The sequence below is a fragment of the Mobula birostris genome, chromosome 11 (assembly GCF_030028105.1).
Source record: "Mobula birostris isolate sMobBir1 chromosome 11, sMobBir1.hap1, whole genome shotgun sequence".
In the NCBI taxonomy this organism is placed as follows: Eukaryota; Metazoa; Chordata; class Chondrichthyes; order Myliobatiformes; family Myliobatidae; genus Mobula; species Mobula birostris.
The window spans coordinates 10,597,135-10,741,313 of NC_092380.1; the positions used below are offsets into that span (position 1 = coordinate 10,597,135).

Consider the following 144,179-nt stretch of genomic DNA (forward strand, 5'->3'; position numbering starts at 1 on the left):
TATCATATTATGCCTCTCCAAATGTTCATAAATCCTGCCCCTCAGGATCTTTTCCATCAACTTACCAACCACTGAAGTAAGACTCACTGGTCTATAATTTCCTGGGCTATCTCTACTCCCTTTCTTGAATAAAGGAACAACACCTGCAACCCTCCAATCCTCTGGAACCTCTCCTGTCCCCATTGATGATGCAAAGATCATCACCAGAGGCTCAGCAATCTCCTCCCTCGACTCCCACAGTAGCCTGGGGTACATTTCGTCCGTTCCCCAGACTTACCCAACTTGATGCTTTCCAAAAGCTCCAGCACATCCTCTTTCTTAATATCTATAATGTTCAAGCTTTTCAGTCCGCTGTAAGTCATCCCTACAATCACCAAGCTCCTTTTCTGTAGTGAATACTGAAGCAAAGTATTCATTAAGTACCTCTGCTATCTCCTCCAGTTCCATACACACTTTTCCACTGTCACACTTGATTGGTCCTGTTCTCTCACACCTTATCCTCTTGCTCTTCACATACTTGTAGAACGCCTTGGGGTTTTCCTTAATCCTGTCCACCAAGGCCTTCTTATGGCCCCTTCTGGCTCTCCTAATTTCATTCTTAAGCTCCTTCCTGCTAGCCTTATAATCTTCTAAATCTCTATCATTACCTAGTTTTTTGAACCTTTCATAAGCTTTTTTCTTCTTGGCTAGATTTATAATAGCCTTTGTACACCATGGTTCCTGTACCCTACCATCCTTTCCTTGTCTCATTGGAATGTACTTATGCAGAACTCCATGCAAATATCCCCTGAACATTTGCCACCTTTCTTCTGTACATTTCCCTGAGAACATCTGTTTCCAATTTATGCTTCCAAGTTCCTGCCTTATAGCCTCATATTTCCCCTTACTCCAATTAAGCGCTTTCCTGACTTGTCTGTTCCTATCCCTCTCAATGCTATGGTAAAGGAGATAGAATTATGATCACTATCTCCAAAATGCTCTTGCACTGAGAGATCTGACACCTGACCAGGTTCACTTCCCAATACCAGATCAAATACAGCCTCTCCTCTTGTAGGCTTAATCTTCTTGAACACACCTAACAAATTCCACCCTATCTAAACCCTTGCTCTAGGGAGATGTCAATGAATATTTGGGAAATTAAAATCTCCCAGCACAACAACCCTGTTATTATTACACCATTCCAGAATCTGTTTTCCTATCTGCTCCTTGATGTCCCTGCTACTATTGGGTGGTCTATAAAAACACCCAGTAAGGTTATTGACCCCTTCTTGTTCCTAACTTCCACCCATAGAGACTCCATAGACAATTCCTCCATGACTTCCTCCTTTTCTGCAGCCGTGACTCTTCTTTGATCAACAGTGCTACGCCCCCACCTCTTTTGCCTCCTTCCCTGTCCTTTCTGAAACATCTAAAGCCTGGCACTTTAAGTAACCATTCCTGCCCCTAAGCCATCCAAGTCTCTGTAATGGCCACAACATCCTAGCTCCAAGTACTGATCCATACTTTAAGCTCATCCGCTTTGTTCATAATACTCCTTGCATTAAAATAGACACATCTCAAACCATGGGTCTGAGCACGTCCCTTCATCAGCTGCCTATCCTCCCTCTCGCACTGTCTCCAAACATTCTCGATTTGTGAGCCAACTTCCTCCTTCTCTTCAGTTTGGTTCCCATCCCCCCAGCAATTCTAGTTTAAACTCTCCCCAGTAGCCTTAGCAAACCTCCCCGCCAGGAAATTGGTCCCTCTGGGATTCGTGCAACCCGTCCTTTTTGTACAGGTCACACCTGCACCAAAAGAGGATCCAGGAATCTGAATCCCTGCCCCCTGCTCCAATCCCTCAACTAGACATTTATCCTCCACTTCACTCTATTCCTATACTCACTGTCACGTGGCACAGGCAGTAATCCCGAGAAGCTTCTCAACTTCCTTCCTAACTCCCTGTAGACTGCTTTCAGGACCTCCTCCCTTTTCCTACCTATGTCGTTGGTACCAATATGTACCACAACCTCTGGCTATTCTCCTTCCCACTTCAGGATATCGTGGACGTGATCAGAAACATCCAGGACCCTGGCACCTGGGAGGTAAACTACCATCCATGCTTCTTTCCTGCATCCACAGAATTGCCCGTCTGACCTCCTAACTATAGAGACCCCTATCACTGCTGCCATCCTCTTCCTTTCCTTACCCTTCTGAGCCTGTGTGGCTTTAATTTCTATTCCATCACCAAGACCATCTGAGTTCATCTCCGTACCTGTCCAGTTCTTTCCCTCAGCTTATCTGTTGCTGAAATCCTCACCTGTGCTTTTATATGACAAAGGGTCTCAGCCCAAAAGGTTGACAGTTTACTCCTCTCCACAGATGCTACCTGATCTGCTGAATTCCTCCAGCAATTTTGTGTGCGTTACTTAGGATTTCCAGCATCCGGATCTGTGTTTGTGTCTGTTTTTCTCTTGTTCCCTGGATTCCATTGTTCTGCTTTTAAAAAAATTGAGGTAATTAGAAGCGTCTTAATTAAGAACCACAGCCAGAAACTTCGACTGTTTGTTTTCCTCCACAGATGCTTCCTGGCGTGATGAGTTCCTCTAGCATTTTTTGGGTTGCCTGCTTCCTAATATGTTGTGTCTTTTTCTCCCATCGGCCTTCCGTTTGCTGCCCTGAATTGGCTACTGGTTAAGAGATACTCAGTTTTAAAAATCTCCCTCTTTTTACATCTTACAAAGTTTTACAACTTGCACACGCTCCTCCAACCCTACAATACAGTCCTCGTAAAGTTTTCCTGTGAAATGCCTTGGGATGCTTTGGTATTTAAAGTTGCTATATTAGAAGAAAGTCGTTGTCAGTGAAACACGTACTTCGGCCCAACACCAGTATTGTTATAAGGATAAGCCCCTGGCAGCTGTTTAAATAACAGCTAAAATGTTTATTACTTCTCGGCTGTGTTTTGCATACATTAGTTGGCCGAAACTTTTATCAAATAGACAGAGCGATACCAAACAGAACCAGATGGGGGCGGGACTCCGGGTGTCGGCGTGATGACGTCGACACGATTGGTGCCGCGATGTTTCCCCCTACCGGGTGACGTCACTGCGACCGTGTGTGGGGCTGACGTAGTGCGCAGGCGGCGGCGGCGGCGCGGCGCCTGGTGTCTTGGGCTGTCGGTGTGTGTGTTGCGCTCGGTGGATTGCGGGGGCTCAGTCCTTCTTCCCTTCTGCGGCGGAAGACTGGTGCGTGGGTCCGACCGACTGACGGCCTGGGGTCGGCCGTGCGACGGAGGCTGGAGTCCCTGCTGCCGTAAGACTGGACGGCGCACAGGAGGATCCCAGGGCGCAGAGCGACTCCGGGAACACACTGGTGGAGTCTAACAGCGGGGCAAAGCAGGGATCCTATTGTGCCTCCCAAGGTTAAGGACTGAGGGTTCCCAGCGTGGCCGTGCACGGAACAAAGCAGGATCCTATAGTGATTCCAAGGACAGGAGGGTGGGGGGTTGTCCCAAGAGTGAAACCTGAGTCCATCGGAGAGTGGGGTGCCTCCCCCCCCCAGTGAACCCAGGGGAGAGTGGTTGATTCCCAGGGGAGTGTAGTGGGTACTATATGGTGAGAGTGGGGTCCACGGAGTGATCCCCAATCGATAGTGAGATCCCTAGGGAGGAGAAGGGCCGATAGCAGTTCCCGAGGGGTCCCCAGCGTGACCACCAGGGGAGGGGGGGAGAGTCCCGAGACTGATTCCCAGGGGGGAGGGGTGGTGCGCTGATGTGGAAGGAGATCCCAAGAGCAATTGCCAGCGTAGTGGGCAGTTCCAGAACATTCTCTGTAGTTAGTGATCCTAGTTTGGGTCCCAGAGCAGAGGGGGAACGTAGTGTTTTTACAGTGGAGGAGGTGGAGTCCCAGGGTGAGCTGAGGCTATCAGGAAGACCCTGTTGAAGTCCCAGGGCATGTCAACCACAGGAACAAGCACAGAAGCTACCAAGGTCGATCAATGGGATGGTCTAAACATCTGAGAAGAATGCAACAAGAAAGACAGATCCCTCTGCAACTAAGAATATTCTCGCAACAAAAGCCTTATTGAGAGATTATAGATACAGCATTGGAATGGCTAACCTGCTGGGAACAGAACACTGACTTCCGTCTTAAGCTTTCTCTTTGTTGGAGGAAAGTGTCCTTAAAAGATTCTTCTAATTTATGACCTTTCTTCATTGGAGTCAAGCAGTATATTTTTTAAGAACGAGAAAGTCACCATGACGAGGTTTTGAATGTCTCAGCTTTTGTCTGAATGCTGTGGAATTGTGAAGATAATCAGTGTTACTGCTCAGAAGTCTTAACATGACTATAAGGGTCCTGGAATGTGAACTGTGGTTGGGGTGTACCTTTCCTTGAAGCTTGGCCACCCTTCAGACAGTTCGCTTTACTGAACTGAAAAATGAGCTGCGTCCCCTGGAAAGGAGACAAGTTAAAACTGGACTCTGAAGTGCAGCCGCCCACTTTGATTTACCACGAGAAGCAGAGGAGGGAGCTGTGTGCGCTTCACGCTCTCAACAATGTCTTCCAGGATGGGAGGGCATTCACCCGTGAGACGCTGCAGGAGATTTTTCAGAGGTACTTGAAACAGAAGGGAGGGGACGTGTCTGAATCCTGTTTGTATGTAGGTTAAATTGTGGAGTTGCTGTGTAATGATTATGCTCAGATTGACCATTACCCAGTGAGGAGCTGAAAAGCAGAAGATAGTGGGTTCAAATTACATTCCGGTGATGTGCTTTGTACTCTCTTAGTGTAATTTGAAAGGATTTCACTGAAAAGTGCTGCCTTTTTTGGGGGAAAAAATATAAACCCAGATTCCATCATCTTTCTAGGGTAGATGTTAAAGAGCTCCTAATCATGAAGTTCTTGTATGGATTGAACTTCAATAGTCCTCACTGAGTTAAAGTTGTTTTGGTTTGTCTTAAAGGTGTTTTTTAAAAAATTCAAGTCCTTTCTCCCCCCCCCATGGTACATCTCAGCTACACTCTGTCCGCCAAAAGTGGAACTTCCCGGTGGCCAAGCACTTCAATTCTGATTCCCATTTCCATTGCGACATGTCGGTCCACGACCCCACCGTTTGTGCCAAGATGAGGTCACCCTGGGGGTGGAGGAGCAGCACCTTGTATTCCGTCCCGATAGCCCCAAACCCGATGGCATGAAAGTTGATTTCTCCTGCCAGTTTAAAAAAAAATCCTTCCCCCTCCCCTTGTCTTATTCCCCACTCTGGCTTTTAGCTCTCCTCACCTGCCTTTCACTTCCCCGTGGTTCCCCTCCCCTTTCTCCTACGGTCCACTCTCCTCTTCTGTCAGATTCCTTCCTCTCCAGACCTTTACCTTTCCCACCCGCCCTGCCTTCACCTATCACCTTCCAGCTAGCCTCTTTCCCCTCACCCCCACCTTTTTATTCTGGCGTCTCCCCCCTTCTCAGTCCTGAAGAAGCATCTTGGCTGAACTGTCGGACTGTTTATTCATTTCCGTAGATGCTGCCTGGCCTGCTGAGCTCCTCCAGCAGTTTGTGTGTGTGTGTGTGTGTATGTTGCTTTGTCATTTCAGTGATGTTTCAAAAGCAACTTATAGCGCACGAGGAAGTGAAAGCAAAATACTGCTGATGCAAAGAATTAGAATTAAAAGCCAAGAGCGTTGGGTGTGCGTACACGTTTATTTACCTTTTGTGGGGATACAGCACGATAACAGGTCCCTCCAGCCCATGAGCTGGCACTGCCCAATCACACCCACGTGACCAACTAACCTACCAACCCGTGCGTCTGTGGAATATTGGGAGGAAACCGGAGCACCTGGAGGAAACCCATGGGGAAAACGTACAGGCTGCTCGCAGACGTCGGTAGGAATTGAACCAAGGTCGCTGACACTGTTATAGTTATTTACTGCCCGCCACGCCGCTGGCGTTTCGGACAGCAATGGAGGTCCTCCATCTCCGTCTGTATCGAAGGTTCCTTCATTGATGTTTCTGTCACAACTACTTTTAATTTTGACCAGTCAGAGCTGAACCCCTGACCCTGGAGGACCGGTGGACCACTCTTAGTCTGGCCTCTACCCTTTGACCTGTTTGGCATGGGTGACCTTACCCAGAGCCAAAGGACAAAGGCCTTGATTCCAGCCAACATTGCCCTCCAGGTCACTGAGGCGCGCAAGCCTCCGAACCCAACGACAAGGTCCTCTTGGAAGGGGCACTGTAATACACTCATCCCAATGCTGCCACGCTTCCCCTGTACATATGGTGAGAGGGTTAGCATTCATTTATTTTAATCTTTAATCTGAATTTGAAATCAAAAGAAAACATGTTACTTTGCAGAGAAGAATGGGGCGAATGAAAGAGATGATATTGATTGTGTGATCAGGAGACAGTGAATGATGTAAGTAGTAATAGTCCAGCTGGAACAGGGGGTCCCAATCTTTTTTATGCCATGGACCCCTATCATTAACCAGTGGGTTTGTGGACCCCAGGTTGGGTACCCCTGATCTAGAAGATGGCGAATAACTGGAATAACAAAGGTGCTGAATGTGAGCAGTGAAATCTGAAATTGCCAGCAGAGAGGATAAGAAAAAGCACTGAGCCCTGGAAATGAGCCACCAGCCTGGAAAGAGTGATTACTTGGAGTAGTTGAATTCATTGTTGGGTCCAGAAGGCCGAAATGTGTCTAATCAAATATAATATCTGATATAAAATCAGAAAATCTTGGAAATATTCAGGTTGATTCCATCTGTAGAGGGAGAAATAACTTTCCAGGCTGATGACTTTTCATCGGGAAATTTCATGAAATGCCGATTCTGCTTGCTCATCACTGATACCGTTTGACCTGATGAGCGTTTCCAGCTTTTTCAGATTACCATTATCTGACCTCTTTGCTGCTCTTCCAATGCTCCCTTATTTCTGCTTGTGACTGTGTTTTGCCAGCACCTTTTTAGCAAATCAGAATCTACAATGCACACTGTGTCTGTAACAGACAGCAGTGACCCAAGGCACCTCAGGGTATTGCTTAGAGAAAGAATTATTCAACTTCCTGTTTTCCTCCATCCCTTGTTTTTTTGTGTTCTCCACACTCTGTGCTCAGTGTCCATTCATATTCCTGTGCTCTCTTTCCCTCCCTTCTCCTCTTCCCTCGATATCTATTTAAAGATACTGTGTGGAACAAGCCCTTCCGGCCCAGTGAGACACACTGCTTAACAACCCACCTATTTAACCCTAGCCTAATCACAGGACAACTTACAATGACCAATTAAGCTACTAACTGGTATGTCTGTGGAACGTGGGAGAAAACCAGAGCACCCAGAGGAAACCCGTGCTTTCATGGGAAGGATGTACAGATTTCTTGTAGCCGGCATCAGAATTGAACTCTGAACTCTGATAGCATCACGCCAACTGCCACGTTACTGTGGCACCACAAAGGAGGTATGAATGAGAAGCGAAATCGCGGGGTAAACTTTGATCTTAAATCATAGAAAAAGACAGTGCGGAAGAAAACTATTTGGCCCCGTGTGTTCGTTCGGCCCAATTTAATTAATCAAACTACCCAACTCTCACCTCATTGCTTTACAGATTATGGTCTTGAGTATTCAGCGCCTCCTTTTTATATGTGGCAAGGGTTTCTGCCCCATAATCTTGTTAGGTTGTGAGTTGAGACCTGCACTGGAAAAGTTTTTCTTCAGTTCCACATCAGTCCCATCCCCACCATCTAATCAATCAGCAGGCCAAAGATTTCCCCTCTGCCAAAAGGCCTTCGTTTTACACGTTCTAGCAGAGAAGGGGATCATTCAACCCATTGGGTCTATGCCAGCACAGCAGTGCCATTCCCCTGGTGCTATTCTCTTTCATGCGCTGATCAACTCCCCTTTGTTTTTCCTGCCCCAGGTGTAATTTGCAACTACCTTATCACCATGTTTTTTCAACGTGGGGAAAACACGAGCAGCCAGGAAAAACCCAGGAGGCCACAGGAAGCCTCTGCAAACTCCACATAGACAGCACCTGTAAGATCAAAGATTAGCTATTCCTGCATACCCAGGATATTGGTCTGAGAACATACATTGACTTGATAGGCCAAATGGCCTCCTATTTTACAGGAAATTTAAAATAAATATGCACATCTCTAGCTGTGGATGGGGGGGGGGAGAGTAGGCTTCTATTGGCTGCCTTTGATTACTCAAGAGGAGATGATAACGCATTGCCTTCTTAGATCCTGCAGATCTGTGTTAGTGAAGGCGCTCTATTGAAGAATGAGCTCCAGAAATTAGACCCAGCAACAGCAAAGGAATATCACCACCCAGCTATCCTCCTTCCCTCCCCCCCACCCATCTGGCATCATCCCCCTTCCTTTCCAGTCCTGAAGTAGGGCCTTGGTCCGAAACATCGACTGTTCATTCATTTCCAGAGACGCTGCCCGACCTGCTGAGTTCCTCCAGCGTTTTGCGTGTGTTGCTTTGGGTTTCCAGCATCTGCGCTTTCTCCTGTTTATAGTTAAATATCTCTAAGTCAGGGTGGTATTTGTGACATGAGGCCATAAGATGTAGGAGCAGAACCATGCCATTTGGCCCATCGAGTCTGCTCCACCATTTCATCATGGCTGATCCATTTTCTCTCTCTCAACCCCATTCTCTTGCCTTCTCCCCATATCCCGTCATGCCCTGACTAATCAGGGACCTATTAACCTCCACCTTGGTGCCACAGTAGCATCGCGGCCAGCACGCTGCTACCACAGCTCAGGGCGTTTGGAGTACAATTCCGGCGCCTCTCTAAAATAAGCCTGTACACTCTCCCTGTGGAATACGTGGGTCTTCCCCGGGTGCCTCAGCCTCCTCACACAGTCTAAAGAGGCACTGGCCCGTAGGTTAAATGGTCACTAGATAGGAGGGATTTGTTGGTAAGGTCATTCCTGTGCCCCTCATCCTCCTAAGTTTAGTACTATGAGGAAATAGCCTTAAGACTATAAGACACAGGAGCAGAATTGGGCCTTTCAGCTCATCAAGTCTGCTCAGCCATTCCATCATGGCTGATTTATTATCCTCAACCCATTCTCCTGCATTTATCCCGTAGCCTTTTGATGCCCTTACTAATCAAGAACCTATTAACCTCCGCTTTAAATATACTCAATGTCTTTACCTCCACAGATTTACAACCCCCTGGCTAAAAAAATTCTTCCTCATCTTTGTTCTAAAGGGGAGGTCCTCGTATTCTGAAGCTGTACCTTCCTGTCCTGGACTCCCCCCACTATAAGAAACGTCCTCTCCACAGTTTGTCTGGGCCAGCAAGGCCTAGCATTTATTTTGCACATGAGTTGTCTTCCTAATTGTGCATCAGGAAGTCTGCCACTTTTCATCAGCGCGTCATTCCATGTCCAGCCTCAACCCATCTGTTATTGAAGCTCACATTCCACTGACTCTTGATGCAATCTTGAATGGCTTCCCAACCAACAGCTTTCATAGACAAACTCAGCCAAACCAGTTCTGTCCTGGACACCCGTCCACCCCATATTCTTTGAACAGCACTGCTTCCCAGTATCCAAACCCTGAGAGTTATTCTCTTTCAGGCTTTGTCATGCCCCATATGTAACTTCCGATACCCTCTATTGAACCTTCTGTGAATTCCTCTCAATTCAGATCACCGCATATACATCACGTCTTTCGAACATGTGTTTTTTCTTTATAAAGACAAACATGGTGTGGGTTTACCTTAGAGCATTTTATTACTGAACTGCTGCTTAACTCTTGCCCGCGCAACCAGGTCACCATTGTAGCTTCCAATTCCAGGTGAACTCCTCGCATTGTCCACTGGGAACTGAAGTTCTTTATTATGCACACATCTTCCTTCTCCCTTGATGGAAAAACAAGCAGCAATAATCCTTTCCAGCAAAGATATCCCACATAGGCAGTTTGCCTTAGTTTGGCAAAACCCTAAACTCTAGAATTTGCTTATAGTTCTACCTGAGGCCTGTAAGCCCAACTGCTTATCTGAACATCTATTAACTCCTGAGACCTCTTTTTTTTTTGGCCGGTCAGTTTATTTTGATTAATGTTCTTGTGGTGGAGGTGCATCGCTGCCAACAAAGGTGTAAGTCGCTCCTTCCCTCCGCTTGTCTGCAGGTCACCCTTGGGCAAGTTGTAGCACCTGCTTAGCCCCCCCGATCAGGGTCACATGAAGCCGTAGGAGCAGGTGGTGGATGGTCATATGAGCATATCACAAGTCTTGGTTATGCTACCACTGACGCCAGGCAGGCATTCTCTGAAGGGTATTGATAATGGCTGGGGTCACCCGTCTTGTAAAGACACTGCCCAGAAGGCAGTGATGGCAAACTACTTCTGCAGAAAAATTTGTCAAGAACAATCATAGTCATGGGAATGACATAGCACATAATGAACAAATGTTCTTTGAAAGCCTTGTTATTCTGTCCTCAGGGCTACCTTGTCTTACTATGTACACACAGTTCATAGGATCCATAGAGCACCACAGCATAGTACAGGCTCTTTGGCCAATGATGCTGTGCCGACCTTTTAACCAACTCTAAGATCAATCTAATCCTCCGTCCTACATAGCCCTCCATTTTTCTATCTTCCATGTGTCTAAGTTTCTTAAGTGCCCCCAGTTATCTGCTTCTACCAACACCTCTTCACCCTCTGTACAAAGAACTTACCTCTGATATTCTCCTGTGCTTTCCACCAATCACCTTAAAATTATGCCCTATGGTATTAGCCTTTTCCACCCCTGGGAAAAAAAAGTCTTTGACTACCCACTTGATCTGTGCCCCTTAGTATCTTGTACACCTCCATCAGTTCTCGTGTATGTTTTATTCTCTTTTTTAACCATTTTGTCTCTGGAAAACAATCCAAATATTGATACAATTTCTGCCTGCACTACTGCTATCAACATTTTCAAACTCATTTACCTTTGCCTCCTGCTCTAAATCTTGCATATACTCCTAGAGTATTGTTGGTTGAGACTCAGCATCTTTCATTCTCTCCTCCACCACCCCCCCCATCCCCCTGCCAAATCCGAGCTTCGACAGAAGCTCTTAGATTCAAGTTCTGCTACAGAGACCAGCTTTGGCTGTTGGAGCTGCTACATTTTAAGTTAGGTATTAAGCCATAGCCCTGTTCTCAACACTGTTGGATGTAAAAGGGAAAAAATCTCCCAGCAAAACTTTGAAAAGTATTTTTGAAATAATGTAGGGGGATGATGTCCCAATCAGGGTCATAGCCAAAAAGAGAAAAAAAAACATTTGTAGAAGTTTGCTGCGAGGCTTAAACCATAAGACCATGAGAAATTGAAGCAGAATTAGGTCATACAGACTCCTCCGCTGTTCGATCATGACTGACGTTATTCCTCTCAACTCCATTCACCTGCCTTCTACCCTTTGACACCTTTACTGACAAAGTACCTATTGTCCACCTCTTTAACAGGACATCCGCAAGAACAGAACCCATTCATTTACACGATGAGTGATCTATACCTTATGAGTTCTGTGCAGCAAAAATTTCCTTGGTTAAAGGGCATTGTTTAACGTTGTCGTTGAGGCACCAGCTGGATGCTTCTCCATTTCACAACAAGCTACAAAAATAATCAGTAGGGATCAAGCCAACTCATTGAAGAATGCTAGGTTAATTTACAGGAATTATTCCAGGAATCACAGGGTTAATGTATGAAGCGTGTTTGATGACTCTGGGCCTGTACTCACTGGAGTTTAGAAGAATGAGGGAGGAATCTCGTTGAAACCAATCGTGTGTTGAAAGGCTTAGGTAGAGTGGACATAGAGAGGGTGTTTCCTGTAGTGGGGGAGTCCAGAACCAGATGGCACAGCCTCAGAATAGAAGGATGTCCTTTTAGAACAGAGGTGCAGAGGAGGAATCTCTTTGGCCAGAAGGTGTTGAATCTAGAACTCATCGCCACAGACCACTGTGGTGGCCAAGTCATTAGGTATATTTAAAGCAGAAGTTATTGGTTTTTGATTAGTCAGGGCATCAGAGGTTACGGGGAGAAGGCAGGAGAATGGGGTTGAGAGGGATAATAAATCAGCCATAATGACATGGCAGGGCAGACACAAGGCCTAAATCTGCTTCTGTTTCTTGTGGTTTTTGATCTGTGCTTCATATCAGAGTGTGCTTGAGAATATGCAAACCACCACGGCAGAATTACCAGACAAAGAATGTCCACATCCATGCCATCTCCATAGGTAGAAAAATATTAAGATCCAGCATGTAATTTTTGAGGATTAAGAAAGAAATGGGACTTCAAAGGTAGTTAAATGTTGGGATTACTCCCTGTTTTTAAAAAAAAAAGCCAGAGGCTAACACGGTTAACTGCAGTGGGAGAGTTCGTCCATGAGTGAGTGATTTTTATTTCTGGAACACTGGCACCAGGTCTCAGTCTGCTTCAAAGAGTCCAAGTATATTTATTACTAAATTACGTATGCAGTATACAACCCTGAGATTTGTTTTCCCCACAGGCAGTCATGAAAAAAAGAAAGTCATGGAACCCACTCAAAGAAAAACATCAAACCCCCTCCCCGGCACAAAAAACAACCCCAACAAATCACGCAGGCAGCAACAAAAAAGGGTGGAGACTGATGGAACCTACATTAACCAGACTGATTAGTCCAGCTCTTTGGAGATGCAATGTCCTCACAGGATGGGCATTCGGAGATGCTTAAGCTAATTTTGCAGGGGCACACACGTAGGAAAATAGGATCAGAAGAGGACAACAAGAAATCAGAAGTTTTTTGATATTGCAAAGATTTGGGGATCTGTTGACAGTGAGGGCACGTAATAGTGAGAGCTGTATTAAACAAGATTGGGAAGTTGCAGAGACAATTTACCATATGAGGTTACAACACTGGCAATAACAAAGAACTGGCTAAAAAGAAAATTATGGTTTCTAAATATTTTTGTATACACGTTGTTCAGCAAACGGTGGGGAAGGAAGAAGAGGGCGTAGTGGTATTACTTGAGAACACTGTAGAGCTGGAGAGAGGATGTCCTGGAGTAATCAAGGATTCAATCTGTGTGTTTAGAATGGAGAAACAATAGAGGAGCAATTATACTGAGACGTTTCTGTTCTATATTTGTAATGACACAAATCTTGGAGGCAGAGTGAATAGTGATGGGAATAATAATAGACTGAAAGGAAACAGGCTGGTGAAATTCCTAACTGCTGGGAATGAAATAGATAATCGAGCTAGCAGGAGGCACGGTAGCTTCACAGTCAGTGCGATCGCTTTACAGCAACAGCGGTCATCAATCAGGGTTCGACTCCCGCCACTGTCCGTAAGGGGTCCGCACGGATTGTCTTCTGGGTCCTCTAGTTTCCTCCCACACTCCAAAGCGTTAGGGTTAGTGAATTGTGGGCATGCTGAGCTGGCGCTGGGCACTTGCAGGCTGCCCCCAGCACAGTTCTCACACTAGGTTGATCGTTACGTCAAAACAATGCATTTCACTGTGTTTCGATTCTTCAATTTACAAATAAAGCTAATCTTCAATCTTTAGAAAACTGCAGAGATGTGCAAAAGTCAGAGTACTAATGAACTTCAGCTATCCATTACAGACATAATGAGGGGCAAAATGGAGTAGAATTTCTGGAGTGTTCTACAGAATTTCCTTGTTGGATTTTTGGACCAAAACGGAATCCCAAATAAGAATCGGGTTTAAAGTCACTGGCATATGTGGTGAAATTTGTTGTCTTTGCGGCAGCAATACAATGCAATAACATAATAAGAAAAAACTATTAATTACAGCAGTGGTCCCAACCTCCAGGCAGCAGACCGATACATTGCCGCGAAGAATGCAGTGATGCAGCAGTAGTCAGAACGCACCCAGCGCATCTTTAAGAAAAAAGCCAAAATAAACAAGCTAATTAATTAGGTGCCACCCAGCACGTAAATGTCGGCCCAGATCAGAGGACATTTACGTGCTGGGCGGCAGCTAATTAATTAGCTTGTTTATTTCGGCTTTTTTCTGAAAGATGTGCTGAGTGCATTCCAACTACCGCTGCACCACTGCATTCTCTGCAGCAGTGTATCGGTCCGCGTCGCGGAGGTTGGAGACCACTGAATTACAGTAAATATAGATTTAATAGTTAATTAAGTAGTATAAAATAAAAGTATTGAGGTAGTGTTCATGATTTCAATGTCCATTCAAAATTGGTTTGCAGAGGGAAAGAAGCTGTTCCTGAATTGTTGGGTGTGTGCCTTCAGGCTCCTGTACCTCCTTCCTGATGTAGTGATGAGAACAAGACATGCCCTGGGTGATTGGGGGGGGGGGGGGGGTCCTTAATGATGGATGCCCCCCCCCCCCCCTGTTGAGGCATCACTCCTTGAAGATGTTCTGGATACTACGGAGGCTATTACCCATGGTGGAGCTGACTAAATGTACAACTCTGCAGCTTATTTTGATCCTGTGCAGTAGCTCCCTATCCCCTGTACCAGGCGGTAATGCAGCCAGTTAGAATGCTCTTCACAGTGCATCTGTCGAAATATTTGAGTTTTTTTTTTTGATGACATACCAAATCTCCCTCAAACTCCCAATAAAATATAGGTTTCGGGTTGTCATGCCTTTTGTAGTTTCATTGATATGTTGTGCCAGATGTTTGACTCCCAGGAACTTGAAATTGCTCAGTCTTTCCACATCTGACCCTTTCGAGGACTGGTGTCTGTTCCCTTGTCTTGCCCTTTCTGAAGTCTACAATCAGTTCTTTGGTCCTACTGACAAACATTTCTAGGAGATGAACCAAGAAATGAAGTGGGGAACATATAGGAAACAGCGATCGTGATCAATGGGCTTCAGAATAACTATGGGAAAAGGTGTGGGTCACTCAAAGGTAAATGTAGTCATTTGGAAGGAGTTATATTTAGGCCCAGATAAATTTGAATCAACCCTCAATTAAAGGGACACTCTTAATTGAACGGTTGACACCTTTATGTGGTGGAGATGTTTTAGCTACAGTCAAAAAGATAGAGTAAATTGCAACTGGTAAAAGAAGAAATGACAGATACCATGGTGTCAAAACTTGTGTGAACCAAGCTCATTACAGAACACTCAGAGTGGATGTAAAAAGAGGAAATGAGAGGCAGAGAGTATTTTTAAACAAGATCCCAAAAATATTCTATAGTCATAGGAAGTGAAATGTTGAAAGAGAAGAGGTGGGACTGTTCAAAGACTAGAAAATGCACTCAGTGACCACTGTGTTTGTTCACGGTCTTCTGCTCTTCATCCGCTTCAAGGTTCAACATGTGTGTTCAGAAATATTTTTTGGCACGTCACTGTTGCAACACATGGTTATTTGAGTTACTGTCACCTTCCTGTCAGCTTGAATCAGTCTGGCCATTATCCTCTGACCCTGCCCCCTCATTAACGAAGCATTTTCGCCCACAGAGCTGACATTGACTGGTTATGGGTTTTTGCTTTTCTTCCACACCATTCTCTGTAAACTCTAGAGATAGTTGTGAGTAAAACCCCCAGATGATCAACAGTTCCTGAGTTACTCAAACCACCCTGTCTGGCACCAACAATCATTCCAGTCAAAGTCACTTAGATCATATTTCTTGTGGTCTGAACAACAACTGAACCTCTTGACCATGTCTGCATGCTTTTGTGTATTGAGTTGCTGCCACATGATCGGCTGATTAGATATTTGCATTAACGGGCTGGTGTACCTAATAAAGTGGCCACTGAGTGTAAATCTACCCATAAAGGGAGATGGCTGAGGTACTAAATGAACAACTTACTTCAGTCTTCAATAAGGAAGATGACGGAGTTTCAACAAAGGAAATTATACTTGAGATTTTCAAGTGGCTGGAAATTAATAAAAGGGATAACTGTCCTAAAAGCAGATAAATCACTTGGTCCAGGTGGGAAACATCTTGGGTTTCTAAGGGAAGTAAGTGAGGAAATTCTAGAGGGACTGTCCTTAAATTTCCAAACATATATGGGTGCAAAAGTGTTTTGTGAGTTGTGGAGCCTTCAAAGTGTACATTTTTGTTCAAAATGAAATTCTGGGTAAAACCATTACAGAGCAGTCAGTTTCCCAGAATCAGAATAGGGTTTCTAATTTTCTAACAAAATTAGAAATTTGTTAACTTTGTAGTAGCGGTACAGTGCAATACATAATAATAGACTGCAAAAATAAAGGAACTAACAAAAGTAGAGGTGATGTTCATGGGTTCAGTGTCCATTCAGAAATCAGATGGCAGAGGGGAAGAAGCTGTTCCTGAATCATTGAGTGTGTGCCTTCAGGCTCCGGTACCTCCTCCCTGATGGTAGCAATGAGAAGAGGGCATGTCCTGAGTGATGGGGGTCCTTAATAATGGGTGCTGTCTTTCAGAGGCATCGCTCTTTGACGACGTCCTTGTTACTACGGAGGCTAGTGCCCATGATGGAGATGGCTGTTTTTACAACACTGCAGCGTCCTTAAATCCTGTGCATTGACTCCCCCACCCAACATACCAGACAGTGATGCAGCCCATTAGAATGCTCTCCACGGTACATCTGTAGAAATTTGGGAGATTTAGCCTTTGTAGAAATTTAACCTTGATGTTAGGGTGGGGCAAGCTGTAAACAATAGGGAGTTTAGTAGCATTGTGAATCAAAAACAAGCTGGGTGACAGGGAAGTATGAGTGGTGAAAGAGTTCACTTGAAGTATAGAATGAGTTGAGTTTCCTGGGGTTGGTATTAGAGCAATTACTGACTGGGTGTGCAGATTTTAGAATTTCAAAGATCAAAGTACATGTATGTCACCATGTACTAAATCATGATTCATTTTAATATTTACTAAGAGCAGGAGTGCCCAACCTGTGGTCCACGGACACCTTGCTTTAATGGTATTGGTCCTTGGCATAAAAAGGTTGGGAACCACTGGTTTAGAGATGCAGCTCAGAGAAGACCCTTTTGGCCCTTTGAGCAGCAACCCCCTCCCCCTATTACAGGCATTTACATAAAAAGAGTTAAAACATACACTTGGACTAAGATGTTAACTGTCTTGTGCTATCACCAGTGGGATCATCAGTTGATCTGCCACCTGTCTTCAGGAGTTTCGGCCCGCTTATGATCAAGACTCCCTCGAGGTGGTGGGCCAGCAGTGCTAAAGCATCACCTCCCACTGGTGAGCTTAAAAACTTGGCATCTGCCTCTATCGGAGTTGTTGGTCACTTCCATCCAACAGGTAGTCTGCTCTTCAGGTGTCTATGCAACTACTGAAGGGTTTGCAAGATATGTGTACACTGTCTCACTATCTGCCCCTCTGGACATACTTGGTCCACACCCATTCTGACCCTTTCTCTGCTGCCTCAGCTACAGCCCTGCTGGTTGACTTGATCTCTCTTCTAGTGAAGCCAAGGTCACGCAGCCACTTCTGGAAAGTGAACACAATAAACCCACGGCAGCCTACTTCGAATGGATGGCATGAGACCTTCCACCCTCTGTCTCTGCACTCTGATCTTAATTCTGCATACTTGGTTAACTTGTGCTCATGGGCTTCACCGATGTTGTCTTCCCAGGGGACTGTGAGTTCACCAATAACCACTCCTCTACTGGTGTCAGACCATACGATTATATCTGGACGCAATGTGGTGAAAGCTATTTGCTCCGGGAAACTGCCTTTCCCGTCCAGGTCAGCTTTGACACACCAATCATTGGCTGAAGAAAGTATGCTTGATCGTGAGCCTGCTCTGTACACCTTTGACTTGGAGCCTTCTTTCACAAATGATATGCGATGTTCTGTGCAGCATGGGGCATGAGATAAGTTGTGCTGCAGTACTCTCTGCTCAACCGTTTCTGTTACAACCTTGAGAACGTTGTTATGTCTCTAAGTGTACATGCCGCTGGAAAGATTGACTCTGCATGCACTCAAGATATGTTGAAGTGTTCCCTTCTCGCCACAAGCAGCACACCTGTCTGTCTTATCTTCATACCGGGTGCTGAGGTTGGCAGGTGTTGGGAGCAGATTGTACGCTGCTCTGCATGGAAAAGAAATGCGAGCGGTTCCATCTGCCTCAGAACATTCCAAGATAGATGTCGTCGTTCAACACTTTCCCACCAGGTCCAAGCCCCTTGTTTGGCCAGGCAAAATAAAGTAGTACCATTGATTTTTATGGAAAAGCTACACACAAGCAAAGACTGACAACCAATGTTCAAAAGAAGACAAATTGTGCACCTGATTTTAAGAAAAGGTAAATAAATAATACTGAGAGCTTGAGTTGTAGAGTCCTTGAAAGTGAGATGGTAGGTTGCATGGTGACACAGAACCAGGCGCTTTCGAGAATTGTGACGCTGTAAGGAAACACCTGAGTTGTGGAATGAGTAGATTCAATTTAGTTATGTGAAATACAGTGTGTTCAATTTTGATAGGAATGTTTATAAAATGGATGCAGGAACCAAGAGTTCTGGGGCTATTCATGCGTATTTTATTGAAAGTGGCAGAGCAGTTTGAGAAACTGGCACATGGTTTCCTGAGGGTTATATATACTGTACCAGGGTTTAGAGGACAAAGCTTGGAAGTGACAATGAAGCTTCTTCAGCTGCTCATTCGGACCAGAGTGGTTTATTGTGTTCGTTTGTGGGGCCATTCTTGGATGTAAGAGCTTTGGGAAACCTGCAGAAAAGATTTACTCGAGTGATTTCCTGGGAATTTGGATGGGAATGGACTGGAGAAGTTGGGATTATTCTTTCTACAGTTGAGTTTGCAAAAGGATCTGTTAAATACACTTAAAATCACCAAGTTTTTAGTCCCTGGATAAAAGCCATTCACATTGGTGGTTTTGAGAATGAAGGTGACTAAAGAATGTTTTAATACACTGAATGGCTGTGGTCTAAAATGCTCTGTCTGGATGGTAGTGGATTTAATTCATTTTTGGCATCAAAAAGAAAGCAGGGAAGGCACTTGAAAGGGGAGAATTTTCAGGTCTATTGGTAGATGGGATGATGTGTAAGCCAGATGTAGTGTTTCCTATAAGCGCTGCAAACTTTGTGATTTACTCTTGTTTATTCCACCACCCTATCTCTGGCTCCTCCTACTTTGAACCTTGGAATTATTTACTTTGCTTTTATTAACTGCCTGTATTTATATTTGAATTTGTGGTCTGAGCAGGAACCATCACAGAATACAGGACTGTGCTGCCAATTCCTTTGATTCCTCTCTTCTAATCTTATTTTTTTTGTGCATTTTTCTTGGAGGCTGTTGTAACCTGTGTGATTCCTCTTTGAAGTCCATGTCTGAACATCCACTGTGTGTCTCCCATCGTAACTTCTGAAAGGATCTATTAGTGTCATCAAACATAATGTTCTGAAATCCAGATTGTCTGTTTCTAGTTATGTTTTGCATTGATCCTCTGTATTTTTTTTTAGTATTGCTGAGTTTTTCCTACAAGACATTAAACTTGTGAACTTTCTCCTTTCTCACAGCCAGAATGAATATAATTTCTCAGATTATGTTTAGCTCATTTGTCTTGGGAACTGGAGAGGGATGAGGCATTGTGTCTCTCTTCCTTAATCTAGTTGGTGGAACTCACTTGATATGGTCACAAAATGTGTCATCTCTGAGAGGGGTTTTGTCTCGCTGTTCCTTGATCTGGTGGGGAGGTTATTTGATGCAGTTATAAAGCATCTCATCTCCAAGAGAAGGTTTTGTCCACTCTTCCTTGATCTGGTTGGGAGCTTACCTGATGCGGTCACAAAGCATCTTTACTTCCTGAGAAAACTAAAGAAATTTGGCCTGTCCCCTAAAACCCTCACTAATTTTTATAGATGCACCGTAGAAAGCATTCTTCTAGGGTGCATCACAACCTGGTATGGAAGTTGTCCTGTCCAAGACCGAAAGAAGCTGCAGAAGATCATGAACACGGCCCAGCACATCACACAAACCAATCTTCTGTCCTTGGACTCACTTTACACCGCACGCTGTCGGAGCAGTGCTGCCAGGATAATCAAGGACACGACCCACCCAGCCAACAGACTTTTTGTCCCTCTTCCCTCCAGGAGAAGGCTCAGGAGCTTGAAGACTCGTACGGCCAGATTTGGGAACAGCTTCTTTCCAACTGTGATAAGACTGCTGAATGGATCCTGACCCGGATCTGGGCCGTACCCTCCAAATATCCGGACCTGCCTCTCGGTTTTTTTGCACTACCTTACTTTCCATTTTTCTATTTTCTATTTATGATTTATAATTTAAATTTTTAATATTTACTATTTTTGATATTTAATATTTGTAATCCAGGGAGTGGGAAGCGCAGAATCAAATATCGCTGTGATGATTGTACGTTCTAGTACCAATTGTTTGGCGACTATAAAGTATAAGCATCTCAACTCTCTTAAGAGAGAGGTTTTGTCTCACTCTTCCTTGATCTGGTTGGGGTGGGGGGCTTACTTGACATGGTCACAAAGTGTTTGATCTCTAAGAATCCTTGTCAGGTTGAACACAGTCGTGCAGTGCACCGGGAAAACTGAAACAAACAATTGTACTAAAGGCAGTTGAGCTGTTGCTATGGCGACCACAGTGAGCCGCAGAGTGAAGCAGAAGGTGCTTATCAGTGTTTGTATAATTCAATTCCATATTCTGAGAATGATCCCGTGGTGGTTATCAAAGCAATCTCTCAGACCAGCCGTGCCTTTGATTGCAATGTGCTATCTGAATTTATGACGTTACACAGCACGGTGCAGTCGTTTGCAACGAGAAGAGATTGACGTGGCTTGTGTCAATTTACTCAGAAAGGGTATAAACTGTATTGCTTGATTATATTATAGCAAAGAGGGTTTTGAGTGAGGCTTCATCTATTATTTGTATATCTGGTTAACATAGACCTTTAAAAGCACATCAAGTTCATGTCAGATCCATGATTACGTGCTCTCTTGTGTCTGGAGCTTGGATCCTGAAGCAGTGGTTGGCGCAGGAACTTAAAAAGGCACTCAGAATGGCCACGAGCTGAAAGATGGGATAAGACTAGAGTTGCCATGGATGCAGAGGCTTTCTTCCACATCATCAGCATCTGTGGTTGTTTCCCTTAGAAATATATAAGCTGAACAGATTTGTGAGGTTATGGAACCTAGTTACACATCTCAGAAATTATTAAGTTTCCTTGTAATGATTTGCTGTGGCATGACCTAGCTGCGTTGCTAGAGAATTTGGTTGCCCTGAGCACATCTGGAGGGGTGGGGGAACCTTGGGTTTGCTTCACTTTGTGGAGTTTGCATGTCCTCTCTGCCACCATTTACATTTTCCCTAGGTGTGCCAGTTTCTTCCCATATTCCAAAAATGTGCTAATAAGTTAATTTGCTACAATAAATTACAGGGAGAGGGGGAGAGGGAGAGAGGGAGACTCTGACAGCACACATTATTATATGGGTGGCAGGACCATTTCTGTAGTTACAGTGCCCTCATTATGCTTCTTTACATGTCATTTTCAAATGCCTGGGTCTTCCCACCAGCACACCCAAAATAAGTATTAATTACTGTGGTCTTGGAGTTGTATTCATGCGGTGGGGTGTTGATTGCTTTCATGCGCATGCAGACATCTCAAGTCAATTGGATGTTTCCTGGTCCAAGCTGCATTTTAAATTTAATCTACAATCCATATTCAGATCTGAAGGTTGGTTGCCGAAGTCAATGTTGGCTATACTTTCTAATCCCAAAATGTGGACGAGAGTCCAAGTCACAGGACTACAGGGAAACGAGAATAGGAATTGGACATGATGGGGGTTGCTGTGCTTGTAGCTAGCACAAATCTGTTGGCCAAATGACAGCTGCTTGCCCTGCAACAAGTATTTGCTGTTATATCCTTAATGCCGCAAGCTGTAGGGAGGCAAAAGGGGAGATATTCTATTTTTGGTGCTACCTGGCCAGAATATTGGTGGCACGGAACCCTTTGGTGTCCATTTGAAATTACCAGAGCAGCAAATGGTGCTTCTGCACCATCTGCCACAAGTGGAACTTCCTGGTGACCAAACATTTTAGTTCTGATTCCCATTCCCATTCTAGGAAGAGGTACAGTCGACGTTTCAGGCCGAGACCCTTCATCAGGACTAACTGAAGGAAGAGTTAGTAAGAGGCTCTCTTACTTCAGTTAGTCCTGACGAAGGGTCTCGGCCTGAAACGTCAACTGTACCTCTTCCTAGAGATGCTGCCTTTGATGTGTGTTGCTTGAATTTCCAGCATCTGCAGAATTCCTGTTGTTCCCATTCCCATTCTAATGTGTTGGTCCACGGCTGCCTCTTGTGCCAAGATGAAGCCACCCTCAGAGTGGAGGAGCAACACTTTGTATTCCGTCTGGATACCTTCCAACCTGATGGTATGAATATTGGTTTCTCCTGACGGTAAACAAATTTCACCCCCCCCCCCCCATTCCCCACTCTGACCTTTTACTACTTCTATTATTTCCCCCTGGATCCCCTCCTCCGCCTCCTTCTCCCATGGTCCACTCTCCTCTACTATCAGATTCCTTCTTCTCCAGCCCTTGACCTTCTTCACTCACCTGACTTCACCCATCACCTTCCAGCTAGCCTCTTTCCCCTCCCCCCACCTTCTAATACTGGCATCTTCCCCCTTCCTTCTCAGTCCTGAAGAAGGGTCTCAGCCTGAAACACTGACTATCTATCCATTTCCATAAACGCAGCCTGACCTGCTGAGATCCTCCAGCATTCTGTATGTGCTGCTTTGGATTTCCAGCATCTGTAGACTTTCTCATGTTCCTCATTTCTTAATCTGTCTGAAAACAGCCAGCATCGGCCTGTCCTGCTATTTACGTGAGCTGGCCAATTCCTGTGTATGACTTGGACCACAGCCTTCTGATTCAACCCACTCAAAACAATCTTCAGAAAGTGGAGATTGAGTCATTTAGCGCCAACCTCTACAATGTTTTTATGCGAGGAGGGTTTGGGCACCAGTTACTCATCCAGAGGAAATCATTGTGCCTGATTTTCGTTGGCTCGAGATGAGTGGGTAAAGAAACTTCAATAGAGATGAGAAAATGTGAAAAAAGACAGTGTGGTTAGGAAGGCTGATGAGATACTGGCTTTCATTAGTCAGAGCACTGAATACAGAAGTATGAGGTTATTCTCCAACTTGGTCAGATCTTAGCATGCAGTTCTGCTCACCAAAAGTATATGAAGGATGTGATAATGGTGATGAGGGTGCAGAGAAGATTCACCAATCAACCTTCCCCCCTCACCTAGTTTCCCCTATCACATCCTAGTTGGTACTCCTTTCCCACCCCGACCCACCACCTTATCCTGGCTTTTCCTCCCTTCCTTTCCAATCCTAATGAAGGGTCTCGGCCCGAAACATCGACCTTCATTTCCCTCTATAGATGCTGCCTGACCTGCTGAGTTTCTCCAGCATTTTGTTTGTGTGTGTGCGTGTTGCGTGTTGCTCTAGATATCAGAATCAGGTTTATTATCACCGGCATGTGACGTGAAATTTGTTAACTTAGCAGCAGCAGTTCAATGCAATCCATATATAGAAGAAAAAAAAACTATAAAAATAGTAATAATAAATAAATCAATTACAGTGTATGTATATTGAATAGATTTTACAAAGTGCAAAAAAAAAGAAATACTGTATATTTTAATACGTGAGATAGTGTCCAAGGGTTCAATGTCCATTTAGGAATCGGATGCCAGAGGGGAAGAAACTGCTCCTGAATCACTGAGTGTGTGCCTTCAGGCTTCTGTACCTCCTACCTGATGGTAACAGTGAGAAAAGGGCATGCCCTGGGTGCTGGAGGTCCTTAATAATGGATGCTGCCTTTCTGAGACACCGCTCCCTGGGTACTTAGTCATAGTCATACTTTATTGATCCCGGGGGAAATTGGTTTTCGTTACAGTTGCACCATAAATACTAAATAGTAATAGAACTATAAATAGTTAAATAGTGATATGTAAATTATGGCAGTAAATTATGAAATAAGTCCAGGACCAGCCTATTGGCTCAGGGTGTCTGACCCTCCAAGGGAGGAGTTGTAAAGTTTGATGGCCACAGGCAGGAATGACTTCCTATGACGCTCTGTGCTGCATCTCGGTGGAATGAGTCTCTGGCTGAATGTACTCCTGTGCCCACCCAGTACATTATGTAGTGGATGGGAGACATTGACCAAGATGGCATGCAACTTGGACAGCATCCTCTTTTCAGACACCACCGTGAGAGAGTCCAGTTCCATCCCTACAACATCACTGGCCTTACGAATGAGTTTGTTGATTCTGTTGGTGTCTGCTACCCTCAGCCTGCTGCCCCAGCACACAACAGCAAACATGATAGCACTGGCCACCACAGACTCGTAGAACATCCTCAGCATCGTCCGGCAGATGTTACTTGTAGGCTAGTACCCAAGATGGAGCTGCCTAGATTTACAACCCTCTGCAGCTTCTTTTGGTCCTGTGCAGTAGCCCCTCCATACCAGACAGTGATGCAGCCTGTCAGAATGCTCTCCATGGTACAACTGTAGAAGTTTTTGAGTGTATTTATTGACATGCCAAATCTCTTCAAACTCCTAATGAAGTATAGCCGCTGTCTTGCCTTCTTTATAATGCATCGATATGTTGGGACCAGGTTAGATCCTCAGAGATCTTGACACCCAGGAGCTTGAAACTGCTCACTCTCCCCACTACTGATCCCTCTGTGAGGATTGGTATGTGTTCCTTTGTCTTACCCTTCCTGAAGTCCAAAATCAGCTCTTTTGTCTTCCTGACGTTGAGTGCCAGGTTGTTGCTGCGGCACCACTCCACTAGTTGGCATATCTCCCTCATGTACGCCCTCTCATCACCACCTGAGATTCTACCAACAATGGTTGTATCGTCAGCAAATTTATAGATGGTATTTGAGCTATGCCTAGCCACACAGTCATGTGTATATAGAGAGTAGGGCAGTGCGTTAAGCACACACCCCTGAGGTACACCCCTGAGATTTCCAACATCTGCAGAAGGTTCACCGAGATGTCTGCTGGGATGGAGCATTTCAGTTATGAGGAGAGGGTAGAGGAACTGGATCTTTTCTCCCTGGAGTGGAGGATGTTGAGAAGGAATATGACTGAACTGTATAAAATAATGAGGGGTATAGATGGAGTAGACTGCAGGAAATATTTCCCATGTCAAAGGTAGGTAAAGATAGAGGACATCTGTTTAGGATCAAGAGGAAGAGACTGAGAGGGGATTTGAGGGGACCTGCTGTACCCTGAGTGGTGAGTACATGGAACGCAAGACCTGAGAAAGTGTTTATGTCTGGGGCATTTCGGAATTGTGCAAATGGACATTTGGATCACGTAGACGCAGGGGGCTATGAGCCAAGTGCTGGATGATGGGATTGATACAAGAAGGTTCTCAGTGATCAGTGTAGATCAGGGGTTCCCAACCTGGGATCCACGGACCCCTTGTTTAATGGTATTGGTCCATGGCATAAAAAAGGGTTGGGAACCCCTGGTGGAGATGACTTGGATCAAACAGCCTGTTAGCTTGCTCAATGGTTCTTTGAGGAGGTGAGATGCTCCTATGGCTAAAATATTGACAGCCACAAAACTCAGGAAGGCTTCATTCTGGTATGAACAGTGTTGTTAACCCACTGTGTGTGTCAAGAAAAAAAATACCATTTTACTTTTGTTTTATCATGCTTCTGGCAATTTTTTGAGTTCCTCCCGTGCCTTGTGATGCTTTGGGTGGCAAACTTTCCATTACTTTAGCATCTGATTTTTTACGAGGCCGAGTTGTCAGCACAGATGGAGAGCGTACAAACCATTCAAAGAGAGACATAACACCCACACCCAAGTCAGTCATAATAAGGTTCTGCATGTCACTCGGGGGTGGCTTGTTTGAGAGGTATTTACATTTAATGCCATGTCATTGAGACATATGCACTTAGGAGAAAGAAAAGCACCCAAACCCCTGGGCTGTCAGAATTAATTTTAAACTACTTCTGATGGACCTGTCACAAGTTGCACTTTTACCAACTCTGCCAGCCGGGGTGGAGGTACGTCATGAGTGAGTTATGATGAAGGGTCTCAGACTGAAACATTGGCTGTTTATTCATTTCCATAAATGCTGAGTTCAGCTAGCATTCTGTGTGTGTGTGTTGCTGTGGTGCGTGAAATCTTGACATTGATGGCCAAGGCAGCATTGATAAATGGGAGGACAGTTCAATAGTTCCACTTAACCTCAGAGAAATGTATACACTATACCAGGGGTCCCCAACCTTCTTTGCACTGCGGACCGGTTTAATATTGACAATATTCTTGCTGACCGCGGTGTTCAAGTGGGGTTAAACTGACCTCAATATGTCTTTTACAGTTAGGGTTGCCAACTTCCTCACTCCCAAATAAGGGACAAAAGTAGCAGTCAAATCCTGACGAAACGTCGACTGTACCTCTTCCTATAGATGCTGCCTGGCCTGCTGCGTTCACCAGCACTTTTTGTGTGTTTTGACGGGACACTTGTGTTTACCCCGAGAAAGACTACCATGACCATGAAGCCTTGCGCGGGCACCTGTGTGTGCATGCACGTACGTGTCAATTTTTTTTTCCCACAAATCGGTTTTAGCTTAATCTTCCCGACTACACTGTACATACATTATTTCTACTTTATATAGGCTGTGTATTTATCCTATCATTCCTGCTTTTACCATATGTTAGAGTTATTTTAGGTTTTATGTGTTATTTGGTAGGTTATTTTTTGGGTCTGGGAACGCTCAAAAATTTTTCCTATATAAGTTAATGGTACTTCTTCGCTTTACGCCATTTCGTCACAAAAGGTTTCATAGGAATACTCTACCTTAGCGGGGGAATAGGGGACAAGGGCGGTCCCGTATGGGACAAACCAATTTAGCCCAATATACGGGATGTCCCGGCAAATACGGGATAGTTGGCAACCCTGTGTTCAAGTTCAACAGTGCGTGACAGGGAATGAGGAAAGATGCAGCTGACTCATATCGTTTCATCACGGACCGGTAGCATGTGCTTCGCAGCCCGGTGGTTGGGGACCGCTGCACTATACATCCTGAAATTCTTTTTCTTCACAGACATCCACAAAAATAGAAGAGTGTCCCAAAGAGTGAGTGGCAGTTAAAATGTTAAAAATGTCAGAACCCCACAGCCCCCTTCCCACTCCCCCTCTACTTCTCACAAGACGTCATTGAAATTTCAGGTGGTTTTGTAGATGAATGATCTGGTCATGGATTGGTCCCAGTCTCTCGAAGGGGTGGCTCAGTCGTGCAATCTATATACTACTAAAACTCTCATGCTCTGTCTGTTTGTGACCTCCAATTAGTGCAAATGGTTCATTACAGCGGCACTTTTTTTGGCTAAATCGAATTAAAGTGCCCTAACTTGCAGAATGCAGGCAAAGTTCAGGGTTATATATTCGTATAAAATTGCTCATTCGCCAAAGTCAACAGGCTCGCATTCACCTGAGAGCCGATCCGCCGTCATGGAAATCAGGATGCGACAGCCCAACACATGCGCACGTCCAGCCTCAGCAGCGACACCTACTGGAGCAAAAGGGCAGGGCACCTCTATTTTGAGGTGTCACATTCTGCTAATCACCATCAGCATGTGCAGGAGTGGGACAGATCTAACTGAGACCCATCAATAAGAGATAATTAAATCTTATTGTAATGGCGTACTTCGAGACACCCATAAAACCCTTTGCTGCAGTCAAAGGACAGTGGTGACTATGTCAAGTCTATTTAGGAGAGTGCCAATCACATCATCGAATAATCAGCATTCTTTGGTGTTACTGAATCGTATCTTCTATCCAGCATTAGGGTTTAAAAAAAAGGTCAGCCTAATTATGCCAGGTGGAAAGGGAAAGGGGACATTATGGTAAAGAGATGACGCCAAACGTCGTCGGGAAGCGGCAAAGAGAGAGAGAGGACAAGAATCGGAAGAGACCAGGGCTGCACGACTCCAGGGTCAAAGAGTCAGGACAGAAAAAGGTGAAAGAAGAAGAGACAGAGGAGGAGAGGCATACACGTCTCCAGGATCAGAGACAAACCACAAACAGCAGAAAAGATGAAGAGATGGGGGATGAAAAGGCTGCACATCTCCAGAATGACAAAAACAGGCACAGAAGGAGGAGAGAGGAAGAGACAAAGGAGCTGAGAAATGCACGTCTCCAGGATCAGAGACAGAACAAACAGCAGAAAAGATGAAGAGACGGGATGAAAGGACTGCACTTCTCTAGAATGACGATGAGAGACACAAGGGTGGCAGATAAACCAGAAATGATGCCATCAAAAGTGTCATTCTTCTTTAATAAGCTGAGGTTTTCTACTTCAGTTTCCAAAGCAAAGTGATACCAATAGCATTCAGGAAAATTTAATGTTCATTCTGGTCACATCAGACTGCACTACCCTTCTCTCAAAGGGTGCCCCAACGGGTCACCGCGTTGTCTAGTTTGTAATTTTAAGTTTAGATGGTCAGCATAGTAACAGGCCTTTCTGGCCCAACAAGCCCACACTGCCCAATTACACACGTCACTGACTTGGGTGGTGGAATGGAGGTGTAGGGCAGAAAGGCACTCCTTCCCTCCGCTAGCCTGCAGGTCACCCTTGGGCAAGGTGTAGCACCTGCTTAGCACACCCATCCTTCCACCCCACCGATCAGGGTCATGTGAAGCCATGGGAGCCGGCGGTGGATGGTCGTATGAGCAGCCTGTGCACATCATAAGTCCCGGTTATGCAACCACTGACACCAGGCAGACAGTCTCTGAAGAGTATTGATAATGGCTGTGATCATGTGTCTTGTAAAGACACTGCCCAGAAGAAGGCAATAGAAAACCACTCTGTAGAAAATTGGCCAAGAACAATCATGGTCTTGAGACCATGATTGTGTATGTCATAAGAAATGACACATAATGACGATGATGATGAATGGCCAGAGTGTCTCAGTTTCCAGTCACTTGCACATATATGGTGATCATTTAATAAAGATGGGGATTGGTGGTTGTGTCCAGTAGAGCTGTAGCAGGGGTTTCCGGCCTACGTTCTGATGTTCTTTTTGCAATTTATCTACACACACGGTTTAAAAAAAGCACTCAGAATTTGGAAACCACTTTCAAAATCTGTTTTATCTTTTTATGCCTCATCTCAGAGCTATATTCGGATTGCACTTATGATTGCATCCAGATGCTGTATCCCACTGCAATTAAAATCACAGAAGCATATGAAAAGCAGGCTATTCGGCCCATTTTGCCTATACCATCTCTTTTGAAGAACACCTCATGGTTCCTCAAACCCTGTACTAGTCCCCCTTGGAATTCATATGATTGTCTTTTAAAATTTATTAGTGAATGAAGTCATTGAAAGCTAGTTCACAACAATTTGGTGGTTTTTTTGGAAAAAACATTCTCTCCCCTTTAGTTCTTCTGCCAATTATTTCAAATTGAATCTTCTGATTATAGATTCTCCTTTTCTGGAAACAGTTTATTCAAATCCAAACTGCTAAAGTTCCTGCTATGTGTTTCTAAGGCAGTATGTATCTCTGAAACTAATTTTCACTAAGTACTGGCTATAATTTTTCGTGGGATGGAATGATCTTTAGATGAGCATCATAATTCTTCACCAGAATATCCTTTAATCTCTTTTGAGATTTGGTATGTCACCGAAGGCACTCTCGAATTTCTTCAGAAGTACCATGGAGAGCATTCTAGCTGGCAGCATCAGCGCCTGGTGTGGGGGAAGGTTGAAATAAGGATTGAAGTAAGCTGAAAGTTGTAAACCCAATCAACTCTTATCATGGGCACTAGCCTCCCCAGTAACCAGGACATCTTCAAGGAGCGATGCCTCAAAAAAGCGATATCCGTCATTAAGGACCCCCAGTCACCCAGGACATGCCCCTTTCTCAATGTAACCATCGGGGAGGAGGTACAGGAGCCTGAAGGCACGCACTCAATGATTCAGGAGCAGCTTCCCCTCTGCCATCCGATTGCTGAATGGACGTTGAACACATGAACACTACCTACTGCCATTAACAACAAATTTCACGACATATTAAACTTGATTCTGATCATTTGTGCTTAAAACCTGAAAGTGCACTCACTTTCAAGGATGCTACAGCTAATGTTCTCAGATTTATTTATTTATTATTTTTTGTATTTGCAGTTCATCTTTTGCATACTGTTTATCAGTCTGTGTGTAGATTTCTACTGTGTAGTGATTCTATTGCATTTGTTCTACTGTGAATGCAAGAAGATGAATCTCAGGGTAGTATATGGTGACATATGCGTACTTTGATAATCAATTGACTTTGAGCTTCTGGGAAAGAAAGACCATGTATTTATATGATGCCTAACATTACCTCAGCAGTTCCCTAGTAACATTAGGTGTGAGTGAAGGACAAGAAATGTGAAATCTTTTACACGGAGCCAGGCGTATGATGCACTTACCAATCCGCCTCTATAAACAGACCATATCCATGATCCTGGATTGACACAGGCCCTGCTTTAGAAAAACAAGGAAGTTCTCTCAAGTGTTTTGGTCAATATTCTTCCTTAATCATCAACACTGAAATACATATAGGGTTATTGTCACATTGTTGTCTGCAAATACCCTAGCTTTTCATTCATTCCAATTTTGACTACATTAGGATGGGTACTTCACTTGCTCTCCATGGCTTTGGAATGCTCGGAAGTTGCTTGTATTTCTATGGTAATATTGCAATTTCATACTATTTGAGCACCCCTTATCCAAAAAATCTGAAACCTCCGAAATCCAATTTTTCTTTCTGAGCACTGACATGACGTCACAAATAAGACCTTGGGAAGGTTCCCAGGCAATGCACAGGTCTCTGAGAAGTGATGTCACAAAGATAGTGAACAGAAGTTAAGTGAAAAATAGGAAAACGCTGCATAAGTATCTTGATCATGTTTTGAAAGATGTATCCATCAGTGTCGGACCGAACATACGCTGCTTCACTGCATGTTGATCATGAAACAAAGATCTATCACAATGAACTGAAAAATTGAAAGTAATTGTGAATATTCACCGGGCTGGTTGCAGACATTTTAGAAAAGGTGCAGCATTGAATTTTTGAAGGTTTAAAAAACTTTAAAGATAAAGCGTCTGCTGATCATGAAGCAGCAGAGAAGTTCATAGAGTTTGCCAAGATCATTGCTGACGAAAATCTAACAAGTCTACAATGCTGATAGTTTTTATACCTTAGATAAAACCTTTTTAAAAAAAAGTAAAAACAAATATAGTGTGACCTTGTAATCAAAACACAGCATCGTAGGTGGAGACTGAAGGCCTGCAGTTGTTTGTTGTTGTTCGGCAGCTGATTCAGGTATTCTCCCAATGCTGCTTTTCTTACCCTGCACCCAGTATATTTTCATTACTTATTTATCCATTGAGATACAATAGGCCCTTCGAGCCGCACCACTTGGGTGCGGGTGGGGGGATCTGGGAGGGGAACTTTGGGGCTCTCAAGTTTATCTGTCGTTCATTCTTTGGGGCACTTCTCTGTTTTTGTGGATGTTTGTAAAGAAAAAACATTTCAGGATGTATATTGTATACATTTCTCTGACAAATTCGACCTTTGAAACGCCCAACAATCCCTGCTTTAACCTTAGCCGAATCACGGGACAATTTACAATGACCAATTAACTTACCAACTGGTATGTCTTTGGGCTGTGGGAGGACCCCCCCCCCCGCCCCTGTCGCTGGTACTGTAAAGCTTTGTGCTAATCACTACGCTACCGTTGCCGCCCCATATTAATGGTATTTAATCATTTTTACTGTAACGTACATATGTGTGATGAAGTAGTCTAAGACATAGACTGCTTACCAGTAGCACGTTAATTCAGTCGGAAATGATGGCGATCCCAAGCCAACTCAGAATCTGAAATCCAAAACACTTCTGGCCCCAAGCAATTTGGATGAGGGGGTACTTGGCCTGTGCTTATTTGCTTCATTGAATTTTAGCATTGGTTCCCCATGGAACTGGTTTTCATTTCAACTGATCTGGGACTTCTGAAGTTTTTTTTCACCTCCGGGTTAATTTGTTTTCCTTTAATGCTGAGATACATGCTAGGCCACGTCACCAGTGATGTAACTTGGGGTCATCAGGTGTTTCAACATCAGACGCTCTCAGCCAGGGTCGATCAGGCCTTGGCTTATGTCCTAGCACCACTGGTCCATGAGTCACATCTCTTGGTCCATAGCCAGCACTCAATACAAGTAAAATGAGAAAATGCCGAGGAACTGGGATAAGACACTTAAAACTGAGATAAAGAGAAGTTTCAGGTGGAGGAAGGTGGAAGTCCAATTGCTGGAAGTATCTATGGTGGTAGATGCAAAAGGTAATCATTGGGTATGCTTTCTGGATTATTTGTCCTATTAAATAAACCACAGTGCTTCATATAATTGTGAAACATGCACATAGCTGATGCAATGTTGTCACTTGATAAAGTACAAGTATAGACTAGTTAAATTGTAATATTATTGCCACTTGGATTGCCAACAGAAAAATATAAAGTAAAAACAAAATGCTGTTTTTACGCATCCGTGCAGTCAGCATCTAATGGAGTAATGTTAATGTTCTGGAAGGAGCCTTCGACCCATGAATGCTATTATTCGTTAAAGTGTCTTCTTCCACATTGATCTGCATCTACAGGGCACATTTTAATTCATTAAAGGCTTTGCTGAAATATTTTATTTGTCTCTTAACCTTAATTATACTCTGGTTTAATATCACTGGCAGATGTTGTGAAATTTGTGTTTTTGCGACAGCAGTACAATGCAATACATAAAATTGTATGTGTTTGTGTTATTAGGTCTGTGTTTATGTACGTGTGTGTTAAAAATGTAGTGAGGTAGTATTCATGGGTTCAATGTCCATTCAGAAATCTGATGGCGGGGGGAAGAAGCTGTTCCTGGATCATTGAGTGTGTGTCTTCAGGTTTCTGTACCTCCTCCCCGATGGAAAGAGAAGAGGGCATGTCCTTGGGTGATGAACGTCATTAATGATGGATGCCACCTTTTTGAGACATTGCTCCTTGAAGATGCCCTGAGTGCTACAGATGCTAGTGCCCATGATGAAGCTGAGTGTGTTCACAACTTTCTGCAGCTCTGGGTAGGAAGTTTCAAAGACACTCAACACCCTACATGTAGAAAGATTTCCCCAGCGGAATCTTAAATGGTTAACTTCATAGCCTCATGCTGTGCCCTCAGTTTTAGATTCCCCAGTCAACCTCTCAGTTCTACTCCAACAGGCCTTCTAAAGTATTTGTTTCACTGTCAATTAATTTGTGATTTCAATGTTCTGAACTCCAGAGCCTGTAATATTGGTCCTCACCATTAACTATGGGGATATTTTGCTACCTTTTTCAGTTCCAGAGATATGCGCATGAAATTCTAGCTGAAAATTTCAAAGCAGTACAGAGGGGGTGCTGCACTGTTAGCCATGCTGCCCTCCAGATGAGACATTGGTCCAAATCCCTATGCATGCATTAAGAAATGATACAATGTTCCTCCGGTATGATATCACAGAAAGACAAGACAAACCAAGACTAAAACTGACAAAAACCACATAATTATAACATATAGTTACAACAGTGCAAAGCAATACTGTAATTTGATAAAGAACAGACCATGGGCACGGTTAAAAAAAAGTATCAAAGTCCCAATAGCCCCATCATCTCACGCAGACAGTAGAAGGAAGAAAAACTCTCCCTGCTGTGAACCTCCAGCGCTGCAAACTTGCCGATGCAGCACCCTGGAAGCACCCGACCCCAGCCGACTCTGAGTCCGTCCGAAAACTTCGAGCCTCCGACACCGAGTACCATCTCTGCTGAGCGCTTTGACTCCGGCTGCCAAGCAACAAGCAAAGTCGAGGATTTGGGGCCTTCCCCTCGGAGATTCTGGATCGCACAGTAGCAGCAGCAGCGAAACAAGCATTCCAGAAGTTTCACTGGATGTTCCTCCGTGTTTCTCACATCCGTCTCCATCAAATCAGGATTGGGCACGGCATCCAAATCGTATTAGAATTCAAGATTGTTTAATGTCATTTCCAGTACACGTGAGACCAAAATAATTGTTCGACGGTGGAAAGTATGGTTTCACACTGCTCTCTTGGGGTCAATATTTAATTTCCTTTCAACATGACTGAAAACACATTGTTCAATTACCAGAATCAGGTTTAATATCACCAGCAATGTGAAGAGGGCATGTGCTGGGTGTTAAAACGCTCTCCACAGTACATCTGTAGAAACTTGCAAGTGTTTTTGATGACATACCAAATCTCAAATCTCTAATGTAATATAACCGCTGTCTTGCCTTCTTCATAGCTGCATTGATATGTTGGGTCCATGTTAGGTCCTCAGATATTTACACCCAGGAACTTGAAATTGCCACTTCTGACCCCTCTGTGAGGACTGGTGTGTCTTCTCTATCTTGCCCTTTCTGAAGTCCACAATCAGTTCTTTGGCCTTACTGACATTGAGTGCAAGGCTATTGCTGTGACACCACTCAACTAGCTGGTATATTTCACTCCTGTGCGCCCTTTCGTCACCTTCTGAGATTCTACCAACAATTATCACATTGCCATTTGTAAAAGCTTGCTGTGCGTAAATTGGCTGGGTTGTCTTGTATGATACAGTGGTGATTACACTTAAAGTTCATAGTTGTCTGTAAAACCTTTTGTGTGCCTTTGGGTGGGATATTGAAGACACTATAGAAATGTAAGTCTTCCTCTTCATGTCTTTTCAAGGTTAACTTTACTTTTGTGTGGCAGGTTGTCTCCAAATACCATGGTAACGCCGCACAAGAAAAGCATGCTGGGAACAGGAAACTACGATGTCAATGTGATCATGGCTGCTCTTCAAACGAAAGGTTACGAAGCAGTTTGGTGGGACAAACGAAGGTAGGGTCGATGGGAAGATCTTGTGTCCTGCCTTCACTCCAGGGTTTGAGCACGTAATTCGAGTTCGCACCTCAGGGCAGTCCTCAACCAGCGGGTGTAGTCTCTTAGATAAACCAACCCTAGTTCAGTTAAGGAAAATTTTCTTTGTTAAAGGCTGCAAATTGTAGGAAAACTATGCCGGAAATTTTATTCAAAATGTAATCTACTGTGAGTTTGATAATTTACTTGCGCACCAAGGGTATTGAGGGTGTCAGACAACGAATGGAGTTAAAACAGAAGGTTAGTAATAATCTTCTTGATTATATCTGTACAACCCCTACTCCCACTCCTATTCTTATAACCAACAAGCTAGTCGTTGGTCAGTTGTTTTGACATGTTTAGTTCCCACTGATGTCATGAAGATTACTTATCTACTGTTTATGTCCTTACCTATTGTGGGACTGTGCTGTGTGTAGTAATGGATTTTTTTTAAAACTAATTTTCTGTTTGTTAAAGTGCTTTAAGACATCCCAAAGATGTGAAAAATATCATTCATACGTATTTCATTCTTTCTCAAAATTAGAACCAATTTTAATCTCCAAGTCATCAGTGTGGCATCACTCCTCACTACTGAAATACTTGTTGTATTACAGTATATAGGAAAAGGTTGGTAGGATTCGTCAGCTGTGGTTGGCATCTCACCTAGGAGAAGGAAAACTCTGATCTCAAACCCCTGCTGCCTTGCGGCTATACCCTCTCACTGGGAAGCAATTGGGAGTAAACCCTGAGGGGGGAAAGTCCGGGGCTGGAATCCCTTAGGCAGACCCTCTGTTGAGTTCAACTCTGACTGGCAACTCCTGCGACGCCGCTGGTGCCAAACTGTATCGGTCTCTGCCGTTCCTGTGGGTTCATCAGCTGTGTGGAGAGAGGGAGCCTGCCACATGGGCAACAGCTTGCTCCCCGTATTTTACTGCCCTGGCTTGCGTACTAGCTTGCACATATAGTACGTAGGTAGCTGAGATGCAACATCCATGGTTGACCCTGACCAGTGGAGGCCTCACAGGAATAGGGTGTACTCTTTTTCAAGATTCATTTTTTAACAGAGCTAAATATTGCCTCCATTGTGTCATCTGGTAAGTTGGAGTCAGCAAAGGACTGAGAGTTAAAAGTGTGTGTGTGTGTGTGTGTGTGTGTGTGTGTGTGTATATGTATGTGTATACATGTGCGTATATATGTATTATGTAGCCCCCCTCAGCAGGCCTCAGTGTCGCTCAACTCACTGTCGTCTAGGGAAACAGCTCTCGGCCCCGCCAAACTGGGTAATTAAGTTTGTGTGGATGCTGTGTGATGTACCCCACCCCACCCAAATAACAGACAATACACCATGCACGATTAAATGAATTACAGTTTATAGATATTACTGGAACTATATAATTAATAGAGATAAAATATAAAAGGAAAATAGAAGGCGCCACACTTATCAAAGTTCAATCTCTTCATGCACAAACAGTTGGAGCTCTAGTAACGATCCTCTCTTCACCATTCGATCCCCTCTGACCACCTCGACCTGCCACCTGGGACCAACCACGGTGGTCGACCAGACGCTCCACACAAGTCTGTCTTCGTCTCCTCTCCTCGCCGAAGACCCTGGACCTTGGACTCCTGCTCGGCGTCCGACCCCGTTAACCGGCTCACAGCACCTTGTCCACCCTCTCTCTCTCCGTCGCGCCTCCTGCCCAAAAACCCGTGCATCACAATAACTAACAGACACACTAGAAAGAATAACATCTATCCCAATTGATTTGTTTACTCTCTTATCAATAACCTAACGCAAACAAGCTGCTAGCAGGAGAACTTTCTCAGCAGTTAACATAACAAAGAAGCCATTTTAACATAAAAGAAGAAACCCCTTGTGTGTACTGTACGTTGAAACATACAATGAGATTCACCGTTAGCATCAACTCAGTGGGGATAGTGCTGGGCAGCCTGCGAGTGTTGCCGTGCTGCCAGCACTAACATAGCATGCTCACAATCACAAACCTGAACCTGTACTGTGCGTCTTTGGATCGTGTGCAAAAACTTGAGCACCAGGAAACCCACGCAGTCACTGGGAGAACGTACAATCTGCTGTCAGGCAGCAGCGGGAATGAACCCGGGTTGTTGGTGCTGTAAAGCGTTGTGCTAACCACTGTGCTGCCGTGCCCCCCCCCAACCCCACCACAGTCCAATAAGGAAATGGCAGATAACCCCGCGCTCAATTCTGTCACTGTGCGTTAGGAGTTTGTGCATTTTCCCCTGACTGCATGGGTTTCTTCTCACATTCCAAAGACGTAAGGCTTAGTGGTTTAATTGGTCACATGAGTGTAATTGGGCAGTGCAGGCTCACTGGATTGGAAAAGCCCGTTACCGTGCTGTACCTCAAAATAAGAATATTCATAAAAATAGGATTTCACGTTAATCTTTACTACGAAATACAATTAGAATCCCGGGAATTGGAAAGGAGAAAGGAGCTCAGGACAATTACGATCACCTGGAATGTAGTACTGAGCAAATTGTTGTAGCTGCAGGCTAATGTGCCCCAGCTCCTGAAGTGGCTAATACCTTATACTTTATTGTCGCCAAACAATTGGTACCAGAACGTACAATCATCACAGCGATATTTGATTCTGCGCTTCCCGCTCCCTGGATTACAAATCAATAGTAAATATTAAAAATTTAAATTTTAAATCATAAATAGAAAATAGAAAAACAGAAAGTAAGGTAGTGCAAAAAAACCGAGAGGCAGGTCCGGATATTTGGAGGGTACGGCCCAGATCCGGGTCAGGATCTGTTCAGCAGTCTTATCACAGTTGGAAAGAAGCTGTTCCCAAATCTAGCTGTAATGAAATAGAAGATAAAACAGAACAGTACAGAAACAGGCCCTTTGGCCTACTGTGCCAAATTAAACTAAACCTATCTGCCTGCACTTGATCAATTTCCCTCTATCCCTGCATATTCATGTGCCTCTCCATGTGCCACACCTGTTAGGGGCATAGATGGGGTGAACTCACTCAGTCTTTTTCCCAGAGTTGGGTATCAAGAGTGTATAGGTTTAAAAAGCGAGAAGGCAAGAGATTGAGAGGAAAATAAATGAGCCACGTACAAAGATAAAGAAAGCAAATGTTCACAGCCTAAGGAGGCTTCAAAGATATTCATATATTTTAAGGGAATGTTTGAAGATCTAGCAAATGTTAGAGTATGTGAGCATTTGCGGGAAGTAAGAATATTATCTAAAATGTTAAGAGATTGCAGAGCTCTGAGATGCAGAGAGTTTTGCAAGTCTAGGAATATGATTTACAAAAGACGAGTATGCAAGTACAGTCAGTAATCAGAAATGTTAATGAAATGAAATGCAATCATTTATTGTGAAAGGGTTGAATACAAAGCCAGGAGGTTAAGATATAAAGAGCGTTTGGGAGAACACACGGAGTATGGCATTGATCTATCTGTGAATGCATGGGAAGCAGTTCCGGGAAGGCCCACTGGACTAATATCTGGAATAGGAAGGTTATCTTATCTCAAAGGGAGCAAACAATAGACTTGCATCTACTGTAGTTCAAAAGAGTGAGGGAAGACTTGTCTGAAGCAGACAAGATCCTGAGAGGCCTTAGTAAAGTGGATGTGAGGAGGATGTTTCCTCTTGTGAGAGAATCCAAAACCAGGGGCTACTATGTAAAATTAGGGGGTTGCCTCCTTCCTCTTCCTCAGAGTTGTGAGTTTGGAATACTCTTCCTCATAGTGCGGAGGAAGCTGTGCCTCTGAATAATTTGAAAACGGAGGTAGATGGTTTCTTGATAAGCAAAGTGTGAATGGTTATGGAGATGGACAGGAATGAATAACTCAGATTGCCATCAGATTGACCATAATGTAATTAAATGTCTGGGCATCTAGAGAAACTGATTGGTCTACTGCTCCTAATTGTAATATTCATGTACAAGAAATTTTACTAAATTTCAAAGTAAATGTTATTGTGAAAGTACATATATGTCACCATTTACAACCCTGAGATTCATTTTCCTGTGGGCATACTCAGCAAATCTATACAATAACTATAACAGGATCAATGAAAGATCAACCAGAGTGCAGAAGACAAGAAACTGTGCAAATGCAAAAACAAATAAGTAGCAATAAATAACAAGAGTATGAGATAAAGAGTCCTTAAAGTGAGATCATTGGTTGTGGGAGCATCTCAATGATGGGGCAAGTGAGTGTAATTATCCCCTTCTATTCAAGAGCCTGATGGTTGAGGGCTTGTAACTGTTCTTGAACCTGGTGGTGTGGGTCCTGAGGCACTTGTATCTTCTATCTGATGGCAGAGGCAAGAAATGAGCCTGGCCTGGGTAGTGGGGATTCCTGATAATGGATGCTGCTTTCCTACGACAGCATTTCATGTAGATGTGTTCAGTAATTGGGAGGGCTTTACCAATGATGTACTGGATCCACTACCTTTTGTAGGATTTTCCGTTCAAACCCATTACGATGCAGTGGTTATGTTCTTAAGAACCTAATATTGCAGCAAGTCTTGTTGTTAGCAAAACAGAAGTTTAAATAGGTTTTCCCACTCTTGCTATAATCAGTGCAGAACACATAACACATTTAGTGTTTCCTAATCCATCAATCATATTTAAACTGATATGCATTACAGCAGAGCTACCTGATTGTTCAAAATTTCTCCAACATTATCAGAGTATTTCTCTAAGTTGCAGTGTGGTACAGGATTGTGAAGGATAAAATATCAGAATCAGGTTTAATATCACCGGCATATGTTGTGAAATTTGTTAATTTCAAATTTCAAATGGCGGGAGGAGAGAGAGCAGCGCGCTGCGCGTGCGCAGCCCTCCAGTGAAAAATGATATCATATCCGTTAAATAGGGGCCATGGACAATTCTGATTTGATGGAGACGGACGTGAAAGCACAGAGGAACATCTGGAGGAATTTCTGAAACGCTTGTTCGCTGCTGTCATTACTGCATGGTCGGGAGTCTTTCGGAGGGTAGGCCTCAAAATCCCCGGCTTTGCCTGCTGTTGGCGACCGAGATTGAGGTCGAATCATTCGGACAGAGATGGCGCTCAGTACTCTGTGTCGGAGAGCTGATCAGAGCTCGAAGTTTTCGGATGACTCAGAGTCAGACTGTGGTCAGCATGGCAGGGAGAGTTTTTCTTCCTTCTCCCATCTGCGTGAGATGTGGGACATTTGAGAGACTTTGAACTTTTACTGTGCTCATGGGCTTCATCAAGTTATGGTATTGTTGCACCGTTGTAACTATACGTTATAATTATGTGGTTTTGTCAGTTTTTTCAGTCTTGGTCTGTCCTGTGTTTTGTGATACCACACCGGAGGAAATATTGTATCATTTCTTAATGCATGCATTACTAAATGACAATAAAAGAGGACTGCGTGACTTCATAATCTAATGATAAATATAGAAAAAGACTGAAATACATTCAGTATATATATGTATATTAAGTAGTTATTAAAATAAGTAGTGCAAAAACACAGAAATAAAAGAAGTAGAGAGTAGTGCTCATGGGTTCAATGTCCACTTAGAAATCGGAACATAACGGCAAGACCAGATGTTTACATCAGTGATTGACGAGGAATTCCGGGGCAATTTCTGTTCTGGCTTGGACAAGCTGGTAATTTAAGTACCTGTGATTTATCTGATCCTGGTAGTGCAGTGTATGAATAGAACAGATGCATGAAACAAATGGGATTCGATACAAGAAGCAAATATCATCGCTCATCATGGGTCTAATTGCTTTCAGTAGTCTCACAGGGAAATACGACAGGTCACCATTTGACGACACATGCTTCTTTTTAAACTGACGATAATGACGCAACGGATTGCTACTGAACTTGTCCAGATCACCTGAAGTAATTTCTTTAATTTTGCTGTGGTATTGAGAAAGTGATATCAGTTGTGGTTCTCAGCTGTAGCAGGCTAAAACGGGAAAATTTAATCGTGTCCATCGAGCTGCGCCACTTTGAGTTCACCCTTGAAGGTGCCCCAGAAGTAGATTTTTCTTTCTGTTTTTGCACCACTATTTTTAATGTAACTATTTAATCTACATATATATTACTATTATTTTTTTCCTACGTTTACCATTGTACTGCTGCTGCTAAGGTAGCAAGTTTCACAACATATGCTGGTGATATTAAACCTGATTCTGGTATCACAGTTCAAGACCAATATTCAAGAATGTTTATTGTAATTCCTCAGTACATGAGTTTAATGGAGAACAAAATGTTTGTAATCCCCAGATTCGACGCAGTATTAACAAAAACACTAAGCATAAAGAACACGATAAAATCAAACGAAAGTAAATACAAAAGCAATCGAATAAAACACAACGTATGAGTAACCCTTTTATGCATAGACTGTATGTACATAAAGTGACACTAGGTGATGTGTATGTAGTGGTGGTGGAGTTGATTATGGATGGAGGTGTTGATCAGCCTACCGACTTGGGGGATGTCACTGATTTTTAAGTCTAGTGGTCCTGACGTGGATGCTGCATACATAGCCTCTTCCCTGGTGGGAGTGGAATGTAAAATCTCCCTATACACACAAACACAAAAAAACACAACTGGATTTGTTTGCAAAAACAGTGAGTCACTGTGTTAAACTGCACAGTGAAAGTGCTGCAATATTGAGTGTTTGTATGGTGTTTATGAAAGCAGGGATGAACCCTCTGCCTTTTTCTCTGCAGAACGGCTTTACGCCTGACAAAATATCCGCCTTTATAAATTCCAGCTCTGGTGCGGACTAGTAGCTGATGTGAATCGTTTTACCGAAGGCTCCTTGTGCCCTTGTTAAGATAAAAGTCATCAGCAGCATCACTGTCACTGTGGGGCTCATCTGGAAATGATGCAAGCGCATGTAATGCGCTCAGCATGTTAACTCTGCGTCAGAGTTCTGAGAACCTACATTTGAGCTTTGAAAGTTGGTTTGCGTTAATTTATTGATGATTTCATCAGGGCAGATAGCCTCCAGCTTCTAAGCGGCCTTTGTAATTTATTGGAGGCTGGGTAGTGAACCTGTTTCCTTATCTATAACCCTGAAGCCACTGATTCACTGCTGATGTCTTCCCAGTTGCTGCACACTAGACTATATGAGCATATGAAAAGCATTAAGTCATACTTCCCAGAAACTTGCTCTTCCAGTTCTGTAGCTCAAGCCTATTTCCTCATCCATTCTGTGCACCGAGCTGTATCAATCTCAGCTTTAAATATAATGAATGACTCCCCCCAAGCTAGACAACTCTTTAAAAATAAATAAATAAATAAATAAATCGGCATGAAGAGATTTCTTCTCGTCTTGCTCCTATGTGGCCAATCCATTATCTCGAGGTGACAGTGAGAGTAATTCTAGTGGGATGTTAGCTAGTCTGACGCAATCCCTGTACTGAAATGTAAAATTAAAACTGAACTTTGTCGAAACTGAAGCTGGTCTGAGCCTGAGGACTGGTAACTGAAAAGCAAAGATGGTGAAGATCTGAAATTTAAAAAAAAGCCGGAGATACTGTTAAGTTTCTACTTAACAGAAATGGAACAGTGAGGGGAAAAAAAAAAGTCTTTAAGTTGCAGAGGGGATGTCTGTGAAGGGATGGAGATCTTGGTCATGGCTGGAGTCACCCGTCTTGTAAAGGCACTGCCCAGAAGAAGGCAATGACAAACCACTTTCTGCTGAAAAGTTTGCCAAGAACAATCATGGTCATGGAAAGACTGTGATCGGCCGCGTCGTATGACACAGCACGTAATAATAATGACAGTGACTCCAGAGGAAAGGATTGCTGCTGCAGTCCAGAGTTATGCCAATTCTGCAGCTGTCAGTAGGGTTTATTATGCCGTGATTCTCAGGGTCTCCGCCTTTCTGGCTCAGGACTGACCCTCTGCCTGTATCCCATTGTGTTCCTTCCTGGCTTCATAGGTGCATGGAGTCTCCAGTTCACATCAGCACACAGCAATGAAGTCATATGTTATTAGTTTTACTTACTCACAAAGCTCAAAGACTTGCAACTTTCATCAGAGCAAACATGATGCATCATTAATCTCTGTTCTGGGAACCCACATGATGATCACTTTTCAGACAAAGCTATGACATATGGAAATAACCTGTTTCCTCTCCTAAAAGTTGACAGTTAAGTTCTGACTATCCTACTAGTTAAAATCTGTAAACTCTAATGTTGAGGCTTTATAAGGCACTGGTGAGGCCTCTTCTGAGTATTGTGAACAGGATGTGCTGACACCAGAGAGGGTTCAAAGACGGTTCACAAAAAATGATTTTAGGATTGGAATGGTTTGTCATATGAAGAGCATTTGATAGCCCTGGACCTGTATTCACTAGAATTCATAAAAATGAGGGGTGACTTAATTGAAACCTATAGAGTGGACGTGGAGAGAATGTTTCCTATGGTGGGAGAGTCCAGAGGATATAACCTCAAAATAGAACAGATGAGGGAGAATTTCTTTAGCCAGAGAGTGGTTGAATATGTGGAATTTGTTGCCACAGGCGACTGTGGAGGCCAAGTCATTGGGTATATTTAAGGTAGAGATTGATAGATTCTTGATTGGTCAAGGTATGAATGGATACAGGAGGAGCCAGGAGATTGGGGCAGAGAGGAAAAATGGATCAGACTCGGTGGGCCAAATGACCTACTTCTGATCCTATATCTTATGACCTTATGAGTGGGAAATGAACCTTCTGATCGCGGTAGTTTTCAAGCACAACAGATTGTAATTTTGCACATTAACCTATCAGTGTTCCTTATAAATGTACGTTGCTGAAGATGACTACAGCTCTCTGTTAGTGAATGTTTCTGTAACCAAAAGGTCCTTTCAAAACTCTGCAATGTCTCTCTTTTGACACTACTTTCCTGTTGCTTTTTTTTTGCTAGTTCTTAACCCCAAGTTACAGGAAACCACCTACTCTTTGAAAATGTCACAGGCAAAATATTAGTAAAAGAAACCATCTTAAGACCTGGTCAAGCATCCCAAAGCGCTTGGAGTTTCTAGAGCTGCTCTTAATTGTGTCCCTTTGCCTTCTGAAATATTTCCTTTCTTTTTTTGTTCCTCAGAGATGTTAATACAATCGCCCTGTCAAATGTGATGGGCTTTATCATGAACATCCCCTCCAGTTTGTGTTGGGGTCCCGTGAAACTTCCCCTCAAGCGGCAGCACTGGATTGGCGTACGCGAAGTCGCAGGAATCTACTACAACCTTGACTCGAAGCTGAAGTTGCCAGACCAGATTGGCAACGAGGACGAGCTCAGGTGAGTGGTCACGGGCAGTGCAGTGAATGACGGCTTTTGCCAGCGAATGAAGATATGTTAAACATACAGTAATCTCTGTGTCACTTGGGTCTGGCCTAGTCTTAAAGGTGACGTCATTGAGCGGCCACTTTAATAGGTGCAATCAGCCAATCATGTGGCAACAACTCAATGCATAAAAGCATGCAGACATGGTTAACAGGTTCAGCTATTGTTCAGACCAGACATCAGAACGGAGGAGAAATGTGATTAAGTGACTTTGATCGTGGAATGACTGTTGGTGCCAGATGAGATGGTTTAAGCAACTCAGAAACAGCTGATCTGTTGGGATTTTCACACATAACAGTCTCCAGAATTTACTGAGAAGGGTGCAAAAAAAAAAGCCATCCAGTGAGCAACAGTTCTGTGGGCGAAAACACTTTGTCAATGAGAGAGGTCAGAGGAGAATGGGTAGACTGTTTCAAGCTGACAGGAAGGCAACGGCAACTCAAATAACCACACGTTACAACGTGGTGTGCAAGAGGCATCTCTGAACGCACAACATGTCGAACCTTGAAGAGGGTGAGCTGCAGCGGCAGAAGAGCACTCCGGTTTCCACTCCTGTACCTGATAAAGTGGCCACTGGGTGTATATTCAGTTCAAGTTTAGGGGTCAAGGTACAAAACACAGAACCAGCAGTCATACACAGCACAAGGCACACAAAACACGTGTAAGATAGAAAGGTGCAGCCACTCAATAAAGAAGTCCAGACTCAAGCCATCCAACACCGCCCAAATTTGCAGACAACAACAGAGCTTGTCTTCTGCGGAGCAAACACTGGGGGGGCGGGGGGGAGGCAGCATCAACTCCAGCCTAGACACTGCGCCACACTGCCTCTGGTGGAGCTCACTGGCTCTGACACCTTTCTCCCGGCACTGTAAACAGGCGACACCATGGCTTGAGGCCTAGCTCTCACACATACAAGATAGTAACAGACATCCCACCTCTCCCGAAAGTTCCGGGAGTCTCCCGCATATTAATAGTGGCTCCCTGATGCCCGCAAGTTATATACAATATCATGGAAATCAATTTTTTTGAGAGCGAGCGAGAGAAAGCAAGAGAGAGCGCAAGAACGAGAGAGAGAGCACGCGAGAGAGAGAGCGAGCGAGAGCGCGCCATGGCAGAGAGTTCCAGAAAAAGAAAATATAAAACGTACGTCACCCCAGACTACACTAAAGTGTACCCCTGCCTAATAGGGGTCAAAAATAATGACAGTGTTGCTCGCTGCACTGTTTGCAACAGTGACTCTTCTATTGCCCATGGTGGGTTAAGACTGTAAAAGACATGTTGAGGTGAGTTTAACAGGTGTCACTCGTTCATTAGCATAGCTAACGTTATTTAAACTAGCTGGCTAGCTGCTAAGGAGCTACCCTATTGCAGACATCCCACCTCTCCCAGAAGTCTCCCGCAAATTGATGGTGCTACCTCCCTGAAATGAGTTTTTGCAGGTTGGGATGTCTGTAGTAAGCACAGGTAGGATATCAGTAAAACAGTCATGGAAAACATATATGTATATAGTCCAGACCCTGTGATTACTGTTTTGCTGAGGGAACGTGGCGGGGGTGTTTACATTTAGAGGGATTTAGCCAACTGAGCATTGCCGCCATCTCCTTGACACAATGGCACAAATAGTAAGCTTGCTGCTTCGCAGCACCGGAGACCCGGGTGTGGAACAAGATGCGTTAATTGGGAAAATTCCCTGCAAGCAAAGCAGACAAAATAGATGTAACATCCCCCACCGGGAGTAGGAGGCGGTGTGGGGCGGCACTCTGGTTGCAAGATACTGAGGCATCAGCACTGGTTCAAATTATTTTTGTTCACTGGATTGTATTTAACAAGTTCGTACACTCCAGAATCAGAATCAGGTTTAATATCATGAAATTTGTTAGCTTGCAGCAGCAGTACAATGCTTAATAACTGAGGGGAATTTTTTTTTTTTTTAAGAAGTAGTGAATTAATGTTCATGGGTTCAGTGTCCATTCAGAAATCAGATGGCAGAGGGGAAGGAGCTGTTCCTGAATCATTGAGTGTGTGCCTTCAGGCTCCTGTACCTCCTCCCTGATGATAGTAATGAGAACAAGCATGGCCCGGGTGGTGGGGGTCCTTAACGATGGACGCTGTCTTCCTGAGGCATCGCTCCTTGAAGATGTCCTGGATGCTACGGAAGCTGGTGCCCATGATGGAGCTGACTGAGTTTACAACTCTCTGCAGCTTACTTTGATCCTGTGCAGTGCCCCCCATAGCAGACAGTGATAACTGGTATATCACAACTATTTACATACGTAAGTCAGGAATTTTGGCCTCCTCTTGCCCTTCATTCTGGCATTAAGAAAATGTTGAAGGAGGAAGGTGAGTCTGCCCTGACCTCGATCAGGAGTGCTGATGAGTTTCCGTGTCTCACCTCTGGGCCCTGGGTGGTACAGTAATGTAGTGGTACATGCAACACTTCCCAGCACCAGATGTAATTATGAAACCCCATCCCCACTGCTGTCTGTAAGGAGTTTGTACGTTCTCCCTGTGACCGCGTGGGTTCCTCCCACTTTCCAAAGACGTGCAGTTAGGGTCAGTGAGTTGTGGGCATGGTGTGTTGGCACTGGAAGCGGGGCTGCCCAGCGCAATCCTTGCAGGTTTAATTTGCACAAACAACGCAGTTTACTGTGTGTTTCGATGTACGTGTGACAACTAAAAGCTAATCCTTATCCTTAAACCATTCTCCATGGCAACCTCTGCGATGGCCACGAGCTTGCAGTCCTGCGTCACCACTCCGTGACCAGAAGCAATGGCAGAGCCAGTGAGATAGATGCACTGATCGCAAATGGTAGAATGGTAACTGACCAGCCATCCCAGTCTCCTCCCCTAATATACCACTGTGTAGCTTTTAACTGTGCTTTGTGTAATGAGTTACTTTACAAGCACAACTGGCTATCTTGAATGGCCATTTATCAATAGAGGAGTTTTAAAAATTTAGCGATACAGCACGGTAACAGCCCTTTCCAGTACAACAAGCCTGTGCAGCTCAGTTACACCCATGTCATAGAGTCGTAGCAAAGTACAGCACAGAAACTGGCCCTTTGGCCCATCTAGCCCATGCTAAACCATTTAAACTGCCTACTCCCATCTACCTGCACCAGGACCATAGCCCTCCATACCGCCACCATCCACGCACCTATCCAAACTTCTCTTAAAGATTGAAACTGAGCTCACAAGCACCACCTGTGCCGGCAGCTCGTTCTACACACTCAACCCTTTTGAGTGAAGAAGTTTCCCCTCATGTTCCCCTTAAATTTTTCACCTTTCACCCTTAACCCATGACCTTTGGTTGTCGTCCCACCCAACCTTAGTGGAAAAAGCCTGCTATCTATTTACTCTATCTATACCCCTCATAATTTTGTATACCTCTATGAAATTGTCTCTCAATAGTCATGTGACCAATTAACCTACAAACGCGTGCATCTTTGGAACATGGGAGGAATGCAGAGCACCTGGAGGAAACCTACTGGGAGAGAGCGTACAAACTGCTCATCGACAGCAGCAGAATTAGACCAGAATTCACTGGAGCTGTAACAGCAGTACACTAAGTGCTACGCTTCCAGGCCCACCCAATGACGCCGTCCCTCAGCTCTGTTCTCCTCTACAGATATCTGACTGGTTCCAAGGCTCAAAGTGTGATGGCCACCTCAGTGTGCTGTCCAGCACTCTTGTGACCATTAGAGTTCAATCATCATAGGGTGGTTGTCATCAGCTGTGAGCCGACAGATGATTGGGTTGTGAGATAAGATAAGGAGCAGAATTCATGCTCCATCATGGAAACGAGGGGTCTGAGGTGTGGAGAGCACACTTTCAGCCACAGCTGTAAACTCCAGATTCAGATACAGATTTATTTATTGCATGTGCGTCGAAACCTGCAGTGATGTGCATCGTTTGCATCAACGACCTCCAACACAACCTAGCGCTGTGCTGGGGGCAGCCCACAAGTGTCACCGTGCATTCCGACGCCACGTTCGGCAGAATAACGCAAGTGACAGCAACAAAAACTAAACAACCGTGAGCAAGCCCCTTTCCCACTCTCACACACGGAGTGGCCCCCAACCCGCGGACAGGACTCTTCCAAGCCTCTGACCTCTAATTCTTGACCCCAGACTCTCAGGCATTAGGCCTCCAACCTCCAGATATAAGGACTTCAACCTTCGGACTTTGACCTCCAGCCTCAACTTGGACTCCTGTGGATCTCTGACCCCAGGATGATAGAAAAATGGGCTAGGAAGGAAGGAAGGATTAGATTAATCTAAGTGTAGGTTAAAAGGTCGGCACAACATTGTGGGCTGATGAGCCTGTATAACCAACTCGGCTACAATGGTTCATGCATTAAGTCTGGCCCCAGTGATTCACTGACCAACTCTGCTCAGGCGATTCTCTAACCAACTTGACTCCAGCAGTTCATGCGCCAAGTCCGACCCTGAAGACCCTCTAACCGGCTCAGCTTGCGCAATTCATTCACCAACTCGGCTGTACTGTGCTACAGTGTTCTATGACCCGCCAAGATTGCAGTTTGTTGAGAGAGTTCATTGTATTAGTTGTGGTGCTGTGTTGTGTGCTTCGCTGCGATGTTAATCTGCTCTCCCAATTCCTGGGCTCAAGCCCTCTTCATGGACTAGTGCAGCAAGATCCATTTGGCCCATCAGTCTGTGAAGACCAGAGATGTAAAACATTGGAGAGAGGGGGAAATATGAGCTTCCTCTTTGGGGGAATTGTACTATAAAGTGCAAAAATGAGATTTGCAGCAGATGTAATAACTATGTGATAGTCTCTTTCCAGTTTCAGCTATAACCTTGAGAATCCTTTTTCCACAAATGCCCAATTCTGTATTTTCAATCTTTCCACAGGAAGTTCCTGAAACACCAGCTAAGGGGGAAGAACTGTGAACTTCTCTTAGTCGTAAGCGAGGAGGTGGAAGTTCACCAGAGCTGGAGGATAGATGGTTGACGCGAGGAATCTCAATCAAACCTGTCTTTGTAGCCACTACAGCTCTGCGTTCAATGGACAGATCCGAACTTTCAGCCACAATGCATAAAGAAAATTTTATCAGAGGAAAAAAGTACATTTTATTTCAGGTCTGCATATCTTAAAATGATTCGGTGGCCTAAAGTATCCTACACAAGAGCTGGTGCTTTTTTTAAACAAAAAATTATATATATAAACTACTCTGTGTGGGAAAACTTGATGAGGGACAGTAAGTGTTTTGTTTTTGTCTTGTTGCTTTAGTAAAGAAAAAGTGTATTATGTATAAATATCGAAAGTTAGTACAAGATTAAGGCAGGCCAGGTAACACTTGACCTCTGGGGCCAAGGCTAAATTAAAGCAAAAATTCAATTGAGCAGCATGCTCCCCTTCCCATTAATGTCTCACTAGGCTCCTTCTAGAGCAGGAGTTCCCAACCTTTTTTTATGCCAATGGCCAATCCCATTAAGCAAGGGGTCCATTGACCCCAGGTTGGGAACCCCTGTTGTGGAGGATCTTCTCAGAAACACAGAAGATGCTGCAAGCTCTCAGCTTTTTGGGCAGCATCTCCGGAAAGAGAATGAGAGAGAAAAACAACTAATGTGATAAACCTTCAGAGCTGATGCATGATTTTGTATTTCTGCCCCTGCACAGCTTGCTAATGTTCTCTAGTTGAGAATTAAAAAGGATTAGATTTCTAAACACTTGCTGTAACATTAGGAAACCAAAAAGAGATTATTGCCAATGGTGTTACTAATATATAGATGACTGGGAGGATGCTTATGTTGGCCAAAATTGTCCCTTTTTTGTCCATTTGGCCTTTGCACTCAGACTTAGTGACAAATCAAGTTCTAAATTGTTTTGGCTCTTTGTTTCTTAAAATGGACACTAAACTTCGGTGGTCACATTGACAATCTGGTCAAGAGTAGAGGGCACAGTTGGGATCCTGTTGATAAAGGGTTCCTAATTGCTTTGTAGCTTGTTTAAAAATGTGTAGTGCGTTACTGCCTATGAGTTTTTCTGTGCAATTCAAATGCCCCATTACTTGAAGTACTTCACACTAGGTGACGTCCATCTCCAAGGATGGGTAGGTCCCCTACGTACCCCCACGAGATTTAAGTCCCTGCCACACAGAGTATAAAGTCAACCGATCTTGGCTTGGAGGGCTGGGTTAGAGCTTATCATTCACCCCCCCCCCCACCCCCAAGCCCAAAACCATATCAGAGGACAGTCAACAACAAAAATCAGAGCTTATAACTTGGTCTACCACCTACCAAAATAATGTGGGAAGATGCGATAATATGTCGCGTAGAACAATTAGGCACACTTTTGGCACCTTAAAAAATGTTTTGACAATCCATTGATAGAGTTTCTAAAGTCACAGAAGCTGAAGGTTTTATCTAATTTAAGTAAATATTAGAGCTGAATCACTGCAGCTGCAGGTAGTCATCAAGAGCTGCAGGCTGAATGGAATAGTTCTAGAGGTTAAGGGTGTATACTTGCACTAGTAGGGTTTGCCAGTAGGTCAGACACCTGATCTGTCCCTACGTTTCCCTCCTCCATATTCTGTATGGTGTCAAGTCCGGCTACATCCAGGGCAAGAAGAATCATCCCTTCGTCTTGCTTTGCCTTGTCCTATGGATAGTGTGACTCGGTGAATTTGGATTCCCTAGGTCACGTTGAGTTTCTTTTTAAGATTCTGGTTAAATGATGCAATTTTGGAAAGATGCCTCTCCAGTAGCAACTGGGGCAAATTTCCTTGGATGTCAATTGTCTATAGCTGAGGAAAGTAGTGGAAGCTAATCTCTTCAGAAGATCGAGGAACATGAGTAACGCTTATCAGTCAAGGCACATTTGGCTACAGACATTGTTTTGTTCTTAATGAGGCTTGCCCCTCTGACTGGGTACATGGGCACTCTGGGATAGGCTTCCCTGGAATTGGCACTGTTGATGTCTTCTCCTTCAGTCAGTAACTTGTAGATAGTGTCCTTCCAAAATGACTGCAAACTAAAATCCTCTCCATACTATCCAAGTAGACAGCAAAATTATGTGTTGCAAGAGTGATCAGAGGACAATGAAAAGCATGATCCCTCTGTCCTTCAATATTCTGATCTTCCAGATGGACTTGACCCCACACGTTAATGGACAGAAGATGACAGAGGAGAGAAATGCATCAAGATGCACACGAAGACTGCATTGTGTGGTTCAAAAATGACTGCTTATTTAGCTAAATTAAAGCCCTCCCATTAACATCCAAATAGAGGGCACAGAAGATGTATATTTCTATAGTAGCTTTCCCAACCTTGGGTTGCCCTGAAATGTTTCACAGTCTTGTGAAGTGTAGAAGGGATGACATTAAAGAACCCAGTGATTCCTTCACTTCACACTTTATAAATTTGCCTCTGTTTACTGAGAGCTAAAGATAGAATGAGATACCCAGAGGATTTGGTTAGATAATGAATATGTATTTTGAAGAAAACCCACGGAGAAGGGAGTTCCCTTGGTTCACTTCTCTGACCCAGCTTCTGATGAGCAAACTCAGCAATGGTGAGAGATGTTTGCATGCCCTTGAGCTAACGCCCTAGAAAGCAATAATTTTGTCCGCTCACCCCGCTTCACCTCGCGGTTTATTATCAGAGCAACAGTGTGTCGAGTCAGTCCCTGAGTAAGGCTGCTGCTTAGACTCAGCTGGTCGAGCTAAACAGTGTTTTCCAAGTGTCTGTGTAGGCCTCGAGTCATTCAGGATTCAGTGCAATGAACCCAGGTCATTAGTTTGTTTCTCATGAAGTTTTCAAAGATTTGGGCTTATTGTCACTTGAGGTTAAGGAACGATCAAGCAACCAGATGCAAAAAAGATTTCATTGAAACTTGTTTGGAGCAGCAGAGAGAGAGAAAAGCAGAACAAGTGGGTTAACTGTACTATTGACATTTCAATAAGAAGCCAACATCTAGACCGTAGCAATAAATCCAAATCTGAAAATCTCTCGGGACTATTGAGCCCAAGAGGAAGTGGATGCTCATCTGCTGCTGGTACAATCTAGTTTTAGTTGAAGCAAACATATTGGCCGGGAATCATCATTATTATGTCAACGCTTTCTCTCTTCAACAACAGGATTTATATTAACAAATCGAACCTCTTACCTCCTTAAAAAACTAAAACCTTCTGAACACCCGGTCTTGTTACCGTTGGGGAAGATTGTTTATTTGTTCCATATACCAGCCATTGTTCTAACTCTGTTCCTGAAGGGGTTTTTTTTCCTAACTTAGCTGAAAATGAAGAGAGAATTGCAGCTGAATACCTTCTCAATCCCTTTTTTCCCCTCATGTTACTGTCACTTAAAATGGGAAGACTCCTCATGCTTGATCATATTAGCACTGTCAGCTTCTGGAAGAATAGCGGGTGAATCTACTTTTGCACATGTAAGAGTGTGTGTGTGTGTGTGTGTGTGTGTGTAGTTTATTTTAATTCGAGCAATGGGGGCTTTGCAGGTTGAGCCAGCGTTTGATTGCCCTGGCAAAGGTGATGGTATCCCGCCCTCCTGAACTGCTGCAGTCCTTGAGGTGTGGTAATGACTATGCTGTGAGGAGAGAGTTCAAGAATATGATCCAGTGACGGTGAAGGAACAGTGAGATATTATCAGGCCGGTGTCTGTGGCTTGGAGGACAACCTTTACTTGGTGTTTCTACTGCTTGTCCTTTTAGCTAGGAGAGCTGGAAAGTTTAGACGGTCCTGTCTTGTTTCTTGTCGATCTGGAGGTGATGTTGATTAGGTTAAAAAGGGCAGCCTTTGGAGACAGAATGTGAAGGTTGTGTGCTCTGAGCACAGCGTGGAAGCTCTTTTGCACGTGATCTCTGTACATTGAATGGATTATAGAGATGGTATCAGTAGATTGCGTTCAGGAGATGATATCTGCAGATTGGAAATGGTGATCTGTATGGGATGAGTCAGTATTGTAGATAATGTTGGGGTGGGAGGTAGGAACGGTTTATGTAAGGTTTGGAGGAATTTGTTGCAAGAAGATTATGTGTGAAGAAAAGATCTGTTAAGTAATGGAGTTTTTTCTCACATGCCTGACGAGTAGTGCCTATAAATCTGAATCTTTTGTTGCAGAAACCCAGCATTTCTGGATGTGACCAAAGTGTCAACGCCTTTATCTTTTATATTGGCACAGACCATAACACTGAACTGGAAGGAAATGCGCTTAGCATTCAGTCTCTCGATTTAGATGCTGGGGTTACCTTTGATCCCCTCATTTTAGGAGGGGGCAGTCATTAGGGTTAATATGTTCAGAAAGGTGACTCGGCAGTTCCCAGATCATCTTTGTTTCTCTTTCCCCATTAACTGGAGTCAACAGGGAAATAGGGTCCCTGAGCAATCAGCAGATGTCCAACAGGGGCTCCAAACGTGCATATCTCTACTGCCTCTGCACTTTAGAAATCAAAATAAATTTAAAGATAGCTAACACAGAACCTGGCATGATTGCAGGCACGAATTAAATCAGTACGTATTTCTGTGATATTACCATCCTGTCACTGTTTCTTACCCCTTGTATTTGCGAGGGAGAAAAATTGCTAAGCTGTATAATAAACACTATGTTTTGGGTAATTGTAAGGATTCTTTTGTTTCAAAATTCTCAGGCCACAGAAAAATAAAATTATACATTTCTACTTGACAGATACCATCATCATCTACTTTGTGTTGTGGTACTTAAAAGAAAATAATACACATTGATTTGGAGCAGGTTCCAGGATACATCTGGCCTGCTCCTGCTCTAACTCCTATGTTTCAGTAAAAGTTTCCATCAATTTGTTTAAATATGAAATTGCTATTGGTTTTTGTGGCCTTCATATGTAAGATTAAAAAAAAATGTTTGAGAAAAGTTGGCTATTAAACTTTTCTTGGCAATCAACTTCTGTTTGAATAACGTTATTCCAACTGTTGTAATATGTACGGAGAATCTGCCCTCGTTTCAGTACTACGATCACTCGAGCCGAGCGTGATGCTCTCCGAAGGTGTTGTCTGTTGTGTTTTCAAGTGGCTCTCGAGACCCATCCAGGGTCCACATAAACTGGATGTTCGGGTGAATTCCCTTAAAGGAGAAAGCCTGTGTATTGTTTCGTTTAAAGTGCAGAGCTGGGTGCATGGACAGCCACCACACAGTCAGGGTCTGTGGTCAGAGTCTAAATGGCATGAAGTGCAAGATATCTTCACCGCTGTAGCCTTTCTCCATCTTTATCGCTATTGTATAGAACATAGAACACTACAGCACAGGAATGGGCCGAACCAGCTGAAAAGCAAATCTAAAACACCCAAAACATCAATCTCTCCTATCTACACAACGTCCATATCCATCCACCTGCCTTACATCTATGTGCCTATCCAAACGTCTCTTAAAAGCTTCTAATGTATTTGGCTCCACCGCCATACCAGGGAACACATTCCAGGAATCCAACACTTCCTGAGTAAAAAAAAACAACTTAATCCCTCACATCCCCTTTGAACCTACCCCCTCTCGCCTTCAATGCATGCCCTCTGCTGTTAGGCATTTTAACCCTGGGAAATAGATATTCCCTGTCCAGTCTATCTATGCCTCTCATAATCTTGTAAACCTCTATCAGATTTCCCCTCAGCCTCCACCACTCCAGAGAAAGCAAACCAAGGTTTATCCAGCACATGCCCTCTAAGCCAGGCAGTATCCTGGTAAAATGGTTCTGTGCTTTCGCCAAAGCTTCAACATCTTTTCAATGGTGAGGCGACCAGAACTGTATGCAATACTCCAGATGCATCAACATCCACCAGCTCCACTGTTGAGGTCTTGGTTGCATCGCTCTTCGTCTGGAACCTTCCCCTTGATCTTACCAGCAATGGGTGACCCCACCAGGAGCTAATTGCTTAGAAGGCTAAACTCCAGACAGTGTCGCTTTCAGTGTGTCAGGACCTCACAAGCCTCTCCACCATAGCAAGATGGCAATCCTCTGAGACGTTACTTCAAAAGATATACTGGGTACAGTTAAGCAGTTGATTGAAGGATCAATTATGAACACTGAGATCAGATGGGCAGGAACTTACTTATGTAACTTTTGGGATAATAAAACTGACTTGAATAAGTCAGCATTTGGATGCCCAGCCATCCAACATTAATCTCACCAGGTTTTTGTAAACCTGCAAGGGTCTCAACTGATTGCATATCATGGAATACTGTTTAAATGCCTGCTGGTGCTTATGCCTCTGTTGAGAAGGATCAGGAATCAACTTTATTCATCATCTACATGCAGAGGCCACTCCATTAGGTACCTATACCTAATAAAGTGGCCACTGAGAATATGTTTGTGGTCATCTGCTGCTGGAGCCCATCCATTTTATGGTTCGATATTCTGTGCAATCCAGTATGCTCTTCTGTACACCACTGTTGCAACGTGTGGTTATATGAGTTGCTGTTGCCGTCTTGAACCAGTCTGACAATTCTCACTGACTTCTCACATTAACGAGGCGTTTTCATCCACAGAACCGCCATTCACAGGATTTTTTTTGTTTCTTGCACCATTCTCTGTAAACACGAGAGACTCCCGAGAGATCTGCAGTGTCTGAGAAACGCAAACCACCATGTCTGGCACCAAAAATCGTCCTAGTCAAAGTCACTCAGAACACGTCTTCCCCATTCTGTTGTTTGGTCTGAACCTCTTGACCATGTTGGCATGCTCTTACCTGTGGTGTCGCTGCCACATGATTGGCTGATTGCCATAATGACCCAGGATACCTAATAAAGTGGCCACCGTATACTTACGTGTTAGAAATTTGCAGTTGTATGTTTGTGTGACATGCAACAATAAAAACAACATTCAGTTATAAAGAATTATCTTAAAAATAAATGTAAAAGCTAAACTACTGAAACGGAATAAAATATGCATAAATACATAACTACCAGCATGTATTATAAAAAGTGGTTTGAAGTGTTTACAATGCAGTGCCAGGTAATAATTAGACGGAGTGGTGTGGGTCAACTAGAACGGTTGATCAGATTATCTGCCTGGGGGAAGAAACTATTAAAATTGCATTAAGTTTTTGTTTTAATAGCGCTATAGCACTTTCCTGAAGGGATCCTTTTAAGAACATGCAAAGTACAAGGGAGAATAGACTATGCCTACTCTTGAGTTGCTCATTTCTAAACTGATTTATTGCCTCTTAACCCCTGGCTTTCCTTTAGTCATAATGTTAGGGGTGCATTTCCTCATTTGGCTGTCAGCTGAGAATCTATTTTTAAAAAAAGCTGTTGTTTGTTTTTTTTCAGAACATCTTTCAGATCTACCTTACAGCTAACGAAGCATTTGTTTTTGTAGTGTCACAATGTGTCCAGCGAGGTAGAGATCAAAGATTTAAAAGTTTAGCTTTATTTGTCAATTGTACATCAATACATAGAGTTGAAATGCGTTGTTTGCATCAATGACCAACAAGCGTGAGGATGTGCTGGGGACAACCCGCAAGTGTCGCCATGCTTCCGATGCCAACCCTTTGGAATATCTTTGGAACATAGGAGGAAACCCGCAAGGTCACAGGGAGAATGTGCAAACTCATAACTCCTTATAGACAGCGGTATGGTCCCATGAAATGTTAACCCAGCTAGTGTCCTTTTGTTGAGAGATAAAATTGGTCCCCAGCTCACTTGGGAAGGAACTTGTTTCTCTTATTATAACTCTGGGAGCTTCCACATACACTAGGTGGGATGGGGGAGGTAGATGAGGATTCGGTTTAACGATATGTTAAAGATTGTGTTTTGACAATACCGTTCCTTTAAAAATGTAGTCTCTGCTGAACACAGTGTCTGTGACAATATAGGCCTCCTTTAGTACCGTCCCTCTGACAGTGCAGTGTTCTCTCCCTCTGCACTGGCCTGCTGACCACTTCAGTGTTTAATACTGAGACTCTGATAATGCAGTGTTCTCTTTACTTCCTCTCAGTGTATCGTGCTCCCTCTGCACTGGCCTGCTGACCATCATTGTCATTATGTGCCATGTCGTATGACATAGGCGATCACGGTCTTCCACCATGATTATTCTTGCCAAATTGTTCTACAGTAGTTGTTCGCTATTTCCTCCGCCTAAGCAGTGTGTTTACAAGATGGGTGACCCCAGACTTTATACTTTATTGTCACCAAACAATTGGTACTAGAATGTACAATCATCACAGCGATATTTGATTCTGCACTTCCCGCTCCCTGGATTACAAATATTAAATATTAAAAATAGTAAAAATTTGTAAATATTAAAAATTTATATTATAAATCATAAATAGAAAATAAAACAATTGATAAGTAATGTAGTGCAAAAAAAAACGAGAGGCAGGTCCAGATATTTGGAGGGTACGGCCCAGATCCGGGTCAGGATCCGTTCAGCAGTCTTATCACAGTCGGAAAGAAGCTGTTCCCAAATCTGGCCGTACGAGTCTTCAAGCTCCTGAGCCTTCTCCTGGAGGGAAGAGGGACGAAAAATGTGTTGGCTGGGTGGGTCATGTCCTTGATTATCCTGGCAGCACTGCTCCGACAGCGTGCGGTGTAAAGTGAGTCCACGGACGGATTATCAATGCTCTTCAGAGACTGTCTGCGTGGCATCAGTGGTCACATAACCAGGACTTGTGATATGCACCAACTGCTCGTGTGGGTTCATGTCACCCTGATCAGGGGGGCAAAGCAGATGCTGCACCTTGCCCAAGGATGACTTACAGAGGGAAGGAGCGCCTTGCACCTCTTTTGGTGGAGAAGTGTTGCCACCCCGTCACCCATTTCTCTATGTTTAATCCTGTGACTAGCAGAGGTTGGTGCCACTCAGAGTATGCAGTGCTCCCACTGCACTGGCCCTCTGACCATGTGGGTGTTTAATACTGCAACTCTGACAGGGCAGTATTCCATCAGCACTGTTCAAAAATGTACGTTACTGCTGATACTCCCTCTGTCGCTCTAGTGTTTTCATCATACCGTCCCCTCTTCCAACAACACAGTAAACTGGATCTTCAGGCATGTACACACAACTCTGAGTTGTCTCCAGACTGGCACACCCTTTCTTCTGGACTTAATCCTCTCCGTCACGAAAATGGTTCCGGGATTGAAAGGCTTGTCACACGGAGAGCGTTTAAGGGCTCTGGGCCTCTACTCGCTGCAATTCAGAAGAATGAGGGGCGACTCATTGAAGCCCAGTGAAGGCTGGAGTGGATGTGGAGAGGATGTTTCCTATGGTGGGGGAGTTAAGACCAGAGGGCACAGCCTCAGTATAGAGGATTGTCCTTTTAGAATGGAGAAAAGGAGGAATTTCTTTAGCCAGAGAGTGGTGAATTTGTTGCCACAGGTGGCTGCAGAGGACAAGTCGTTGGGTATATGTAAAGCAGAGTTTGATATAATCTTGATTAGTCAGGGGAGGAGATATGTGGAGAAGACAGGAGGTTGGGACTGAGAGGGGAAATGGATCAGCCATGATGAAATGGTGGAGTGGACTCGATGGGCCAAATGGCCTAATTCTGCTCCTGTATCTTATGGTCCTAACCTGCTAGAGAGGGATTCGCAATCTGGAATACACAGACCCCTTGGTTCCTCAGTTAATGGTAGGGGGGTCCATGGCATTAAAAAAAAAAGGGCTGGGGACCTCTGTGCGAGAGGGAAGATGCCCATTCAGCTGAAAAGATTGTAGCAGAGACATCAAGACTGGTGCAATTTGTCTCAATGAAACAGCAGCTCCAATAAGCCGAGAATTCATGGAAATAGTTAAAAAGATACGAAAAAAATAGACGAACTGAGTAACAAATTATGTTTAAATGAAATACATAATGAATTAGGACACTACCAATAGCACTACAGTACTATAAAGCTGTGTATTAGTTCCTAATAGTCGTCAACAGAGGAATTCATCCAGCGTGCGCAATGAACAAAATCAATGCAGACACCTAGTATAGCTATTGGACTGCCTTCGTAGAATACTATCGATGATTGCATCCTCCAAATCTTCATTTTCACTGTCACGTTCAAGATGATTGTCGATACCTTCAAATTATTCGTAGTTCCTAACTTGTTGAAGTAGTTGCTTCATTTTCTCTCCCGGCCGTTTCTGGCATCTCCAAGCCTGGATGCTTGAAGCTGCAGTGAGCAAAACAGTTCTGAATTGTCTTACTGCTTATTTCTAACAAACAGTGACAATAATCGCTGCTTTTGCACACAAACGCACGCAATTGATGTGATCTAAAAACCATTCACTCTAAGCACAGTGTAGTGTCTAACAGCCACACAAGTGCATGCAACTGATGCTAGTTAAAACCCATTCAGCAACAGTCTCCTGTCCAATTAATTAATTGATTAATTGTTCATTTATACAGCGTGGAATCGGCCCTTTAAGCCACGCCGCACAGTAAGCCCCGATTTAACTCTACACTAATCATGGGGCAATTTGCAATGACCAAGTAACCTACCAACTGGTTTGTCTTTGGATGGTGGGAGGAAACCCACGCAGTCACGGAGAGAGCGTACAAACTCTTAACAGACAGCGGGGCAGGATAAAGCGGGATCCTGTCCCAGATAAACGAAGGGAATCCCGGCTGTTTTCTCAATGAGTCTTCATTCTTTAAGAGTTGTCCCAAATAAGCAGCTGCCCCATTAAACCGATGGCCTAATTAACCAGAATCCACTGTGTTTTGACACAGAGTTTGATTGCGGGGGTGGGGGGAGGTGGGCAGAAATGACGCGATAGTGAGCCTGGCTCCGACTGTGCTACACTTCGCTTGTGCTGAGTCACTATTTCATGTTTTCCAGAGACAGTCGCCACACAGGCAGTGACATGGCATTCCATGGTAACTCCATGGAGATATGCAAATTGCAAAGGGAGAGGCACTTTGAGAGCAGGAGCGCACAATGCAGCTTTGTGAAGCGAGGTTCGTGTGACGTCGCAGTAAATCACAAGTCCCGCACTCAAGCTGTTTACGAACTTCAGATGAACCCAGAGTGATGTAATATCAGACTGTTGTGGGCTTCTGCAGCCATACAGAGCAGGCAGAGGTCATTCGACTCAGGCCTGTGCTAGCTCTTTGAACCTGCTTAATCATATTCCCATTGCTTTCCCTGCCTCCCCCCACCCCACTGCCACACGCACGGTTTCCTTTCATTCCCCCTATTACTAAAATAGCAGGAAAAAACTGTTTCCAAGGGGACAGAGAGATCAGTTTGAGTGGGGAAAGAAGGTGAGGAGGGAGCGGATTTAACTAATTCTCTAACTCAGGTTAGGCCCCATCTGGAGTATTCTGGTCGCCTCACTACAGGGAGGATGTTGAGGCTTTGGAGAGGGTGCAGAAGAGGTTCACCAGAATGCTCGCACTTATCCTTGTAAGCAGAACAAGTGCTACACATGCCCTTACACTTCCTCCCTTACCACCATTCAGGGCCCCAGACAGTCCTTCCAGGTGAGGTGACACTTCACCTGTGAGTCGGCTGGGGTGATATACTGCGTCCCATGCTCCCGATGTGGCCTTCTATATATTAGCAAGACCCGACGCATACTGGGAGATCATTTTGCTGAACACCTACACTCTGTCCGCCAGAGAAACAGGATCTCCCAGTGGCCACGCATTTTAATTCCACATCCCATTCCCATTCTGACATGTCTATCCACGGCCTCCTCTACTGTAAAGATGAAGCCACACTCAGGTTGGACGAACAACACCTTATATTCCGTCTGGGTAGCCTCCAACCTGATGGCATGAACATCGACTTCTCTAACTTCCGCTAATGCCCCAACTCCCCCTCATACACCGCCCCCATCCGTTATTTATTTATATAAACACGTTCTTTCTCTCTCTCTCCTTTTTCTCCCTCTGTCCCTCTGACTATACCCCTTGCCCATCCTCTGGGCTTTCCCCCTCCCCCTTTTCTTTCTCCCTGCTCCTCCTGTCCCATGATCCTCTCATATCCCTTTTGCCGATCACCTGTCCAGCTCTTGGCTCCATCCCTCCCCCTTCTGTCTTCTCCTATCATTTCGGATCTCCCCCTCCCCCTCCCACTTTCAAATCTCTTACTAGCTCTTCCTTCAGTTAGTCCTGACGAAGGGTCTCGGCCTGAAACGTCGACTGTACCCCTTCCTAGAGATGCTGCCTGGCCTGCTGCGTTCACCAGCCACTTTGATGTGTGTTGCCAGAATGCTGCTTGGTTTAGAGGGCATGAGCTATCACGAGAGGCTGGATAAACTTGGGTTGTTTTCTCTGGAGCGTCGGAGGCTGAGGGGAGATCTGATAGAGGTTTACAAGATTATGAGAGGCATCGATAGAGTGGACAGGGAGTATCCATTACCCAGGGTGGAGATGTCTTATACCAGAGGGCATGCACTGAAGGTGAGGGGGGATAGGTTCAAGGGGAATGTGAGGGATAAGTTTTTTTTACTCAGAGAGTGGTGGATGCCTGAAATGTGCTGCGTGGTACGGTGGTAGAGGCAAATACATTAGAGGCTTTTATTTTAAGAGTTGTTTAGATAGGCACATGGGTGTAAGGAAGATGGAGGGATATGGATATGGTGTAGGTACGAGGGATTAGTAAACACAAAACGCTGCAGATGCTGGGGTCAAAGCAACACTCAAAACACGCTGGAGGAACTCAGCAGGTCGGGCAGCATCCGTGGAAATGATCAGGAGGGATTAGTGTTTGGGTGTTTTTGATTTGTTTTTTTAGCCGGTTCAGCACAAGATTGTGGGCCGAATGGCCTGTTCCTGTGCTGTACTGTTCTGTGATTTTGTGAAAGTTCCTACCATAGACCACTACAGCACAGAAGCAGGCTCTTCTACCCATCTAGTCCATGCTGAACCGTAATTCTGACTGGTTCCATCGAATCGAAACCCAGACCATAGTCTTCCATACCCCTCCAAGCCAAGTACTTACCCAAACTTCTCTTAAATGTTGTAATCCAACACACGTTCACCATTTCTGCTGTCGTACCTGCCTCCTGGCAGTATGCTCCACATTACAACTCTACGCTGCATTTAAATCCGCACCCTTCTCACGTTCTTTCCCCACTCTCACTGATCTCTCTGTCCCCTTGGAAGCAGTTCTACCCCCCCCCCCCATTTTAATAAACGCCACAAACTTATGAACACCCAGGTTAAATTTCCCCAACTGCAAAAAACTCCAGCTTCGCAGTCCTGGCGACCTATACGTGTTGCCTCCGCCCCTCACCTCCCAGTCGCCGTTGCTCTTTCCCCTCCTCTCTCCTCCAAATGCCTATCTGGAGCGGCACGGGAGCGTAGTGGTTAGCGCAACGCTTTACGGTACCGGCGACCCGGGTTCAATTCCCGCCGCTGCCTGTTAGGAGTTTGTACGTTCTCCCCATGACCGCTCCTGTTTTCTCCCCCACTTCAAAGACGCACCAAATGGCAGGTTAATTGGGTCATTGCAAATTGTCCCTTGATTTGGCTAGGACTGGATTAGGGGAATGCTAAATGGTGTGGTTGGAAGGAGCTGGAAGGCATACCCCATGGTGTATGTCAGTAAATAAATGAACAAACAAACAAATAAACAAACAAAAAGCTGACCTCCTCACCTGGATCCACCTTGCTACTTGCCAGCCCTCTCTCCACTCCTTTCCCTCCCCTCACCTCCTTAATCTGGCTGCCTCCCCTCAACCTCTCAGTCCATGTGGAGGGTCTCATCCGAAACGTCAACCCTCCATTTCTCCCACCCAGCAATTTCCTCCAGCAGCTTGTTTTAAGTTATTAGACCTTTTGGTGAACCCGCTGTTACTGGTGAATGGCTATCGGCCTTAATGAGGCCGGGTTCCAAATCTCTGACTATTCCCCACCCCTGCCTCTGCAGAACATGAGAGCATCCTTTCCTCATGCTTCCCCCTCCGTCCAGCCATCCCCCTCCATCCCCAGGACCATTCATTTATTCTCCAGCTCATTTTCACCCTGGTTGTCCAATCTCTCAATCCCTCTTTGGACCTTCCTGCCTTGAATTAGAGGCTTGAGGTCCCCCTTCGCCACTGGGCCGAACTCAGTCTCACATTGCAACCATTGTGAACAGGTTTGGGCCTCTTACCCAAGAAAGGATGTGGCGGTGTTGGAGAGAGACCAGATGAGCTGAAGTTATGGCCGCCAGGGATGGTGCAATTGAACTCGGGGATGAGGAAGAAACTAGAACTGATGAGCACAAATGTTCTTGGAGTGGTTGAAGGAGGCTGTAAGAAAGTTGGAAAAAGAAGAGATTTTTACATATTTATTCCAAAGCAGAAGACAAATATCCAAGTCCATGTGCCATGCTGAGGCTTTATTAGGCATTGGACAGACCACACAGAGTATTTTGAGCAGTTTTGGGCCCCTTCTCTGAGAAAAGATATGCTGGCATTGGAGAGGGTCAAGAAGAAGTTCACAAGAGTAATCCTGGGAATGAAATGGTTAACGTATGAGGAGCATTTGATGGCCCTGGGCCCGTACTCGCTGGAGTTTAGAAGAATTGGGGGGGGAGGGATCACAATGAAACTTATCAAATATTGAGAGGCCCAACAGAGTGGGTGTGAGGAGAATGTTTCCAATAGTGGCAGATTCAAGGACCAGAGGACGCAGCCCCAGAACACGGGGACGCCCCTTTAGAACAGAGATGGGAAGGAATTTCTTTAGCTGGAGGTGAATCTGTGGAACTATTGCCACATACGACTGGGGAGGCCAAGTCATTGGGTATATTTAAGGTGGAGGTTGATAGGCTCTTGATTAGTCGGCATCAAGGGTTACGGGGAGAAGGCAGGAGAATGGGGTTGAGAGGGATCAAATGGCAGAACAGTCTTGATGGGATGAATGGCCTAATTCTGCTCCTCTGTCTTCTGCTTGTATCCACCTCCCCTTGAGAAATCCCTCTCAGTGTTTCACTACAGGAGCTCAGTATGTGTCTGGTTAATTATTGTACTTCGCGGATCATCCAGTTCAGAACAGTCGGTGTGCTTTGCAAACACAGATAGAAAGGAGCAATTGCACTGGTCACGAGTGCTTTCATAGTAATTAAGTCTGCCAACATTATATCTCGGATATACTGACTGTTTTCTTAACAACTCCTCTGCAGACCTGGTCCCTGATTATTCCACGTCAATTAGAAACTATTGATCCTAATGATTTCCTAACAGTGCGCTGTGGTACACAGCCACTAATTATATTGTTTCCAAATATTATTTCTGCAATTAGTCAGTACGTTATACACGACCTGCATTACTGTCTAATTTTAGAGACGGGTCTGTACCCTGGGAAACCAATAGAGTTTGAAGCCATTCTTTTCCCATGATAATATTTTCACTTCAATTCAATTCAGCGCAGGTTCAATTGTCATAAGGTGGAAGTTCCAGGTGTCAGGGGTCATGAAGTGTGTGAAGTTACCGTTACTAGAGAGAAGGTTCTTGGGAAACTGAAAGGTCTGAAGGTAGATGAGCCACCTGGACCAGATGGTGAACACCCCACGGTCCTGAAAGGGGTGGCTGAAGAGATTGTGGAGACATTAGTAATGATCTTTTAAGAATCACTGGATTCTGGAATGGTTCTGGAAGAATGGAAACTTGCAAATGTCACTCCACTCTTCAAGAAGGGAAAGGGGCAGAAGAAAGGAAACTATGGGCCAGTTAGTCTGACCTCAATGGCTGGGAAGATGTTGGAGTCAACGATGAAGGACGAGGTCTTGGGGTACTTGGTGGCACATGATAAAATAGGCCATAGTCAGCATGGTTTCCTCAAAGGAAAGTCTTGCCTGACAAATCTGTTAGAATTCTTTGAAGGAACAACAAGCAGGATAGACAAAGGAGATTTGGTTGATGTTGTGTACTTGGATTTTCAGAAGGCCTTTGACAAGTTGCCACACATGAGGCTGCTTAACAAGCTACGAGCCCATGGTATTGCAGGAAAGATTCTAGCATTGATAAAGCAGTGATTGATTTGGCAGGAGGCAAAGTGTGTGAATAAAGGGAGCCTTTTCTGATTGGCTGCTGATGACTAGTGGGGTTCCACAGGGGTCTGCAGAAGATATATTGTTTGCAGATGATATGAAGATAGATGGAGGGGCAGGTAGTTTTGAGGAAGTAGAAAGGCTACCGAAGGACTTAAGCGGATTATGACAGAGAATGGGCAAAGAAATGGCAGATGGAACACAGTGTTGGAAAGTGTATGGTCATGCACTTTGGTAGAAGAAATGAAAGGGTTGACTATTTCTAAATGAAGAGAAAATGCAAAAAAACTGAGGCACAAAGGGATTTGGGAATCCTTGTGCAGGATTCCCTAAAGGTTAATTTTCAGGTTGAGTCTGTGGTGAGGAAGGCAAATGTGATGTTAGCATTCATTTCAAGAGGACTAGAATAAAAAAACAAGGACGTAATGTTGAGACTTTATAAAGCACTGATGCGGTGTCACTTGGAGTATTGTGAGCAGTTTTGGGCCCCTTACCTTCAAAAAGATGTGCTGATATTGGACAGGGCTCTAAGCAGGTTCACAAAAATGATTCCGGATTGAACCGCTTGTCATATGGAGAGTGTTTGATGGTTCACTAGAATTCAGAAGAATGAGGGGTGACCTCATTGAAATCTATCAAATGGTGAAAGGCCTCGATAGGGTGGATGTGGAGAGGGTGGTGGGAGAGTCTAAGACCAGGAGACACAGCCTCAGAATAGAGGAGCATCCTTTTAGAATGGAGCTGAGTAATTTATTTAGCCAGAGAGTGGTGAATCTGTGGAATTCTTTGCCACAGGCAGTTGTAGAGGTCAGGTCTTTATGTATATTTAAGGCAGAGGTTGATAAATTCTTGATTGGTCAGGGCGTGAAGAGATACAGGGGGAAGACAGCAGATTAGGGCTGAGAGGAAAATTGGATCAGCCATGATGAAATGACAGAGCAGACTCAATGGACTAAATGGCCTAATTCTACTCCATGGTCTTATGGTCATTCAAGCTTACATGAATAGTCATCAATACAGCCGAACGAGACAGTCTTACTCCAGGGTGAAAGTGCAAAGCGCAGTACCAACAGTCACACACGGCACAAATCAGACATAACACGTATAAGATAGAAAGATACAGCCACACGATAGAAGAGTCCAAAGTCAAGCCTTCCAACACCGCCAAGATTTGCAGACGATAACGACAGAGCTTGTCTTCTGCTGAGCGAACACCGGGGCGGGGATGAGGGAATGGGGTGGGGGGTTTGTTGGGAAGCACTGACTCCGGTCTGGACGACACAGATGTCAACAACGTTTGTTGAAAATTGTGCAAAACCGTGGGGGGGGTGGGGCTTCAGGCCTTCAATGTTTCTATCATTCATTCTATGGTTGTCTGTGAAGAGTAAGAATTTCAGGTTGTATACGGTACACATTCTCCGATGTTAAAATAAACACTTCAACCTTTTGTTCTATGTAAATGCATGATGCCTCTTACAATAAAATACTACTGGCAACCCATGCCTGCACCTGGTCTATATCCCTTCCTGTTCAAGTGCCTCTTATATCTTCCACCATTTCCCCTGGCAGAGTGTCCTAGGCATGTACCACTCTGTCTTCTCTGAGAATCATCACCTCGAGAGGCTTGTGAGTTCCTCCGATCCCAAGGGTGATCCTGTCTGGAGCTCAGATCCTGGTAGAGTCACCCATAGCGGTAAGCTCAAGAAGGAGGTCCCAGACAAAGATCGATTCAACCAAGACCTCAGCGGCGGAGCTGGCGGAAGATGACGACACATCACAACGGCGGTGAAGGGTCCCCAGTCACCTTGCACTCTGTGCTACTGGACCCTGACCACGATCTGTCAAGGATGGCGTGGTGGCCCCCCGTGCATCAGCTTCCACATGCTCAACAAAGTCACGCACAAGCATTCTCCGTTAACCACTTAGGACAGGGATTCACAGACCCCATGCTTAATGGTATTGGTCCATGGCATAAGAAAGCTCGAGAACGCCTGACTTTGGAGAACATTTTACTCCAGCCAAGTGAGTGTACTACCACCCTCTGTATAAAAACTTGCTTCGGAAATCTCCTTTACACTTTCCCCTACTCAACTTATGCCCCTAGTATTTGACATTTCCACCCTGGGGAAAAGGACTCCGACTATCAACCCTAAAACCGCTCCTCATAAGTATGTGTTTTGTATCAGCCATTCCTCAGCCCCCGAGACTCCAGGAGAAACAGTCCAACAGAGACACAGGAGGATCTGCCGATGAGGGAAACACACACAAAGTTCTGGAAGGACTCAACAGCTCAGGCAGCATCTGTGGAGGAGAATGAATGGTTGGTGTTTCAGACCGAGACCCTTTGTCAGGACAGGACAGAAAGAGGGCTGGAATGAAAGGTAGGGAGAGGGGAGGAGCACAAGTTAGCAGGGAATGTGAGAGTCCAGGTGTGAATGAAGGGGAATGATGACTCCTTATAGCTGATACTCTTGAATCTAGGTAACATCCTGGTGATTCTCTTCTACAACATAATGTATAATATAATATATCTTATGCGGTGATCGGAAATACACAAAATATTCCAAATGTGTAACCAAAGTTTTATGCAACTGCTACATGACTTCTCAACTTTTTCTGGTAAGAAGGCAGAGCATTTGAACGCAGTGACTTCTCAGGGGCCAACCAAAGGTGTTTTTTCTCTTTGTTAAATGTTTTTTTTAATGATCACAAGACTATACTAGACTCCGAGAACTTAAGGAGCAGTAGCTCTACCGTATCAGTGAACTACTTGTTGATCAGAGGTGTCGAAGGAGCCGACCGGTATATCAGAGAAGGAGAAGGCAGCTGGCATGTTGGAGAAGGAGAAGGTGGCTGGCAGGTTGGAGGAGCTGACCTGGGTCAGACCGTGTTGCTGCCCGCTACTGGAAGGCATTGGAGTTGGTCTGCGAAGGTGGCATGCAGTGTAACTGTGGGTGACTGCCTTGGACGTTTCTCTTGCAATCGCAAGACCCTGTTGGACATTGGTAATGTAAGATGCCGCAGGCCTGTTTCCCTTGCTTGGTCGCAAGACAGGAGGCATGGGAGATGCGCAGTCTCAGTTGTAGCGAGGATTAGGCCTCGAGCCGCGGGCTTGCCTGCATCTGCAGTGCAGGGAGGAGATGCAGGAGGCAGTGTAGCGTGGCGTCTGCACTCGGTTGGGGGCTGGCCTCTTCCTTCAGTGCTGTCCTCTTGTGTTCATTCGGTGGAATGACAGGCTGGAAATGTACCATCAATTTGCAGGACATGTTACTCAGGGTCTTGGACTATATATGAGTGTTTTTTTTAGCATGACTATGTTTTTTTTTGCTCGCTATTTTAAACGTGCTGTGCATGCTTTGCACCTTGACCCCAGAGGAAAGCTGTTTTGTTTGGCTGTGTCCACGTATGGTTGAATGATAATTAAATTTGATTTGATTACATTCAGCACCCTGAACAATGAACTCAGAACATCGAGCAGTACAGCACAGTGCAGATCATTCAGCCCACAATGTTGTGCTGACCTGTTACCGTAATCTAAGATCAATCTTAGGATAGCAGGGTGGAGATACTTCTCTACCAAAGGCGGTGTAAGGCTCTCCTTCCCCCTGCTGGCCTGAGGTCACCCTTGGGCAAGGTGTAGCACCTTCTTAGCACCCACTACCCGATCAGGATCATGTGAAGCCATGGGAGCAGGTCGTAAGAGCAGCCGGTGCAGATCACAAATCCTGGTTTTGTGACCACTGATGCCAGGCAGACAATCTCTGAAGAGTATTGATAATGGCTGGGGTCACTCATCTTGTAAAGACACTGCCCAGAAGAAGGCGATGGCAAACCACTCCTTTGAAAAAATTTCCAAGAACAATTATGATCATGGATAGAAAAAAAGAGTAAGAACCCTACAGGTAACCCCCCCACCACCAATTTAACCCTGGCTTAATCACAGGACAAGTTACAGTGACCAATTAACTCACCAACAAGTACATCTTTGGACTGTAGGAGGAAACTGGGGCACCCGGAGGAAACCCACGCGGGCACGTGGAGAACATACAAACTCCTTACAGGCAGCGGCGGGAATTGAACCCGGGTCGTGCTAACCACTGTGCCACCGTGCCACCCCAAATAAAGAGAGGTGGAAGACCATGATCGCCTACATCATATGACATGGCAGATGAAGATCAGTCTAACACTTTCCTCCTACATAGCCTTCCAATTTTCTTTCATCTATGTGCCTATCTAAGAGTATCTTAACTGTCCCTAATGTATCTGCCTCTACCTCCACCCCTGGGAGTATGTTCCATGCACCCACCACTCTCTGTGTAAAAGAAAAATCTATCTCTGCCGTCCCTCCTACACTTCCCTCCAATCACCTTGAAATTATGCTGTCTGGTATCAGCAGTTTCCTCCCTGGGAAAAAGGTGCTGTCTGACCTCTTTATCCATGCCTCTTCTCATCTTATATATCTCTATCAGGTCATCACTCATCCTGATGGATACAACCATGTGTTTACCGTCATTACCGCTTTTGTTGGGGTCATCTATTGCATCCGGTGATCCCGGTGCAGCCTCCTCTACATCGGTGAAACCCGACACAGACTGGGGGACCGCTTCGTCGAGCACCTCCACTCCGTCTGCCACAACAGACAGGATCTCCCAGTAGCCACCCACTTCAACTCTGCTTCCCATTCCCATTCAGATATGTCCATACATGCCCTCCTCTACTGCCATGATGAGGCTAAACTCAGGTTGGAGGAGCAACACCTCATATACCGTCTAGGTAGTCTCCAGCCCCTTGGTATGAACATTGAATTCTCCAACTTCTGGTAATTCCCCTCCCCTCCCTTCCCCTATCCCTATGTCACTCTGCCCCCTCCCCCAGCTGCCTATCACCTCCCTCATGGTTCTGCCTCCTTCTACTACCCATTGTGTTTTCCCCTATTCCTTCTTCACCTTTCCTGCCTATTAGCTCCCTGCTTCCTCTCCCCCACCCCTTTATCTTTCCCCTTACTGGTTTTTCACCAGATACCTACCAGTCTTCTCCTTCCCACCCTCCCCCCACCTTCTTTATAGGGCCTCTGCCCCTTCCCTCTACAGTCCTGACAAAGGGTCTCGGCCCGAAACGTTGACCGTTCGTTTCCACTGATGCTGCCTGACATGCTGAGTTCCTCCAGCGTGTTGTGCGTGTTGCTTTGACCCCAGCATCTGCCGAGTATTTTGTGTTACTGCTTTGCCGCTTTCAGGGAGCTGGGGGCATGGACCCCAAGGTTGTTCTGTAGATAGTCCTGCTGCCTACTGCGTACTCCCATCTTCTGCTTGACCTACCTGAACCGTATCAGATCAATTGCAGCTGATCGATCGCACGGCGAATCTCTTGGGCCTCCGACGTGCGGAGGGCTCTGCATTTTTTGCGAAGGCTTTCGAGTGTGCATGTCTTTTGTCTCGGCTGGCACAGTTTGTAGCTCTTGCTCTGTACCTTGTCCAGCATGTTTCGTTACTGATGTGATAGTGGTTGGCATCCGTCTGTCTTGAAGGGCAATGGGTGTGATCATCATCACAAGCCTGGGCGGAGATACGGAGATCCTGAGATGCCCAGTCGTCAAGATCCCCCTCTCGGCCTCACCACGTAGTCCAAAGGAAAGCTTTTGGAACAATACGTTTGACACCAGCTTGGCTGCAGGAGCTGCCGGAAGGATATTCAATGATGTCCAGCCGCAATAGGGGCTCCACCCTGGGTTTACTCCCGTAGCCTTCGTCTCTCCCGAGGCTGCCCACAGGCAGTGGGGCTATTTACCCCTAGCTGGGGATATGGTTCATGAGCACCAGGGCGTGTCCACACACTGGTGGGCCTCCGTGCTACCCGTGTGCAGGGTCTAGACCTCCTCCCCATCCTCTGTAACTCAGCCTGAGTCCGAAAGGAGTTCAGTTTCTATGTGTCGCCAACAATGAGGCGCTACATGAGGCTTGCTGTCGGGCAGGCTATCTACTGGCAGGGAGAGACTTGCATGTTCAGCTCTCCTTTTTGCAAGACTGCTGGCCAGTGGTGGGAGCTGAAAGTGAGAGCGACAAGCACTACCCACTACACTACCACACTAGACGCGTCACATCCACCATTTTGACACCTAGCATGATAGTAATGCCCTACCACAGGAAGGATGTTGAGGCTTTGGAGAGGGTGCAGAAGAGGTTTACCAGAATGCTGCCTGGTTTAGAGGACATGTGCTGTCATGAGTCTACCTGCTGAACCGTGTCTACGCCCACCTGGACAAGCCAGCGAGCACTGTGAGGGTCATGTTTTTTGACTTCTCCAGTGCGTTCAACACTATCCGCCCTGCTCTGCTGGGGGAGAAGCTGACAGCGATGCAGGTGGATGTATTCCGGGTATCATGGATTCTTGATTACCTGACTGGCAGACCACAGTACGTGTGCTTGCAACACTGTGTGTCCGACAGAGTGATCAGCAGCACTGGGGCTCCACAGGGGACTGTCTTGTCTCCCGTTCTCTTCACCAGTTACACCTCGGACTTCAACTACTGCACAGAGTCTTGTCATCTTCAGAAGTTTTCGGATGACTCTGCCATAGTTGGATGCATCAGCAAGGGAGATGAGGTTGAGTACAGGGCTACGGTAGGAAACTTTGTCACATGGTGTGAACAGAATTATCTGCAGCTTAATGTGAAAAAGACTAAGGAGCTGGTGGTAGACCTGAGGAGAGCTAAGATACCGGTGACACCTGTTTCCATCCAGAGGGTCAGTGTGGACGTGGTGGAGGATTACAAATACCTGGGGATACAAATTGACAATAAACTGGACTGGTCAAAGAACACTGAGGCTGTCTACAAGAAGGGTCAGGGCTGTCTCTATTTCCTGAGGAGACTGAGGTCCTTTAACATCTGCTGGACGATGCTGAGGATGTTCTACGAGTCTGTGGTGGCCAGTGCTATCATGTTTGCTGTTGTGTGCTGGGGCAGCGGGCTGAGGGTGGCAGACACCAACAGAATCAACAAACTCATTCGTAAGGCCAGTGATGTTGTGGGGATGGAACTGGACTCTCTCACGGTGGTGTCTGAAAAGAGGATGCTGTCCAAGTTGCATGCCATCTTGGACAATGTCTCCCATCCACTACATAATGTACTGGGTGGGCACAGGAGTGCATTCAGCCAGAGACTCATTCCACCGAGATGCAGCACAGAGCGTCATAGGAAGTCATTCCTGCCTGTGGCCATCAAACTTTACAACTCCTCCCTCGGAGGGTCAGACACCCTGAGCCAATAGGCTGGTCCTGGACTTATTTCATAATTTACATATTACTATTTAACTATTTATGGTTCTATTACTATTTATTATTTATGGTGCAACTGTAACGAAAGCCAATTTCCCCCAAGATCAATAAAGTATGACTATGACTATGAGAGACTTGACATACTTGGGTTGATTTCCCTGCAGGCCGGAGACTGAGAGGAGAGGTTTAAAAGATTATGAGAGGCACAGACAGAGTAGACAGGGGGTATCTTTTATCTAGGATAGAAATGACTAATACCACAGGGCATACATTGAAGGTGAGAGTTAAAAGTTAAAGTCTGTCTTGAGCCTTGTGGCCCATCAGGCTGGTGCTTATGCCGGTTTCTGTGGCGTGAAGCGACTGAGAGTACGAGACTCCCCTGCGGGATAGGACGCCAGTCTATCGTGAGGTTAACCCCCGGCATTTGCCGGTACCCATTTTCAGCTGGGTGGACTGGAGCATTGTGTGGTTAAGTGCCTTGCTCAAAGACACCACACGCTGCCTTGGCCGAGACTCGAACCCACGGCCTTCAGATCATGAGCCCAACACCCTAACCACTTGGCCATGCGCCACAAAGGTGAGAGTGGGTTGGTTCTATTTTGCTGCTGGAAGCACGGTAACACTTGCAGGCTGCCCCCAGCACATACTCGGTCTGTGTTGGTTGTTGATACGAAACATCACATTTCACCGTAGGCTTCAATGTAATGTGACAATTAAAGCTAAATCTTTCAATCTTTTTTCTCCTTATAAGAGTTCACCCATCTCTTGCCTGTTATCGGTCTTGATTCTGGCTCTGTGCTTCCTTTCCATCCGTGTAGCTAGACGTGTCTCACTGTCCTATGAGCCAATATTAGCACGACTGTTGCAGATAACAATGATAAGTGGGGTCATTATGGAGGAGATGATTATCACGATTTACAGAAGATCTTCATTATGTTTTATTCCTCCAAAATATTAGATTAGATTAGATTATGAGGACACTCAGTCCTCGTTTATTGTCGTTTAGAAATGCATGCATTAAAAAATAATACAATGTTCCTCCAGAAAGATATCACAGAAACACAAGACAAACCAAGACTAAAACTGACAAAACCACATAATTATAACATATAGTTACAACAGTGCAAAGCAATACCGTAATTTGATAAAGAGCAGACCATGGGCACGGTAAAAAAAAGTCTCAAAGTCCCGATAGCCCCATCATCTCACGCAGACGGTGAAGGGAGAAACTCTCCCTGCCATGAACTCCAAACGCCGCAAACTTGCCGATGCAGCACGATTGGAAGCACCCGACCACAGTTGGACTCTGAGTCCATCCGAAAACTTTGAGCCTCCGACCAGCCCTCCGACACCGAGCACCGAGCACCATCTCTGCTGAGCGCTTTGACCCCACCCCGGCCGCCGAGCAACAAGCAAAGCCGAGGACTCGGGGCCTTCCCCTCCGGAGATTCTGGATCACACAGTAGCAGCGGCAGCGAAGCAGGCATTTCAGAAGTCTTGCAGATGTTCCTCCGATCTCTCAAGTCCGTCTCCATCAAATCAGGATTGTGCACGGCACCCTACTTGACAAATAACAGACATCACCACCGGAGTGGCCGCTGTGAGCTATATTGCGCCACTATCTTCTCCTCCTCTGTAAAACATGAAACTAAGTGAAAGGAATATAAGGAAGCTGGGAATGCAAATCTATCTCCATCTTTACTTCAGACAAGGCGTGCGCATAACATGAGACATGACGTATTAGCAATTTAGGGATTTTTACATATAGCCTGTGGTGGGGTGGAGGTACGTCTCTACCAAAGGAGGTGTAAGGTGCTCCATCCCTCCGCTAGCCTGCAGGTCACCCTTGGGCAAGGTGTAGCACCTTCTTAGCCGCCCGATCAGGGTCATGTGAAGCCATGTTAATAGGTGGTAGATGGCCGTGTGAGCAGCCAGTGCAGATCACAAGTCCTGGTTGTGCGACCACTGATGCCAGGTAGAGAATCTCTGAAGAGTGTTGATAATGGCTGGGGTCATCTGTCTTGTAAAGACATTGCCCAGCGAAGGCAATGACAAACTACTTTGGTGGAAAAATTTGCCAAGAGCAATCATGGCCACAGATAGAGAAAGGAGTCAGAACACCAGCGTGAACGGGATCTTCCCCACAGGCAACGATCAAGACAGACAGAAAACTGTGATTGCCCCCACGTCATACAACACGGCAGTGTTGGTGCGTGGCCAGGTGGTTAAGGCGTCGGTCTAGTGATCTAAAGGTCGCTAGTTCGAGCCTCAGCTGAGGCAGCGTGTTGTGTCCTTGAGCAAGGCACTTAACCACACATTGCTCTGCGACGACACCGGTGCCAAGCTGTATCGGCTCTAGTGCCCTTCCCTTGGACAACATCGGTGGCGTGGAGAGGGGAGACTTGCAGCATGGGCAGCTGCCGGTCTTCCATACAACCTTGCCCAGGCCTGCGCCCTGGAAACCTTCCAAGGCGCAAATCCATGGTCTCACGAGACTAACAGATGCCTGTGTGTATGTGTACAACACGGCACACAATGATGATGAACCCGTAATTAACGATTTAAACAAATAAAGAATGCTTACTCAAACAATATATTTACAATCTTACTCAAATATTACTGAAATATTAACTACACAACTATCCTGTGTAAGTGGGCCAGAGAATGACAAATGGAGTTTAATTCGATGACTGCCAGATGTTGAATTTTGGGAAGGCAAATCAGAGTAGGACTTTCACAATGGACGGTAGGACCCCGGGGAGTGTAGCAGAACAGAGGGACCGAGGGGTAGAAGTAGATGGTGCCCTCCCCATCATCCCCCCCCCCCCCAGGGCTGTGTACTGCTGTACACTCTGCACACGCATGACTGCACGGCCAAACACCTGAGCAATCCCACTGTAAAGTTCACCGCTGATATACAACATCACCGACAACAATGAGACAGCCTGTAGAAAGGAGGTGGAAGAGCTCAAGGCCTGGTGCCAGGCAAATAACCTCTTTCCTAAAGCCAACAAGACAAAGGAGCTGGTCGTCGGCTTCGGGAGAACTCGCACCCCTCGCACCCTCCTCTACATCGGCGGCACAGCAGGGGAAACTGCAAACAGTTCCAATCTCCTGGGAGTGCACATCTCACGCAAGCTCTCATGGTCCTAGAGTACACCCTACACGCTCAAGAAAGCTCACCAATGACTCTGCTTTCTGAGGAGCATGAAGAGAGCTGGACTTTACACGTCCATATTCACATCACTTTACAAATGCACAGTAGAAAGCATCCCGAGAAGCTGGGTATGGAAACTACACAAGTGGCAGAGAGGAACACTCTAATGCATCACTGGCGCCAGCCTACACACCATCAAGGGCATATATACAGAAAGGTGCCGGAAAAGGGCCAGCGACATCGTGAAGGATCCCACTCATCCTGCTCGTGGACTGCTTGTCCCACTCCCATCAGGGAGGAAGCTATGTACCATCCACGAGGAAATCTGCAGATGCTGGAAATTCAAGCAACACACATCAAAGTTGTTGGTGAACGCAGCAGGCCAGGCAGCATCTCTAGGAAGAGGTACAGTCGACGTTTCGGGCCGAGACCCTTCGTCAGGACTAACTGAAAGAAGAGCTAGTAAGAGATTTGAGATTTTTCCTATGCTCTGTCCGCCAGAGAAAGCAGGATCTCCCAGTGGCCACATATTTTAATTCCACGTCCCATTCCCATTCTGATATGTCTGTCCACGGCCTCCTCTACTGTAAAGATGAAGCCACACTCAGATTGGAGGAACAACACCTTATATTCCGTCTGGGTAGCCTCCAACCAGATGGCATGAACATTGACTTCTCAAACTTCCGCTAATGCCCCAACACCCCCTCGTACCCCATCCGTTATTTATTTATATACACACATTGTTTTTCTCCCTCTGTCCCTCTGACTATACCCCTTGCCCATCCTCTGGGCTTTTTCCCCCCCTCCCCCTTTTCCTTCTCCCTAGGCCTCCTGTCCTATGATCCTCTCATATCCCTTTTGCCAATCACCTGTCCAGCTCTTGGCTCCATCCCTCCCCCTCCTGTCTTCTCCTATTATTTTGGATCTCCCCCTCCCCCTCCAACTTTCAAATCCCTTACTCACTCTTCCTTCAGTTAGTCCTGACGAAGGGTCTCGGCCCGAAACGTCGACTGTACCTCTTCCTAGAGATGCTGCCTGGCCTGCTGCGTTCACCAGCAACTCTGATGTGTGTTGCTTGTAAAATCCATGCCAGGACCTCCATACTCAGAAACAGTTACTTTCCCCAAGTAGTGAGGCTGATCAACACCCCCACCCACTAACTCCACCACTACTTTATGATTTCCTGCCAGTCACCATATACACAGCCTAGCGTCACTTTCTGGACATACAATCAATCTACATGCATGGGCTATCTATATATATAGTTTAAAAGCAACTTTGATGTGTGTTGCTATATATATAGTAATTGTGTTTTTCTTATTATTATTGTGTTCTTTATCTTCTATGTTTTTATCTTGTGCTGCATTAGTTCCAAAGTAACAATTATTTGGTTCTCCTTTACACTTGTGCACGGGAAATGACATTAAGCAATCTTGAACCTTGAAAGTGGCGTCATAGGTAGACGAGGTGACGAAGGTGGCTTTCAGTATGTTGGCATGAGGTATAAAAGTTGGGATGTTATGTTGCAGTTACAGAAGATGTTGGTGAGGCTGCATTTGGAATATTGTATTCCATTTCGGTCACCCTCCTATAGGAAAGATGCCATTAAGCTGGAAACAGTGCCAAGAAAATTTACAAGGATGTTGCCTTGACTTGTGGGACTGAGTTATGGAGAGAGATTGAGAAGGCTGGGACTTCCTTTTCAATAGAGAGTAGGAGATTGAGAGGTGATCTAATAGAGGTGTATCAATTGAAGAGGAGAATGGATGGAATGAATGCACAGTCTTCTTCTCAGCACTAGAGGGCACAGGTTCAAAGTGAGAGGGGAGAGATTTAATAGGAACCCGAGGCGAAACTTTCTCATTCAGAGCATTGTGTGCACATGGGACGAGCTGCCAGAGGAAGTGGTTGAGGCAGGTACATTATTAATATTTAAAAGGTACTTGGACAGGTACAGGGACAGAAAAGGTTCCAAGGGATATGGGACAAATGGGAGCATCTGGAATGACTTTAGATGGGAATCTTGGTTGGCATAGATGAGTTGGGCCTTAGGGTCTCTTTCTGTGCTGGATGACTCTGACTTCATGATACATTTGGTCTCTCCCTACTGGAGATATTCCCCTTGTCCCATCCATTCTTCCCCCATAGTCTCTGTAACTGAAACTAACTTGTTTTTTTAGGATTATGAGGACACTCAGTCCTCGTTTATTGTCATTTAGAAATGCATGCATTAAAAAATGATACAATGTTCCTCCAGAAAGATATCACAAGAAAACACAGGACAAACCAAGACTAAAACTGCCAAAAACCACGTAATTATAACATATAGTTACAACAGTGCAAAGCAATACTGTAATTTGATAAAGAGCAGACCATGGGCACGGTGAAAAAAAAGTCTCAAGTCCCGATAACCCCATCATCTCACGCAAATGGCAGAAGGGAGAAACTCTCCCAGCCATGAACTCCAAGCACTGCAAACTTGCCGATGCATTGGAAGCACCCGACCTTAACCGACTCTGAGTCCGTCCGAAAACTTTGAGCCTCCAACCAGCGCTCCGACACCGAGCACCGATCACCATCCTCTGCCGAGCGCTTTGAGCCCGTCCTGGCCACCGAGCAACAGGCAAAGCCGAGGACTCGGGGCCTTCCCCTCCGGAGATTCTGGATCACACAGTAGCAGTGGCAGCGAAGCAGGCATTTCAGAACTTAGTTTCACCAGATGTTCCTCTGTGCTCTCACGTCTGTCTCCACCAAATCAGGATTGTGCACGGCACCCTACTTGACAGATAACAGACATCACCACCAGAGTGGCTGCTGCGAGCGGTTCTCTCTCTTTCCCAGTTCTGATGGCAACTCTTGGACCTGAAGTGGTAACTGGAGTTCCCTCTCCACAGGTGCTTCCCAATCTGCCGAGCACTGCCAGCAAGTTCCTGTTTTTACCTCAGATTTCCAGCATCTGCAGCTTAATTCTTTGGGTTTTTTTTAAAATTTCAAAATATACTTTATTCAAAAATAAAATTATATACAATAAACCATTCAATAACTTTCCATCCTTTACATACGTTCCCATTATACTCAGTAAATATCCGTATTTATAGCCACCCACGTGGCACTCCAGTAGTTCAGCTTAGCATACCATTGTTGAGGGGTATACTCCCCGCCACCAAGCCCCTCCCACTCCCACGGGTGGAGAAACCTATACTGTGGTCCTTCCCAACCGGGCCCTTGCGGTGGCTGCACCGAGTTTCAGTGCGTCCCTCAGCACGTACTCCTGCAGCCGAGAATGTGCCAGTCGGCAGCATTCTCCCACGGACATCTCCATGTGCTGGCAGATCATCAAGTTTCGGGCTGACCAAAGAGCATCTTTCACCGAGTTGATGATCTGCCAGCAGCACCGGATGTTGGTCTCCGTGTGCGTCCCCGGGAACAGCCCGTAGATCAGAGAGTCCTCTGTTACGCAGCTGCTGGGGATGAAACGTGACACTAGCCCGTCCATCCTCCTCCACACCCTCTTTGTGAACTGGCAGTGTGCAAAGAGGTGGGTCACAGACTCCTCCTCACTGCAGTCCTCCCGTTGGCAGTTGGGTGCGGAGACGACGTTCCGTGCGTATGGGAGGGCTCTGACTGGGAGGGCCCCTCTCACCGCCAGCCAGGCGAGGTCTTGGTGCCTGTTGGTGAGATCTGGCGATGAGGCATTTTGCCAGATCACCTGGACGGTCTGCTCAGGGAACCACCCCACTGTGTCCATCACGTCCTTCTCCTGCAGTGTCTGCAGGACACTACGTGCCGACCACTGCCTGATGGCCCTGTGGTCAAAGGCGTTCTCCCGGAACAACTTTTCTACGTAGGACAGGTATGCAGCCAGTGAGCACTTCTCCTTCAAATTAGAGGCTGAAGGAACTTTGATGTTCATCTGGGAAATCAGGTGAGGCCACAGTCACTTCAAGTTTATTGTCATTTAGCTGTATACATGTATACATCAAATGAGACAGCATTTCTCCGAACCAGGGTGTAAAGTACAGTAATACACATCCCATACATTTAACGCACAATAACTTAGGAAAGTAAGAATTCAATCTACAAATGAATTACGCATAAATAAACACAGAAAAGTGCATAAATTAGATATTGTCAGGTACAGAATAAATTAACCAGTGACACTTCGAATGTGTTGTGGCAGGGAGTTCAGAACCCTAACGGTCTGAGGGAAGAAACTATTTTCCATCCTGACCGTTCTTGTTTTTATGCATCGAAGTCTCCTGCCTGATGGTGGAAAGTCAAAGAGGGTGGGTGGGATTCTTGATATTACTAAGGGCCCTGTGTATGCAGGGCTCCTGATAAATGTCCTCAATGGATGGTGTGGAGACCCCAATGATCCTTTCGGCTGTCCTCACGGTCCTATGTGGGGACTTCCGATCTGATGCTCTGCTGCTCCCATACCAGATGGAGAAGCAACTTGTCAGGAGCACCATTTTTGTATGGGGGGGTGGGGGGTAATCGCATTTGCTTCAATCTTCTCAGGAAGTGGAGGCACTGCTGTGCCTTGGTGATATTGAGGGCCCAGGTGTGAGGTGATTAAAGGCTGATTTATACTTGTGCGTACGGGCTATGCCATAGCCAACGCCGTAGGCCTGATTTATACTTTTGCGTAGCCCTACGCCGTAGCGGGCATGCGTAGTTGTGTCTGCGTCGCTCTGCAATTCACCGCCAAAACACTAGTTGGCGGTGGGTTTTCTATGCCACTGTGTTGAGTTTCTTCGCGAGAGACGTGCAGTTTTGGTCCCCTAATCTGAGGAAAGACATCCTTGCCATAGAGGGAGTACAAAGAAGGTTCACCAGATTGATTCCTGGGATGGCAGGACTTTCATATGATGAAAGACTGGATCGACTAGGCTTATACTCGCGGGAATTTAGAAGATTGAGGGGGGATCTTATTGAAACGTATAAAATTCTAAAGGGATTGGACAGGCTAGATGCAGGAAGATTGTTCCGGATGTTGGGGAAGTCCAGAACGAGGGGTCACAGTTTGAGGATAAAGGGGAAGCCTTTTAGGACTGAGATGAGGAAAAACTTCTTCACACAGAGAGTGGTGAATCTGTGGAATTCTCTGCCACAGGAAACAGTTGAGGCCAGTTCATTGGCTATATTTAAGAGGGAGTTAGAGGGAGTTTAGCCTTGTGGCTAAAGGGATCAGGGGGTATGGAGGGAAGGCAGGTACAGGGTTCGGAGTTGGATGATCAGTCATGATCATACTGAATGGCGGTGCAGGCTCGAAGGGCCGAATGACCTACTCCTGCACCTATTTTCTATGTTTCTATGACGATGAAATGCATTTCAAATATTTTCGGATGTCGGCAGGTAGATTTGACGATTTGGTTCATCGTCTCCAACCATTTATTTCGCATCAGTGTACAGACATGGCGGAGAAAAGCCACCGGAGATGTGTAGGAGGAAATGCGATGCTACCAAGCGGACCAATCACAGTTGTTGCAGTCTGCGTCGCTGCGACGTGTGAGTTACATTTTTTGGGAGGTGCACATCACCCTATGGCGTAGGGTATGCGGTACCTATGGCGTACATTTGACGCACAAGTATAAATCAGCCTTATCTTCATTCAGCAGCACAGTTTATTGTGTTGCCCCCTTCCAGCTCTAGTGACCTAGGTTCGATCCCGACCTCGGGTGTAATCCACGTGGAGCTGGCACGTTCTCCCTGCGCTGCGTACGCTTCCACCGGGTGATCCAGTTTCCTTCTGCGTTTCGAGGATGCGTGGTTGGGTAGGTTCATTGGCCGCAACGGACTTGTCCTAAGTGGCACACACGAAAGGCTGGAGGAACTCAGCAGGTCAGGCAGCATCTATGGAGAGGAATAAAGAGTCAATGTTTTGGGCTGAGACCCTGCTCCGGGTTTGGTGGCGATTTGCCCCGCTGTGTGATGAACTGAGGCTATGAGCCTGCTCCCACTGCTTTGTGTCCGGGGACTTCATTTCATTCTGAATGATGTTGCTTGCTTTTATTGTTTGCACGATTAGTGTTTTCTCTCTCTCTCTCTCTCTCCCTCCCTCTGCGCATTGGGTGTTGGTCTTAATTGGGCTCTTTCAGGTTTCTTGTTTTGCGGCTGCCTGTAAGCAGACGAATCTCAAGGTTGTATAATTTATACACACTTTGATAGTAAATGTACTTTGAACTTTCAGGACTCTTGTGTATGTTACTCTGGGTTTCCAGCATCTGCAGAATGTCTTGTGCATGGGTGAGTGATGGAACTGGGAGGACAACAGACAATAGGTGCAGGAGTAGGCCATTTGGTCCTTCGAGCCAGCATCGCCATTCACTGTGATCATGGCTGATCATCCACAATCAGTACCCTTTTCCTGCCTTCTCCCCATATCTCTTCACTTCGCTATCTTTAGGAGCTCTATCTAACTCTTTCTTGAAAGAATCCAGAGAATTGGCCTCCACTGCCTTCTGAGGCAGAGCATTTCACAGAACCACAACCCTCTGTGTGAAAAAGTTTTTCCTCAACTCCGTTCTAAATGGTCTACCCCTTATTCTTAAACTGTGGCCTCTGGTTCTGGACTCCCCCAACATTGGGAACATGTTTCCTGCCTCTAGCATGTCCAATCCCTTAATAATCTTATATCTTTCAATCAGATCCCCTCTCATCCTTCTAAATTCCAGTGTATCCAAGCCCAGTCGCTCCAATCTTTCAACATATGACATTCCCGCCATCTCTGGAATTAACCCAGTGAACCTACGCTGCACTCCCTCAATAGCAAGAATGTCCTTCTTCAAATTTGGAGATCACAACTGCACACAGTACTCCAGGTATGGTCTCACCAGGGCCCTGTACAACTGCAGAAGGACCTCTTTGCTCCTATACTCAACTCCCCTTGTTATGAAGGCCAACATGCCATTAGCTTTCTTCACTGCCTGCTGTACCTGCATGCTTACTTTCAGTGACTGATGAACAAGGACACCCAGATCCCGTTGTACTTCCCCTTTTCCTAACTTGACACCATTCAGATAGTAATCTGCCTTCCTGTTCTTGCCACCAAAGTGGATAACCTCACATTTATCCACATTAAACTGCATCTGCTCACTCACCCAACCTCTCCAAGTCACCCTGCATTCTCATAACATTCTCCTCACATTTCACACTGTCACCCAGCTTTGTGGTCCCAGCACCGAGCCTTGCGGTACCCCACTAGTCACTAGCCATTCTGAAGAGGACCCGTTAATCCCTACTCTTTGCTTCCTGTCTGCCAACCAATTTTCTATCCATGTCAGTACCTTACCCCCAATACCATTTGCTCTAATTTTGCCCACTAACCTCCTATGTGGGACCTTATCTAAAGCTTTCTGAAAGTCCAGGTACACTACATCCACTGGCTTTCCCATGTCCATTTTCATAGTTACATCCTCAAAAAATTCCAGAAGATTAGTCAAGCATGATTTCCCCTTCGTAAATCCATGCTGACTCGGACCCTTACAGTTGCCCTTACAGTTTCTCAGTTCTATCCATACTGATTCTTCATCTCCTGATTCTATGTCCCCCCTCACAAGTGACTGAATATCATTCCTCACCAACACAGCCACCCCACCCCCTTTGCCAACATGTCTGTCCTTTCGATAGGATGTATACCCTGAATATTCATTTCCCAGCCCTGGTCCTCTTGTAGCCATGTCTCTGTTATTCCCACAACATCATACTTGCCAATTTCCAACTGAGCCTCAAGCTCATCCACTTTATTTCTTATACTCTGTGCATTCATATGTAATACTTATAATCCATTTAAAATAATACTTTTACTCCCCTCACCTTTCACATCGATTTCTATTGCACTTGGCCATACTCTCCGATTCTTCCTGAGCTTTCTGCCCTGTTAATTCTGTTGTCTTTCTTAACTTTTCTTATTCTCTCTTTTCCTTTAACTCCATACTTATATTTCCAGTTCATCCCCCCTCCCCCACCCACTACTTAGTTTAAACACACCCGTGTAGCAGTAACAAACCTGCCTGCCAGAATGCTGGTCCCCCGTCTGTTAAGATGCAACCCGTCACTTCTGTACAATTCATCCTTGCCCCAAACCAGATCCCATACTGTGGTGGCCAGTGCTATCATGTTTGCTGTTGTGTGCTGGGGCAGCAGGGTGAGGGTGGCAGACACCAACAGAATCAACAAACTCATTCATAAGGCCAGTGATGTTGTGGGGATGGAACTGGACTCTCTCACGGTGGTGTCTGAAAAGAGGATGCTGTCCAAGTTGCATGCCATCTTGGACAATGTCTCCCATCCACTACATAATGTACCGGGTGGGCACAGGAGTACATTCAGCCAGAGACTCATTCCACCGAGATGCAACACAGAGCGTCATAGGAAGTCACTCCTGCCTGTGGCCATCAAACTTTACAACTCCTCCCTTGGAGGGTCAGACACCCTGAGCCAATAGGCTGGTCCTGAACTTATTTCCTGGCATAATTTACATATTACTATTTAACTATTTAAGGTTTTATTACTATTTATGGTGCAACTGTAATGAAAACCAATTTCCCCCGGGATCAATAAAATATGACTATGACTACATACTACATACAGAGAATTTTAAGAAAGGAATTAATGTAGATAAGTGTAAATGGGTGGTTGATAGTTATCACGGAGCTAGTGGATTGAAGGTCCTATTTCTCTGTTGTTTTGGGGCATTGGAGAGATTTTTCTCTCTTGACAGTGAAACACATTCTCAGTGCTGCCCTCCAGTGGTGTGACACTCCCTCAACAGGCTCTCCCCAAAAGTTCTGCACCTTCTCTTTCTGACAGCTCTGCACTGTCCCGCTGATCACAGAGCCCCAGGGTCAGCCTGGACTTCCACCCTCTCTCCTTCACTCCGCTCTCTCCTGTGGGACCTTCCTTCTGACTTGCAATCTGAAAGGACGGCGACTCCTGGAAAACACTCAGCAGGTCGAGCAGCTTACGGCTATAGAATACCAGCAGGCGTGATCGCGTTCTGCAATGCACCACATGCAACTTACTGCGGTTATCCTTTCATTCTAATTTTACCATCGCGAACACGCGCGACATTATCCCGTGCTAACGGGAGCGCGCACCGCGAACCGGCCTCTTTGATCTTTTCACGCCGCACCCACCCCCACCCCCGCAGACTCTTCCTCCGCTCACGGGCACGAGCCGGGTTTTTTTTTTCTGCGCGTGCTCGCCGTGCAGGGAGAGCGTGCGCGTGCACGGAGGGGAGAGGGGGAGAGAGAGCGAGAGAGGGAGAGAGAGAGAGAGAGAGAAGGCTCGGGGGCGCGCGTCTGAAAATGTTGCGCAGGAAGAAAGCAGAGAGCCCGGCTGTATGGAGCTGTCTGCGATAGGAGAGCAAGTGTTCGCGGTGGAGGACATCAGAAAGAAGCGTATCAGGAAGGTAATCCATCAAACAATGCAAACCCCGCCAGGGTGTGCAAGAGTTTCAATGCACTGCAGTCAATTAAGAGAAATAAAATGAAATATTATTGTACCGCATTGAAACCCGTGCCAGCAGCTGTCTTTGAGGCTCTGGAAGGGGCTTGAGCAGGGAAGGTTTGTATTACCATCCGGATATAAACACTATTACAATTAATGCGAAGGGGAAATCAATAATGCAAAATAAAACGGCTGCAGCTAACGGCAATGGACTTTATCTGCAACGGTGCGTAGTGTTTTAAATTGTAGGCATGAGGGCAGAAACGTAGCGTTTAAAAATACTCATTGTGGGAGGGGAGATTACAACTTGCAAATTTTATTTACTTGCTACCGGTAGTGGCCAAACCTTGCTGGGAGGTCAATTGGTTAATCAATTAACGGATTAATTAATCCATAAATTATGACATGCAAAATAAACCTGAAGAATTACCAGCGGAGAAGCATATTCTTCGAACTTCAATTATTTAGAGGTTAATTACTGAGTGATTTAAATCTTGACAAGTACACGGCCTGGGTTAGTCGGAGTTTAAAAGAGGGTTGGGTGACTGAATTCAAATACAGGTCAGGATGCGTATATTGTTTATGGGGGAACGTGGGCTTGTTGGAATCAGGTAATTATTAGTATAATTCCAACAGTTTGAGGCTGTTCCGTCCATTATATCTGAACATCCTCGACTCCCGTTTCCCTGCCTTTTTCTTTTTTGATAGAGAGCGGGGTATCAATGGGAAAGTCGTGCAGCAATTGGACAGGGGCAGGGTCCGGAATGAGCTTGGTGCTGCCTCTCACAGTCAAACGGCAGGATGATGTTGCTGGAAGTTGTAACATCGTGGGCACTAGTCTCCCCGGCGTCCACGACGCCTTCAAAAGGCGATGCCTCAAAAAGTGGCGTCCGTCATGAAGGGCCCCGTCACCCAGGACATGCCCTCTTCTCATTGTTACCATCAAGGAGGAGGTACAGGAGCCTGAAAGCACACACTCAACGTTTAAGGAACAGTTTCATCGATTTATGAATGGACATTGATCCCGTGAACACTACTATTTTCCCCTTTTTTGCACTGCTTATTAATTTAAAAAATACTTATTGTCATTTATAGACTATTACTATGCCTTGCAATGTACTCCTGCAACAAAAAAACTAATTTCATGACATGTGCCAGTGATATTAAATTTAATTCTGATTCTAGGGATGAATATGTGCCAAAAAAAACTCCAGTGTGTTCTGTGAGGGCACTTCCCTAAAGTAGATGCACCGTACAGTGATAGTTTTGATTTTTGAAAATTAAAATCGCAGATGATAAAAATACTCAACAGGTCAGGCCTTTGTGGAAAGCGAAACTGTGAATATTGACTTGCGATGTCAGATGCTGATATCTGGAGCGACGATGGAGATGTCATGAAGGAAGTGGTGTCCCTGATAGAGGGTCTTGACCTGAAAATGTTGATTGTCCATTTCCTTCCGCAGATGCTGCCTGAGCCGCAGACCTCTTCCAGCATCTTGTTTGTTGCGACAGGAAATGGTGGCTCTTTCTTTCTGCAGATGCTGTCTGACTCACTGAGTTCTTTGTTATATTTTTGGATTTGTTTAGAGATTCAGCGTGGAACAGACCCTTTGAGCCGCGCTGCCCAGCAGCTCGCTGGTTTAACCTTAGTGTAGTCACGGGACAATTTATAATGACCAGCTAGCCTACTGACTCGTAGGACTTTGGACTGTGGGAGGAAACAGCAGCGGCCGGAAAAAACACGCATGGGAAGGAACGTACAGACTTGCTCACAGAGGATGCCAGAATTGAAATTTGAAATCTGAAATCTGAGCCCCCCCCCCCCCAAGCTCTAACGGTGTCCTGCTAACCGCTACGCCACCATCGCGCCACAGTATCCCGCTTGTTGTAACGAGAGACAGTGACCTTTCCTTTCCACAGATACTGAGCTTTTCTAGAACTTTCTCTTATTTTTGTAGCTAATCTGCTGTCTTTACAGGCACAGGGAGATCTAGAATGATTTTGCAGGTATGTTGATCAGCTTGTCCTGAGGGACAGTTCATCTCGTTTGCCAGCGGTAGGTTGGGCACAAACAAGTGCTCCCTCAAGCTGAGGTCAGAGGAACTGAGCCGTGAAAAGAGGCAGGACAGGACATGTCAACTGCTAGCTCACATAGCGCTTCTCCTGCGCAGCTTCTGTGGAATAATAGCCGGGTGAAGCAATAGGGAAGAGTTATTGCTCAGGCCAATTGTTATTGGGCTGGAGACCATAGGGCAGCAGTTTCTGGTGCAGGATCTGTGGGACTGGGAGGTATTCTACCTGGTTTGTTTCCTCCCTACCTGTTTTGTAACTTAAAAACATCAAACTAATTCAAAGAAAGACACAGAAGTCAGAAAACTGAGTCTAACTTCAGGTTTACTTCACACCTTGTGCATGTATCACCTGGTAATGTGATAATGTATGTAATTTGCGTATTTTTACATGCAACTCATAATGAATTATGTAAACAACAAGGAACGCCTAATCAAACAATTTACAAGTTTGTTCAAATATGACTGAAATATTAAATACAGAAGCACTGCCAATGTCCCAAGTACCTAGCACCCCTTCCAGTGCTCTGAGAAATATTTGTTGGATGTGGACCTGTGATGTTGAAGGGAGACTGATGGCAGTATTGGGACTTGGGCTGAGCTCATGGTGAGGGGTTGTGTGCGGGCTGGAAGGGGTAGTTCTTCTGTCGTTTATTTTCCCGGCATGCTCTGGGGCAGAGAGCTGGAACACCATGAGCACAGTGTGAACGGGTGACCAGTGACCAGAGAAGTGCGGCTTTTTGCCGGCGGCTCTGTGGCTCCCTTCGAAGTTCAAAGTAAATTTATTATCAAAGTGCACTCATGGCACCATGTACAACACTTAAGGTTCACTTTCTTGTGGCCAATCACAGTGAGTACAAAGAAACACAATAGAATCACTTGCCCAAGCCTGTTAAGCTACAGGGACTTTATTCTTTGAAACGTAGAAGGTTGAGGGGGGACTTGATAGAGGTGTTTAAAATTATGAGGGGGATAGATAGAGTTGACGTGGATAGGCTTTTTTCATTGAGAGTGGGGGAGATTCAAACAAGAGGACATGAGTTGAGAGTTAAAGGGCAAAAGTTTAGGGGTAACATGAGGGGGAACTTCTTTACTCAGAGAGTGGTAGCTGTGTGGAACGAGCTTCCAGCAGAAGTGGTTGAGGCAGGTTCGATGTTGTCATTTAAAGTTAAATTGGATAGCTATATGGACAGGAAAGGAATGGAGGGTTATGGGCTGAGTGCAGGTTGGTGGGACTAGGTGAGAGTAAGAGTTTGGCACGGACTAGAAGGGCCGAGATAGCCTGTTTCCGTGCTGTAATTGTTATATGGTTATATAGGGACCAATCTTGAGATGCTGAGGACCGTCTGTCTTGGGGAGGGTTATGGCTGAGCTACAATGGAGGGTAGGGAGTGATGACTGTGAGGGGTGAAAATAAAAGAAAACTACAGAGGCTGGAAATATGAATATAGAACATAGAAATCTACAGCACATTACAGGCCCTTCGGCCCACAATGTTATGCCGACCATGCAGCCTACTCTGGAAACTGCCTAGAATTTCCCTCTTATTTTTTCTAAGCTCCATGTACCTATCTAAGAGTCTCTTAAAAGACTCCGCCTCCACCACCGTTGCTGGCAATGCATTCCATGCACCCACTGCTCTCTGTGTGGAAAAACGTACCCCTGATATTCCCTCTGTACCTACTTCCAAGCACCTTAAAACTATGCACCCTTGTGTTAGCCATTTTGGCCCTGGGAAAAAGCCTCTGACTATCCACATGATCAACGCCTCTCATCATCCATCAGGTCACCTCTCATCTTCCGTCGCTCCAAGGAGAAAAGGACAAGTTGACTCAGCCTATTCTCATAAGGCATGCTCTCCAATCCAGGCAACATCCTCGTAAATGTCCTCTGCATTCTTTCTATAGTATCCACAAATGAAAGCAGAAACTGCCGGAAACACTCAGCAGGTCAGTCGGCATCTGTGAAGAGAAACGGACAATGAAAACATCAGGTCAAAAACCTGAGAAGGAAAGAAATCAACAGCTAGTGGTAGAGAAGGCTTGGGAAGCAGCAAATAAAATTTCTGTTCCAGGAATTAGATAAAGTAATCATTAAGGGAAGGTTAAGGTCCTTAATTGAGGAGTGATGTGCATGGAGGACAATGGATGATTTTAGAAGTTGGAACAATGCAGCTGGATAGAAAAGTTTTGGGGGATGTGGGTCAAACCACCTTGGTCAGGAACAGTTACTACCCCTCAACCATCAGACTCTTGAACCAAAAGGGATAACTTCACTTGCCCCACCATTGAAATGTTCCCAGAACCAATGGACTCACTTTCAAGGAATCTTCATCTCATGTTCTCAGTACTTATTGCTTATTTATTATTATTATTTCTTCCTTTTTGTATTTGCACAGTTTTGTTGTCTTCTGCACTCTAGTTGAATGCCCTAGTTGGATGGTCTTTCATTGATTCTGTTATGGTTATTATTGGGCAGTGGGGTGGAGGTGCATCTCTACCAAAAGGAGGTGTAAGGTGCTCCTTCCCTCCGCTAGTCTGCAGGTCACTCTTGGGCAAGGTGTAGCATCTGCTTAGCTCCCCAGTCAAGGTCACGTTAAGCCATGGGAGCAGGTAGTGGATGGTTGCGTGAGCTGCTGGTGCTTATCACAAGTCCTGGTTATACAACCACTGACGCCAGGCAGGCAATCTTTGAAGAGTTTTGATAATGGCTTGGGTCACCCATCATGTAAAGGCACTGCCCAGAAGAAGGCAATGGCAAACCACTTCTGTAGAAAAACTTGCCTAGAACAATCATAGCCCCTTGACCATGATTGCCCACGTCATAGAACATAAAAAATAGAACAGTACAGCACAGTACAATACAGGCCCTTCGGCCCACAATGTTGTGCTGACCCTTAAACCCTGCCTCCCATATAACCCCCCCCCACCTTAAATTCCTCCATATACCTGTCTAGTAGTCTCTTAAATTTCACTAGTGTATCTGTCTCCACCGCTGACTCAGGCAGTTCATTCCACGCACCAACCACTCTCTGAGTAAAAAACCTTCCTCTAATGTCCCCCTTGAACTTCCCACCCCTTACCTTAAAGCCATGTCCTCTTGTATTGAGCAGTGGTGCCCTGGGGAAGAGGTGCTGGCTGTCCACTCTATCTATTCCTCTTATTATCTTGTATATCTCTATCATGTCTCCTCTCATTCTTCTTCTCTCCAGAGAGTAAAGCCCTAGCTCCCTTAATCTCTGCTCATAATGCATACTCTCTAAACCAGGCAGCATCCTGGTAAATCTCCTCTGTACCCTTTCCAATGTTTCCACATCCTTCCTATAGTGAGGTGACCAGAAATGGACACAGTACTCCAAGTGTGGCCTAACCAGAGTTTTATAGAGCTGCATCATTACCCCACGACTCTTAAACTCTATCCCTCGACTTATGAAAGCTGACACTCCATAAGTTTTCTTAACTACCGTATCCACCTGTGAGGCAACGTTCAGGGATATGTGGACGTGTACCCCCAGATCCCTCTGCTCCTCCACACTACCAAGTATCCTGCCACTTACCTTGTACTCTGCTTTGGAGTTTGTCCTTCCAAAGTGTACCAGCTCACACTTCTCCAGGTTGAACTCCATCTGCCACTTCTCAGCCCACTTCTGCATCCTATCAATGTCTCTCTGCAATCTGCAACATGGCACATGGTGATGGTTATTATTTCTTAGATTTATTAAGTATGCTCACAAGATAGTGAATCTCAGGGTTGTATATGGTGACATATATGTACTTTGATAATCTAATTTACTTTAAACTTTGAAAAGCTTTTATCCCAGCATTATACGACTACTGAGCAGACTTCTTGTCTGATAAGATGGACTCTTGACCTCACGATCTACATCATCATGGCCCTTGTCTGCTCTCACTTTCTCTGTAAATGTAATACTATTTTCTGCACTCCGTTACTGGTTGTCCCTAGTATTACCTCGGCGTTCCAGTGTGGTTTAACAATCCGTATGGATGGCACTTTTCCCAGTGGTGGTAGTGTCTAACACAAGGGGCAAGGGTATGAAGTCAGAGGTCGAAGGCTGATGGTGGGAGGATCTGAAGGGAAATGTGTTTGGAATTTGGAACAGCTCTTTCTGAGGAGGTGGTGGGCAAAAGGTTCTTACAACATTGAAGAAATATTTCAACAAGCAGTTACATCGACAAGGCATGGAAGGCCAAGGACCAAGTGTGGATAAACAGGACTGGCATAGAGAAGTTTCAACAAGGTTCCCCATGGTAGGCTTATTAAGAAAGCCAGGAGGCATGGGATGTCCATAGACGGTGGTAGTAGATGAGTGTATTCTGCCTGGAGGTTGGTTCCCAGTGTGGTTCCACAGGGATCTATTCTGGGAACCCCACTCTTTGTGACCTTTATTAATGACTTGGAAGGGTGGGTTAGTAAGAATGTGTTTGGCATGAAGGTTGGTGGAGTTGTGGATCATGTAGGACGTTGTTGTACAGTGGGTTGCAATGGGACATTGACAGGGTGCAGAGCTAGGCGGAGGAGAGGCAGATGGAGTTCAACCTGGAAATGTGTGAAGTGATTCACTTTGGAAGGTCCAACTTGATGGCAGAGTACAGGGTGAATAACAAGATTCTTAGCAGTGTGGAGGAATAGAGGGACGTTGGGGTTGTCTTTGTCCATAGATCAAAGTTGCCGCACAAGTTAATAGAGTGGTTAAGAAGATATGAGTTGGAGATTGAATTCAAGAGCCATGAGATAACATTGCTGCTCTATAAAACTGGTTAGACCACACTTGGAGTATTGTGTTCAATTCTGGTCTCCTCGTCTTAGGAAGGATGTGTAAGCTTTAGACAGAATGCAGAGGAGATTCACCAGATTACTGTCTGCATTAGAGTGCATGACTTATGAGGAAAGGTTGAGTAAAGGAGGATGAGATGTGACAATAGGTAAGTATAAGATGTTAAGAGGTCTAGATCAAGTGGACAGCCAGAGCCTTTCTCCCAGGGTGGAAATGGCTAATACATGAGGGCCAGTGCCTGACCTTTCCAATGTGATCGATTTAAGTGCCGGGCCGAATCGGAAAGCTCAGGTTCGGGGCTGAATCGTGTGGCAGGGTCCAGGCCCCAGAACGTATCGAAATGACAGAGCCTGATCTTTGGGCGATTTGAGCAGTGAACCAGATGGAAAAGATCAGGCTGTTGGGACTGGGAGCGAGGGACGGGCTGGTTCTGCTGGCTGCTCTGTAAGGTTTACTCAGCTCAGTGCTGAACTGAGGCTGAGGTCTGCTCTGGCTACAGTGATTCCTCATTCTGTAGAATCACTTTCGTAAAACTTCATGTCTGTGGAATCACTTTTGTAAAACTTTGTGTGTAGAATCACTTCTGTAAAACTTTGTGTCTGTGGAATCACTTCCGTAAAACTTTGTGTGTAGAATCACTTCTGTAAAACTTTGTGTCTGTGGAATCACTTCCGTAAAACTTTGTGTGTAGAATCACTTTCGTAAAACTTAGTGACTGTTGAAATCATTTTCGTAAAACTTCGTGTCTGTAGAATCACTTTTGTAAAACCTCTGTCCTGAATGCTATTTGCTTACTTTCATTGTTTGCGCTATTTTTTCTCCCTCTGCACGTTGAGTTTTTGAGGGTCTTTTTTTAATGGGTTCTATTGGGTTTCTTTGTTTAGTGGCTGCCTGTAAGGAGACAAATCTCAAGGTTGTATAATGTATACATATTTTATAATAAATGTACTTTGAACTTTGAACATAATTTTAAGGTGATCGGAGGAAATTATAGGGGGTTTGTCAGAAGAGGTGTTTTTTTTTACTCAGAGTGGCGAGTGCATGGATCTTACAGCCAGGGGTGGTGGTAGAGGCAGATACATTAGGGACATTTAAAAGACTCTTAGATGGACACATGGATGAATAAAAAATGGAGGGTTAGGTGGGAGTGAAGGGTTAGCTTGATCTTGTAGGAGGTAAGTACAACATGATGGGCTGAATGGCCTGCACTGTTAACATTCTGTAATGGACAAGGTGGGCTGAAAGACCCATTTCTGTGTTGTACAACCCCTGTAAATCTTAATGCTGACCCTGGTGACTGGATTAGGTAGGGATCCTGGTTTCAGGAATGAGTGATCCCAGGGAAGGTTGGGACTGGGACGTCTCCCGTGATTTTGTGGAGGGGTGGTCAGTGATTCCAAATGGCTGGTAAGGAGTTCAGGGATGGACATGTCTCCTTCTCTGCCTCTTCCCATTCGCACTCCAAGGGAGAGTTTGTTTTGCCTGATGATGAAACTTTGGACACCAACAGTGTGCCCAAAAAGACATTTGGAAAGGCCGACTGTCCCGTTGAAGGGTCTCAGCTCGAAATGTTGACTGGCTGGCTGAGGTCCTCCAGCATTTTGCTGAAGATTTGCAGTATCTGCAGAATCTCTTGTGTTTATTATTTGGACAAGTACCTTGATGAGGAAAGGTTTAGAGCAAGTCTCCCTAACCTGGGGATCCACCGACCCCTTAGCTAGTGGCACAAGGAAAGTTGGGAACCCCTGGTTTAGAGGGATACGACCAAATGCAGGCCAGTGTGACTGGCTTACATGGGCTCCTGGTTGGCCTGGATGAATGATGGGGCTGAAGGGTCTTGTCCTATACTGTATGACTGTATCCATCCCACGGGATAACGCCATACTGAGATGTGTTGGATCCTGATGTTCTTGCAATCCAAAGATTCTTCAGAAGTTAAGGGTGAAGCATACAACTTGTTGCTTCCATCATTAAGTGTTACAAGAACAAAGAAGATGAAGAGAGAAGGGTGAGGAGAGAGGATGAAGAAGGGGGGAGAAGAGAGGAAATGAAGGTGGTGTGGTCTCCTTATACTCAAATACTGCTAACAGTAAATTCCATTGATAACTTCTAGTAATGCAACACTCACCAGTTGGTTGTTGACGCAAATGACAGATTTCACTGTATGTTTTAATGTACATGTGTAAATAAAGCTAACTTTTAGCTTTGTAATACAGTAATATTCCAATAAGACCATGAGATATAGGAGCAGAATTAGGCCATTTGGCCCATCCAGTCTACTCTGCCATTTTATCATGACTGGTCCATTTTTTCTGTCAGCCCCAATCTCCTGCCTTCTCCCCATATCCCTTCACGCCCTGACTAATCAAGAATGTATCAACCTCTGCCTTAAATATACCCAATGACTTGGCCCCCACCGCCGCCTGTGGCAATGAATTCCACAGATACACCACTTTCTGGCTAAGACAACCTATGTGCTCAGGACTTTGGATTGGTAGATCTTCCTGACTTTTTGATGTTATCTTAACACTGCAGCATATTTTTAATCAGATTTTTTAAGATGTTGTAAGTTATCTAGTGGATATGTTGTCTATTGTTATAAGTTATCGAGGGAACTTGTTAAGTTTAAGAATGCAGGAAATGAGACTCCAGTCCGGTGAACATTTCTGCGAGCGGGACACGGTCCTAGTTGCTTCTTGTTTGAGCAAACATGGTCCCAACTGAGTTTTGGGAGGTGGGGGGGGGTGGGTGGAGTGCCAAGTCCTAGCTGAGTTGAGGAGGTGAGAGTGCAGAACGTCACCCAGTGAGTCAGATACCGAACCATCAGGGTTTCAGAATACTCGGATAGCAGGTTATTGGAGAGTGCACAGCGTCAAAATATAGGGACATCCTTTTAAAACAGAGATGAGGAGGGATTTCCTTAGCCAGAGGGTGGTGAATCTGTGGAATTCATTCCCACAGGCAGCTATGGAGGTCAGTCCACTGGGTGCATTTTAAGACAGGTGTAAGGGGGTTTCGTCTTTTATGTTACTGTGTAGGCTAATTAAAATGGCTTCTTTGTTATGTTATACTTGGAAATGCTTCTTTGTTATGTTAAACGTTGAGAAAGTTCTTGCGCTAGCAACTTGTTTTGGGTTAGACTGTGATAAGAAGATGTTACGAACCAATTGGGATAGTTGTTATGCTTTTGGTGTATCTGTAAGATATTGTATGCGCGGGGTTTTTGGAGGGAGAAGGCGGGAGAGAGAGAGAGAGGATGGACCAGGTGCCGTGAGTCCGCTAACGGGATCGGACCCCGAGGAGGGCATTCGGTGAGGAGAGGAGACGGAGATAGACTTGTGTGGAGCGTCTGGTCGACCACCGTTGTCGGTCCCAGGCGGCTAGTCGAGGTGGTCCGAGGGGTCGCAGGCTGAAGAAGAAGGGTCCTGAGCTCCAACTGTTTGTGCACGAAGAGATTGAACTTTGATAAGTGTGGCGCCTTTTATTTTCCTTTTATATTTTATTCTGTATTAATTATATATTTCCAGTAATATCTATAAACTGTACATCATTTAATCATATCTGGTGTATTGTCTGTTATTTGGGCGGGGTGGGGTACATCTCACAGCATCCACACAAAGTAATTACCCTGTTTGGCGGGGCCGAGGGCTGTTTCCCTAGACGACAGCGAGCCGAGCGACCCTGAGGCTGACTGGGGGGCTACACAGGGTATGATAGGTTCCTATTAGTCTGGGTGTGAAATGTTATAAGACCATAAGACAATGGAGCAGAATTAGGCCATTCAACCCTTTGGGCCCTGTCCAGCATTTCATCATGGCTGATACAGGATCCCATTCAACCCCATACACCTACCCTCTCACCAGATCCCTTGATGAGGGGAAGGCAGGAGACTGGGGTTGAGAAGGAAATGGATCAGCAGAGCGGACTTGATGGGCTGAATGGCCTAATCATACTCCTATGTCTTACGGTCTTACTGTAGTACGTTACACGAACAGCAGTGGGTGGGTTGCGAATGGAAGCTGAGTACGGGGGCTCAGAGCGGCCGCAGTCGCGTCAGGTTCCATACCAGAGCGCCTCTCTAATTGTAACCCTGACGATGGTTTCTTCTCTTCTTGTCTACAGGGCAGAGTGGAATACCTTGTGAAGTGGAAAGGATGGCCCCCAAAGTAAGTCGGCTGTCTTGTTCTTCCGGTGTCTCTCCCCGCCCCTTCCCCTCGCGGTATTCGGTCCCTGACTCTGCTGCACTGACCATCCTGTCTCAGCTTGGCGCGGCCCTGAACAGTAAGCCGGGAGGTAGGTGGGATCGACCTCTTGGCCCCAGTCTTGGCAGGTTGAGGCCAGAGCCTCCTGGTGCCTGGTTGATGCAGTGAGGGCGTGTCCTGCCAGGATTGCAAATGGGTCGCTAGCAACAGATTCCTGTGGAATCTGGTGCTCGATATCTGGTCGAGACGGATAATAAATCAGCCGTGATGGAACGGCAAAACAGACTCGATGGGCTGAATGGCTTAACTCTTCTCCTGTGTCTTCAAATAAACCCAGGAGGAACATCATGGGAGTATCACACAAAATAGTCTTTGCCTCTTTTGTTACAATATTGAAGAGAGATTCTACCGACAGGCAAGGTGAATTTAGTTGGCTGCCTTGTCTTTTCCATTTTCCTGGTGTTCAGTTCTCAGCATGAGATATATACTGTTGTATCATTGACACAAATACCAAGATACAGTGAAAAGCTTGTCTTGCATACTGTTCGTACAGATCAGATCATTACTGAGTGCATTGAGGTAGGATTAGGTAAAACAGTAATAATGCAGAATAAAGTGTAAAAGGTTGCGAAAAAGTGCAGCAGAGGTGAATGATAAAAACTATAACAGCTAGATTGTGAGGCCTAGAGTCCATTTTATGGTACTAGAGGTCCATCAGGAATCGGATAACAGGGATAGAAGCTGTCCACGAGCCCGGTGGAATAGTACGTGCTTCCAGGCTTTCGTATCTTCTACCCAGTGGAAGAGGGGAGAAGAGAGAAGTCTGGGGTGTGTGGGGTCTTTGCCTCACCGAGGCAGTGGGTAGTCGAGGAGAGGATGGTTTCCGTGATGTGATGGACTGTGTGCGCCACACTCCGTGGTTTATTTCTGTTACGTGCAGAGCAGTTGCTGTACCAGGATCGAAAAAAGCCGCAGAAAGTTGTTAACTCAGCCAGTTCCATCTTGGGCACGACTCTCTCCAGCATTGAATACAAAAGGGTATGCCTCAAAGAGGCATTATGCATTATTAAGGACCCCATTCCCCAGGACATGCCTCCTTCTCATTCATGCCATCAAGGAGGGGGTACAGGAGCCTGAAGACACTCAACGATTCAGGAACAGCTTCTTCCCCTCTGCCATCAGATTTCTGAATGGACACTGAACCCATGAACAGTAACTTTTTTTTGTTACTCTCTTTTTGCACTACATGTTAATTTTTTTGTATTTCTTACTGCAATTTATAGTTTTTATCATTATATATTACAACGTGCTTCCACAAAACAGCAAATTTCACGACACATGCCAGTGATATTAAACCTGATTCTGATTCTGTATCCAAACCCAATGCTTTCTGTGGTGCCTGAGTAAAGATTGGCAAGAATCAACAGGAGATCACATGATGGATCCTTGCAACCAGTCAGAGCTGGCAACCCATCCTTTGGCCAGCCGTCTGCTCATGGGCCGCTTCTGTGATTGGTTGCTTGGTTTGCCAGGACTATTGAAAACAAATCCATGTATGCAAGGTCTGGGAGACAGCTGGCCAGCTGGAATAATGGAGAGTTGGGGACTGGGTCAATGTAGTTGCAAGCACAGAATTCTACTCCATCTTACTTGGGGCTTTGATCAAGGGAAGAAAGAATCTTTTGTAGTGACTGGAATTTCCGGAATATGAGGAACATGACAGGAGAGCCAGCGGGGAGATCAAGAAATTCAGTTTCAACGATTTGGAAAATTTTGGTCAGAAGGAAATGGATTCAACAGAATGTTTCAAAAGGGCAACAGACACCAAAGTGCTGGAGGAACTCAGCAGGTCAGGCAGCATCTGTGGAAAAGAGTAAACAGTCGACGTTTTGGGCTGAGACCCTTCAAGACTGAGAAGGAAGGGGGAAGATGCCTGAATTAAAAAGGTGAGGGGAGGGGAAAGAGGCTAGCTGGAAGGTGATAGGTGAAGCCAGGAGGGTGGGAAAGGTCAAGGGCCGGAGAGGAAAGAAAAGAATTGCAGGAACGTGTGAAAAGAAAACATTGACAGGGCAGCGGGGAAAGAGCAAGTGAGAAGGATTGATGTACAGCGCTGGAGGAACTCAGTAGGTCAGGCAGCAGCTTTGGAGGAACACACATCAAAGTTGCTGGTGAACGCAGCAGGCCAGGCAGCATCTCTAGGAAGAGGTACAGTTGACAGGCTCTTACTAGCTCTTCTTTCAGTTAGTCCTGACGAAGGGTCTCAGCCCAAAATGTTGACTGTAACTCTTCCTAGAGATGCTGCCTGGCTTGATGCGTTCACCAGCAACTTTTAAGTGTGTTGCTTGAAATTCCAGCATCTGCAGATTTCCTCGTGTTTAGCTTTGGAGGGAAATAGTCACCGTTTCAGGCCGGGACCCTTCAACAATAGCATCAGTCAGGCACCTGGCATTATCCGATGGTGTATCTGCCTCTACCCACCCCCGGCAGTGCCATCCATGCACGTACCATTGTCTGTGTAAGATTTAAAAAAGCCCCACCTTTGGCATTCCTCTCCCCCACTATACTTCCCTCCAGTCACATTAAGATAATATCCTCTCGTGTTAGCCACTGTTGCACTGGAAAAAAGCACTGGCTGTCCACTTCCCCAGTTTCTCTTATCATCTTATGCACCTCTGTCAAGTTGCCCCCTCAAACTCCTTCACTCCAGAGAGAGAAGCCCTAACGTGCTCAGCCTTTCTTCATAAGACATGGTCTCTAATCCCTGCAGCATTCTGGTAAATCTCCTATGCACCCTGTCTAAAGTTTTCACGTCCTTCCTATAATCAGGTGGCCAGAACTGAACACAATACTCCCAAGTGTAGTCTAAGCAGAGTTTCAAGGAGTTGCAACATTACCTTGTGACTCTTGAACTTATTCTCCTGAATGATGAAGGCAGACACACCTTACGCCTTCTTATACCCTATCAGCTTGTGCTGCAACTTTGTGGGATCTGTAGAGGTGGACCCCAAGGTCCCTCTGTTCCTCCACACTGATGAGAATCCTGTCGTTATCCCTGTATCTGTCTTTAGGTCTCAGCCTTCCAAACTGAATCACTGCACATTTCTCGCCGTTGAACTCCATCTCCCACTTCTCAGCCCATCTCTGCATCCTGTCAATGTCCCGTCATAACCTACGACAGCCTTTTCCACTATCCACAACGCCACCAACCCATCGTGTCATCTGCAAATTTACTAGCTCACCCTTGGAGTTCATCATCTAAGTCATTTATAAAAATCCCAGAGCAGAGCCCTGCAGGAACACCGCTGGTCGCTGACCTCCGGACAGAACACTCTCCACCTGCTACCACCCTCTGCCTTCTGCAGGCAAGTCAATAACTAAATAAACCTGGAATAAAAATCTAGCGTCAGTGCTGGTGACAGTGATACTACTTGGTTCTTCAGTTAGACCATAAGATACAGGAGCAGAAGTAGGCCATTCAGCCTATCGAGTCTGCTCCACCCTTCAATCATGGGCTGATCCAGTTCTTCAAGTCATTCCCATTCCCTTGCTTTCACCCCACACCCTTTGATGCCCTGGCTAATCAAGAAACTCTGGTCGTCCATCCTCTGCTTCTCTCTGCAGTCACCCGAATAGTCTCAAAGTCAAAGTGGTAGTTGGGCCTGAAGGTTGTGGGTTTGATTTCTGCTCCCGAGACCCAGGTTCAGAAGTGTCGGCTGACCCTCCACTGCAGTGCTGGGGTGGTGGAGCAGGGGGCAGCTTCAGAAGTACCGGGTGACATACTAGACCAAGGGCTCCATTGTCTGCTTTCTCAGACGGATGCAAGATCCCATGATGACCTGTTGAAGGATGGAGTTTATCCTGACCCATAATTCTAGCAATATTCAATTCGTGTTTAATCGTTACTCAATCATGCATGAATACAGTCAAACAAGACAGTGTTAACTGCGGGGTCAAGGTACAGAATGCAGTACCAGCGGTCACACACAGCACAAAGCACACCTGAGGTAGCCAGCATAAATGATACCACAGTCACACAATAGAAGAGTCAAAAACCCACGCCATCAGTTGACAGTTGACCACAATAGAGCCTATATCCTGCCGAGCGGACACTAGGGAGGGCAACTCCGACTCCAACCTGGATGCCGTGCCACACCGCTCCTGGTAGAGCACCTTGACCCCCCCCCCCCCGTGACACCACAGCATGAGGTCTGTCCTTGCACATACAAGACAACCAGCCCATATAGCTTATCATAAAAACAGACTGCCTATTCTCCATTTTCTCCCCCCACCCCCCAAACCTGGCTTCTTCTGCCTCTCTCTGCCTGCCTCCACCTGCCCTTGTCTCCCAACTCTGCTATTCTCCCTCCCCTACCTCCATCTACCCGTCATTTCCTCACCCCTCCGCGGTCCACCGATCACCTACCCGTCCCCGTCTCAGCCATCCCCTTCCCCTCTTCGCACCGGCGCTCTACACTTTTCGTGCCCAGCCCTGATGCAGAGTGTTGACCCGAAACATCGACGGTTTCTCTCCCCTCACTACAGGTGCTGCTCGACCCGCCGAGTGTTTGCTGCTCCCGGTCCCCCGTCCCGTAGTCGCTCGGGTCTGCTTTTTCCCTACGTTGCCAACCGTGAAACAGTAGTAGATTGCCTTGGGATGTCCAGGAATGGTGGAGCTGCACAATGTTTTAATGTCAACCAGGGTTCTCGAGGAGGCTGGGGGCGGGCGGTGGTGTTGATTGAATTTAATTGTGGGATATTGTTACACTCCCGATGATAAGTGCGCCACCAAGGCTCAGCCACGATGGAACGGCAAAGCAGAATTGATGTTTCCTGTGTCTTACGGTCTAACTGTCCGCTTGACCTCACAGGTACAGCACTTGGGAGCCCGAAGACCACATCCTGGATCCACGACTCGTCATGGCTTATGAGGAGAAGTAAGAGAGTTTTTAAACTTTACCCCATCATTATGGTGTATCAGAGCATCAGACCCAGCAACTAAAGATGTGTGTTTCAGTTGGGTTTCAACCAGGAGACACAGGAGCAGAATCAAGCCATTTGGCCCATCGAGGCTGATTTACTATCCCTCTTAACCCCGGGTGTCGGAGCGGGTTGACAGGCGGGCTGTGGGGTGGGGGGTCTGACTACATACATGTATGTTCTGCGTCATGGTATCTTAACGATACTCTGTACGGGTCTGTTGAATTGTATGGGGGAGGATTGGGTATCATGCTGTGGGTTTGGGGGGTGGGTTGGCATTGGGATTCTTTTACTCTGTGACTGTGATCTTGTGTGTGCTTAGTGTGTGGCTGTGGGTGAAACGTCTTTGCATCTTGACCCTGTAGTAATGCTGTCTCGATTGCCTGTATTTATATGTGGTAAAATGACAATTAACCTTGAAATTGAAATGATTCTGCCTTCTCCCCACGACCTTTGATGCCCTTACTAATGAAGAATCTATCAACCTCTGCCTTAAACGTACCCATTCTTTTGGCCTCCACAGCTGTCTGTGCAATGAATTCCTCAAATTCACCACCCTCTGGCGAAAGAAATTCCTCCTAATCATTGCTCTAAAGGGACGTCTTTGTATCCTGAAGCTGTGCCCTCTGGTCCTAGACTCCCTGACGAATAGAAACCTCCTCTCCACATCCTCTCTATCTAAGCCTTTCAGTATTCAATAGGCTTCAATGAGATTTTCCCTCATTCTTCTAAACTTCAGGGAATGCAGTCCCAGAGCCGTCAAACACTCCTCGTAAGTGTTTGTAAGTCTGTTTAACAGATATTTGCAACAATACATCACAAGTACAGGAGCTTCAGAACTCGCACCACCAGGTTCAGGAACAGTTATTACCCCTCAACCATCAGGCTCTTGAGCCAAAGGGGATAACTTCACTCAATTTCACTTGTCTTCGAACTGTTCCCACAACCAACAGACTCACTTCCAAGGACTCTTCATCTCATTTTCTGGATATTTATTTCTTATTTATTTATTATTATTGTTCCTTTCTTTTGGTAATTGCATTTTGCTGTCTTCTGCACCCTGGTTGAATGTCCAAGTTGGGCAGTCTTTCATTAATTCTGTGATGGTTATTGATTTATTGAGTATGCCCACAAGAAAGTGGATCTCAGGGTTGTACATACTTGGGCCCTCAGCTCCCAGTGGAGCACAGGCCATCAATGACCTCCCATCTCCATCGTCCTCGGAAGTCAATGGTATGGTTGGAGATCATCAACACCTCTGCCGTCCATTGTACGGGGGATTGACCTGTACAGCCGCACCAGAGCCCTGTTGACCGGCCTTACCTGTTTCCACCTCTCATGACACGGGAGTAGGGTTAGGCTTTGGGAGGTGGGAATATATACGGTGACATATATGTAGCTTGGTATCAAATTTACTTTGAACTTTGAGAAGGGAACTAGTTTCTGCTTGGTTTTGCCGGTCGTGGGCTGTCATCTTGTGCTTCAGTATTTCTCCCTGAGATTCTATAATTGGAATTCCACAATCAGGTGCATTATCACTGACATACGTACGTCGTGAAGGTTATTGTTTTGTGGCATCAGCACAGTGCAAGATACCAAACAAAATGCTATTAATTTGCAAAAAAAAATAAAAGTAGCAGCACACACAAAAGGTTGGAGGAACTCAACAGGTCAGGCAGCATCTATGGAAATGAATAAACAGTCGACGTATTGGGCCAAGACCCTTCTTCAGGACTGTGAAGGAAGGGGGAAGAGGACAGAAAGAGAAGTTGGGAGAGGGGAAGGAGGCTAGTTGGGAGGTGATGGTTGAAGCCAGGTGGGTGGAAAAGGTAAAGGGCTGGAGAAGAAGGAATCTGATAGGAGAGGAGAGTGGACTATAGGGGAAAGGGAAGGAGGAGAGGACTCGGGGAGGCGATAGGCAGGTGAGAAGAGGTAAAGGGTTAGAGTAGGGAATAGAAGAAGTTGGGGGGGAAATTTGCCCACCAGAAGGAAAAATTGATATTCATGCTGTCAGGTTGGAGGCTACCCAGACGCAATATAAGAGGTTGCTCCTCAACCCCGAGGGCGGCCTCATTGGCACAGGAGGAGGCCATGGACCAGCACGTTGGATTGGGAATGGGAATGGGTTTGGCCAGCGGGAAACGTTTGGCCCCAGGAAAATCTGCAGGTGCTGGAAATCCAAAGCAACGCACACAAAATGCTGGCGGAACTCTGCAGGTCAGGGTCTCGGGCCAGAACGTTGGCTGTGCACTCTGTTCCATTGATGCTGCCTGGCCTGCTGAGTTCCTCCAGCGTGTTGTGTGTGCTCCTTGGATTACACTGGCTGCTTTACCGAGGCGGTGAAAGAGGTGAATGCAGAACTCTGTGACGCGCTGAGCTGTGCCCGCAGCTCTGCAGTTCCCTGTGGTCACGGATAGAGCAGTTGCTGTACCAAGCCATAATGCATCCCTCTTGTAGGAGAGACACAGGATGCTTAAATCTGGAGCAACACACAAGGTGCTGCAGGGACTCTGCAGGTCAGGCAGCGTCTACGGAGGGAATTGGATAGTCGACGTTTCTTCACCCGTCGAGCCGAAACGTCAGCTGTCCGTTTCTTGCCATAGGTGCAGCCTGATCTGCCACGTTTCTCCAGCTTCGTGTTGGCGTAGCAGAGGGCTGATGCTCTGGAACTTGTACTGAGCTCTCTTCTCTCCTCTTGTTCCTCCTGTTAAACTTGGACGCTTCGGCCTGTCCTCCACCAGGGAGCAGAGAGACCGTGCGCTTGGATACAGGAAGCGGGGCCCGAAACCGAAACGATTCCTACTGCAGGTGAGGGACGCGGGAATGCAGGCGCAGTGTCGCAGGGTGGCCGGTTCGCTAAAACTCAGGCAACTGTCCCCTGGTGACATGGCGGTCGACTCACTGAATCTGTTCAAGGCCGAAATCAGCAAGTTACAGGTTCAAATCCTACTCCAGAGACCTGCATTTTCTGGCCCCTCCACTCGAGGCCAAGGTTTATGAAGGACAGAGCAGGAAAGTGGGCCTGAGGCTGTGATTTGGATCAGCCACGATGGGCCAGATAACCTGATTCTGCTCCTATGTCTAAAGGCAGAATAGACTCGAAGGGCCAAAGGGCCTGCTGCTAAATCTTCTGCCCTTCTGAGTGGTAGAACACAGGGCTGAATTGCCTCCTCTCCCTGCCTTTAGTCAAACCAATGCCCACTGCCCAGAGAGGCCTGTTGTCATAGCGACAGGGGGTAGAAACAAACCCTTTGTCCACTGAGACGGTCATCACCCCCACCCATTCACCATTTATACTGATTCCATTTATTCTCCCCAAATTCACATCAACTTCCCCCCCAACATTCCCATCACTCACCCACACACCAGGGTCATCTTACAGTGACCAGCAAATCCACAGCACCTGTGGCCTGTGGGGAGAGGCGGGGAGCCCACGTGGTCTTGGGGGAGGAAGTGCAAACTGCAATCCAGGCAGCTCCCGGGGTGGGGATTGAACCTGAGTCGCTGGAGGCGCGAAGGAACAGCTCGGGCTGCTGTGTCGCTGTGTCACCACCCAAGCGTCTGCTCTGCTATTGACCAACTAGGGAACCCACAGCACCGCCAGTTCCTGACCTTCCTCAAAGCCAGTCCCCCTTCCTGACCGCTTCCTCCACGAGCCCTCTCTTCCCGAAGCAGGGTGTCGAACGACTTTTGAGAGTGTGTCCCCAAATTGGTGATTATCCTCTTTTAAAAAAGAAAAATCCCTCGCTTAGTAATTCTGAGCAGAGATTACACTGGACAACTTTTTCAAAGGTATTGCTTCCTTAGAAATTTTCTTTGTTGAACACAAATATAATTTCAGATTATTTGTATTGTGTAGGGATTTGGAGAAACAAGAAATTAACTTTTATTGAATATAATGCTTTTAATGGTGTAACAGTGCTGACATTTTGCAATTGTTCAACTAAGCTAAAAATGTTTTTTTTGGTGATTTTCATTTGTACTCAGTGTCTGAGGCTTCTGGCTTAAGTGTCCAACAATAATCAGCCAGCATTGATGGGTTCCAGTTGCCCTGATACCGTTTCTCCATGACTGCAATGTCCTGGTGAACCCTTTCCCCATGCTCGTCACTGACAGCGCCAGGATTTGCAGGGACGAAGTCTAGATGGGAATGCAGAAGAGAATCTAAATGGGAATGAATCTTCAGTGACAATGTTGTATTTCATGGTTTTATGTGCTTGAAGCACGTTGTTGACCAGCTGCATATAGATTGGTGCTCTGTAATTGCCAAGAAAACTTTTAGTAACATCTTTGAATGCCTTCCATGTGATTTTCTCCAGTCCCACTAGAAGTTCTTCAAATTGTCTGTCATTGATGACCTGTTTGATTTGTGGACCAACAAAAATGCCTTCCTTAACCTTGGCATCAGTTACTCTGTCTTGAATTATGAATTATGAATATAGGTGATTTCCAAAAAATGGTGTGTGATAGGGAAATTTCATGGTGATTTTTATAACAGCAGCCGAAAATCCATAAAATACACCAGAAGTATTCAGGAAGCAAAATCTTTGTTGTCTAGTGTTATCATTGATTAATGAATTAGTAACAATAATTATGGACTATTTTAAGGAAAGAGAATGAGTTCAGTTGCATTGTTTTACTATTAATAAAGTTATAGCAGATTAAAATAAATGAAGCATTTTAGAAAACCTGTTGAAATGATAGTAATATTAATCTTTTAAAAAGGCAGTTGAAAATTAACATCATTTCTAAACTGCTTTGTTATTGTAAACATTTACTATCTAAATATTGATTGTGCAGACAGTTCGCGAAAACTATCCAATGTCACTTGTTCTTGCAACTGTCGAGTTGGCGCCAAGCTGGCGCGAGACGTTTAATGTGAAAGGACCCCACTGCTCTTGGGTTGTAAAAAAAGAATCATTCTCTACTTGGCAATAAAGATTACTGTTATCTATCCTTATATTATGGGAGGGGTTTAAAGAATTGAGGGGAACTGCGTGTCAATAAAATTTTTGCGCATGGCCATCTTGAGCACGTGTGCCATAGGTTCGCCATGCCTGTCCCAAACACACTTCTGGACGTCGTCATGCTCAGTGTAGTCTAGGTGCACTACTGATCGGTCCTCTCCCACCCTGGATGTTCCTGGCTGATCTTCCAGCACTTGCCCGCCCAGCCACGTGCTTTCTGACAGCCACCTGTTCCCACGCGGATGTCCGCACTGGGCGCGGTAGTGAGGTGCTGGAAGAGGCAGCTTTGCACCTTACTGGTGTTTGTTGAGGTTTTCTGTGATTCGTTGCCGCATTTCCTATGCTACCGCAGGGATCCGTATTCCAATTGGAGTGTTGGGATGATGTTTTGGGGGATCCTGAGGGTTTGAGGTGAGGGCTTTAAATAGTATGGCTCACCTGCCACCTTGGTGTTAGTTGGGGAGGGGTGTAGATTGCTATGGTGTTGTCTCACCTGCGTTGTGTCCCCCCCCCCACCAGCGGATCTATGGCATGGACTTGCGGAGCGCCAGCAAGCTCAAGGAGAAGGGGAAGGTTCGCCTCTCGTTGTCCCGGCGCTTTGACGGCACCTCGGTGTCCGGCCCGGCCCAGCTGGAGCTCGGCGAGAACGGGAAGCGGATCCCGTTCCCGCTGGCGCGGAAGCACAAGTTCTTCAAGGTGGCCAAGAGCAAGTGCGCGGCGCGGGCCGTCAGCCTGGCCAAGAGCCACGGCGCCAGGGAGCGCTCGGAGGAGGACGCCGGTCGGGACGGGCGGAGCAAGTTCCCGGACTCGGAGTTTGAGGACGAGGATGCCCAAAGCATTCCGGAGAGAACAGAAGGTGGGAGAGAGTACCGTGAGGCCACCTCCACCTACCACTCATACTGTCTATCCAGTTCCTTCTAGCTGTCAGGGATTGATTGCCCCTAAGGAACACACTTGCATTATAACTGAGGTTTTCTCAGAGCGTCTGTTCCAGGGAATGAGAGAGACCATCTCAAAGCTCCCTGCAAGTCCCTCAGTCACCCCCATGTTCCACCTTGCCCATGGAATCTTCGTGCCCCTTCACCTTGGTGGCACAGACCTTGGCAGACTCTCCTTTGCCCCGATCGTAGTTGAATGACCCTTACAAACCCCACCACAGCCCCCCCCCATAGCATTGAGTCCTGTTAAAGAATACAAAGATATAGGAGTAGACCATTCAGCTCCTAAAACCATTGGCCGATCTATGCTGGACTCAGCTCCTCTTCTGTGCCAGTTCTCCCAGAACCCTTAGTTCAACCATCTTTCAAAGATTTATTGATCACCACATTAACTATATCCAATGATCTAACATCCACCATCCTCGTAGAAGCTAGAACACTACAAAACAGCGCAGGCCCTTTGGCCCACGATGTTGTGCTGACCTTATGTGAAGGAGACAAATCTCAAGGTTGTATATAATATGCATACTTTGATAATAAATGTACTTTGAACTTTAAACTTTTGAACTTTTGACCTTTTAACTTGTCCTTCAGATCAATCTAACCTTCCCTCCTACATAGCCCTCCATCTTTCTATCATTCATGTGCCCGTATGAGAGTTTCTCAAATGCCCCTGATGTATCTGCCTCTACCACCACTCCTGGCAGGGAACACCACGCACACACTGCGCTCTGTGTGAAAACAAAAGCTTGCTTCTGGCATCACCCCTATACTTTCCTCCACTCACGGTAAAATTTTTCCCCTGGTATTAGCCATTTATGCCCTGGGAAAAAGTCTCTTGACTATCCATTGGACCCAAGCCTCTTGTTATGTTACCTCTATCAATTCACCTCTCCTCCTCCTTCACTCCAAAGAGAAAAGCCCTAATTCACTCAACCTATCTTCATAAGACATGCTCTTTAATCTTGGCAGGATCCTGGTATATCTCCTCTGCAGCCTCTCTAAAGTTCCTGTAATGAGGTGACCAGAACTGAACACAATACTCCAAGTGTGGTCTAACCAGGGTTTTATAGAGCTGCAACATTACTTCACGGCTCTTGAACTCAAACCCCCAACTAGCGAAAGACAACACGCCATAAACGTTCTTAACTGCCCTGTCAACTTGTCTAGCAACTTTGACGTGAACATGGACTCCAGGATCCCTCTGTTCCTCCACACTGATAAGAATCCTTCCATTAACCCTGTATTCTGCCTTCACATTCGACCTTCCAAAGTGAATCATTTCACAATTCTCCAGGATGAAGTCCATCTTCCACTTCTCAGCCCAGCTCTGCATCCCGTTGTAATCTACGGCAACCTTCTACGCCATCCACAGCTCCTCCAACTTTCACGTCATCTGCAAACTTGCTAACCCACCCTTCCACTTCCTCGTCCCAGTCACTTACAAAAAAATTCCTCGGGGGCGGAGAATTCCAGAGAGTCTGCATCCAATGAGAGAAATATTGAGGCACCTCAGCTTAAATGGCCACCCCTTTGTTTTGCAGCCAGGTCTCCTTGTTTGTGACTCTTCCCACTAGTGGAAACATCTCGATGTCAACCCTGTGCAGTCCCTTCAGGATCGTGTATGGTTGAATAAGGCCACCCCTCATTCTTCTGAACTAGGGGTTCCCACCTTTCTTTAATGCTCTGGACCCTTACCAAGGTTGGGAACCCCTGTTCTAAGATCTAAAGAATACAAACCCAAATGCTCCAACTTCTCTAATAGGACAACCCTTTCAACCCAGGAACTTAAAAAAAAAATTAGTCTTGCTTGTCATATGTTCATCGAAACATACAGTGAACTATGTTGCTTTGCATCAATGACCAACTCAATCCGAGGGTGTGCAGAGGGCAGCCTGCGAGCGTCGGCATGTTTCTGGTACCAGTGTAGCATGCCCACAATTTACTAACCCTAATCCATCGTTTTTTTGGAATTTGGGCGTGCCTGAAGGAATCCCCCGCACAGTCATGGGGAGAATGTACAATCTCCTAACAGAGAGAGGCAGCAGTTGGATCCAGGTTGCTGGCTCTTTAAAGCATCATGCTAAACACTACACTAATCACCATCCCATGCCTCAATTTCCTCTGCCCCGGCTCCCAAAATAGGTCCTGACGAAGGGTCTCGGCCCGAAACATTGACTGTTTGTTTCCACGGATGCTGCCCGACCTGCTGAGTTCCTCCAGCGTGTTTGTGCGTGTTGCTTTGACCCCAGCATCTGCAGAGTATTTTGTGATTAAGGTTCTACGGTTGGCCCAATGAACATCTTCTTTGGTATTTGTCCCCCTGACACCACTTCACCTGCCCCTTCTTGCAGTTTTTCGCGTTTGTTCTTGGCATAATCCCCCCATTTTTCCCAGTGGATCTCCCGCTGCCCTTCCCTTCCCCATTCCTGGTGCGACCACATCAGAAGAGAACGGGTGGATCCGAGATAGCACGTGGGTGGGTGGCACGGCTGGTAGGCATTGCCCCATAGCAGCAGAGACCTGGGTTCGATCCTGACCTCGGGTTAGCATGGATGTTCGCACATCCACCCTGCTATTGGGTTTCCATGTAAACAGAAGGGTCTAGTTCTATACTGTATCTCCGTATGACTGTGGAATCGGGGGTAGGGGAGATCTGGTTAGTGGTGTGGCCCTGGGGTGAGGGTGAGGAGGAGGTTTACCAGGATGCCGCCTGGATTAGAGAGCACGTTTTACAGGGAAAGTTTGAGGGAGCTGGAGCTTTAGACTTTGGAAAGGAGAATGAGAGGTGACGTGACCAAGGCGTGCAAGATGAAGCATAGCCAGAGATGTTTTCTCAGAGCAGAACTGGCCAATACAAGAGACCTTATTTGTAAAGTGACACACACAAAATGCTGGAGGAACTCAGCAGACCAGGCAGCATCTATGGAAATGAATAAACGGCCGATGTTTTGGGCCAAGACCCTTCTTCAGGACTGGAAAGGAAGGGGGAAGATACCAGAAATTATATTAAGTAAAATCTGCACCTTATTTCTGAGGTGATTGGGATAAAGTATAGCAGGAGAGGCCGGTGTCGGAGGTAAGGTTTAGGGGGCTGCGGGGGGTGATGGTGAAGGTAGATACATGAAACTCTCAGACAGGCACATGGATGATAGGAAAATGGAGGAATGTGCCGGAGGAGCAGAGCAGATCAGACAGCATTTATGGATGGGAATCAACAGTGAATGTTTTGGGCCAGGACAGGCTATGCCGGAGGGAAGGGTTAGGTTGAGAGGTTAGCACAACAATGTGGACCGAAGGGCCTGGACTGTGCTATAATGTTCTATGTTCTGTCCCAAAGATGAGTTGGTTGGTAGGTTAATTACTTACTACCTGTTACATCACTAGCATTTAGGGCAGCAATGAAGGTCCTCCATCTCTGTCCTTGGACACACCGTTGGACTCAGATGTAGAATTCATCATTGCTGTTTCCGTAACAATTGTGTTTTGACCAGTCAGGGATGTTAGCCCCTGAGCCTAGAGGACTGGTAGACCACTCTTAGTCTGGCCTCTACTCTTTGACCTGTTTATCATGGGTGACCCTACCAAGAGTCAAAGCACAAAGCCCTGACTCCAGCCAACATGGCTGTCTGGGTCATTGAGGCCCGCAAGCCTTCAAACCCTGTGACAGAATTGTGTGGTCGTCCTTGCAGGGTGGGTTAATTGATCACAGTAAATTGGCCCTTGTGTGTGGGTGGGTGGCGGATTGTGGGTGAGTGACAACAGAGGGCAGTGGCCAATGAAACTGAAAGGAAAATGAAATGGAATTAATAGAGGCTCAACGGTAGTTGGCATGGACTCGATGGGCTGAGTGGCCTGTTTTGGTGCAATATCTCTTTGTGACTGTGAAATCTGGGGCAGGGGAGGTCTGGTCATTGGGGTGAGTGGGGCTCGTTGATCTATGAGGAAAGGAGGGTGGTTGGGAAAGGGAAGATGGTGGGAGTGGTGCTGCAGGAGGACGTACCAATGGTGAGGTGTCCTTCTGCCCAGCGGATGGGGTTACCCACTCTTTCTCTTTTCCATTTCGTCTGCAGGGGCTGCCTCTCCCATCGGGAACCCCTCAGCCATTCCCGCTGGCTGGCATCCCTCCATCCCGTTGGGTGACGTCACGGTGACGGATGTCACAGCGAATTCCCTGACAGTGACCTTCCGGGAAGCGTTGGTGGCAGAAGGATTTTTCAGGGATCGCAGCTTAAGTTGCTAACCTCAACAACAACAAAAAGGGATCCCAACCCCCCCCCCCCGCCCCCGACCCAACACCAGGCCTTTTGTCCGTCCTGTGAAACACTTCGTCCATTTTCCTCACAGTGAAGGTTCCATTTGTATGAACCCCATGGTTTTAATGTGTGTGGCAGTCGCGTGGTTAACGTCCACAACTGGCGGGTGCCGGTCCCGTCCCACCTCGGCGCGGAGCATCCGATCACGTGTTGTCTTCCGGCTCTCCGACCGGGTGTCTCGGGAGTTTTGAGAGGAGTTCTAATGAACTGAGCTTCTTGCAAGGAGACTTCTGAACTTGCGCAGAACGGATGGCGTTCGTGTGGTAGGTGGTGGCTTGGGAGGCGCAGCAAGGTCCCAGGATGTACGTGTGCGCACCCCACCCTCTATGTTGGACTCCTGGAGAACAGAGAGGTCAGGAGACCCATGTTGGCCATGAAACTTTGTTGACAGTTTTGGGAGCCAATTCTTTCTGGCGGATGTCATGAAATTGCGGTCAATAAAGCCCATCCTTGACCCCATCATGTCAGCAACTGGAGATTGCAGCTGTCCATGTGGCCGGCTGTTCGCCGAGGGGTGATTTCAGGTCCATTGGCCGGCTGTGAGCCTCAGTACCAGACTGGGCTGCTCAACGCCTGAACCTTGGCCAATGTCTTCCAGAGAGACTGGTCTGCGCGGGAAGGCGTGGGCTCTCTTAGCTCGGAGTCCGCAGCCAGGGCTTCCCTGCTGTCCTTTTGTCCCTTCCTGTAACGCCATGGCAACAGAAGGGGAAGGGTGAAGGGGTCACCTCACGACCCCTGGACAGAGACCTCCCAGGATGTTGGTGTTGGAGTGAACTGTTGGTTGTTGATTTCTGAAATATCTCTGGGTTTTTTAATCGTCTGCAGTTGACTGCCAGGGTGAGCTAAAGTGGGGAGCGTTAGCCTGTGGTTAAAGTAGGGAAGTGTGGGCTTGGAGAGGGATAAAGGAAGAGCTTGGGGAGGGGGGCGGGGTCAGGCCCTGAAGTGGGGGGTGGGGCCAGGGTTGGGGGCTGGAGTGGGGATCGGGTTCAGGGGATGAAGTGAGGGTTGGGGGCCTAAGTAAGGGTGAGAGAGTCAGGGAATGAAGTGGGGGGGGTGGGACAAAGTGAGGTGGAAGGGTCGGGGGTGGGAAGGTGGAGGGAGCTGAGGTGGGGGGAGAGAATGGGGCCAGGGGGTTAAAATAAAAGTTAAGGGTGAAGTGTGTAGTCTTAAGGGTGAGGCAGGAGGGTTGGGGTTGGGATTAGTGTGGGCAGGGGAAATGCAGGACTAGAGTTTAAGGTCAAATCTGTGGGGGAAGGGGGTGGCAGGAGTTGGGTTTTGACGAATGCGAGAAGGGGTGGGATGAGTGTCTTTAGGTGAGACTCCTCTTTCACTTGAGTTTTAAAAATGACTTCCCTTTGTGTTGTCTTCGCAAAAGGAAATTGTGGAGCGATCGTGCATTGGGTAGGAGAGGGGACGGTGGGAAGCTGCTTTGGGATGGCCAGGACTGAGGAAGGGGTTCAGATATCCTTACCACCCTGGTGCGTACCGTGTGGTTTTAGGGAAACCTGTTGTATAGGTCCTTTGCTGTAGAGTTTTGCCGGTGTCTTATGTCCGTAGGTACCAACCACATCCTTGGGTTACATGCTCCCCAGGGATAGACTCCCGTCACTGATCCAGCATTAAAACTCAATCCTCTGCCTCAGGCACTGGCTTTGACCCCCCCCCCCCCCACCCCTCATGCTCCCTGTCCTTCCTGTCTGAAGATTATTTGCACTTGAGATTGTCTGGAACTTTTGCACAGAGTTGTATGAAGACGCTGAATGTGGTTCGGTTTGGATTTCGGACCGCCAATGGTATATTTTTGTAGCACTGCAGTGTAAATACTTTGTAAATAAAAGGTAAATGCCTGGGTGTTGCCTGGCACATCTGGCCGGTGGCCTGTTCACAGGCTGCCAGGGCTTTGAGGTTCCGCGTGCTCCAGACTTTGCACGGAGGGAGCAGTATTCCTCTCCCGCCATTAGCTGCTGCAAGCGTGTGCGTAAGGTCATGAAACGCCTGGATGCCTCTTCCTCACTTGGTATCCATCGGGCTTTCCATTTCGCTCTTGGTGCCCCCTCGACTTCCAGCCCCACGGCTGCTTCTCTCCATCCTGCCATCAGGACTTCCTTGCCCCCTCATCTCTACTCCAAAGTCCTGTTATACTGGCACATTGCCCAACCCCACCCTTAAGACATAGGAACAGGGTTCAGCCAGTTGAGTCTGCTCTACTGACTTCCTATCCCTCTCAACCCCATTCTCCTGCCTTCTCCCTGTATAACCTTTGACACCCTGACTAATCAAGAACCTATCAACCTCCGCTTTAAATATACCCAATGACTTGGCCTCCAAGGCTATTTGTGGCAATGAATTCCACAGATTCACCATCCCCTGGCTAAGGAAGTTCTTCCTTATCTCTGTTCTAAAGGGACGTCCTTGTATTCTGAGGCTGTGCCCTTTGGTTCTGAACTCACCCACTATAGGAAACATCCTCTCCACATTCGCTCTTATCATTTCAATATTCAACAGGTTTTGGTGAGATTCCCCCCCCACCCCAAACTCCAGCGAGTACAAGCCCAGAGCCATCAATTGTTCCTCATACGTTAACCCTTTCCTTCCCAGGATCATTCTCGTGACCCTCCCCTGGGCGCTCTCCAATGCCAGCACGTCCTTTCTTAGATAAGGGGCTGAAAATTTGCTCACAATACCCTTGTGCCTCTGGGGTCCCCATCATTTGCAGAATTATTTTGGGTGTTGGAGGGTAAAGATAAAGACTAGAAAGTTAGGTTGAAGGTGGAGCTAGGACATGGGATTTCTGTGGTGCTTTGGCCTACGTCCACACTGTGTCCAACACCCCATCTCATCAGGTCATCCTGACGCGATTCACAGGACCTTGCTGTACAGCAGGCCGTCCTGCCACTGAATTCATCTCTGCGATTCAGTCAGGTTGTGACTACTCTGTCCCATGACCCCCCAGTGCACTCTCTCAAAAGCTTTGCAATCTCAAATGCCCTTTGATCCTTGTTTCTTCGGGGGAAGATTTCCAGGGATTGCCACCGTCCAGCCGGAGACACGGATTGAAGTAAAGGAATTGGGGGAAGATCGAGGATCTTATTACCATGATCTGGAAGGGTCAGCGAGAGAATAATGGAAACAGACACAAAGTGGACACTCCAAAAGAGGAATATTCCGATGGGAATCGTACGTAGCAAATAATAATCATGGAACAAAGTTGGCGGATTTGACTTCTTGCACACGGCCCTGCTCCTGGATTTGAACTCACTGCTAGGGGTGGTAGACAAAGATACAGTAGGTAGATTTAAGAGACTCTTAGGCACATGGATGAAGGGAAAATGGAGGACTAGGTCAGATCGATCTTGGAGTAGGCTAAAAGGTCAGCACAGCATCATGGGCTGTACGGTAGAGATCTATGAAGGAGGAGAATTGAAGGTCAGTGCAACGTTGGGAACTGCACCTGCTCATGGACTTGCTACAGGGTTGGCTGAAATTCCAGGCTGGAGTCTTGACCCCCCCCCCCCAGATCCATCCATGACAGTAGACTTGTATCCTAACATTAGTAACCCAGAAGCCTTCCTGGGTAGCCCTGACCCGGAGCCCTGCTGAAACTGGGCTCTCAGACCTGAATGTGCAAGTTAAAATCCCGTCACAGCAATTGGGGAATCTAAATTTAACTGTACAATCCTGGAATTAACAAGCTGGTGCAAAGGCGTGGCGTTGGGGGCAGCACTGTACCGTAGTGGTTAGAGTAACACTATTACAGTGCCAGCGACCCGGGTTTAATTCCCACCGTCGTCTGGAGTTTGTACGTTCTCTCCATGACCACTTGGGTTTCCTCCAGGTGCTCTGGTTTCCTCCCACGTTCCAAAGAGCGATTAAGTTGTTTGGTGGTATATAGGTGGAGCGGACTCATTGGGCCAGCATATCCTGTTACCTTATTCACTGCCTGTTAAGCCGCTGGCGTTTAAGGCAGCAATGAAGGTCCTCCATCTCTGTATAGAAGGATTCTTCATTGCTGTCTCCATAACAGTTTTGTTTTAACCAGCCAGGGTAGTTAGCCCTGAGCTGAACCCCTGAACCTAGAGGATTGGTGGACCACTTAGTCTGGTTTCTACCCTACAACTTGTTTGGCATGGGTGACCCTACCAAGAGCCAAAGCACAAAGCCCTTACTCCAGCCAACATAGCTGTCCGGGTCATTGAGGCACGCAAGCCTCCAAACCCTACAACAAGGTTGTGATATTTGTAAATATTAAAAATAATGAAAACTACCCAGTGGTCCTAAATATCCACTGGGTTCCTTAATGTCCTTCAAGGGAGGAAACGTAAACCTGGTGCCCCTGCCCCTCTCTGGCCTGAAGGTAACTCCAGATTCTGAGCAACTATCCTTCTCTGAAGACATGGGCAAGCACAGCTGGCCTAGAGCTGCTACTCCTGCCCGTGTGCTGTGAAAGATTCAGTGGAAAACATGCTTGAAGTGAGTGACATTATTCTCGGTTGGTGCAGTTGACCCTTGTCAGAAGATGTGCCTCTGAGAGTTGGCTGTCTCTTCTGACAAAGGAGGCTGCTGGGGCCCAAGGAAGGGGAACGGAGCCCTGCCAGAGAGCTGATGCATTAAACCAGGAAGGAATGTTTCCAAGTTTGGGGAAAATGTGCAAGATGCCAAGAAAAGATCTTAAAAGCACATGAATGTCAGTCAGCCTTCTGGGCATGTACTAGTTCCACTGGAATAGTCCCCTTTGATTTTTTTTTCCCACTCCCCCTCACACATCACCTTTCTGATCACGGTAATCCCCAGAGTAACACCAATCTTGTTTTCCCCTGCTATCTTTAACTCTTCGATCCGCGTCTTCTGGTTCCCAGCAAGAACATTTTTTCCCTCTTATCACTCCCTCATCTCTCCTCCGTTTCTGAATAGCTGTATCCAACCTCCAGATACCCCACTCCTCTGTCAGTCTCTCTGCCTTTTTGAGCGAGTGGAGTCAGTGAATTGAATGATCTAATTCCACTCCTATGTCTTACGGAATTCAAACCTCCCGGTTTATGGAACCCCACTAATTTCTTCCTGGCACTTATCCTTGTAAGTGGCCAAAGTGCTACACCTGCCCATTCACCTCCTCCTCCCATTCAGGGACCTAAACAGTTCTTCCAGCTGAGGCAACACCTCATCTGCAAATCTGCTGTGGTCGTCAGTTGTGTTGGGTGCTCCCAATGCGGCCTCCTCTACATCGGTGAGATTCGTTGTAAGTTGTGGGGCTGCTTCGTTGAGCACCTCCTCTCCATTCGCCAAAAGCAAAACTTCCCAGTGGCCAAACATTTTAATTCCGGTTCCCATTCCCATTTTGACCTGTCGGCCCATGGCCTCCTCTTGTGCCACGATGAGGCCATCCTCAATCTGTCTAGGTAGCCTCCAACCTGATGGTGTGAAAATCGATTTCTCCTTCCGGTAAAGAATATCCTCTCCCTTCCCTCTTCTATTCCCCACTCTGCACCCCTTATCTCTTCTCATTTGCCTATCACCTCCCCCTGGGTCCCCCCCCCTTCCCTTTCTCGTATGATTCTCTCTTCTCTGCTATCAGATTCCTCCTTCCATGGCAATGGATTCCACAGATTCACTACCCTCTGGCTGAAGAAATTTACTCATCTCTACTCTAAAGGAATCTCCTTGTTTCCTGAGGCTGAAGGTGCATCCTTGTATTCGGGATGAGGTAGTAGAACTTAGAAATCTACAGCACATTACAGGCCCTTCGGCCCACAATGTTGTGTCAACCGTGTAATCCAGAAGCTGCCTAGAATTACCCTACGGCATAGCCCTCTATTTTTCTCAGCTCCATGTACCTATCTAACAGTCTCTTAAAAGACCCTATTGTATCTGCTTCCACCATTGTCGCTGGCAGTGCGTTCCACACACCCACCACTCTCTGTGTGAAAAACTTGCGTCTGACATCCTCTTGTACCTATTTCAAGCACCTTAACACTATGCCCCCTGGTGTTTGCCATTTCAGCCTGGGGGGTGGGGGGAAGCCTCTGGCTATCCGTACGATCAATGCCCATGATCATCTTATACACCAGTATCAGGTCACTTCTCATCCTCTGTTGCTCCGAGGAGGAAAGGCCAAGTTCGCTCAGCCTATTCTCATCAGGCGTGCTCCCCAATCCAGGCAACATCCTTGTAAATCTCCTCGGCACTGTCCCTATAGTACCCACATCCTTCCTGCAGTGAGGTGACCAGAACTGAACACACTACTCCAAGTGAAGGTTTTGTATAACTGTAACATTACCTCACGGCTCTTGAACTCAATCCCACGGTTGATGAAAGCCAAATGAAGGATGGTAAATCCCTCCTCCTCCTCCTCTACACCCATGTCAAAGGTCAGACGTCCTACAGGACCCCGAGGCGGCCAGAGTACTCCAAACCAAGGGTTAACAAGTTGTTGATGAAGAGTTAACATTACCTCCTTGTTATTGTACTCTGCTTGTCTGTCGACAAAGGATCCCAAGATAACAATCTTCTTACCTTGCCCTATCACTCAAACCTTTCTGTGGGCTGGTTGTAACGACTTCCACCTCTGCTGGTTTAAGGGGGTTGTGTGGTTAACTTTTAACTTGGAACAGAAAGAGGAATTTTTATAGCCAGAGAGTGGTGAACCTGTGGAATTTACTGCCTCGGGTGACCATAAATTCACCTGAGTCGTTGGGTGTATGTAAAATGGAGGTTGATAAGTTCTTGATTAGAAAGGGTGACAAAGGTTACACGGAGAAGGCAGGAGAATGGGGTTGAGAGGGATAACAAATCAGCCATGAGTGCAGACTCAATGGGTTGAATGGTCAGATTATGCTCCTTTGTCTTGTGGCCAAACTTGCAAGCAGAAGAGAAGTGATTTCTGTCAGACGCCAATCCAGTAGCACATGGCAGGGAGATTGTAGTCACACACAAGTTCCTTTGGCCTCATTACTCAGGTGTCACCCCTCCAGAGAAACCTGTTCGCCAGCACCCTCGTACCAGGCCACTTGAAATGACGATCGGAGGGAGAAGTGCCCTCTCGCTCAGATCCCATATGTTGCCATAGTTTTAGCCTTTTAGTTTTCTGACCTTGCATGCACCTTTGGTGTTGGTCTCTGGTCCCAATGACGTGGGAAGATTGGAGCTCCTGAATTCCTGTTTAGTTGATCAGTCCTCCCTCAATGGGCCACCGAAATAGAAGCCAAGCACTGGTTTGGAATTACTACATGGCTTCAGCATAGTGGGGTGTGCCTCCGTGTTTCACTTTGACTGATGCCTTGGAAGCGAAGTGTGTCATATATTTGAAGCTAATGAAAATGCACCATATTGTGTAGCTTTTGCCTGGAACTTCCTAATTGTGAGGAGATGTTCCCCCAAACCCCTCGCCAACCTAGCTTCTTGCACTCCTTACCCAGCTCCTGGAAAGGGGGGCAGTGGTGAGGGGGAGCTGTAGAGTCAGATGAGGTCCTGTCGTCCTGTGAGATGGGGAAAATTCCACAATCCCTGTTGAAGATCAGTTGCAATCCCTGTTGAAGATCTGTCCCTGGCCAATCGCAGATGCCATGACCATTCCTGCGCTTTGCAGGATCTTCCTCTACACAATCTGGCTGCCATATTTCCTCTTATTACCCCAATGTCGTACATGTCTCAGGGTGTGCAGAGCTTTATGATGCACCATCTTGTCTTAGTTGTACGGGTTGAGCACCCCTTAACTGACATTCTTGGAGCCGAAAGTGGTTTGGATTTTGGAATATTTACATCTATATAACAAGACATCGTGGGGATGGGACCCAAGTCTAAACACAAAATCTATTTACATTACTTATACAGCTTACACACATACACTGAAGGTGTTTTTTTTTGTATAATATTTTTGTGCACGAACCAATAATTGAACCATCGGGAAGGTCTGGTTATCGTGACTGGTGCCGAGAGCCCCACTCAAGGTATCTGAGGTCACATTTCAGAACTGTCTGTGACGTACAGAGACCAGTGCATTGCCTGGGAACCTTCCCAGTGCCTAGTGGAGTTCGTTTTCCACTTGTGGTGTGGTGTAGGCGCCCTGAAAGCATTTTAGATTCTGGAGCTTTTCAGGTTTTCGGATAAGGGGTGTTCAACCTGTTCAAGGCAGTTTTTTTAAAGCAAATGAAACAGGTATTCAATGTGCAGTCTACTGTGTATAGTGTGACTTCGTTGTCCTTGGTGTGGGGATGCCGGAGAGGAAATGGTGGGGAAGGATGGGGGTAAGAAGGGTGGGCGGGATCAGTGCATGACAAGTTGCTGGTCCACGTCTTCACAGGGACTTAGTGATACCTCTGACCCCATCAGTGCAGCCCACCGCAACCGGAACTTGCTTACGTTAGCAGTGCGGCATAGAGGCACGGCGACCCCGGTTCGATCCTGACCTCAGGTGCTGTCTTGGTGGAGTTTGCACGTTCTCCCTGTGACCGCGTGGGTTTCCCCAGGTGCGCCGGTTTCCTCCCTCATCCCAAAGACGTGCAGGTCAGTAGGTTAAATGGCCACTGTAGACTGTTCTTTGGAGTGTAGGGGAGAATCTGGCTGGAACTGATGGGAATTCGAGGGTTAGGGAACGGTTGGTACAGACTGTGTTTTTGAGTCAGGTGACTATAGAAACAGAGAGCGCTATGAAGTTTATTCAGTATCTGGGCTTCCTACGGGTTGATTACGTGCTGATGCTTGTCACTTCGAGGAGTTCAAAGTCTCTTAAACATTTCCAGCCCCTTTTCATAAGAACGTGTCCCATATTTTTAAGGTTTTGATGTCCATTGATAATCCGAGCAGGAACCAGTGCTTCCTTGGTGTGTACTGTACTGTGTCTGTCAAACCGTGCGTGAGAATGAGTTCTGAGCTCATTGTCCTCAACAAATTATGCTTCAATGTATCTTTTTTTTTGGATATATAAATAAATATCTCTATCTATTATACATTTGCTGGTTGCATTGACTTTCATTGAATGGTGGCCCTATGTAGATCGTAGTGCGAGAGAATTTACTTATTCTAACCTTTGTTGGTGATCTTTGGATTCTGAGTTAGTCAGGGTTTTCTGCTTGCTTCTCCCTTAGTGACTCTGGGGTCAAACAGTGTGGAAACAGACCCTTTGGCCCAACTGGTCCATGCCAGCCCAGATGCCTGTCCAGTCTGGAGCCACTTGCCATGACCTTAACCTTTTCAATCCCTGTTCTTGTCCGACTGTCTCATTGCACCTGTCTCAAACACTCCGGCAGCTCATCCCTCGTTTGTGCAAAAGGAAGTTGTCCCTCATGTTCTTCTTAAATCTTTTCCCTCTCACCTTAGACCTTCGTCCTCTAGTTTGCTTGTTTATTCATTTGTTGGGAGACAGCACGGAGTAGATCCTTGCGGTTCTTTGAGCTGCAGCCGCCCGGCAACCCCCAACTTAACCCCAGCCTAATCACAGGACAATTTACAGTGACCAATTAACCTCCCGACTGGCACGTCTTTGAGCTGTGGGAGGAAACTGGAGCACCCGGAGGAAACCCACATGGTCACACGGAGACCATACAAACTCCTTGCAGGCTGGGATGGGAATTGAACCCGGGTTGCCGGGACTGGGAAACGTGGAGCTAACCACCACACTATCGTGCCGCCCTTCTTCATACCCCGACTCTGGGGGCGGGGGAGCGGGGGAAGGACTGAGCACATTCACCCTGCCTATACCCCTCATGACTTTACATACTTCTATAAGATCATCCTTTAGTCTCCAGCCTTCTAAGGAATAAATCCTGTCGGACCTCACCGTATGACACAGTCCAGCAAGATGTCACAGAGTTCTTTGTTGACTGTGTTGCACTTTGGAGTACCCCCTAGTCTTGGAAGGAATTATCCAATCACACGTTAAACTGATTATTCTGATTGGGTCTTCGTACTCGGGGTAGATTATCACAGGCACATCAGTGGTGGGGGGGTGGGACGGGGGCACAAGGAATGTGAGTACTTGTCAGAGATCAACTCTGGTTCTCCAGCATCTACAGAATGGGTCTCGGCCCAAAACGTCGACTGTTTACTCTTTTCCATAGATGCTGCCTGGCCTGCTGAGTTCCTCCAGCATTTTGTGTGTGTTGCTCGGATTTCCAGCATCTGCGGATTTTCTCTTGTTTGTGATCTGCAGAATATTTCATGTTCGTCACAGTAAAACTGGGTTGATGTAATGTTCTGGTTTCTTGAATTTCTCATGGAAAATTCCCAACCTGTGGTTTCTATTTCATTCCATATTCTCAACAGGAAGGACCATGTATCTTCCAGAATGTTCTTCATGTCTCCTGTTTATTAGTATTGAAAACTGGGGTTTGATCCTCTCCCTCTCCCCCCCACTTTCTCCCCTTCCCCCCACTTTCTCCCCTCCCCCACTTTCTCCCTCTCCCCCCACTTTCTCCCCTCTCTCCCTCACTCTCTCTCTCTCCCTCCCCTTCCCCCCACTTTCTCCCCTTCCTCCCACTTCCTCCCCTTCCCCCCACTTTCTCCCCTCCCCACTTTCTCTCCTTCCCCCCACTTTCTCCCTTCCCCCACTTTCTCCCCTCTCCCCCCACTTTCTCCCCTCCCCCCACTTTCACCCCTCTCCCTCCCTTTCTCTCCCCCACCCTCTCTCCTTCCCTCTCACCTCCCTCACCCCACCTCTCTCTCTCCCTCCCCTTCCCCCACTTCCTCCCCTTCCCCCCACTTTCTCCCCTCCCCACTTTCTCTCCTTCCCCCACTTTCTCTCCTTCCCCCACTTTCTCCCCTCCCCACTTTCTCTCCTTCCCCCCACTTTCTCCCTTCCCCACTTTCTCCCCTCTCCCCCCACTTTCTCCCCTCCCCCCACTTTCACCCCTCTCCCTCCCTTTCTCTCCCCCACCCTCTCTCCCTCCCTCTCACCTCCCTCACCCCACCTCTCTCTCCCCCTCCGCACTCCCTTCTCACCCCTCCACTCCACTCCCTCCTTCCCTCCCCTTCCTCTCCGACCACTCCAATGTAACCCCACTGGGAAAATTCACGATGACCAGTTAACCTACCTGAAACATCTTTGGACTGTGGGAGGAAACTGGAGCGACTGGGGGAAACCCCACACACTCCATGGGGAGAACGTACGGAGACTCCTGACGCAGGATGCTGGGATTGAACTCCAAACCCCGACGCCCCGAGCTGTAATAGCGTTGCGCTGACCGCTACGCTACCACGGTACCCTGCTACGTACTTAGATCATGCATTTACTTGTGATTAAGATAGAGAGGGTTCGGAAATGATCCACAAGGATGTTGCCTGAATTAGGGCTTGGGGTGTAAAGAGAGATTTGATAAACTGGGACTGGTTTCCCTGAATCAAAAGAGGTGGAGGGGTGACAGGATGGAGGTATATAAGATTATGAAAGGGTAGGCAGCCAAAGTCTTGTTCCTTTGGGAAGGGTGTCTAAAACTTGAGGGTGTAGCTTTAAGGTGAGAGGTTTAATGGGAATCTGTTGGAGATGTTCCCCCCCCCCCCCCACAAGTTGTTGGTGTACGGAATGAGCTGCCAGAAGAGGTGGTGGGGCTTGGAATAGTAACAGCATTTAATAGGTATTTGAATGAGCAGGGCGTAGTGGGGGTGTCTAGGATTTGAGGGCACATCCTTACAATACAAGGACATCCCTTTAGAACAGAGAAAAAGAAGAAGAGAAGATTGCCTTTCAACTCACGAGAGAGCATAGGCCATCAACTTTTTGCAGTTGAGGTTTCTGTAGCAGGCAATTTCTTTTTTACGAGGTTGAGTTGCTAGCTTGATGCTCAACCCAGCACGGATGGAAAGCATGTACAGGAGCCGGCTGGGTTCGAACTCGGGAGTCTTCGCTCGAAAGTTCGGTGCTGATGCCACTACGCCACCAGCCGGCCTTTAGAACAGAGATGAGGAGGAATTTCTGTAGCCAGAGGGTGGTGAATCTGTGGGATTCATTGCCACAGACGGCTGTGGAGGCCAAGTCATTGGGTATATCTAAAGCAGAGGTTGATAGCTTCTTGATTAGGGTGTCAAAAGGTACAGAGAGAAGTTGTGAGAATGGGGTTGAAAAGGATAATAAATCAGCCATGATGGAATGGCGGAAAAGACTTGGGCTGAATGGCCTGATTCTGCTCCCATGTCTTACTGTTTTAAATGGGGTTAGTGTAGGTAGACATGATGGTTGGCGTTGTTAAATGATCAGCTTATCTTGAAACTATTACTCTTCATTTGAGAAATTCCCATAGAGAATTTGACTTTGACCCTGTGGTGACCTCTTAGAAATTTCAAAAATCAAAATCACCCCTCATTCCTAAATAAGGTTGAACGAGTACAGAGAAAATTTACAAGGATGTTGCTGGATCTGGAGGACCTGAGTTGGTATGAAAGGTTGAATAGGTTAGGACTTTAAAGGTAGAAAATTGGGAGGGGATTTGATAGATGTGTACAAAATTATGAGGGGTAAGGATAGGGTAAATGCAAGCAGGCTTTCTCCCCCTCAGCTTGTGTGTGGGGCTACAACCAGAGGTCATGGGTTAAGGGTGAAAGATGAAAAGTTTAAGGGGAACATGAGGGGGTAACTTATTCACTCGGAGGGTTGTGAGGGGGTGGAACGAGCTGCCAGCACATGTGGTGCATGCAAGCTCGATTTCAAAGTTCAAGAGAAGTTTGGATTGGTACAAACTTGGAGGGCTATGGTCCTGGTGCAGGTCAATGGCAGTCAGCAGTTTAAGTGGTTTGGCACAGCTGAAATGCGCCAAAGGGCCTGTTTCTGTGTTGTACTTTCCTATGACTCCAGACTCCAAAGATTACAGACTCGACCTGTTCAGCAGCTTGTGATGGGAGTTGAATTGGAGAAGTGACATTTTCTCTTCTCGCTGCTGCCGTGGGGAAGGAGGTCCAAGAGCCTTCGTTCAGCAAGTTCAGGAACAGTTACTAATCTTCAACCATCAGACTCCTGAAACAGTGTGGATAACTTCACTCACTGAATTGATTCCACAACCTATGGACTCACTTTCAAGGACTCTCAAACTCAGGTTCTCAGTTTTAATCTATTTTGCACAGTTTGTATTTTGCACATTCGTTGTTTGTCAGTCTTTGGTTTTACATTGATTCTATTGTTTTTTTAAACACTACTGTGAATGCCTGCAAGAAAATGAATCTTGGCGTAGTAATCACGAGAAAATCTGCAGGAGCAGTAATATGGTGACTTGTACATACTTTGATAAATCATTTACTTTGAACGTTGATTTTAAGTGTGTGGAGGTGAGGGGAGAGTAGCATTATGTTCGGCAGGATATACTGTACATTAACAATCTGGAAGGGGGGACCAAGTGTACTGTATGTAAGTTTGCTGATGACACTAAATTGAGTGGAAAAGCACATTGTGCAGGAGAGTCTGCAGAGAGATATAGATAGGTTAAGTAAGTGGGCAAGGGTCTGGCAGATGGAGTACGATGTTGATAAATGCGAGGAAAATTTGGGAAAAACTTCCGAAGGAAAAATGAAAGATCGGTGCAGAGGAGGTTCACCAGGTTGATCCCAGAGATGAGGGGGTTAGTCATCGTCATACTTTATTGATCCTGGGGGAAATTGGTTTTCGTTACAGTTGCACTAATAATAATTAAATAGTAATATGTAAATTATGCCAGGAAATAAGTCCAGGACCAGCCTATTAGCTCAGGGTGTCTGACCCTCCAAGGGAGGAGTTGTAAAGTTTGATGGCCACAGGCAGGAATGACTTCCTATGACGCTCTGTGTTGCATCTCGTTGGAATGAGTCTCTGGCTGAATGTACTCCTGTGCCCATCCAGTACATTATGTAGTGGATGGGAGACATTGTCCAAGATGGCATGCAACTTGGACAGCATCCTCTTTTCAGACACCACCGTCAGAGAGTCCAGTTCCATCCCCACAACATCACTGTTAGACAATGAGGAGAGATTGAGTGGCCTGGGACGGTACTCACTGGAATTCAGAAGGATGAAAGGAGATCTTACAGAAACGTATAAAATTATGAAAGGGACAGGTTAGATAGAGGCAGGAAAGTTGTTTCCACTGGTAGGTGAGACTAAAACTGGGGACATAGCCTCAAGATTTGGGGGAGCAGCTTTAGGATGGAGATGAGGAGGAACTGCTTTTCCCAGAGAGTGGTGAATCTGTGGAATTCTCTGCCCAATGAAGCAGTGGAGGCTGCCTCAGTAAATATATTTAAGACAAGGTTGGATAGATTTTTGCATAGTGGGGGAATTACGGGTTATGGGGAAAAGGCAGGTAGGTGGAGATGAGTCTGTGGTCAGATCAGCCATGATCTTATTGAATGGCAGAGCAGGGTCGATGACCCAGATGGCTGACTTCTCCTAAATGTTCTTAGGAAGTTAAAGGGTGGGGAGACTGATCATAACGGGTGGACTGTTGGACGGTATTGAAGGCAGCGGGGAATGAGTGGAATATGAGAGAATGCGGGAGAATCGATCTTTATAATGAAGAATGCGGAGGATCAGACAATGCTAGGATAAAGGGTGAGGGGATGCTGAAAGTTGTCGTTGAGTCGCCAATCAACTCCTATGGACGGACAGTGCAGTTGTCCATAGGGTTGGGGGTCACGAATACAAGTACTTGCGATTCAAACTTCACGTAAAAGGACACGTATTGTGGAGGCAAGTAAGCATCTGGGCGGATGACCTCGTCTTGTAAATACTCTTTCGAGTGGATTCTTAATCGCAGACTCTTTTGAGTTAAAAGTTACGGTGGACGCTAATTTTGCCAAAAGCCTGGAGCGTAGTTGCATTGAATAGCTTATTTCATCCTGCGGAGTGGATTTTGATCCGAGTGCAGCCGAGACCGTTCCGATGGTCACTGGTGACCCTCCCGTCACGGCCCGAGAAATCCCCTCCCGCGTTCCTGCACATCGGTCCCGCTGCGCCCGCCGGCTGTCACTCATCCGATTCCCGAGGCAACCACCGCCGGAGGCGGAGGCTGGGTCCCTGGCAACCGCCGCCGGGGGAAGGGCCGGGTCCCTGGCAACGGTGCGGTCACGTGCGAGGACCTCGGCGGCTGCGCGCGCCAGGGCTGGAGCCAAGATGGAGCTTTCGGCGGTGGGCGAGCGAGTGTTCGCGGCGGAATCGATCATCAAGCGGCGGGTGCGGAAGGTAGGAGGCGGCGCTGGCGGGAGGGACGCGCCGCACCAATGCAGAAAATCACCGCACTTGCACGGAGCCTCCGCCCCGAGTAATCTTTCTCTTTTGCATTTCTGACAGGGCCGCATTGAGTATCTGGTGAAATGGAAAGGATGGGCTATCAAGTAAGTGTCGGTCCAAAATAAAAAGGCACAATCACATATACATATGCATTTTTGCATATGCTCAACTGCTTTCTCTTTTTAGGTACAGTACTTGGAGCCAGAGGAGAATATCTTGGATGCCCGTTTAATCGCGGCGTTCGAGCAAAGGTACACAGAGAAGCGGAAGAATCTGATTCTTTCCCGAATCGAGTCCATTTTGGATTTATTTATATTTATATATTAAAAAAATATATGTTCCTGCTGCCCCACATACTGCAAAACGAGCGTTTGTTCTTTTGTTTTTGCATGTCTTGCAGAGAGAGGGAGCGGGAGTTGTATGGACCGAAGAAACGAGGCCCCAAGCCCAAAACCTTCTTGTTAAAAGTGAGTCTAATACATTTTTAAAATTGCAACAAAAAGCAAAATATATCAGGACAAAGTGGCGCAGGAAGGCGCCTTTTTAATAATCAAGCAATACACCTTGCAGGGTTTTTTTTTAAAGCAATGACTCGTTCATATTGACGAAAATCTGTAATGAATGACTTCTGGCAACAGCTTTGCATTTAGTAGTTAGTAAATCGGATTCTTGTCATTTTGCGGAATTCCTGGCTGTAAGTACAGAAATTAATGCACTCTTGTTTTGCATCCCAGTCTTGTCTATTGCTTTTGCAATTCCCTTCTCAGTCTCCTGAGAGCTGGGAAATTGGTAGGGAAGAGTGTTCAGACCCTGGTGTAGGCTTGTCCTGGGAGGAGGGACTCTGAGCACACGGGTCTACCAGGTTTAGCAACGTGGGACTGTTAATGCAGCACCCCTGAGATATGAAACTGAAAACGCTGACTGCTGGATGTGAGAGAGGGCAGTGAGCCAGTGCCAGCATTTGTCCTGCAACCAGGGTAGCTCCGTTGGCAGACCATTTTACACTGTCAGCCTGAGAGTCCTGGGTTCGAGACCCCGTTCAGCTGCTATCTGGTATTCAATTGTTTAATTCCCTCTCAGGAATAATACTGTTGGAAGATTTCCGGGGTGGCATGGTAGTGTAACGCGGCTACGGAGCCAGTGACCCTGGTTCGATTCCCGCCACTGCCTGTAAGGAGTCTGTACGTTCTCCCCGTGACCGCTTGGGTTTCCTCCGGGTGCTCCGGTTTCCTCCCACAGTCCAAAGAATTGGGCGTTAGTGGGTTAATTGGTCACATGGGTGTAACTGGCTAGTGCGGCGGGAAGGGCCTGTTAACATCTAGAGTAATTGAAACTGTGACCAGCAAGGTACTGTCAGCCCTTTATCACATGCAAGCTCGCACGTTGGCTGCAAACCACAAGAAGTGTGTGTGTGTGTGTGTGTATGGGGGGGGGGGAGTTGTCTGTGAAGGGTTAATGGAGTGAGAGAGGCTCGGGAGGAGCTTTAACAGAACTGGCACGGAGGCTAGTGCGACTCTGCGAGGGAAAGTGGATGGAAGGTTTCAGTAAGGCGAGGATGACCTGGAGCATTGACCAGCTGGGGGGGGGGGGGGGGGACTGCTCTGTGCGCTGACGCTTTGCGTGACTGGCTCGCTCCTCCAGCCATTCCAACGTAATAGAAGCCTCCCCCAGAGTCCCGACTGCCTTCAGTGTTGGGACTCCCTGCTGGCTGGGAGCCACAATGTCGGGAAGCTCCCGGTCAGAGTCCTACAGTATGGATCTGGGCCCTTTTGGCCCGTCCTGTCCATTCCGGCCAAGTTGTCCACCTGACTCCATTTGGCCCACGTCCCCCTAAACCGTTCCAATCTAGTCAATCAGTTAATTCAGAGATACTGCGTGGAGTCAGCCCAATCGGCCCTTCGAGCTGCACCGCCCAACAACCCCGTTTTAACCCCGACCTAATCACGGGATAACTTACAGTGACCAGTTAAGCCACCCGGTACCTCTCTGTACTGAGGGAGGAAACTGGGGCGCCCGGGAGGAAAATCCCACACATTCTGTGGGGAGGACGTACAGACTCCTTACAGAGGACGCTGGGATTGAACTCTGAACTCCGGAACATCCCCGAGCTGTCGTAGCATCGCACTAGCCCATTACTTGTCTAAACTTCTTCGGAACGCTAATCGTACCCACCAGCGCCACTTTCCTCTGACAGCTTGCTCCACTGAAGTGCCTGGAATTCAGGAGAACGAGGGGTGACCGCATTGAAACCTATCGAATGTTGAAAGGCCTCGGTAGAGTGGACGTTTCCTCTGGTGGGGGGGTCTGAAGACCAGAGGGCACAGCCTCAGAATGGGACGGGGGGGGGTTCTTTTTGGAATGGAAATGAAGCATTTATTTCTTCAGCCATAGAGTGGCGAATCTGTGGAATTCGTTGCCATAGGCAGCTGTGGAGACTAAGCCTTTATGTGTACTTAAGGCAGAAGTTGGTAGATTCTGGATTAGTCAGGATGTGAAGGGATACGGGGAGAAGGCAGGAGATTGGGGCTGAAGGGGAAAATGGATCAGCCACAAAGAAATGGTGGAGCAAACTCGATGGGCTGAATGGCCTGGTTCTGCTCCTATACCTTGTGGTACTCGCTACTCACTGGGGGATAACTCGGGCCTTCTCTCTTCTTGAACAACCCCCCTCCCCCCTCCAATCCCCACCTCAGCTTCTCGTGGTTAATCTTCACCCACCCTCGTTCAGTAAAAAAAACGGATTTCACAAGGCTGCGCACGTTGCGAAGGCTGGAATTGTGGCTGTGCAAATGTTTATTCTAGCTGTCTGGGGGTGTTGGTGCTTTTTATAGGGGATGGTTGACACGCTTGACTTTTTTTTTCCGGGCGGTGGGGTGGGAGGGGGAAGGTGTTATTTACTGATGATGGAGATCTATGATAAAGTTATCGTGTTTTTACTGCTGGCTCTCGCACTGACTTGTTTACTCCCAGCTGACGTAGCTGCCCAGTTAGGAAACAGATTACAGAAGAAATCATGGTTAGAAGCAATGCATGCAAAATGCTGGAGGAGATCAGCAGGTCAGGCGGTCTTTACAGAGGGCAGTAAATACCAGTGTTTCGGGTCGAGACCCTTCATCGGGACTGGAAGGGAAAGGGAAGACGCTGGTTTACCCTGTCTGCTACTTGCTGGTACTCCTTCCCCGTCTCCCCTTCTCCATCTTCTGGCTTCTGCTGCCTTCCCTTCCAGTCCTGATGAAGGGTCTCGGCCCCAAACGTCGACTGTTTATTCCTCTCCATAGAGGCTGCTGAGTTCACCCAGCACTTCAGAGTCAGGTTTCTGATCACTGGCGTATATCGTGAAATTTGTTATACGGCAGCGGTTATTGCAATACATAATACTGTAAATTATAACGTTAAATTCGTAGTGCAAAATAAGGGAAAATAGTGAGGAGGTGTTCATAGGTTCAATGTCCATTCAGAAATCTGATGGCAGAGGGAAAGAAACTTTGAGTGTGTGTCTTCAGGCTCCTGTACCTCATCCGGATGGTAGCAATGAGAAGAGGGTGTGACCTGGGTTATGGGGTTCCTTAATGATGGGTGTCGTCTTTTTGGACTGCACACAAAATCTTGTGCGTATTGTTCAAGATTTCCAGCTTCTGCAGAACTCCTTGCATTCATGGTTAGAAATGGTACCAAGAAATTGAGATTTTATTAGAAGAAACTTTCTGTTGTTGGATTGGGATGTATTTTGGATATTATTGCCCCCCCCCACTTGAATTGGGCATCCTGTTGGGAAAATCATAATAGGGCTAGTGTCATGTACTGTGTAGATTGGGCAAGGAGATTCCTAAAGGATATTTGTGAGTCAGTGTTTCCTCCATTAAGTGATCACTGCCAATAAAATTGGTATGCCTTTCTACTCAGACATTAAACCAAGTTAAATTTCCGACCACTTATTGATTTTTAAACAGCATGTGGATGTAAGAAGAAGAATCATGCAGATGTTTCTGTAAGAAGAAGTGAGAGAGAAGGGTTAGATTGACCTTGGAGTAGGTTAAAAGGTAGGCCGAAGGGCCTGTACAGTTCTGTGTTCTAGAAACAGGCCCCTCCATGCCAAGTAAGATGCCTATTTGAGCCTTTCCTATTCGCCTGTGCTTAGACTACACCCCTCCTAAACCTTTCCTATCCATATTTCATTTTAGACGCAGGGCCCTGGCCCAAAATGCCGACAGTTCCTCTCCCCCTGCAGCTGCTGGTTGACCCGCCGAGTTCAGCAGATTGTTTATTGTCCCGATCCAAAGTCTTGTACGCGAGATTCTGCAGGTTCTGGAAGACCAGAGCGACACACACGAAATGCTGGAGGAACCCAGCATCTATGGAGAGGAATAAGCAGTCAGTGCTTTGGGCTGAGGCCCTTCGTCAGGTCGTATGCCCAAATCTATTACTTCATTCTCCTCCCCTCCCAGGAAGAATTTGCTTCTCAGGGGCACTTTAAATCTCCCCCCTCCTCCCCCCCAACTCCGTTAAATCAGTGTCCTCTAGCTTTCAATTCGTCTGCCTTGGGGAAAAGGTTGCAAACGTCTGCCTTATCCACGTATCTCACAATTTCTATAAACATTCCTCCAGGGAAACCATTCCAGCCTCTCCTTATAAGTTAACCCCTGCTGGGGTTGGGATTGTCTCCAGAGCTTTACCGTAGGCCTTTGGATGTTGGAACAGAACTGGCATGTCTTTAAGTCAGGGGTCCCCAACCTTTTTTGCATCGCGGACCAGTTTAATATTGATAATATTCTTGCGGACCGGCCGACCAGGGGGTGTTCAAGTAGTGTTAAACTCACCTCAACATGTCGTTTACAGTTAGGGTTGCCAACTTTCTCACTCCCAAATAAGGGACAAAAGTAGCAGTCAAATCTGGGGACACTTTACCCCAGGAAAGACTACCATGACCATGAAGCCTTGCGCGGGCACCTGTGTGCGCATGCACGTACGTGCCGATTCTCTCCCCCCCCCCCCAACACAAATCGGTTTTGCCTTATTTTCCGGACTATACATACATTATTTCTACTTTATATAGGCTGTGTGTTTATCATATTCCTGCTTTTACTATATGTTAGTGTTACTTATTTTTGGTTTTATGTGTTATTTGGTATGATTTGTTAGGTTATTTTTTGGGTCTGGGAACGCTCAAAAATTTTACCCATATAAATTAATCGTAATTGCTTCTTCACTTCACCCATTTCGGCACGAAAGGTTTCATCGGAATGCTCTACCTTAGCGGGGGAAATACGGGACAAGGACCGGCCCGTATGGGACAAACCAATTTAACCCAATATATGGGATGTCCTGGCAAATACGGGACAGTTGGCAACCCTATGGTCAAGTTCAACAGTGCGTGACAGGGAATGAGGAAAGGTGCAGCTGACTCGTATCGTTTCCTCGTGGCCTGGTAGCACTTCCTTTACAGCCTGGTACAGGTTCGCGGCCCGGTGGTTGGGGACCGCTGCTTTAAGTGACAGTCTAGCTTGGGAGGAGTGAGCCTTTTTGAGAGCGTCCACCCAAACTAATCTTCCGAAACCTTCTCTAGCATACCATGGTAATTTTGACCAGTGATCGTCATTGATTAGTGAATTAGTAGTAATAATTATGCTTCAAACGGCAATGCCTCAAAAAAAAGGAGGCACCTGTCATTAAGGACACCCATCACCCAGGTCATGTCCCCTTCTCATCAGGGAGGAGCCTAAAGGCACACACTCAACGATTCAGGAACAGCTTCTTCCCCTCTGCCATCAGATTCCTGAATGGACAGTAAACTCATGAACACTACCTCAAGCACGAGGAATTCTGCAGATGCTAGAAATTCAAGCAACACACACAAAAAATGCTGGTGAACACAGCAGGCCAGGCAGCATCTATAGGAAGAGGTACAGTCGACGTGACGAAGGGTCTCGGCCGGAAACGTCAACTGTACCTCTTCCTGTAGATGCTGCCTGGCCTGCTGCGTTCACCAGCATTTTTTGTGTGTGTTACAACATTTCCTCAAGATCTGTTTTCCTTTTTTCCCCTCTTGTTTTGCACTACTTATTTAATTGAAATTTTATATATTATTACTGTAATAAAAAATATGTATTGCAATGTACAGCTGCTGCAAAACAACACACTCGACAACATACCAGTGATAACAAATCTGATTCCGGGCTTTTCTTAAGGAAAAAGGATGCTTATTTTAGTCTCTTCATTATTCCCAGAAAAGTATAAGAGTATTACAAAGACAAATTGGAATAAATGAGGCATTTTAGAAAATCTGTTCAAAAATTATTAATATTAATCTTTTAAAAAGACAGTTGATAAAGTAATGCCATATCGATGGGGCAGCAGGGTAGTGTAGTGGTTGGCACAATGGCTTACGGTACCAGCGACCTGGGTTCGATTCTGTAAGGAATTTGTGAGTTCTCCCCGTGACCGCATGGGTTTCCTCCGGGTGCTCCGGTTTCCTCCCACAGTCCAAAGATGTTACGGTTGGTAGGCAATTTAGTCATTGTGAATTGTTCTGTGATTAGGCTGGCATTGCAAGGGCCTGCCTCATGCTGTATGTCAATAAAAATAAAGTATTGCACACAAAATGCTGGAGCAACTCAGCAGCTCCCACAGACGTTCCTCTAGCATTTTGTGTGTGTTGCTTTGAATTTCCACCTGCATACTTTAGTGTTTGTGATTTAAGTAGTATTGTTACTATATAAGAAACGTGAATGTCAAATTATAAACTTAGGTGCATATTCATGTGCATATTTGGTGCATAGGGGTGGCATGGTGGAGATACGTCTCTACCAAAGGAGGTGTAAGGTACTTCTGTCTGCCAGCCTGCAGGTCACCCTCGGGCAAGGTGTAGCACCCGCTTAGCACCCCGATCAGGGTCACATGAAGCCACGGGAGCAGCGGGTGCATATCACAAGTCCTGGTTATGCGCCCACCGACACCAGGCAGACAGTCTCTGAAGAGTATTGATAATGGCTGGGGTCACCCGTCTTGTAAGGACACTGCCCAGAAGATGACAATGGCGAACCACTTCTGTAGAAAAAATTGTAAAGTGCAGTCGTGGTCAAGACCATGATTGTCAGTGTCATAAGACACAGCACAATATGATGATGGTGAGGCATATTCATAAAAGATCAAGGAAAGAAAAAAAACACACATTATTCTGAGGTTTTTGCTGCTGCCCTATCAATGACAAATATATCTGCCTTGTATGAGGTTGTTTTGTGAGCGATACACATATCATTAATTTTATCGTTCATAGTTCTAGTTTTATCAACTTTTTATGGAGTGTATTTGGTGCTTCATTTGGCAGTAAAGATGATCATTATGTATCTTTCTTTTCATGGGTGGTGGTTAATGAATCGAGGGACAGCACTGCATGCCGCATGCCAACAAAATTTTACTGTTTGGCTTTATTTGACACACGTGCCATCGGTTCGCCACCCCTGACCCAAAGATTCTCCTAGAGCTAGGCACACTACTCACCAGCTCTTTCCTGTCACAGATGGCCCTGCCCTCTGGCCCACATGTGCCACGTGTTTGCCACGCAATCGTCCCCGCCCAAGAGGAAGTGAATGGTGGAGATTTGTATTTACACCTCGTTGGTGGGGGAGGGATTTGGGAAATGGGCCAGGGCTGTCCGTCTGTAACCGCTGTCCCTCGTCTCCCTACCAGGCCCGCGCACAAGCTGAAGCTCTGAGGATCGGAGAGATGCACTTCTCAGTGAAGCCGGGCCCTGGCAGCGCAGCCTACAAGCTGAAAAAGAACATCCGCCGCTGCTACCGGCCGCCGTCCAAGCGAGGCCTGGGCCGGGCGGAGACCCAGCCGGCGGGCCTGAGCGGGCAGTCGCGGCCCCCGCTCCCGCTGCCAGAGAGCGTGCGGATCGTCAACCGCAAAGTGGACCCTCGTCGGCGAAAGCGGGGGCGCATCATCCTCAACCTGAAGGTCATTGACAAAGGCACCAAGGCCCTGGGCAAGGCCAAGGTCCCCTCGCGCAATCGGGTCATCGGCAAGAGCAAGAAGTTCAGCGAGAGTGTCCTCCGCACGCAGATCCGCCACCTCAAGTTCAACAGCTTCTCCGTCTACGACAAGTCCTTCCACGCGCCCATCCCCGGCCGCGGCAGGGTGGCTGAGGGGGACCCCGGCACCTCCCATGCCGAGCCGCCCTCGCCCCCGGCCTCTGCCCCCCGTTACCCTGGCGACCCCGGCCCCCGACCAGGCTTGGAGTGGCCGGGCCCCGGGGGGGAGAGGGGCGGCGGCGGGGCCAAGGCCCCCGCCGAGACCCCCAGCCCAGCTGTGCCCGACTGGCGGGAGGCCGAGGCGCTGGACCTCTCCCTGCCCCCAGAGTCGGCTGCCGCTGCCCGTCGGCCTCCACCCCCGCCACCGACACCCCCCGCTGAGCCCGAGGTGTCGGGCTGGAGGCCCCAGATGTCGCCCTGCTCCAACGTGGTGGTGACAGATGTCACCACCAACCTGCTCACCGTCACCATCAAAGAGTTCTGCAGTGCCGACAACTTCGTCAAGGCCCCCGCTGTAAATAAGTAAACCCCACCCCCCGACCCTGTCCTCACCCTGTCACTCCCCCTCCCAGGAATCCTCATCACACTGTCCTCCCAAATGGCCCAGCACTCCTGTCTCACACAATCCTCCCCCGCATCTGGGCGAGAGGTCGCTTCCCATTGAAATGTTGTCCAGTATCATTCCTTGACATTTTCTTTCCCCTTCCCTCTCTCTGCGTCCGCCTCTCTGTTTCTCTCTGTCCCTCCTCATTCCATCCCACTTCCTCTCTCCCTCACAACCTCACTCTTTTTCCTTGCCTCTGCCTCCCATTTTCTGTTTGTTGGTTGGCATGGTTCCCTGCCTGTTTCTGTCTATCTCTGTTTCTCTCCCTCCTCCTTGTGTTTTTGTGTGTGTCTCTCTCTCTCCCCCCCCCCCCCATTGTCCCTCTTGTTCTCTGCTCCTCTGCCGGTCTCTTCCCTCCTCCCCCATGTTTCCGATATTCAGCTCCCTAGCTTTCTCTGTCACAACCTTGTGCTTCTCTTTCTTTTTACCTGTGTCTCTCTCTCTCCCCCCTCCCCCCCCCCATTATTTATTCACCTTTGCTCTAGCCATTTCTCTCTCCCCATCTCTTTCTGTCTTGTTAATCTCTCTCTGCCTTTGCCTCTCTCTGTCCTGTCTCTGCATTTTTCTCTCACCTCTTTTCTCTGCCTCTCCATCTGTCTCTACCCTCTCCTCCCATGTTTCCCACTTTATCCCGCATCCCACTCCCTATTTGTCTCTCAACCTCATCCATTCCCCTTGGACCCCTCCGCCTTTCACATACTCCATCCCGTCTGCTTTTTCCTTCCCTCACCGCTCCCCCTACGCTGGAGGCCCATTCTCTGTGGGTCTTGTGACCTCCCCAGTTGCCCCACCTCCCATTCCCTGCCCTCCTGGTCTCTCTCTGGTCCACCTTCACTGCCCCGTCTCTGAGTTCGCCGGCCAGCGGCAGTGCCAGAACCGGACCCTCTCCCCTCCCTTGACGTTCCCTCCGAGCTCTCGCCCGCATTCTAGGTACTGGCTTCTCTTTCCGCACCTCGTAGTGTTAGAGCTCTGGACTCTGCCGTTGCAGGAACTGGGAAGCAGTGATGGGAATTCCTGGGAATGCTGAGCTGCCATTTCAGCCCTGCCTGTTTTGACAACTTTGTGAGGCCTCTTTAATTTTTGCCACCGTTTTTATTAGTAATATAAAGCGTACAACAGCCACTTTAAAAGATGGAACGAATCTACCTTCTATCTCTGAGCACCAGCACCTCAGGCTGGCTAAAAATCTTTCCAAAGCCCTTTTTTAAAAAAAAAATGGCATGTAATTTTTTTTTTCTTAACTTTGCAAATAATTTTATTATAAGGAAAAGCAAAAAGCACTAGTTAGAGCTCTGTTAGCACGGGGAAGGGTGTAATGGGCTTGGAAAGCAATCGGTGTGGAGTTGATTGGGAAGGGGTTTTGGTGAGAAAATGGAGGGAGGGAGACAAGGGAGAGAAGGAGAGGGTGCGGCTGGGTTGGCAGGGTGATGGTCAGAATCATCGTCCGCTGCCCCCTCCCGGCCTCCTTGACTGATGTGTGTTAGCTGCTATCACCGCAGCCTCTTTGTGGGAGATTGTGTGCCGTGGATATCTGAGGGGAGCCTTCTAAGCATTCCCGCCTTCCTGCAATGTCCCTAGAATTCCAAAGTCTGGTGGTGAGAAACTGCGCAATACCTTCAGGCATTCTGATCCTCTGCCCGTTCTGAAGTGTTTTTGGGGGTGGGGGGTGGGTGTGGTGTGGGAGGGAGGGAAGGAAGGAAGTTGTCCCAAGGTTCCTGTAGGCCCTGTTGTCTTAAGACCGCTGCGATTACCGGCTCGCACAATCTCCGGGCACCTCACTGCTTTTAGTTACTGTGGTCAGGTGATTGGGGCTCGTGTTGCAGGAGTCGGGCCTACTCTGACAGGGCGCGAGGCTGTCCGCCGGCTGCTGCTTAATTTCCGGATGCGTGTTAGAGGCAGAAGCAAAAGGGAGGTAGGCAGTGGGGGTTCAAGTGGTGGTGATGGGGGTGGGGTGGGGTTCTTGGATTCTGTTTGATGTTACAAAATAACGTCGTAAAAGGTACTTGTGGCCCATTGGGCCTGTTCTAGTCCAGCAAACCCATTAGGACCGCCTGCCACTTTTCCCAGAATTTCCAAATCTCCTTTTGGCACAGATCTTCTTAATTTGGTGAATTCCAGACCATAATGATGTTATTGTCCATTAGAAACAAAATCCTCACTTTTGCATCCAAAATTTGTGTACCCCTCAGTCTTGTATGCAGATGCTAATTAAGAGCACTCTGTCACTATTTACTCCAAAGGTCTTGAGCACTCTGATCCAATCTCCCACCCAAGAACATCAATTCTTGCCCCAGCCAGTCTGAAGCCCAGCCTGGGTGGGAGACACCGAATGAAGTAATTCTGACGCCCGCAAGCGTATTCCCTTCTCCATTTGGCCCAACAGTCGGTGAGGCAGAAGTATGGGGGTGAGGTGATGGCCCTTTGTGGAATGGATGGAGTGCGGAGCAGTAGTTTCTGGCTCCTGTAGATTCTTGGGGGGGGGGCAGTTACTGTCGTACAGAAGGGAGACACCATTTTGTGGTGCTTTATCGGCAAGTTTGCGTTGGGCCAGGTGTGGTGGGCAGGTGAGGCAGTCTGCCTCCGGGGACAGTCCGAGGAGCTTCCTGGGAGACGAAGGGCTGCAGATGGTGGACTCTGGGGCGATGAACACACACCGTGGAAGGGAATCTCAGCAGGCCAGGCAGCCGGCGTGGAGAGGGGAGTGGAATTGTCGCTGTTTCAAATTGAGTGTCTCGACCCGAGGCAAGAACCATTCCTTCCCCCCCCGCCCCCACCCCCGGATGCTGCTCGAGCTGCTGAGCTCCCCCAGCAGTTTATTTTAGACCAGAAGACAAAGGGGCAGAATGAGGCCATTCAGCCCATCAAGTCTGCTCCACGAATTTGGCTTATTTTCCCATCTGTCCCTGCCTGCAAGACCATGAGGATGGTCTGCAAGTGGAACCATCTCATATCCCGGAGGGGTGCTGGCTACTAAGGGTAGTGGGAGCTGTTGGTCGTGGTATGGAATTGTTGGTCCTTTGAATTTGGAAGGTACTATGATCAGTGACAAATTTTGAGATGTATTAGATGGTACGTTTAACTGGCTGGCGCAGGTACTGTGGGGGAGGGGGTGGTGGATGTATGATTCAGAAGTTGACCTGGGATGTTACGGATGGCTTGGAGAAGCTTGGAGAAGGAATTATCAGGATGTCCGTTCCTCCGTTCTCTCAGCTCTGTGCCGAGTCTGATTGCTTGGGATGTGAGTGGAAAACCTACACTTAGAGGCCACTTTCCTAGGCACACTCAGTAGGCACGCAAACACATGCTGCCGTAGCCCACCCCCTTCAAGGCCTGGCATATTATGCGTTCAGGGACGCTCTTCTGTTGTAACGTGTGGTTATTTGAGCTCCTGTCAGCTTGAACCAGCCTGGGCGATTAATTTTGTTTTTCGCACCATTCTCTATAAACTAGAGACTGTTGTGTATGTGAAAATCCCAGGGGATCAGCAGTTCCTGATCTCCTCAAACCTCCCTGTCTGGCGCCAGCGTACCATTTCTTCCCCCATTCTGATGTTTGACCTGAACAACAACTGAACCTCTTGACCATGTCTGTATGCTTTTATGCATTGAGCTGCTGCCACACGATTGGCTGATTAGATATTTGCATTAACGAGCCGGTGTACCTAATAAAATGGCCACTGAGTGTAGCTTTCTGTGATGAAGATTAAATTTTTAAATGCGGGCAGGGGACTTGCTGGATTAATATGTCTCGGGGTGCCTGATTGGACTCTGTGCTCTTTACCTGGGATTGGAGTGCTACATTGGGCTTTGGATTCTCTCTAAGGTCTCTTTGGATTGGTTGATCTGTGAGAGAAGTGATAATACTCTTTGAAGATTGGAGGGCAATTGTTTGCTGACGTTTGAGATAGTTTTGGCTAGCCTGGTCCTCGAGTATCCCCCGTGTGAGCGAGTGTACGTGTGTGTTCGTGTGACTGGGTCCCTTGCTGCTTCCTGCCATGCTGAAGCATTGACGTAAAAACTGTCACTGCATTGGAGCGGAGTTTGGGGGGGGGGGGGGAGTGTGAAAATAGGGCACACGCAACGTGATAACGCAAATGGTGGCGGTACTCAGCAGGCGAGGCTGGGAAGCGGTAATGTTCCGGGGCGATGGCCTCTCATCTGTACCGCAGTGTTGGCTCTTGTGTCCTCTCTGCACGGATGCTGCCCGCCTTGCTGAGTATCGTCACTATTTCCTGCATTAAATAATTCATTTTTCTTTGAGGATTAGTGTTATACAAGGGATGGATCAGTGGAGTCTAACTTTTGCCCCATCTTTCTCCTTGAGGTGAAACGCACTTGCTGTTCGAAGACTCTAGTTTCTGGTCGAGTTCAGGTACGGGAGCAATCACGCTGTTGCTGTTGTGATAATGGAATCCTTCCAGTGGGTTGGGCCCACTCCTAATCATGACATTCCCCTCCTTTCCCTACCCTGGAAGTGTATTGGTGTAAGATTGGTAAATATGACTGGTAGATCAAGTTTTTTCAGTCTGAAATTTGAAGAGATGCAGTTGGATGCGACAGCATTTTTTTTTAGTGAGTTGTTGGTGTGAATAGTTAATTTTTGCAACAGATTTTAAAATAATTATATATGTATATATCGTGACGTGTTTGGTGAGAGAGAGTTAAGTTTTGTTTCTGCTCCTGTTTGCGTGTGCGTGTGTGTGTGTCTAGGGCGACTCTCAGCACCAAGAACCTTTTTTTTTTCTGTGTTGAGCAGTTCGGAAGGCGGAGTGTTGTCTGTGGCGCGTTGCTTCGGTTCTCCGTCTCGGGTGTCGTCGGGTTTGGAGCGAGCCCCGACGCCGCTGCTGGACGCAGCCTGTCGGAACGGAATCGGAAGACTGGCGGCCTCCGCGCGTGTCGCTGACTGGATTCGACTGGAAGCAGGGAGCTGTCAGAAAAGTAGGAATTCCGGGTGTAACAAAACTCCGTATGTAAACACTAATTAAACATGCTGTCGGGCAGAATCCGCAATATTAATTATTATAAAGAGCAGCAGAGATTTCCTGTCTATCTAATAGCTGGTTGTAAATACTATCTAGTTATATGTATAATCATTTGTTCAAAGAACAATCTGACTCTTTGACTAATAATGTTCCATTTGGGCAGTTCCTTGTCTATAATAATTGCATTTTACAAAGATGTGATTATGTAGCAGAGCTATCTTCCTGCCTGTATATATCTAACCCGTCTGTGAGATGGAGGGTGCTGAGCTTGTAATTATCAAGGGAGGTGCCCGGTTTTGAGAGAGCAAGGGGAGCTGCTGTCTTCCTAGTGTAGGTATTTGTTATTTATGCACAGAGCAAGGTCCACAGCAGAGTTGTAGGTTTAAATGTTTTTTACTGAGTCCTATTAGCTGCGGTGCCTGCTGGGTAACTCGCGTGAGGACCCTCAGAGCCCACAGAGGCCAAAAAATAAAATGTGCGCCCTTGAAAGTCCATGCAAATGAAAAGAGTATCTCCCGTGCGTAGGAGGCCCAGTCGATTGATCAGTCGGTTGAATGCGCACTTGCTACCTTCTTGTAATTGATCCGGTACAGTTCAGTACTCTGACAGTCATTGGAGAGCTGCAGGGGTTAATGACAGAGGGTTCATCCCATGCCTCGTACGCTGCTGGTGCTCAGGGCAGCAATGTCCGTCCTCCACCTTGGCCTGTCTTTGGCCGTCTTCTCTGCTGTGCCTCAGGTGCGGTTCGGAGTCCTCGTTTCTGCCTCTGCGGTACGGCACCAAGTTGTCTTTGGTCCTTCGTCGTGCCAGTGGCTTCCTCTTAAGGGTTTTACTGCTGTCGCCTGTGCAAATCCCGGGCGGAGCCTCAGGGATACCATCGCACGCAGATACAGGATTTTCCATCGCCCTGTCTGTAACATTTCGTTTTGACCAGTCAGGGTTATTAGTCCTGTGCTGGACCACTCTTAGTCTGGCCTCTACTGTTTGACCTGTTTGGCATGGCTGACCCTACCAGAAGTCAAACCACAAGGCCCTGACTCCAGCCAGTATAGTTCTCCAGGTCTTTGAGGCACACCAAGCCTCCAAACCCTACGACAAGGTTGTGGTCCTCTTGGAGAAGTGATGGAAGAACGGTGATGTATTTCCAAAATGGAGGGTCGGGAAGCCTGCAGGCGATGGTGTCCACCTTGGCAAGCTTCTCAGTGGCCCCAGTGGTAGGAGGTATGCGTTTCAAAGATAGTGTGTTGAGTGGTGGAGGGATGGAGGGAGTGTTTAGCGTAGTGCATGGGGCCTAGTCAAGCAGGCTACTTTGACCCGGGTGGTGTTGGTTCCCTTGACGTTTGGAACTGTGTTTGTCCAGGCGAGTGGGCAGCGTTCCTTCGCTCCGGTGTATGTGCAGATGGCGGAGGGGTTCGAATTGACAGGAAGTGGGTCGGCTGGCCTCGAACCGGTTCTCTTCGCCGCAGTCTACTTGTGTCTGGTGGAATTGAGTTTCTGGGTCGCTGGTAACTCCCGGGAGTATCGGCGGTGGGTAAACTCCGTGATGGCAATGGCATCGGAAGGCAGACTCACTTGTTCGGCGACGGTCCTTGGCTTGGCACATTCAGAGCGTGAATGTTAGTGCGCGCGGCTCACCGACCCTACCCCTGCGCGAAGTCCTGGCCTTGCCGCGTGCGGGCGTGGGCTGCTTCGTTTTTGCTGAGGAGTCTGTGAAGGGAATTAAGCAGAGTGTGATCACCGGTGGCCATCCTGCTTACAGTGGAAGCAGGGTCGTTGGGGAAGTGAATGGAGATAGTTTGGTGTGGGATGGATCCTGCCTTGAGGAGCTTTGTGAATTAATATCCTCTGTGACTCCTACCGCCTCGGAGCCTCTTGTCTACAACCCTCCCTGCCTTCCTTCGACGCAGTATTCAGTCACGTGCTCCTATGATGTCAAGGCAATCCTTTCTCTCTGGAATTTCAAAGTTCTGGATGTAGAGCAGCTACTGGTCCTGAACCAAGACTCCTGCACCTCTTGCTCAATGGAGTAACGACGAGAAAGAGAGTCGGGTCAAGCGCGTGCTGATGGGGCGGGACGGGTCTGGCCTGGCCTGGAACGCTGGGACTGAACAGTTTGTTACCTGCTCTCGGGCCTCGGCGCTTTAATCGGGCTCGGTGCGTCAGTCAGCGTTCTCTTTTCCGGCGATGGCCGAACTTCGCCCGCTTCAGGGTTCCGTACCTGCGTTTCTGCAGTGTGCCCGTGTTCGGACCAACACCATGATGAGGCTGTCAGGCGATGGTGTTAGTAAGCAGGCGGTTGGTGAATAAGAATCAATGAAGCTAAGCCTCTCTTGTCCCATCATCTCCCTTCTCCACTTCCCACTTTTTGGGAAGGTGGAACCTTTGTGTGAACTTCCGTCACTGACCCCTTGCGTAAGCTGCACTTGAGTTGTCACGGATCTTGGACTCGCCCCAGCACTGGCGATCTTCAGCTGAAGATTGTGCTCCAAGGCTTCACCTTGCCCTGGGGCTGCCCGGTGTGCAGCACTGACAGAGTTAACGGTGACCTCTTTCTGAAGCGGCTCTTCCCACAAAACATCCCACAGCACTATTTTGAAGAAGGTGCTGTTTTTTTAAAAATTGTCATTATCACTTTCCTGTCTGTCGGAGCTTGCTGGGTGCAAACGGGCTGCCGTATTGCCCACAGTTAGAATGTAGAACTGAGAAAAGTACGTTGCACTAGTCATAGTGCGGTCACTCCAGTGTGATGTCCTCCTAAGGGGTTGTTGTCTAGTGGCCGTAGCGGCCGAACTGGGATTCCCTTTGTGGAGCACGCCTGTGCGGGGCGTTGTTTAACGTGGGGAGGCCATGCAGAGGGAGTCTGACGGGTCGGGGTCCACTGGCACAGAGTAGAAGACGACTGATCTCCCTTCACTGCGGCAGCCTTCCTCCACCTTCATTGCCATTGCCGTGGGACATCTGCTTCCACCAGCTCTACCGTTCGATCATTCTACATCTGGAGCCTCTTCCCTTGATTGTACCATCAGTGACCCTACAAGGAGCCAAACTCGAGATGCCATCACTCCCAAGATCTCACGCCTCTCCAGGCCAGAACCTTCGGCCCGCAATGTTGTGCTAGCCCTTTGACCTACACTCCAAAATCAATCTAACCCTTCCCTCTCGCATAGCCCTCCATTTTTCCTATCTAAGCATCATTTAAGTGTCCTTCATAGTACTTCTGTGGCCGTAACACTCTTGGAACGTCGTGATGGTGAATTCTGAAGGGCTGCACCTTGGTGAGATGGGGCATTATTGACCATGGCCAGTACTTATTTGTCCTTGAGTAGGAGATGGTGAGTTGCTGCTTTGAACTCTGCCTCCTGTTTGGTGAAAATATCCCTGAAGATTTCCAGTGCAGGAAGCTCCCGAGCGCCCAGGGCCGGGAGGTATGCAGCTCAAAGGGGAGCCTGTGGCCGGTGGTTCTTTAAGGAATTTGAATGGCGGAAGCCCATTGGGCCCCTGAAACCGACGTCCTCGTTGGCGTGACTGATTCAAGACCTGGTGTGACCGTGCTTGGGAGGAAGAAGGCGGTGAATTAGGTGGAAGCCAAGAGTCAGTGGTGGGTTCATGAGTGGGGCTGTGCTCTGAGTTTCTGGCAAGTGGTACAGGGCCATTTCTGTGTGTGCTTGTCCACCGGAAGTGGTTTCTCCTGGTGATAATGTTACCCTTTCAGTGGTGAGAAAATCAGAGCAGTTTGGGGCTGTGTTTTGGAGCCAGAATTTTTTTTGTTTGGAGGGGGGGGGAGGAATTAATGCATTGTTGAAGGTTGAGTGTACAGAGCTTTAGCTACATCTCTGTGTTCCTTTGGGAAACACTAATAACATCAGGAAATAAATGGAGCTGTTCTATTTTCAGTGTGGTTATCCAAGACCCTCGCTGATGGCATTAACTCTATCCCATTGATTCGGTTTAAGGAGTGGCCCTGTAGTGTAGCTGTTACAGCGCCAGTTCCCGCTGCTGTCTGTAAGTAGTTTGTACGTTCTCCCCTTGACCACTCGGGTTTCCTCCGGGTGCTCCAGTTTCCTCCCAGTTTTCAGAGATGCACAGGTTAGTAGGTTGGTTGTCCACGTGGGTGTAGTTGGGCCGGAAGGGCTTGTTACCTGTATC

At 46.7% G+C, this 144,179-nt stretch overlaps 3 protein-coding genes across 3 annotated transcripts; all 3 read left to right on the forward strand.

The window, feature by feature from the left end:
• The first annotated feature begins 3,101 nt into the window (after window positions 1-3,101).
• josd1 (Josephin domain containing 1) lies at window positions 3,102-54,069 on the forward strand. The gene is made up of 4 exons (XM_072271622.1): window positions 3,102-4,592; window positions 34,706-34,834; window positions 43,931-44,125; window positions 49,045-54,069. Exons 1-4 carry the CDS (start codon window positions 4,417-4,419, stop codon window positions 49,142-49,144), a joined length of 600 nt encoding a protein of 199 aa, XP_072127723.1. The 5' UTR covers window positions 3,102-4,416; the 3' UTR covers window positions 49,145-54,069.
• A 30,767-nt stretch (window positions 54,070-84,836) lies between these two features.
• cbx7b (chromobox homolog 7b) lies at window positions 84,837-112,143 on the forward strand. The gene is made up of 6 exons (XM_072271623.1): window positions 84,837-84,938; window positions 95,963-96,006; window positions 100,911-100,976; window positions 103,761-103,827; window positions 106,506-106,842; window positions 110,998-112,143. The coding sequence occupies exons 1-6, from the start codon at window positions 84,870-84,872 to the stop codon at window positions 111,165-111,167; spliced, it is 753 nt and encodes a 250-aa protein (XP_072127724.1). The 5' UTR covers window positions 84,837-84,869; the 3' UTR covers window positions 111,168-112,143.
• Window positions 112,144-126,261: 14,118 nt separating this feature from the next.
• On the forward strand, window positions 126,262-136,729 carry LOC140204809 (chromobox protein homolog 6-like). Its single transcript, XM_072271624.1, is given in 6 exon segments — window positions 126,262-126,370; window positions 126,479-126,522; window positions 126,605-126,615; window positions 126,618-126,669; window positions 126,819-126,885; window positions 134,105-136,729. Coding segments are annotated over 6 exon segments (1,113 nt in total). The 5' UTR covers window positions 126,262-126,301; the 3' UTR covers window positions 134,975-136,729.
• The last annotated feature ends 7,450 nt before the right edge of the window (window positions 136,730-144,179 follow it).

Coding starts and splice junctions, on each gene's coding strand:
- josd1 (XM_072271622.1), top strand. CDS start 4,417: ATGAGCTGCGTCCCCTGGAAAGGAGACAAGTTAAAACTGGACTCTGAA. Junction 4,593..34,705: donor CTGCAGGAGATTTTTCAGAG/GTACTTGAAACA, acceptor TTTGTGTGGCAG/GTTGTCTCCAAATACCATGG. Junction 44,126..49,044: donor GGCAACGAGGACGAGCTCAG/GTGAGTGGTCAC, acceptor ATCTTTCCACAG/GAAGTTCCTGAAACACCAGC.
- cbx7b (XM_072271623.1), top strand. CDS start 84,870: ATGGAGCTGTCTGCGATAGGAGAGCAAGTGTTCGCGGTGGAGGACATC. Junction 84,939..95,962: donor GAAAGAAGCGTATCAGGAAG/GTAATCCATCAA, acceptor TCTTGTCTACAG/GGCAGAGTGGAATACCTTGT. Junction 103,828..106,505: donor CGAAACGATTCCTACTGCAG/GTGAGGGACGCG, acceptor CCCCCCCACCAG/CGGATCTATGGCATGGACTT.